The following is a 144,179-nucleotide window of genomic DNA, read 5'->3' as shown; positions in this document are numbered from 1 at the left end:
GGGCTTTTCTGGATACAGAAAATGTTCGACTGCTACCCTGGCCAGCACATTCTTCAGATCTCTCACCAATTGAAAACGTCTGGTCCATGGTGGCCGAGCAACTGGCTCGTCACAATACGCCAGTCACTACTCTTGATGAACTGGGGTATCGTGTTGAAGCTGCATGGGCAGCTGTACATGTACACGCCATCCAAGCTCTGTTTGACTCTATGCCCAGGCATATCAAGGCCGTTATTACGGCCAGAGGTAGTTGTTCTGGGTGCTGATTTCTGAGGATCTACGCACCCAAATTGCTTGAAAATGTAATCACATTTCGGTTCTAGTGTAATATATTTATCCAATGAATACTCGTTTATCATCTGCATTTCTTCTTGGTATAGCAATTTTAATGGCCAGTAGTGTACAAACTGTAATAGCATACAGGCAAAATTTTTGCAGACATCATTGCGGAAGAGTATCATATGGAGCTACCGACGGAAGGAATTCTAGTATCAAAAATATTCACAATTCTTAAAGGTGATAATGTGACGCCATTGTCGGTCGTGAAAGGCAGCAGTGGGGAAGAGAGGACGTACCATTGTTCAGGAGAACTCGGCTGGACCCTGAAGTGGACGGGTGTGGAGCTAGAGGCAGCCAGACAGTTACGGCAAAATACTGTTTTTCCTTGTCCACATCAAGTAAAAAATGTATTCGCTAGTTAAGTCGCATAGAAATTAAATTTGTTTGAGGCTTGTAAGCATATTTCCATTGACAAATTCTCAGACTGAGATGATGTCCCACAATGTGCAAAGCTTATAGCAGCTGCGAAGCTGTACGTAAAGTGGGTGCTTTTACTATTTCAATATTTACTGCCTCAGTGTAGTGACTTTATCGTCACTGATGACAATATGGTAGCGACAGGGAGAGAATTCGTTATTTTGGGTTCGTTGAGAAAGTGGAACGTTTTCCAAACTATTCTGGCGGTATGTTAGCAAGACCCGCATGGCAGGTACAGATTTCAAAGCGTTGTGGAACAGTGGCAGATTAGTACTGCACGTTCTGATTGGTAGTATCGGGGCGAGAGTAAGAAGCTACATTTTCGAGAGCACTGTGAATTCTGATCGGAGCATTTGTAACTTTATGCAACTACTGTAACGAATGTACACCTATGAAATTGGAGGGCACTTGGCTTTGACAATATATTAGTCTTTTACCAGCTATTGTCGGCATTAGTAACTTTACAGAGAAGAACGGCCGATTCTGATAGACAACCAATAGAGTCTACTTGAAAGGCGAAATTGAATGTAGGATTCACATTGTTTGGATTGAGAGAGGACTACGTAGCAGAGAAGTGACTAGTATTACTGATACGTGCTCGACAAGAATTTTGGTTGAACAGGAAATGAATTTAGAATCTCCTTGTATTGTAGCGTTAGCGTGCTCCAAGAGGGAATGGTAGGACTGGGTCGACCTGTGAATAGTCTGTTACATTTAAAACTTTTATTCTCAAAATTAATTTTACAGAAGATATTTAGCTAATTAATGTAGCGCAGTTTAAATATGTGTTTCACAATGTAATGTCTTTAACAGCTCCACGGCGAGGAAAGCCACAAGCAAATTTCACAATTAAAAAACGAAAGACAAAAATTCGCAATTAAAGAAACAATTAATACACTCCTAGTACCCGAAACAATCTTAAAACACAAAAGCAACAAATTATTTGAATAATTATACACGTTCCTGAATTCCGAAAATTGCTTAACGACAGTCAGCAAAAATGTACTTAGTAAAACCATTTGAAATGGAACAAAGGCCCAGTTATTGAAGGACTGTGGAGCTGCACACAACAATATTTGACTATAACATTACTTATTCTTACATAACGGGCCAGATACCAGTACACCTCAAGCCACCACAACTGGCCACTCCCTACAAAACTGAAAATTTATTTTTTGGTCATCAATCTTCTGACTAATTTGATGCGGCCCGCCATTAATTCCTCTCCTGTGCCAACTTCTTCGTCTGGGAGTAGCACTTGCAACCTACGTCCTCAGTTATTTGCTGGATGTATTTCAATCTCTGTCTTCCTCTACAGTTTTCGCCCGCTACAGCCTCCTCTAGTATCATGGAAGTTATTCACTAATGTCTTAACAAATGTTCTACCATCCTGTCTCTTCTTCGTCCCAGTATTTTCCGTATATTCCTCTCTTCATTCCTTACCTTATCAGTCAACCTAGTTTTCAACATTCTTCTGTAGCACCACATCTCAAATGCTTCAATTCTATTCTTTGCCGGTTTTCCCACAGTCCAAGTTTCACTTCCATATAATGCTGTGCTCCAAACGTAAGTCATCAGAAATTTCTTCCTCAAATTAAGGCCTATGTTTGACACTAGCAGACTTCTTTTGGCCAGAATGGTCCTTTTTGCGAGTGCTAATCCGCTTTTTATGTCCTTCTTACTCTGTCCGTCATTGTTTATTTTGCTGCCTAGGTAGCATAAATCCTTAACTTCATATGTTTCGTGATCATCAATCCTGATATTAAGTTTATTGCTGTTCCGGTTTCTGTTCGTCTCATTACTTCCGTCTTTCTTCGATTTACACGCAATCCATATATTGTAGTCATTAGACTCTTCATTCCTCTTAGCGGATCCTGTAATTCTTCTTCATTTTCACCGAGGCTAGCAATGTCATCAGCGAATCGTATCATTGATATCCTTTCACCTTTGATTTTAATTCCTGTCTTGAACCTTTGTTTTACTTCCGTCATTGCTCCTTCGATGTACGGACTGAACGGTAGGGGCTAAAGACTACATTCCTGTCTTAGACTCTTTTTAATCCGAGCATTCGTTCTTGATCTTCCACTTTTACTGTTCCCTCTTCGTTCTTGTACATATTGTATGTTACCCGTCTGTCTCTATACCTTACCTCTATTTTTTCCAGAATTTCGAATAACTTGCACCATTTGACATTGTCGAACGCTCTTTACAGGTAAACAAATCTTATGAATATGACTTGAGTTTCCTGGTGTCTTACTTTCATTATGAACCCCAGTGACAGAATAACCTTTCCTAAAGCCAAACTGATCGTCATCTAACATACCCTCAATTTTCTTTCCCACTCTTCTGTGTATTATTCTTGTGAGCAACTTGAATGCATGAGCTCAATATTACTAGGGCAGTTTAAATAGCTAAAACTAGACTGCTGGCCATTACAATAGCAACAAAATGAAGGTGCCACACAAAAAACGTTGAGCCAGAATGGAATGCACTGCTTACGAAGATGGTTAGCGTATCGGCGGAACCTCACCAATTAGGTGGAAGGGGTTCCATGTTCTTCATATGCGTACGAAAAGATTACGTAGGGTGTTTCTCACTCAGAAATGGCTCTTGAATGTTATTTGTGAGAAGATCATTTATGTCTCACGTGAGAAGCATAAGCGTCTGTCGATACTGTTCACCGTCCCATGATATTCCTGCTCGCTACGGCCGTGATCGCACCACTGATAAGAAAATGTCGAACTGACGGGTTAAGGAGTTACTAAATACAGTTTTCCGAAATTATTTCACTAAAGCAGATAAATTAAATATTTCAGAATTCCAAGCAGATGCAGCAGCTGCCAATATGAGCAACTAAGAAAAAGATATCCTTGGTGTAGCATCTATCAAACAAACTGAAACCATTTAATAAAAATAAATCTTAGGTCCAGACTGTGTACCAAATATATTCCTTTCAGGGTATGCTGATATAATACATCAATTCTCAGCAATTATATACACTTTCTCGCTCGATGAAAGACCCATAACTAAGGACCCATAACTAAGGACGTTACACAGGCCGCACCAGCACTCAAGAAAGGAAACAGAAGTAATCCGCTGAATTACAGACCCTTATCACTGACGTGGGTTCCAGTGCTGTTTTAGAACATATATAACGTATTCGAACATTATGAATTACCTCGAAGAAAACGGTCTTTTGACACGTCGTTCTTGCGCTACACAATTCCTCATGAGGATGAACTTAAGAGTTAGTGTACTCATACTGAGTATGAAGGGGCGATCTGAATTTACTTTTATAGGAGAAGACAAACTTCTTAGCCAAGATCGAATTAAACACTGTATTGTTGATGATCGGTTCGGTAAACAATGTTGGCATCATCAGATTTTCGCGCAGGTTATTATAAACATCTTGTGCTAGATGCACACAAAATCTTTCCATTAAATCTCCAGATGCACAACATGTGACATGAATGATGTGTTGGCACGTCAAAAGTAAAAGTTAAAATTACTATGTACCCAAATGCCCACAACATTGCATCCATACGATCACACGTCATGACAGTCAGTCTAGTGGCACCCTAGTAGGCATGTCGTGTGATCATATGATTACAATGTTGTGGCCATTTGGGTACTACATAATAATTTTAACTTTTATTTTTGACGTGCCAACGCATCATTCGTGTCATATGTTGTGCATCTGGAGGTTTAATGGAAAGATTTTGTATGCATCTGGCACAAGATGTTTATACTCTGAAGAACCAAAGAAACCGGTACACTTGTCTAATATCGTGTAGGGCCTCAGCGAGCACGCAGAAGTGCCGCAACACGACGTGGCATGGACTCGGATAATGTTTGAAGTAATACTGGAGGGAACTGACACCATGAATCCTGCAGGGCTGTCCATGAATCCATAAAAATACGAGGGGGTGGAGATCTCTTCAGACTTGCACGTTGCAAGGCATCTCAGTTATGCTGAATAATGTTATACACTGGGGAGTTTGGTGGCCAGCTGAAGTGTTTAAATTCAGAAAAGTATTTCTGGAGCGACTCTGTAGCAATTGTGGACGTGTGGGGTGTCGCATTGTCCTACTGGAATTGCCAAAGTCCGTCAAAATGCATATTGGACATCAGTGGATGCAGTTGATCAGGCAGGATGCTTACGTATTTGTCACTGTCACAGTCGTATCTAGACGTATCAAAGGTTTCATATCACTCCAACTGCACACGCCCCACACCATTATAGAGCCTTCACCAGTTTGAACAGTCTCCTGCTGACATGCGGGGTCCAGGGATTCATTAGGTTGTCTCCATACCCGTACACGTCCATCCACTCGATAAAATTTGAGACGGGACTCATCCGAGCAGGCGACATGTTTCCAGTCATCAACAGTCCAATGTCGGTGTTGACGGACCCAGGGTGAAAGGTGGCTACACTGAGCCACAGCGCCAGAGATCGCTAGAGAGCATTGTTCCGCCGCCTCCACAGGCAGTCATTATTGAGATGTGCTAGAGGTCAGTGCTTGGGGAGAGCTCGTAGTAGTCAGTTCGTGTTGAGATGTGCTTGCTGAGATGTGATACTGAAAAATTCTTGTTGAGATGTTGTAATAGCGAATCGGTGTGGAGATATATTGTAATTATGAGAGTGATTTTGGTCAGTATATGAAGGTAACGAAACTTGATTTATTTTTCATTATTTCCATGTTTTAAATAATGTGTCATAACACGTTCAGTCAACAAAGCATCTGGCTTGTGTTCTTGGATTAGAGTGTAATTGTGGTTCTCTTGAGTAATTATGGTATTCGTATTTTCTTTAATTAATTCAGTATAAATGGTATTTGAAATTCTTGTCTTTTGAAGAAGAACCGTGCCAGATGTGTACGTTGAGTCATACTTCCACACACAGAACAGTTATACTTGTGCTTTGGTTTCGTAGGTTTTATAGTTGCTGGGGACTTAATTAATTAATTGTGTTAATGAAAATTTCCATTTCATTCTTTGTTGTTGTTCTAAGCAGTCAGATAGCGTAATAATACTAGTCAGGGCCAACCGTTACGAGACTTCGTAACCGAACAGACAGCTAATAAATCAAAAAATTAAAATTATTTTCATTTCATTTAATTAAGCCCCCATGCACGTGGCGACCACTGCTTCGGATCGTCCCTTGGAATCTTCTGATTGTAAAAATAGTAGACAGTAGCATTGTTGTAGCAATTTGTAGTTTAGTAATTATAGTCTGTTTGGCATGTGTAGATTTGGTAATTGTCATTCTTATAATGGTATTTTTTTCAGAATTTAATTTTGTTGTCTTGTATACGCGTTTGACAATTTAGTGCAATTATTTCAATTGTTCGATTAATCGTGTTTGAGGGAAACATTTCGTGTGAATGGTATTGTTGGAGATAAAGTGTCATTGTGTGTAATTTTCATATAGTGACGGGTTTTGTATGTTTTGTAAATGATTACGCGATCGATGAAAAAGGCAAAAATGATGGATAGTGAGAATGACGAAATTGTTAACATGGCGAACTCGCCAACAGAGGAAAACAGTATCATGAGTAATGAAGTGGAAAACAATTTAATAAGTCGGGAAAATTGTTCGGAACCATTTCAAAATTTTTCTCAATCAGAAAATTCACAGAATACGAGATTAACGATAGAAGATTCTGAAATAGTATCGAACACAGATAGCTTTACAGCCATGACGAAAGAAGTTGGTTTTGCGGGAAATTTTAGGGGCGAAAAGAATTTCGAACCGGCTATTATGGAGCAGTTGTTGGGTGCAATATTAAATTTGGGATCACAGTTACGATCTGAATTAAAAACAGATAGGGTAACAATGAAAACACGGTTAGACTCACTGGGATCACAGTTACGATCTGAATTGAAAACAGATAGGGAAACAATGGGATCACAGTTACGATCTGAATTGAAAACAGATAGGGAAACAATGGGATCACAGTTACGATCTGAATTAAAAACAGATAGGGAAACAATGGAAACACGGTTAGACTCACTGGGATCACAGTTGGGATCACAAATAGGAACAATTAAAGCAGAGATGGAAACAATGGAAACACGGTTAGACTCACGAATAGGGACATGTTTCAAAAACATGAAGGATGAATTAAAGAAAGAGATTAGAGAGGAAGTACAACCGATTTTGAATGCTCACAATAATAGATTAATTGTAGTAGAGATTAGACAAAGGGAACAGGATAGAGAACAGGAAGAAAGAGATCGCGTGATAGTACAAAAATTTTCAGAGTTAAATTTACAACGTGCACACGATAGGGAAGAAATATTTGAGAGAATCGAGGAATCCGTTCCAAATGACAGAATAAATAACTTAACGCAACAGTGTGAACAGTTAACTACTAAATGTGACAATACTGAAACACGAGTCGCGACACTTACGGAAGACGTAAATAAACAGAAAGAACAAATAGGTGATTTATCGGAAAGAGTTGAGGAGATTTCAGATAAATTGACAAGTCTTAGTTTAAATGGGGATAGAGATTCAGATGATACAGCTCCATTACCATTTGCAGAAACCGAAGAGTACCAGGACATAAATAAGCATGTTGAAAATCAGGCAAAATTTAATGAACGCGTTAAAAAGGAATTTGAGGCATTACGAATGCAAGTCAAACAAATCGAAGGCGAAATCGTAGGAAAAGACAGCAGGAGAAAATTAGAATCACAGATAGCAGAGGGCTTTGAAGAAAGTAATTTGTTTCATTTACGGGATGCAACAAGAGAGCGCCAGGCGCGCGAACTTGACAATAATCGACATTCGAACTGGGACAGACGCGGTAAGTCTTTGTCGCCACGAGGCGGAAGCTTTGACTGTAAACACTTCTTGACTGTTCCGAAATTTAAGATCTTTTACAATTCTAGGAATGACATACGTCCATGTTCATGGTTGGATCGATTTACGTGCGCACTTCCGCCAGATTTGCCACTGAGTCACAAAATGAAATTTATGCGCAGCTATTAAAGTCCTCAGGGGATTCACTACACTAAGTGAATATGTGCCGTAGCGATCACAGGGCCCCGAGCTGTAGTGGTGTTATTTCCCTTTTAGTTTTCTGCACCGCTGCCTACTCTTTCACTATTCTTTGCATCTATAAAAACAACTCTTCTACTATCCATCTATCTAGACAGTAGGTAACGAATAACCAGATTTGACTGTTTTACCCAAAAGTGACTTTGGAAATTACCGTTTGGATTTACTATATTTTCTGCAGCATTCATTCGTAGCTTAAATGAAATTTTACCTGTTTATCTTCGTGACAATATTACTTCATATGTTGACGATATTCTTATTGCTAAACGTTCTTGGAGTGAGCACAACAAAATTTTGGATTCATTATTACGTATTTTTGCAAGAGTTGGCATCACAGAGAACTTGGAAAAATCTGAATTTGGTGGTCGTTCTCAGGTGAAATTTCTCGGTCACATTATTTCTACAGAAGGTATTCTTCCTGATTCAGAAAAACTAGATGCTATTCGTAATTATGCTGTTCCTACCACAAAACGTGATGTTCGTAGTTTCCTTGGTGTCTGTAATTTTCTTAGACGCTTTGTTAGATTGGATGATTTGGCCACACCTCGTTTACACATTTCAGTTATGCACACTTTGGTCCCAGAAAATGCTTTCATAAATTACGAGAAAATTGCTACTTCAGTAATATGGAAAAACGTATTCGATCTGTTCTTGCCAAATGCAAATTATGTCAAAAGGCTAAGCCGCCAACAGTTTCTCACAGAGCACCGTTGTTTCCTATCATTCCAGCGAAATTAAAGGAGATGGCTGCAGTCGATTTGTTCGGTCCAGTGGTTCGTTCTACTAATGGTTTTGCGTACATTTTCGTAGCAGTGGAATTGACATCAAAATATGTGTGTTTTACACCGTTACGCAAAGCAACAGCTCGTTCAGTATCTAACGCTTTCATCAAACATTTTCTTAAAGAAGTGGGTCATGTTGATAAGGTTATATCAGATAATGGATCACAGTTTCGCTCTAAAATTTGGCTTAGTACTCTACGGCGTCGTAAAATTAAACCAATTTTCATTTCACTTTTTCACCCTCAATCTAATGCTTCAGAGAGATGGATGAAGGAAATCAATAAATTGGGCCGTCTTTATTGTCATCAGAATCACAGAACTTGGGATCAGTATCTTCATATTTTTCAAAACATTCTGAATGAACTTCCTAATGACTCAACTTCTTTACCGCCTCTATTGATATTAAAAAATAAAGTACCAACAAATCGCATTTCTGAAATCGTTCCTTTTCCGCCTTCACGGAAACTGCGGCATTCTGAAGTTGTCAACCTGGCTCTACGAAATATTGCGTCTGCGGCTGCAAGAAGAGAGAAATCAGCTAAACGTCCTGGTCGTTTAAAAATCTTGTCAGTTGGTCAAAAGGTGTTAATTAAGTCTCATCGTTTGTCTCATAAAGGAAAAGGCTTGTGTCGCAAATTTTTTCTGCTTTATAACGGTCCATTTAACACTGTTGAAGTAGAAACTCTTAAATCACGACGCTCTAAAGGAATACATCATATATCAAACGTTAAAATTTTTGTGGAATGACATACTTTTGAGAAACTAACAGTTGTATGTAAACACACAGAGAGTACAAGGATACCGCGCTGTGTTTTGGCGGCGGCACATACTCAAAGCAACAGTCAGTCTGCGCGCCGCACAAGGCAGTCGTTGACCGCAAACAATCACTTCCTACGTCACGCGCCTACAGCTGATCGAGCGCTCAGTGCGAATGCACTGACAGACGTAAATAAATATACAGTTTAATTTCTCCGAATAAATTCTGTATAAAGCTATAAGGACTTCATAAATTATGTTATTAACGTTCAGTATTTTTCAGGATACGGTTGTGTAAAGTATTTAAGACCTTCAGGTAAATTCTGTGCGTGTCCGACGTTAAGACGACTTGCTTTGGAGAAAATTTTCAGGAAGAAGGTCATTTCGAAGAAGAAAGTAATAAACAAAAAAAGGTAACGGTTAATTGAGTTTATTTTTCAGGTAACATAATTCCACTTAGGTACGTACTTTAAACGTAATTTGCTGCTTGCGATTACGTGATTCATACTTTGTGCTAATTTCATGTTCTATGAATTTACTAGTGAAGCGACGTGCTTATGCATATTAACTGATTTTGACAATGATTAATTAATGAACAGGGTTGTTATTTGTATATATTATGCATCGCTTGGCTGCTATGCTTTTTCACTGATGTCATATTTTTCTATTATGTGCCTGCTGTGCTTATTTATTTAAATTATAATTGTCACCTGATTAATTGTGCTGATGTGGTTAGATATGTAAGTTATACTTTGTGATTTATCTGCTTGCGCCTTCATGTTTACTTATTAAGATTACATATGAACATTTATTTGCTTATGTCGATGTGATTCTAATGACCTGTTTATTGTGTAAGGCATGTTTGCTGCTGTGCGTATGGATTGCATATTTACACATTTCTGTTTTGTTGTCATAACTACTCTTCAATCTAGTATATAGAAATGCTGATATACTGTGTACAAATATAGAGTTTAGGTTACACTGTGGTATTAATTATAGATTGTTCGCTTGGCAGAGCCTCGTTGTAAGAATTGTGCTGCATCCACTTGTTGACATTCTGTTCTCTACTGGTATATTTACTCGCTATTGCTTGTTTTGCTTACGCTCAGTGCCTTATATTTTTAAGATAGGAAAAAGAACTGCTATAATCCAACGAACGACATTAGTACAAGAAACTTCATAGAAGTCACATGAGCTGGAGGTTTTATGGAAGCTGTATAAATTTATGCTAATAGGAAGGAAGCTAACGACATGACACACCAACATTAGGTTTAGACCATTGACAGTTATTACACTGCATCCTTCGTGAGCAATTGAAATAGGAAGTGACACTTGACACAAAAAATACTCCACATGTTTGCTTCTGCTATGATTCTTGAAGTGGTGTACACACTGTGAAATATTATGATCATTCACACTCCGTAATCGTACTTAATCACTGAGAGTTATTCGAACTAAGTCTGTTAGAGGTCATGTATGCATTTCTTTTATTTAATGATGGATAAGGAACTAAAATGTATCTTATAATTTATAATGAGTAGAAAATTTGGGTTAGATGGATTACATAGAGGTTGTGTGTGGACACTGTGTCTTCGGATTACATGGGATGCTGAATTGAAGTTGCACTAGGATTTTGTCTGTACTTGTTCGAGGAGACTGACTAGAGGAAAGAGTTGTTATGGAAGGTAAATGATATTGGTGCTGAGGTTTATATGTATCGACGTATTATTGAAGTATTAAGATTAAGTGATGATTATTGGAGTTTGGTGGATAAGAGGTGAAGTAATTGAGGAGCATATTTTTTTTGTTGGTCTATATGGAACAAGGAGGATGAAGGTGGCAGACTAGAACACTCAAGTACAAAGAAGATTGTCTACACACACACTTTGTTAAATCAATAAGCAGTATATACTTTTTTTTTGGAGAGAGGAAGCATTTGCATATCTTGGCTCACTGATAGTTGTTCAGCAACTGTACATTTTGATCTGGCTTGGCAAACATTGGTCTTGACATGATGACTATGACGTTGACTAACTATTATTGACTGTTATACATTGCTGCCACTACTACTTGATACACATGATGAACATAAAATTTTGACAGAATTGCATTTACACAGTTAACACTATTCAATTACACAGTAGCACTAATGTGGATGAAAGATGAGTGAGTGTGTTTTGTGTGTTTTCCTTTTATAATCCCAGAGAAGTGATCCCAACCTATCTCCTAAATATTAGTTCACTTGTTTGTTGTGGCTTGCACTGACACCCATAAATGTTATAGGTTTACTGGATTTGTGTATTGTAATAGTTAATAGGACAATTATCTGATATCATTTGTGTGTTTATTATGATTTGTATGTTTAGTGTAAGAGCATTGATTATATTTTGTTAAAGAAATTGTATGTGCATTCAAACTATTGTTCATGACTGAACTGTCTCAGTAGTTATGGTGAATAGTATGGACTGTTACTTGCACCTTTTCTACATGATTGGTGCTACAAGGATATGTTTAATTTCTGCTGATGAACTGTGTGATCAGTGATTGTAAAAAAAAATATGGACTGTTACTTGTACCTTCTCTACATGATTGGTGCCACTAGGACATGTTTAATTTCTGCTTATAAACTCTGATGAACAGTGTGATCAGTGATACTAGATTTTATGGAACTGCTTCTGCTGAGAAATGTGACTTGTTGCTGTGTGTACCTACTCAACATTGCTGGGTGCCACTGATGGATTGCTTCTACTGAAATGGAGTCACCTGTTGCTGTGTGCACCTGATCAACATAGCTGGTGCCACTAATGGACTGCTTCTACTGAAATGGTGTTACTTGTTGGTGTCTGTACCTACTCAACATTTCTGGGTGCCACTGATGGACTGCTTCTACTGAAATGAAGTCACCTGTTGCTGTGTGCACCTGATCAACATAGCTGGTGCCACTAATGGACTGCTTCTACTGAAATGGTGTTACTTGTTGGTGTCTGTACCTACTCAACATTTCTGGGTGCCACTGATGGACTGTTTCTACTGAAAAAATGTCACTTGTTGGTATTTGCACCTGTTGACCATTGCTGGGTGCTACTGCTGGAACTGTGAACTACTTGTTTCTTGGGCTATGGAAAGCGATTATGTGAATATTTGTATAAACTGATTTTTTGTGTATTACTGTTGGTGAAAAGTTATGAGACTCTTACCTGCACATATTCGTCATTGCTGACGCTATTAATTGAACTGTTTAACCACATAATACTTGTGTAAACTGTTATGTAAAGTCACATGTATGAAAGAATTTGTATTGCTTACTGTATTCTATATAATAGGTTATTGAAAGGTCAGTGCAAAGCCAAAATTTTATCTAGTATGTGATATTTACGTATTAATATTATTTTTTATTTTTGTCTGTATTTTTTTGACGAATTTGGTGGTATTTTCACCACCAATGCTGGCAAAAATACCATCAAATTCTAGCCGTGGAGGAAGGGCATATGAAAGGTGGCTACACTGAGCCACAGCGCCAGAGATCGCTAGAGAGCATTGTTCCGCCGCCTCCACGGGCAGTCATTATTGAGATGTGCTAGAGGTCAGTGCTTGGGGAGAGCTCGTAGTAGTCAGTTCGTGTTGAGATGTGCTTGCTGAGATGTGATACTGAAAAATTCTTGTTGAGATGTTGTAATAGCGAATCGGTGTGGAGATATATTGTAATTATGAGAGTGATTTTGGTCAATATATGAAGGTAACGAAACTTGATTTATTTTTCATTATTTCCATGTTTTAAATAATGTGTCATAACACGTTCAGTCAACAAAGCATCTGGCTTGTGTTATTGGATTAGAGTGTAATTGTGGTTCTCTTGAGTAATTATGGTATTCGTATTTTCTTTAATTCAGTATAAATGGTATTTGAAATTCTTGTCTTTTGAAGAAGAACCGTGCCAGATGTGTACGTTGAGTCATACTTCCACACACAGAACAGTTATACTTGTGCTTTGGTTTCGTAGGTTTTATAGTTGCTGGGGACTTAATTAATTAATTAATTGTGTTAATGAAAATTTCCATTTCATTCTTTGTTGTTGTTCTAAGCAGTCAGATAGCGTAATAATACTAGTCAGGGCCAACCGTTACGAGACTTCGTAACCGAACAGACAGCTAATAAATCAAAAAATTAAAATTATTTTCATTTCATTTAATTAAGCCCCCATGCAAGCTGAAGTGTTTAAATTCAGAAAAGTATTTCTGGAGCGACTCTGTAGCAATTGTGGACGTGTGGGGTGTCGCATTGTCCTACTGGAATTGCCAAAGTCCGTCAAAATGCATATTGGACATCAGTGGATGCAGTTGATCAGGCAGGATGCTTACGTATTTGTCACTGTCACAGTCGTATCTAGACGTATCAAAGGTTTCATATCACTTCAACTGCACACGCCCCACACCATTATAGAGCCTTCACCAGTTTGAACAGTCTCCTGCTGACATGCGGGGTCCAGGGATTCATTAGGTTGTCTCCATACCCGTACACGTCCATCCACTCGATAAAATTTGAGACGGGACTCATCCGAGCAGGCGACATGTTTCCAGTCATCAACAGTCCAATGTCGGTGTTGACGGACCCAGGCGAGACGTAAAGCTCTGTGTTGTGTAGTCATCAAGGGTACACGAGTGGGCCTTCGGCTCCAAAAGCCCATATCGAAGATGTTTCGTTGAATGGTTCGCACGCTAACACTTGTTGGTGGCCCAGCATTGAAATCTGCAGCAATTTGAGGAAGGGTTGCACTTCTGTCACGTTGAACGATTCTCTTCAGTCGTCGTTGGTCTCGTTCTTGCAGCATCATTTTACCGCCGCAGCCATATCGGAGAGTTGATGTTTTACCGTATTCCTGATATTCACGGTACACACGTGAAATGGTAGTACGGGAAAATCCCCACTTCACCGCAACCTCGGAGATGCTGTGTTCCATCGCTCGTGCGCCGACTGTAATACCACGTTGCAAGGGGGTTTAATTAAGAAGGAAAAGACTAATATTAATGAATAAATGCAATAATTTTACTAGCTGTGTGACCGGTTACGAAGTCTCGTAACCGGTTGGCCCTGACTATTATTAGCACGCAATCTGACTGCATAAATTAAAAATAAAGAATGACAAGGAATTTCCATTAAAACAATTGATTAATTAAGTCCCCTGCAACGATAAAAGCTACTAAGCAACAAAGAAAAAGTGTAACTGTTCTGTGTGTGGTAGTGTGACTCAACGTACATGTATCTGGCTCAGTTCTTTCTCAATACGACAAAATATTTTAAACACCATTTACAGTGAACTAATTGAAAAACCAGAAATACTATAATTGCACATATAAACCAGAATTACAAGTCTAATAAGTGAACACGAGCCAGATACTTTGTTGACTGTACCTGTGAGCAAGAGGGATTGTTATTAAAGAAAACTGTAATACCTTTTTATGTCATTATATATTGACGAAAATATTCCATTACATCAGCATCATAAATCAAAAGCCCATCTCCTTTCTCAAATATATTCAGACAATTGCATCTTCTTCCATCTATACATTACACCAACCGAACAGTACAACATTTCAGTCAACACTCAGATCGTCTACTCTCTCGCCCAACAGAACAACGACTGTCCTCGACATCCTCTGAACTACTACTGCCAGTGGAGGCGGCGGAATAATAATCTTTGGCGCAATCTCTGGCGCTTTGACTCAGTGCAGCCACCTTTCAACGTCCAAACTCACTTAAATCTTGATAACCTGCGATTGTAGCAGCAGCAACCGATCTAACTACTGCGCCAGACACTTTTTGTCTTGTATATCGGCGTTGCCGACCGCAGCGCTGTATTCTGCCTATTTACATATGTCTGTATTTGAATACGCTTGCCTATACCAATATCTTTGGCTTTTCAGTGTAATAACGTGTACGAAGGTTTGATGGTGGTAACATAGTTTTACCGAAACCGGTCATCCACAATACAGTATTTTATTTTGATCTTGGCTAAGAAGTTTGTCTTGTGCTAAGAAAAAAAAAAAAAAGAACTTAATAGTGTTATCGACAGGGATCCATATTTCTGGATTTCCAGAAGGGTTTCTATACCGTTTCTCACAAGTGGCGTCTAATTAAACTACGTGCATATACAGTGCCATCTCAGTTGTCTTAAAGTAATAATTAATGGAAAGACATCGATTAAAACAACAGATGTATTTGGCGTTCCCCAAGAAAATGTTTAGGCCCTCTACTGCTACTAATCTATGTAAATGATTTAGGAGACAATCGGAGCAGCTGTTAGCAAACGGTGCTGTCTCGTAAAGATATGAGATGAACAAGGCAAAATAATTTAGACAAGACTTGGGGAGAAATGTGGTATTTGGCCCTAAATAATGAAGTGTGAGGTCTTCCAAGAGTACGAAAGGAAATCCGTTAAACTTTGGTTACATGACAAATAACACAAATCTAAATGCTGTCAATTCAACTAAATACCTAGGTATCACAACTGCGAACAGCTTGAATTTGAAGGATTGACGAAGGAAATCGAAAAAATTCAAAGAAGGGCAGCTCGTTACGTATTATCGAGAAATTCTTCTATCACATCAGACAATTATTCCTCCTAGTAGAGGCCTTCAAAATAGACTTTCCACTGTCCTCTCTCTTATATGCATTCAGCATTGGAACTCCTATTGCACTCTTAATGCTACCGTCCTTACTTCTACACTCATGTTCAGAGAAAACAGAATACCTTGAACAACTAGAGAAAGGACCTTCATGTTCGTAGGACATGTACTTAGTATGTTCTGCAGAAAGGATTAGCAGTTCAGTGACTTCGGTTCAGCACGTGTCCTGTTGCCTAGCAGGCACTGAGTTCGCCACTGGCCCTGATAAATTGTTCCATGTGTGCTGGCATCGACGCGTATAAAGCGCGAATGGCGTCCTGTGGTATTGCGATCCATGCTACTTTCACCTGGTTCCAAAGTTCATTTGTGTTGTTCGGCATTGGGTCACAGTGCTGCACCCGTCGTTTCACCATATCCCACACATTTTCGATTGGTCTGGTGATCTGGCGAGCCAGCGCAAAAGGCCGACATCCTGTGATACCGAGAAGGTACTTGTGGTCGTGCATTGGCTTGCCGAAAAATAGCGTCGGGATGTAGTGCAGAAAGGGTCGCAGGATGTCATACACGTAGGTCACACTAGCCACAGTGCCCTGGACACACACCAACAGTGATTTGTGGTTGTAACCAACAGCACCCCACACCACAAGGCCTCGAGTTAGCGCTGTATGGCTTGGAAGAATGCAGTCACTATGATGCCGCTCCTTTGTCGGTGGCGAACCAAAATTCGCGCACCATTTTCTAACCAAAATTCGCACACCATTTTCAAACCAACAGTACCTGGATTCGTCAGCAAACACCATCTGATGACATTCCTGTCCACAGTGAGGTCGTTCCATTCGCCATTGCCGCATAGCATGTTTCTGCACATTCGTCAAAGGTAGGCGTAGAAGTGGACGCAAGTAACCCGTGCCATAATACATCTACATCTACATCTACATTTAAACTCCGCAAGCCACCCAACGGTGTGTGGCGGAGGGCACTTTACGTGCCACTGTCATTACCTCCCTTTCCTGTTCCACTCGCGTGTGGTTCGCGGGAAGAACGACTGTCTGAAAGCCTCCGTGCGCGCTCTAATCTCTCTAATTTTACATTCGTGATCTCCTCGGGAGGTATAAGTAGGGGGAAGCAATATATTCGATACCTCATCCAGAAACGCACCCTCTCCAAACCTGGCGAGCAAGCTACACCGCGATGCAGAGCGCCTCTCTTGCAGAGTCTGCCACTTGAGTTTATTAAACATCTCCGTAACGCTATCACGGTTACCAAATACCCCTGTGACGAAACGTGCCGCTCTTCTTTGGATCTTCGCTCCCTCCTCCGTCAACCCGATCTGATACGGATCCCACACTGATGAGCAATACTCAAGTATAGGTCGAACGAGTGTTTTGTAAGCCACCTCCTTTGTTGATGGACTACATTTTCTAAGCACTCTCCCAATGAATCTCAACCTGGTACCCACCTTACCAACAATTAATTTTATATGATCATTCCACTTCAAATCGTTCCGCACGCATACTCCCAGATATTTTACAGAAGTAACTGCTACCAGTGTTTGTTCCGCTATCATATAATCATACAATAAAGGATCCTTCTTTCTATGTATTCGCAATACATTACATTTGTCTATGTTAAGGGACAGTTGCCACTCCCTGGACCAAGTGCCTATCCGCTGCAGATCTTCCTGCATTTCGCTACAATTTTCTAATGCTGCAACTTCTCTGTATACTACAGCATCATCCGCGAAAAGCCGCATGGAACTTCCGACACTATCTACTAGGTCATTTATATATATTGTGAAAAGCAATGGTCCCATAACACTCCCCTGTGGCACGCCAGAGGTTACTTTAACGTCTGTAGACGTCTCTCCATTGATAACAACATGCTGTGTTCTGTTTGCTAAAAACTCTTCAATCCAGCCACACAGCTGGTCTGATATTCCGTAGGCTCTTACTTTGTTTATCAGGCGACAGTGCGGAACTGTATCGAACGCCTTCCGGAAGTCAAGAAAAATAGCATCTACCTGGGAGCCTGTATCTAATATTTTCTGGGTCTCATGAACAAATAAAGCGAGTTGGGTCTCACACGATCGCTGTTTCCGGAATCCATGTTGATTCCTACATAGTAAACTCTGGGTTTCCAAAAACGACATGATACTCGAGTAAAAAACATGTTCTAAAATTCTACAACAGATCGACGTCAGAGATATAGGTCTATAGTTTTGCGCATCTACTCGACGACCCTTCTTGAAGACTGGGACTACCTGTGCTCTTTTCCAATCATTTGGAACCCTCCGTTCCTCTAGAGACTTGCGGTACACGGCTGTTAGAAGGGGGGCAAGTTCTTTCGTGTACTCTGTGTAGAATCGAATTGGTATCCAGTCAGGTCCAGTGGACTTTCCTCTGTTGAGTGTTTCCAGTTGCTTTTCTATTCCTTGGACACTTATTTCGATGTCAGCCATTTTTTTCGTTTGTGCGAGGATTTAGAGAAGGAATTGCAGTGCGGTCTTCCTCTGTGAAACAGCTTTGGAAAAAGGTGTTTAGTATTTCAGCTTTACGCGTGTCATCCTCTGTTTCAATGCCATCATCATTCCAGAGTGTCTGGATATGCTGTTTCGAGCCACTTACTGATTTAACGTAAGACCAGAACTTCCTAGGATTTTCTGTCAAGTCGGTACATAGAATTTTACTTTCGAATTCACTGAACGCTTCACGCATAACCCTCCTTACGGTAACTTTGACATCGTTTAGCTTCTGTTTGTCTGAGAGGTTTTGGCTGCGCTTAAACTTGGAGTGAAGCTCTCTTTGCTTTCGCAGTAGTTTCCTAACTTTGTTGTTGTACCACGGTGGGTTTTTCCCGTCCCTCACAGTTTTACTCGGCACGTACCTGTCTAAAACGCATTTTACGATTGCCTTGAACTTTATCCATAAACACTCAACATTGTCAGTGTCGGAACAGAAATTTTCGTTTTGATCTATCAATATCCAATAAAACAATACCAATCGCCGTTATTTAGGTTTATTTCTAGGTTACCAGTTTCGAGGATACACTACGTCATCTTCAGGCCTGCTTCAATCGAGTAACCTTCGTGTTACAAAATACCGGCGACGGACTGTCACCCCTGATAATTTAAGATGTAGTACACTGTTGCAATGTTGCGCCAGAGTCAAGGCGGACGCAGATCTGTCCTGCAATGCCATTCGGATGAGGAGTCGATCCTCTCCGTGGGTGGTCTGGGTGGTGCGACCTGACCCATTTCGTCGTGTTCTATGGTCTTACCGCGAAGCATTCCACACACACCCGTAGCACTGCCGAAACACTTGGTCCTACAAGAGCAACAATTTCCCCGATGCATGCATCACATTCTCTTATGCCAATAACGCGTCCTGTTTGAAACTCACCGATCTGAGTGTATTCTTCGCTTATACGCCTGCGAGGCACCCTTCACGTTTGATCCGTTACCTTCGGTTTACAGCGACAACCACAAGCACGGGCAGATTTTACCGGTGGGTGGTACTGAGCCGCGAGATTGATGCTCATCTTGGACCCGTGGGCCAACATCGTTCAAATGCTACTCGTTTCTGCAGAACATACTAATGTACATGTGCTGTGAATATGAATGTCCTATCTCTAGTCGTTCAAGCTGTTCCGTTTCTTCTGAACATGAGTGTAGTTTCTGCTGAGTCAGTCCTTCTGACCAGAATTCCTGTTTCGATTTATTCACCCTTTCATGCAGCCATTCCGCCTTAGCTTTCCTGCACGTTCCATTTATTTAATTCCTAAGTTACTTTCTTTCGTGTGTTTCTGAATTTCCCTGAAGATATTTGTACTTCCTTCTTTCATCGACCAACTGAGGTACAGGGTTATTACAAATGATTGAAACGATTTCACAGCTCTACAATAACTTTATTATTTGAGATATTTTCACAATGCTTTGCACACACATCCAAAAACTCAAAAAGTTTTTTTAGGCATTCACAAATGTTCGATATGTGCCCCTTTAGTGATTCGGCAGACATCAAGCCGATAATCAAGTTCCTCTCACACTCGGCGCAGCATGTCCCCATCAATGAGTTCGAAAGCATCGTTGATGCGAGCTCGCAGTTCTGGCACGTTTCTTGGTAGAAGAGGCTTAAACACAATCTTTCACATAACCCCACAGAAAGAAATTGCATGGGGTTAAGTCGGGAGAGCGTGGAGGCCATGACATGAATTGCTGATCATGATCTCCACCACGACCGATCCATCGTTTTTCCAATCTCCTGTTTAAGAAATGCCGAACATCATGATGGAAGTGCGGTGGAGCACCATCCTGTGGTACGTTTAGCTCCCTGCTTGCTTTATTCGTCGACTTCTGCGGGCTACGCGTGAAACTTGCCCGCATGCGTTCAACCGTTTCTTCGCTCACTGCAGGCTGACCCGTTGATTTCCCCTTACAGAGGCATCCAGAAGCTTTAAAACTGCGCATACCATCGCCGAATGGAGTTAGCAGCTGGTGGATCTTTGTTGAACTTCGTCCTGAAGTGTCGTTGCACTGTTATGACTGACTGATGTGAGTGCGTTTCAAGCACGACATACGCTTTCTCGGCTCCTGTCGCCATTTTGTCTCACTGCGCTCTCGAGCGCTCTGGCGGCAGAAACCTGAAGTGCGGCTTCAGCCGAACAAAACTTTATGAGTTTTTCTACGTATCTGTAGTGTGTCGTTACCATATGTCAATGAATGGAGCTACAGTGAATTTATGAAATCGCTTCAATCATTTGTAATAGCCCTGTATTTCTTCTTTTACTCATAGTTTCTTCGCAGCTATCTTCTATGTACCTATGGTTTTCCTTTCAGCATCTTTGGCTGTCCTTTTTAGAGATGTCCATTCCTTTTCAACTGATTTGTCTACTGATCTATTCCTTATCTCAGTATCTATAGCCTTAGAGAACTTCAAGCGTACCTCTTCATTCCCTAGTACTTCCGTATCCCACTTCATTAGCGAATGCAACTCCATCTCCTGGCTGGAGTATGGGACTAAGTCTGGTCAATATCCAATAAAACAATACCAATCGCCGTTATTTAGGTTTATTTCTAGGTTACCAGTTTCGAGGATACACTGCGTCATCTTCAGGCCTGCTTCAATCGAGTAACCTTTGTGTTACAAAATACAGCAGCACTTTTAACTGGTCTCGTAACGATTATTCGGGCGTGCGTGCTCGTTGGACAACGAAGGGTAGTTCAAATATGCGTATAGTCCGCAATTCCAATCCGGAATGAGCAACCTCGACTTTACCGACATTTCCATCTGCGTGGCAGAAGCCTAGTCTTTGTTTCATGTCTCGAAGAATCCTGTCGCACCTTGCATCGTTAGTTTTACACAGACCATGTTACTTACGATCAAAAAGTAGATGCCGATGATGTCCGTTAGACAGCGTTCGAAAACTAGTGCTTTTGGTATAGCAAAGTCGCTTTCAAAAAGCGAATCTCAGTGTTGATCTCCGGCTTTCATTCGCCATGATCTTGTTACGCTACGGCGTAACGTTAGTGTCGGGCGAAAAAAGTAAACAAGACGAGTGGGCCAGCACTGCAGGCGGAAACACAGAACATGACCGCGCTTTCGGCCGTTAAAGCCGTAATGCCGTAGACCTCTGGTGAAGTTCTACCAGCCTAGTACTGGTAAGATATGTTGCGCCTATAAATCGCACCTCTCTTTCGAATCGAACACACTGATTGGATCAAGAAGAGAGCTAACCACCACTTGTCAAACGAAGTAAGAATAGCCTTTTCTGATCACACATTCACAGAAGTTAAGTTGCTGTGTGCAATGTTGCCTTGCGGGAATAGGCCGCACAGACAGGCGTAAAGCACACAATTATGCGGCCAGCCCACTCTTTTCTGACCAGTTTGCCGGTGGCGTCCCTGGCACTCCACTGCTATCTCTGCACAATCGGCCCCCAAGAAGTGGCTGAGCTATAGCTCTGTATAAAGGAAAGTATGGCCATCCTTTTCCCCTGCGTTTCAGGATTGGCTGAAACCGCGTCATGTGACATTAGCAGGCATTGTTGGCCGAAGCGTTATGCGTGAAGCGTAAAAAGTGTTGTGTATTTTCGAAGTTTTAAGTAGAACAATGCCTCAATGCTGTGCTTTTGGCTGTTGAGAAAAACTGGAGAAGAAAACTGAACAGAATTCCTTTTGAAGGGAGAGATACAACAAGAGGGAGAATATGGCAGAAAGGTTGCAGGAACTCGATTTAACCACTCGGATAAGTTTATTCATTACTGTCCTGTTGTCTTTGTCTCATTTTTACATTTCTGTTACTTAGTTTCCGATCCATTCGAACAGCAAAAAGAAAAGTCAGAAGAGCTATTACGCCGGTTTAATGGTAATTTAATTACAAAATAGAAATCTTAGAATAAAACTGCCACTGTTAGCACATAAAACGAAAAATAGTGAATGGTACCGTACAAAGTTATCATGACTGGTTCAAAAATTGACCTGATTGACTGTACAGTATGGTTTAGGATGCTCACTATGGTAAACTGTACTTCGTTCCACACAATATAATGTTGTTGTTGTTGTGGTCTTCAGTCCTGAGACTGGTTTGATCCAGCTCTCCATGCTACTCTATTCTGTGCAAGCTTCTTCATCTCCCAGTAACTACTGCATCCTACATCCTTCTGAATATGCTTAGTGTATTCATCTCTTGGTCTCCCTCTACGATTTTTACCCTCCACGCTGCCCTCCAATACCAATTTGGTGATCCCTTGATGCCTCAGAACACGTCCTACCAACCGATCCCTTCTTCTAGTCAAGTTGTGCCACAAACTCCTCTTCTCTCCAATTCTATTCAATACCTCCTCATTAGTTATGTGATCTACCATCTAATCTTCAGCATTCTTCTGTAGCACCACATTTCGAAAGCTTCTATTCTCTTCTTGTCCAAACTATTTATCGTCCACGTTTCACTTCCATACATGGCTACACTCCATACAAATACTTTCAGAAACGACTTCCTGACATTTAAATCTCTACTCGATGTTAACAAATTTCTCTTCTTCAGAAACACTTTCCTTTCCATTGCCAATCTACATTTTATATCCTGTCTAGTGCGACCATCATCAGTTATTTTACTCCACAAATAGCAAAATTCAGCTACTACTTTAGGTATCTCATTTCCTAATCTAATTCCCTCAGCATCACCTGATTTAATTTGGCTAAATTTCACTATCCTCGTTTGGCTTTTATTGATGTGTATCTTACATCCTCAAGAAACTGTCCATTCCGTTCAAATGCTCTTCCAGGTCCTTTGCTGCCTCTGACAGAATTACTATGTTGTCGGGAAACCACAAAGTTTTTATTTCTTCTCCATCGATTTTAATTTCTACTCCAAATTTTTCTTTAGTTTCCTTTACTGCTTGCTCAGTATACAGATTGAATAACATCAAGGATAAGCTACAACCCAGTCTCACTCCCTTTTCAACCACTGCTTTTCTTTCATCCCCATAGACTCATTCAACTGCCATCTGATTTTTGTACAAATTGTAAATAGCCTCTAGCTCTCTGTATTTTACCCCTGCCACATTCGGATTTTGAATGGGAGTATTCCAACCACCATTGTCAAAAGCTTTCTCTAACTTTATAAATGCTAGAAGCATAGATTTGCCTTTCCTTAACCTATCTTTTAAGCTAAGTCGTAGGGTCAGTATTGCCCCATATGTTCCAACGTTCCTTCTGAATCCAAACTGATATTCCCCAAGTTTGGCTTCTACCAATTTTTCCATTCGTCTGTAAGGAATTCGTGTTAGTATTTTCCAATTGTGAGTTACTAAACTGATAGGTCTGTAATTTTCACATCTGTCAACACCTGCTTTCTTTGGGATTGGAATTATTATATTCTTCTTGAAGTCTGAGGGTATTTCGTCTGTTTCATAGATCTTGCTCTCCAGATGGTAGAGTTTGGTCAGGACTGGCTCTCCCAAGGCTGTCAGTAGTTCTAATGGAATGTTGTCTACTCTCGGGGCCCTGTTTCGACTCAGGTCTTTCAGTGCTCTGTCAAACTCTTCACGCAGTATCATATCTCCCATTTCATCTTCATCTACATTCTCTTACATTTCCATAATATTGTCCTCAAGTACATCGCCCTTGTATAGACCCTCTATATACTCCTTCCACCTTTCTGCTTTTCCTTCTTTGCTTAGAACTGGGTTTCCATCTGAGCTCTTGATATTCATACAAGTGGTTCTCTTTTATCCAAAGGTCTCTCGAATTTTCCTGTAGGCAGTTACCCCAAGTGAGATAAGCCTCTACATCCTTACATTTGTCCTATAGCCATCCCCGCTTAGCCATTTTGCACTTCCTGTCGATCTCATTTTTGAGACAGTTGTATTCCTTTTGGCCTGCTTCATTTACTGCATTTTTATATTTTTTCCTTTCATCAATTAAATTCAATATTTCTTCTGTTACCCAAGGATTTCTACTAGCCCTCCTCTTTTTACCTACTTGATCCTCTGCTGCCTTCACTACTTCATCCCTCAAAGCTACCCATTCATCTTTTACTGTATTTTTTCCCCCATTCCTGTCAATTGTTCCCTTATGCTCTCCCTGAAACTCTGCACAATATAATGTACAAGAAGAAAAAAAAGTGCGCTATGCAAGTGCCGTACCTAACAGTAACTGTTAACGATACCAGGAGAGTATTAGAACTGTTGCAACCTGGCTGCTAATCTACATTGTATTAATATGAATACGGTTGTTACTGTTTCTTACAGCCTACTTTTGGTCGTAGGCCTAGTTTTATTCGAACACATTTTAAAAATATTGTTTTATCTTGCACTTTGGTAATCATTCTCCTAATGTCATAGAACAATTTGCAGGCAAAATTTTATGTGATAGATCTGACAAAAATATAAAGCACGCGCACTCATACATGCACGTTTATCAATTTCATTTACCAAGGTACCGCGCGTATATAATTCAATGCAATGCTTTATTTGGTATAACAAAAGAGACATTGGGCGAATGTTCATAGTACCGCGTAGCAGGAACAAAAAGTAAGTCAATATAGAGCTTTAAATTAGCGATGGATTTTTCCTTGCACTTGCGAACTCATATTGGTTCCCTTTTGTCCTGCTGACTATTGGATAGGACCATTTTAAGGCTAATTACGAAAACAGGTGTTCAAACTCGATACCGCAACAGAAACTGCGAAATCTGCTTTCACCATTAATAACGGCTAACAGGGAAAAAACTGTGTTTCATGCACGCCACAACAAATACTTTACGACTCATTTACCTTAATTTGTTGAGATTTTTTGTCGCTAAGTATCCGACATGTTCCGTTTGCAACCACTGATCAGTTTTAGCAGTGCATTAGACGCTTGAGTGCACTTATTTAATATACACGGCTAAATATGCTGCGGAAGTCAATGTATCACCAGCGGCGCAGTGGGCCGAAAATGGAGGTTACTGGCAAGTTGACCATACTTTTCCTATAGGGAGGTTTAAGCTGAGCGGTGCCGCGGCGCCGCTGCCGCTGTTTTTGAATAGATGCAGCTCAGTGACGTCGTACGAGGGTGAAGCTGGAACCGCTGGAAATTAATTTGCGCAGTTCGCTGCTTGCAGGCAGTGATGAAACTCAAGTAATGACAAGTAATGACAGATAGAGCGGAGAAGCAGCTGGCTCCGGAGACAAAGCCAGAAGGGCAAAATGTTTTCCTGTGATCACAGATTGAAACGTCAGTTAATCCCAAGATTGAAATTGAAACCCAAATAACTAAGTACCTACTATGAAGCCGTTATGTAGGGTTTGTCTTTGTCTAGTAAGCAAAGTGTCCTGGGTCCCAGGTTCGAACACAGTCACTGTTCAAATTTTGAACAAAAAGCATCAGCAATGGCGGCTGAAGACTTCCGGCACAAGAAGTCACCGTCGTTCTGCCAACGGCCTCGTCAAAGAGGGCGGAGGTATCGGACAGAGGTTCAGGGCACTCTCTTGCCCTTGGGATGGAAACTGTCCCTAAAAGACGGAACAATCGTCAATGATCAATAGCATGAGGAAGCAGAAGGCAATGGAAACAAATGAATTAAAGACATTATTTCTATCCACAGGACATGTGGCCTACATTGGAAAAAGTCTCATGATCGTCTTCCCATTGGCAATAGATTTCGGGGTTGTCCCCCGATTCGAATTTCCAGGAGAGGGAGGTGACCGTGAGAAAAAGGTGAAATAAACAATGATGGGATAACATTCTAGAAGTCGGAGCTTGAAACATAATAGGAAAGCTAGAAAATTTGAAAAGGGGAGTGCGAAGGCTCAGTCTAGATATAGAACACTCAGTCCAGTGAAATGGAAAGAACATAAGGATTTCTGTTCAGGGCTGCACAGAGTAATATCAACAGCAGCTGAAAATGGGAGTAGGATTCGTTATGAATAGGAAGGTAGAGCAGAGAGTGAGTTACTGTGAACAGTTCAGTGATATGGTTGTTCTTGTCAGATTTGGCAGTAAACCGAGGCCGACAACGATACTGTTTAGGTATACATGCCGATGTTGCAAGAGAAGCTGGAGAGATAGAGAAGGTATATGAACACACTGAACGGGTAATTCAGTATGTAAAGAGAGATAAACGTCTAGTAATCATGGGGGGATTCGAACGCGGTTGTAGGGGAAAGAAGAGCAGAAAGGATTACGGGAGAATATGGGCTTGCCAGTAGGAATGACAGAAGAGGAAGGCTAACTGAGTTCTGCACTAAATTTCAGACTGTAATAGCGAATGCTCTATTCAACAATCACAGTAACACGAGGTATACTTGGAAGAGATCTGGAGGCACTGGAAAATTCTAGCTGGTTTACATCATGGTCAGACAGAGATTCCGAAATCAGATATTGGATTGCACGGCGTACGCAGGAGCAGATGTATGTACCCAGATAACAAATTAGTTATGATGAACCGCAGACTGCTATTTCTTATCGCTATATCCACATCCTTAGCCAACTTGAAACGGGTCTCGTCATTCCTCAGTATTTCAGTATCCCGCACCATTCAACACTGGCGCTTCCGGACGATTCTCTTGAACTTCAGAGTACGCAGTTCGGCTGAACAGCATTGGACATCTCTTAAAAGGGCAATCATAGATGTTGCACAGTCAAATATAAGTACAAGGAAAGGTAAGAGTATAGAAACCTTGGGTTACGGAAGAAATATCTCAATTGGTCGTCGAAAGAAGAAGGTACAAAAACGTGCTGGGAAAGACAGGAATACAGCAACATAAATCCCTTAAGAATGAAATAAATAGGAAGTGCAAGGCAACGAAGGAGAAAGGGCTGTAGGAAAGATGTGAAGAATTTTAACAGAAATAATGGTCGGAATGACTGATTTAGCAAATAGAAAAGTCAAAAAAGCCTTCGGTGACATTTAAAAGCAGGGGAAGTAACATTAAGAGCGCAATGAGAACTCCACTGTTGAATGCAGAGGAGAGAGCGTTAGGTGGAAAGAGTACACTGAAGGCCTCAGTGAGGGGAAGGATTTGTCCGATGACGTGATAGAAGGAGAAGCTGGAGAGAATATTGAAGACATATGGTATTCAGTACTGGAATAAATATTTAAAAGAGCTCAGGAAGATTTGATTTTCAGGAGGGATAGTAATTTTCGATCCGAATATCTAAAATCATTGGACGTAGTGGCAACCAAATGACTATTCCATTTGGTATGTAAAATCCATGATACCATCGAACCTTCAGAAAAATATCATCGACGCGATCCCGAAGATAGCAAGGGCCGATAACTGCGGGAACTGTCGGACAGTTAGATTAACATCTTCCAAGCTGCTGACAGGGATAATATACAGAATAATGGGAAAGTAAATTGAGGACTGTTGAGGACAATAAGTTTGCCTGTAGGAAAGATAAAGGCACCAGAGGCATTTCTGACGTTGCGCTTCTTAATGAAAGACGAGACCGAAGAAAACTCAAGTCAACTTCACAGGATTTATCGATCCAGAAAAGCGTTCGACTGTATAAAATGGTGAATGTTCCACATTCTCAGACAAATAGGTGTAAGACATAGGAAAAGAGAGATAATACACAACACATACCAAAACGAAGAGGGAACAGTACAGATGGAATACATAGAACTAAGTTCTCGTATAAAAACTATGTAAGACAGGGATGTACTCTTTCTCTGCTACTGTCCAATCATCGAAGAAGCAACGACGGAAATAAGAGAAATGTCCAGCAGTCGGATTGAAATTCAGGATGACAGGATAATAGATAACTTTATTCTCCTAAGTAAAAGTGAAGAAGAATTACAGGACCTGTTGAATAAATGATCTGTCTACTGAGTACAGAATATGGACTGAAGATAAACCGGCGAAAGATAGTAACGAGGAGTAGAAGAAATGAGGTTAGCTTTAAAATGAACACAAAAATTGGTAACCAAGTAGTAGATGAATTAAAGGAATTCTTCCACTTTCGAAGCAAAATAACCCATTACGGACAACCAAGGAGGACATGAAAAGCAGGCTAGCTAAAGCAAAGAGGGCATTCCTGGTCAAGAGAAGTTTACTGATGTCAAACATAGGCTGTAATTTGAGGAAGAAATTTCTGAGAATTTGCGTTTGTAGCACAGCATTTCATGGCAATAAATCGTGGGCAGTGAGAAAACTGGAACAGAGGAGAATCGAATTGTTTGAGACGCTGTGCTACAAAAGAATATTGACAATTAGGCGGATTGATAAGATAAGAAATGAGGGTACTAGAGCTACTCTGAGACAAAGGCGTTAGCTAAGCAGAGGAGTCCATGGCGGGCCGCAGCAAACCAATCAGAAAACTGGTGACCCAAAACAGAAAAAAAAGTAGTAGATCCTCATGTGTATGAACAAATGACGAAGTTCAAGTCGGACGTCAGGCGTGACATTAGAAAACAGTTTGCCCAATACCGAGTAAGGCTAGAGCAGAAGGCTGATGAAAAGTTGAAAAAACTGGTTGCGAAAGTAAATTCCAGTCTTAGCGAAGTGCGCAAAATTTGTGATGCTTGACCTAAGGAAGATGAAACAAAGGTAGAAACAAGGTTGGAAGAATGTGAGACTGTGTATCGCACTTTCACTGAGCAAACGAAACTAAAGTACTTAGCTTAATTTTATCAATTTCTGTCAGCGTTTCTGCAGTCACTATATTACTTTCGTGAAAGAAATAACAACCGCCTTCAGTCAGAGTCGTGATTTTATTTGAGTGTACTATGCATTTCGAGCCCTGGGGGCTCATCTTCAGGTGCTTCGACAGATTGCCAGGACCAGAGTCAACCGAAATCTGAAAAAAAAAAAAACCGTTGTAGACTGCCAAAGCACCTGAAGATGATCCCCTAGCGCTCGAAATGCTTCGTACATTGAAATAAAATCACAATTGTGACTGTAGGCTGTTGATCTTTATTTTAGAATAGTACTTAGAACTAAAGCAGGCAACAGGCCAAGCATTAAACGATATTAGCGAAGGTAATGCTTGAACAAAGTACTAGGTGTGATGAACATGTAAATGAGAATGGCTGCTTGATAGCCTGGGTGCTCAACCAACAGCACGTGCATCATTTCAAGCAGTGAAGATGGCACATAATAATTGCATAGATGGTAAATTGGTTAAAACTGATAAGGAACTTTCGAAGTTGCTACAGACTGTGTTGCAACATTCTCCTGTTACTTCAGCAGAAGCTGCCTTTATTCTCTGTCGTAAATTTAGTTATTTCAGTCCCCACGGAAAAGTGCTCCAGAAACTGTTCACACAAGAATTTATGGACATGCTACCAGTATCATGGTGTGCTCAGGAACAAATTTCTTTTTATAGCAAGACACAACAGGGCAGACGCCGTTAGATGTGCGAATGATGTGCCTAGTGACTGTAAAAATTTACAAGAAGTTTTTAAAGTGTGTTGGTTGACAGAAATGCAAAGAGAATTGCTGGTAAGTTTCTGGAATGTAACAAGTATCAGACGGAACACTGTGCGACGAAAGGATTCTGCACGTGCTTGTGAAAGTGTATTAAGTATCTCGCATGTATGGCGATCGAACTTCGGCGTAAGTAAAAATACCGCATAGTTTGCACTTTGCCGGCCGTGGTGGCCAAGCGGTTAAAGGCGCTACAGTCTGGAACCGCGCGACCGCTACGGTCGCAGGTTCGAATCCTGCCTCGGGCATGGATGTGTGTGATGACCTTAGGTTAGTTAGGTTTAAGTAGTTCTAAGTTCTAGGGGACTGATGACCTTAGCAGTTAAGTCCCATAGTGCTCAGAGCCATTTGAACCACTTTTTTGCACTTTCTTTCCGACCGAGTGGAAGAGCCCGAAGTGTATCACATGGAGAGCTATCAATTGAAGCTATTCTAGTAACAAAAACGCGCATATTCTTAAAGGTGATGGTGTGATGTAATTGTCGCCCATGACAGGCACCAGTGGGGAGAAAGCACTATTGTTCAGGAAACGCGGCACGAGCCTGAAATGGACGGAGGGACGGACGTAATGCGAGAGTCAGCTCCAGATACGCGGCAAAATACGTTTTGTCTTTGTGCATCTTACGTAAATTATGTATTTGCAAATCAAGTCGCATAGGAAGTAAATTTATTTGGGTATTGTAGGGGAAGATAATGGTTTTCGTGTCGAGTCCTTCTGGACCGTGGTGTAGTCTCTGGTATTCCAGTACCAGAAAAACGTTGTTCACTGGGATACATGATGCCTACCTCTTCCTTCGGTACGCCAACCCCCTTCCATGCATCAGCAGAGACTGATCGCTCTGAGCTGCAACGCACTATTTGTAGGCACAAGGTATTGCTATTATAGCGCTATCTGTTGGCAGCTGGCCGGCCTGTGTGGCCGAGCGGTTCTAGGCACTACAGTTTGGAACCGCTCGACCGCTACGGTCGCAGGTTTGGATCCTGCCTCGGGCATGGATGTGTGTGCTGTCCTTAGGTTCGTTAGGTTTAAGTAGTTCTAAGTTCTAGGGGACTGATGACCTCAGATGTTAAGTCCCATAGTGCTCTTAGCCATTTGAACCATATGTTGGCAGCTTTTCGAACTATTTCGAAACGTCTGAACAACTACTATATAAAATTCTTACAGCTTTCATAATAAACATACCGTTTGTTGCACTCGTCTATCGAACTTACTTTTCCAGGTATCTAATTTCGAAATCAGTGACTCCTTCGCTGGAAACCCTCGATTAAGATTTCGTCCTATTCTGTTAACCAATTTATCGCGGGAAAAATGATTTCTTAAACGCCTCTGTGCAAGCTGTAATTAATTGAATCTCGTCTTTGCAATCACTATATGACCGATATGCAGCAGGCTGTAGTATATTCCTAGATACCTCACTTGATACTGATATTTGAAGTCTTGTAAGTAGCCTTACGAGAAATAGTTTAAATGCGGAATATTAGTGGAATTTAGCGACGTCTTGTGTGTGTTTTTTAACATACAAACAAGACTATAGCAACATTCCTACATGGAACTGTTTAATTTTCCCGCCATTATTTACACGTCTAGTATAATCTTATGGTGTCAGACTCCTCTAAGGCAGCCTGATAGTGAGATCATGGTGTGTTGACCATTGTAACATAGTAATAATGCATCGGCAAGTTCCTTACAGTGGAAAGTAGACCAGATACATAGCAAGAGTGTATTTATTTAAATAATGCGCTGTGCTAATTGTTAAATATTATACTCTTTGTGTGGCTTTTAGTGACGATCTTGAAAAGTTGTTGAAAGTGGAATATTGAGAGAATATTGGGAAGTTTTCTGCAAAAATTGTCCAAAAATTGTAGGATATTTTTCCAAAACTGGAAATAGCTATAGGAGGTTGTTATGTGCTGAAGTACCAATGTCAAAGTGTCTGGGCAGGCATGACGTCATTAGATTGTAATAATTCACCCAGTAGCGTAATGACCCATCACACAATTGGTGTAGAGGAGGTAGCAGGTATTTCTTTGAATTTATCATGTAGACTGTCTTGTCAAAGCGTCTGATATAATTGTTTTGGATCATAAATTATAGTAATTAAGATAAGGCTAAATACACAGGGTGTTACAAAGGTGGGTTAGAGCATAAGAGAGAGGTTTAGTTATGGAAGGGTCATGAAATAGATTCTTAAAATACATGAGAAATCTGGCAACCATGCAGACTGCACTCAAATCCCCAACAATTAGGAGAATACCCCTTTGAATTTTCTATCAACCAATTTGCCTAGAGATGTGGGGAAAGAGGGGGTGGTACAAGGGGAATGGGGGAGGGGTGTTTCTTTACATACGGAGATCTGGCAGCAGTGTGGTCTCTGCTGAAAACAGCTCTATTCCACTACTACTAGATTGTGAAAACGTTTGGTCAAATGGGGATTTTCCTAGCTCTTTCTGTCGGTTGTCAAACTTCATGTCCATGTATATCAACATACATACTCAACAAGCCACTATACAGCTCGTAGTACGTTACCTTGAAACACAGACATTCCCTTCCCTGTTATATTATGAAATGGAGCGAGGCAAAAGTGCCTATAGGCCTCCATAAGATCCCTAATTTATCTTGTCGCCACTGTACTTACGCGATATGTACGTTGGTGCCAGCAGAATCGTTCTGCAATCTGTCGCAAACACCTATTTTCTAAACTTTGTCAATAGCATTCCGTGCAAAGAATTCCGTGCAAAGAACGTATTCGTTCACTCACGATTCCCATTCTCTTGTTGATCGAATCTATCGGTAACAAAACTAGCAGCACACCTCTGCATTGATCTGATGGTGTCCTCTCCTCCGATCTGGCGGGGATCCCAAACACTGGAGCAGGACTCAACGTTTAGGTTGCCTTCATCTGGATGGACACTATCCCACCTACCTCCCAGCATTACACCTACTGCGTCCTCTTCATACAAATGAATCTTCTAATATCACCACCAACTTCGTGCAATTAATAATTGTAAATGGAGATGATTTGCATTAAAATTGGCTTTACCTAGAAATTTTTCTGTCCCTCTCATTTTCTGTCTGTCTCTGTCTCTCATCTTGGGAACAAATGGGAAATCGTTATGCACCCTTTGGACCATATTAATAACTTAACTGCTCATCATAAATTATGTTTCACTTGTTGAGTTAATAATAGTCCTTGAATTTAAGAAAGATAATTATACATTCGGGTCTCAGACTTCAAACGGGTTACATACTCATAATACACTCCTGGAAATGGAAAAAAGAACACATTGACACCGGTGTGTCAGACCCACCATACTTGCTCCGGACACTGCGAGAGGGCTGTACAAGCAATGATCACACGCACGGCACAGCGGACACACCCGGAACCGCGGTGTTGGCCGTCGAATGGCGCTAGCTGCGCAGCATTTGTGCACCGCCGCCGTCAGTGTCAGCCAGTTTGCCGTGGCATACGGAGCTCCATCGCAGTCTTTAACACTGGTAGCATGCCGCGACAGCGTGGACGTGAACCGTATGTGCAGTTGACGGACTTTGAGCGAGGGCGTATAGTGGGCATGCGGGAGGCCGGGTGGACGTACCGCCGAATTGCTCAACACGTGGGGCGTGAGGTCTCCACAGTACATCGATGTTGTCGCCAGTGGTCGGCGGAAGGTGCACGTGCCCGTCGACCTGGGACCGGACCGCAGCGACGCACGGATGCACGCCAAGACCGTAGGATCCTACACAGTGCCGTAGGGGACCGCACCGCCACTTCCCAGCAAATTAGGGACACTGTTGCTCCTGGGGTATCGGCGAGGACCATTCGCAACCGTCTCCATGAAGCTGGGCTACGGTCCCGCACACCGTTAGGCCGTCTTCCGCTCACGCCCCAACATCGTGCAGCCCGCCTCCAGTGGTGTCGCGACAGGCGTGAATGGAGGGAGGAATGGAGACGTGTCGTCTTCAGCGATGAGAGTCGCTTCTGCCTTGGTGCCAATGATGGTCGTATGCGTGTTTGGCGCCGTGCAGGTGAGCGCCACAATCAGGACTGCATACGACCGAGGCACACAGGGCCAACACCCGGCATCATGGTGTGGGGAGCGATCTCCTACACTGGCCGTACACCACTGGTGATCGTCGAGGGGACACTGAATAGTGCACGGTACATCCAAACCGTCATCGAACCCATCGTTCTACCATTCCTAGACCGGCATGGGAACTTGCTGTTCCAACAGGAAAATGCACGTCCGCATGTATCCCGTGCCACCCAACGTGCTCTAGAAGGTGTACGTCAACTACCCTGGCCAGCAAGATCTCCGGATCTGTCCCCCATTGAGCATGTTTGGGACTGGATGAAGCGTCGTCTCACGCGGTCTGCACGTCCAGCACGAACGCTGGTCCAACTGAGGCGCCAGGTGGAAATGGCATGGCAAGCCGTTCCACAGGACTACATCCAGCATCTCTACGATCGTCTCCATGGGAGAATAGCAGCCTGCATTGCTGCGAAAGGTGGATATACACTGTACTAGTGCCGACATTGTGCATGCTCTGTTGCCTGTGTCTATGTGCCTGTGGTTCTGTCAGTGTGATCATGTGATGTATCTGACCCCAGGAATGTGTCAATAAAGTTTCCCCTTCCTGGGACAATGAATTCACGGTGTTCTTATTTCAATTTCCTGGAGTGTATGTACATATCGGAAACCTGATTGGACGATCGTTGTCACGTTCGTTGGCTTTAGACCAAGTCTCAGGAAGGTCATTTCAGAAGCGTGTGGAAGGATTTCCGGCCTCTCAGTGAGACCACGGATGAAATGTATAACTAGCCTCAGTCGTCTGAGACAGAACTATGATCAGAACAGTGGGTCGACAATGTGTAACGAAATATTCAAAACAGTTTTGCCGAACGGGAGGGCGAGGGGTGGAGGAGGAAGAGGCATGACTGGGACATTTTTTCGAGTCTCACAGGATATCATGAAGGATTGTTGACAAAAAGTACCTAAAACGGGAGCGGCTCTTACTATGAAACTGCATCGTGAGTTGAAGCAGAAACAACAAAGACTAGTGCGCAATCAAAAACTGCTCACGCGGTAGAACAAGTGCAAGATGTGGGATTCTAAACGGAACCTCATCCACTCTACTATCACTATCTGGTAATAGGTGACTCTTTTGCGTTTTGTAACGTCAAATTACAGCACAACGGAAAGAATGAATTAATCTGCATGGTAAAGCAGTTGCATGTTATGGAATATATGTTATCGAATATAGCGTGCAAGATACCTCGTGTGGGAGGGAGAAAGAGGTGTGAATTTTATTTAGACTCTATAAATGAAATGCAAGGAGTGCTGTTCAACATATAAGTGGTTTATTTAGTGGAACTGCATTAAACTGCATGTACAATAATTATTGAAATTTTATCAAATTCATTAAACAGTCACTCACAAATTATTTAAATAATGATAAACAAAAATAAAAAAAATTGTGTCGTCAGATACTGTAGAAAGTACATAAAAAAACAACAAATATAATTGAATTGACTCCAAGAGCTCACAACAAGTGAATTATATAAGGTGCCTGCCCTGGTATTTGCCGTTTAACATGAGCATTATATGACTTCACTCTAGTTTAACATATAAATAAATTACACGAGACGGGTTGACCTGGTGCAATAAACGAGGAAGGAATTAAAAAAAAAAACAGCTGAACATATGACTCTCTTAATGGGCAAACGGTGAGTACTGTGCCTTGCGTCTTTATGATCATCTAACACATTGCAAAGAATTGAAGAAAGCGAAAGAAGAATGCGCAGCTAGGAAAGCAGGCGTTTTCTGTATTACCATGTTCATAGCGTGGACGGCGTGGCGGTGGAGTCGGCTGATTGCGTGCGGCTGTATCAAGACTCTGCTGGCGACGTAGCTGATAGCGTCTAACATGCCCTACACTGAAAATACTGACCGAAAGCTGCTACTAGAAGTTATCATTACTGGACGACGGTATGCATCAATCTGCAAGTGCAAACCTACGTGAAACTGCATTAAACAAAGCTCAAAACTGTTCTAACAGTACTACCGTCATCGGACATGTAGTAAATAAAAATGTGATCCTGAGTTAAGCTCTTGATAACGCGCACAATGAGTGAATCTCGCCTATTTGGATCTAAAAAACTTTGCTCTCTACGCTGTTTGCGACGAATGCAAAGTGCATAGTCTCATGACAAGCGATTAGAGAATCCTTGCGACTTATCGGAAGCAGTCAGGAGTGAACTCCTGTCTCCTCAGAAGCAATATTCGAAAAAGCCCCGTACTAGTGCGCTCCTTGCACCTGGAGAGAGAGAGAGCCACTCCCCTCCAGCATCTTGTCTCCGCCCTTCCGCAAATTACGTAGCTTGTACTATTTTTCAAAGCGAACATTAGATTCTTTCCAGTGAAGAAGTTCCTTTCAAAATTTCCTCCCTCCTTGCCGTCGCATTCCGCGAGGAAAAGAGAGCGATACCCTGTGTGAGACAGAGTATACAAATAAACAAATAAACCAAGACTTCTCCGTTTGAGTATTGCCGTTACGTTCCCAGGTGTTCTGATCGCGGGAAACGGCCAAAATTCCCCGCGCCACTTGCGATTCTTGGACACCCAAATCGTGCTGTTGCTATTCAACTCGCCGCTCTGTCCGCGTTACCTAGAATCGTGACAAAACTGTTCTTCGATGGAAGTTTGTAGTTTCCGCTGCCTCGGGCACACGTGCAAATGTCCACGGCTTCCCTTGGCAGCGTGTTGATGTACGCAGCGTCTTCGCCTGTCGCTAATCCTCTGGGGGCCTGCCCTGTGTGAAGCGTGCCGACATGGGCGCGCGACCGCCGCTCGCCCGTGGTCGCACTACCTGTGTCCACCTGGTCTCCGGGCTTCCCAGCTAGGAACGTATCAGAAGAATTCCTTTCATGCACAAAGTGTACCAAGTTTTCAAACAGAAGAATCATAGCCATTTACCGACGCTTAATGACACAATAATTCACCTCCATCACACTTCATATATTGCAATAAACTAATGACTGATTTTAAAAGCAATTATCTCCTTTAATTATAAACATGAACAGCTTTGACGCTTTTCAAGCGGACAAATTTTTGTTCTAAGGGACGGAAAGACTGATATTGATTTACATGTGTATAAAGATGAGAAGTAAGGCCAGTTCCTAAATTTCTTACTAAACTTACCACTACACGGAACTCCCGTGTGGTACAGTGTCGGATTCACGAGAAGCAAGAAATTGTTCAAAAGAAGACCAGTTGACGATACCGGCATGTTTTATTTTAGAGGATGAAACCCGTTCAATAATGCTTCAGTCAATCGTTTCGCTGCGCTAACGAAATGCTGTAATGGTACGAAGGTTTCTCTGACAAAGATGTTACGCCTCTTTATGCATCAATTTATACTCTGTATTCGATTGACACTGTTTCGCCGGTCGGAGTGGCGGTGTGGTTCTAGGCGCTTCAGTCTGGAACCGCGCAGATGCTACGGTCGCAGGTTCGAATCCTGCCTCGGGCATGGATGTGTGTGATGTCCTTAGGTTAGTTAGGTTTAAGTAGTTCTAAGTTCTAGGGGACTGATGACCTCAGAAGTTAAGTCCCATAGTGCTCAGTGCCATTTGAACCATTTTTTTGACGCTGTTTCCAATCTGAGAGCATTATTGGCGTCGATTTCGTGCACCGTTTCCACAAGCTGCTGTTCATGCTCATGTTGGATATTTTATTAATTCTATAATTCTGGTGTGTTCTGACACTGAACTGTTACTGGTTGCTGCACATCCACTGCCATCTTGATTAATAATATAGGGACGAACACGAGGTTGCTGTCTGAAAAAAAAAAGTTTCTTATTACGTTCACCATTTGTTTCTCTAGCGTACCATAACAACCACAATAATATTGAAGACGTAGACAGGGAATGTCCTTGAGGTAGGATACTTTCGGCCTCAAATGTCCGTCCAGAAAACTTGCACACAGCAGTAGGAAAAAGGTATACATTATTGTTCATCATTTACACCGTATAAGACACGAGAATTTGCGTCCTGACGAGAGTACTAGCTTTTCTTTTAGCTAATAAGCAAGTTAACTTTCATGTGTACGGCTACTTCATTTTATATTCTCGCTCTTCTTTTAATTAATATTGTTTTACTTTACTTCCTTCCATAACGGTTGGCACGCTTAGTAATTCATCATGCTATTTTCCTTCGTAACAGATGTTTGTGGGTTCCCACTTAATTTTATGAGTAAAACTTGAAAAGGGAAAAGTAGAAAACACAAAACAATTGGAGAAAGAAAAATAACAGCGAAAAAGTTGAATATTAATGAAACTACAAAATTTTATCTCGCATACTACTTACAAGACTATACATACAGTTAACAAAACGAGTAGGAGAATGACAAAGATCTTTCTTGGAAACTAAGATGATTTGTAGAACAATTAAAGCAGCATTAGAAATGTCATAATGCGAATAAAATATTCAACAGCTGTGTCATTAAGTTTATGAAGTCCTAAGAATTCTTATACCGAGCGACTTTGCTCTGTATCATGAAAGAACTGGATCTCGACAGCCAAATGCTAAATATCGTTATGTTCACCGTGACGAACACCTGCCAGTAAGATACATTTTAACACCGATGCAGTATTTACGACGAAGAACACGTCAACAGAGAACTGCTACCTAATAGCAAAAATATTGCAGAACCAATTTCTTACTGAAATAGCTTTCTGAAGATGTAAGTCATTATAGACCATTAGAGAAATACCAAGCAACAAGGACTAATATAATATCATACGCAAGAAAGTTTATAGAAATAACACCCATCAATAGATACCGAAATGTGCGACACAATAATCGGATCATAAATTCTTCACACATTAGGAGCCCTCATTGTTAAAGGAACTGCACTGCTATAAAAGCTAGAGATTAAATAAAGAGACATCTTAAAAATTATGTTCATACGAGAAAACGTAAACAGAAACTTGATCTTACACGAGAATTTTTTTCTGAACACAAGGAAGCAGTTAAATGTCTTTGAAGAATACACAAGCAGCTCGAAAAATCTTGAACTGAAAGCCAAACATTTATCATCGTCGTCCAATGACGGTAAAACAAACACTGTGAGTATGCACTCACACACACACACACACACACACACACACACACACACACACACACACACACACACAGAGAGAGAGAGAGAGAGAGAGAGAGAGAGAGAGAGAGAGAGAGAGAGAGAGATACGCAGTCATTGTGCAGTGAACCAATAGACACTCGGCAGCCGACAATTCTACAGAAACTTATCTGTGCGCATGCCAGTAACCACCTGTGTGGTGATACCATCACTTCCAGTAGCGTAACGTAGCGTACTGTAAGTCAAAAACTGGGACCAGACAACAGCTGCCTACTTGAGAAATTACCACAATCGTGAGTTAAGGCACAATTTAAATCAATAATTTACCCAATTATTTATATCCTAAGAATACATTTTGTTTCAGCTGGAAGTAAACTGTTCTCAGTTAACTGTAATTAAAGTCATCATCGAAATTATAATTTTTAGTTAATTGTATGTGTGCTTTTTTGTGACTGACGATAGTATATTGCACGAGTGCGAAATTGCCTGAGACTACCTGCTGGAAAATACAACGTAATTATTTTTTAAAAAAAGTCACAATTCCTGTTATAGTGTTTGCCTGTTAGACTGATGATCTACTTGTGTCATATGCAGAAAAGACAAGTTCACGGCACGTGTACAGTGGAGCATTATTTTGGGAGTTTTAATAATATTGCTGTTAATTCTAGACACTTTTTCGTGCCAGTTGATCTTATGGCTCTTAATGCTCTTCATAGTTGCAGTGCGTAAGTAAGATCATAGCGAAACCTGTAATATTTCACAGTTTTAATCAGCCCCGAGAAATTAGCCCAATATTTCTTCGTATTTTGAATACATTTGGAAAATATTCTCTGTAGGTCTTAGTTAGGTATTTGCTATTCATGCGCTTCTTGCCATTATATCCGTGTCTGGTATAAAGAATCATTGTAATCGATCACAGTTCCGACACCTCTTTGCAAATAACTTTTTATGTAACTGCCTATTTATCGAGTAGTCGCTTTTGTCACACCGTCTTTAGATGTCAGAGCAGAAAACGAAGACACTGTGCAGATTCCATTGCCTGTTTAAATCCTGGCTTATGTTCGACGTGAATTTTGTTTTTGACATTGTATTCTGTACGCCATGAATGCATATTTAATATCTGCGTGGTATCCTTCAGACATGGTATGAACGCTGGCTAAAGAAGGTAAGATGGAGTCCGATACATGAAAACCGTGTGTAGTGAACATGTGTAATACTAAAATTTGTTACTTTTGCGTCTTAGCTTCAGTTAGAATTAGCAGGTCACAAGTCTCATCTTTCCTCATAGAATTTGAGACTCTTGTGTTAATGCAACAGGGCATCGGATGTGGCCTCACGAAAAAGTGAGCAGTTCCTTTACAAAACCTGTTATGTAAATACTCGTAGAACCTCATTATGGCCGTCAGTCTAGTCTGTCAGAAAGAGTAAGAGATGAATGTATGCCCATATACATTAACACACAGTGCATTAGCGACTTCTAAAATCTTAGGTGTCGGAATGCACCTCTTCAATCAATAACCCCCCCCCCCCCTGCCATAAAAATCATGTTTCGATTTTTGAAACCCTGCGATAAAACTTACTATGAGAAATCATAGTGTTACAAAATACTGATACGAAATTCAGGTTTTTAAAACTTTTTTTTAATAATCACAACAATAATACCATAAGATTTAATGCAGACAACAGTTGCTACGTCTGTCACCGTAGCAGTGTTACATCGCTCCCCTGTTCTTTCACAGGTGTGGCACGAAACAAGCATTACAGTTTTTGTCTACTACGATATAGCATGGGGTGATAGAGTCGTGTTACCGTGTTTATGCTCTAGCAGAGAATCTGAAATTTAATAAAGAAGGTTTTCAAAGTTCTTTCCTTCTGAAGAAAGGAGTGTCTAGAGAGCCTAGAACAGAATTCCATGTTGATTTTCGGTAGATCATCATTTCAACTACTGAGAACATAATTTCAACTGCTGCGGGTCGGGATTCAGTTCCCGGCCGGGTTGGAGATTTCCTCCGCTCGTGAACTGGGTGTTGTGTTGTCCTCAATTTCATCCTTATCACCGGCGTGCAAGTCGCCCAAGTCCTCCGCTCGTGGACTGGGTGTTGTGTTGTCCTCAATTTCATCTTTATCACCGGAGCGCAAGTCGCTCAATGTGGCGTCGACTGAAGTAAGACTTGCACTCGGCGGGCGAACTTTTTTGTTTGTTTGTTTGTTTATTTGGCCTTTGAGTGTGTACTCAATTTAGCCATCGGCAACACATAGTGACAATGTACACATAATTGAATAAACAAATACAGAAATGCATATTTACAAGAATAAAAAGCTTAACTGTTACAGTTTTGTACATAATGTTTTAAAAATTGAATTGAATTGAATTGGAAAATAATTAGAAGTGTCTTGGCTTACAAGTCACACCAATTCTGAAATATCTCATCAGCAAGACATATTTATAATTTACGTACACCATTAAAACCTACAGATTGTAACCAGTACTCTCGATGAAGTTAACTATCACTTTATATAGACGAACGTCTTTAGTACACAAAAGAGAAGAAGCTGATTGAGGAAGATGGTAGCCCATACTCAGCAATGTCTTCAGAAAGACCAACCGTTCACGGTCAAATTTGGGGCACATAAATAAGATGTGGTTGACATCAGCTTCCGACTCAGGATCACACTCACATGCTGGTGAACTGTAATTGAAGCGGAGTCTTATGATGGTAGAAATCGTGGATCGGTCCAGATGTGTCCTCATGAACCATGGCTGTCAAGGAATCCGAGGTTGTAGCACTGCGTAATAACCGCCTTTTGTCTGTTGAGAAACGTTCCACATTTCCTGCCATTGTCGTCTTGCGTGATCCTTGACTTCACGTAAGTAGTCTGTATAAGGAAGGTCTTCCCCGGATGGGGCCTCCTGACCAACAATGCCATACGCTCATTTCATTTCATTTCTCTCTCTCTCTCTCTCTCTCCCTCTGTCTCTCTCTCTCTCTCCCATACCCACTCTCTCTGGAAATAGCACTACGAAGATCCAAGAGTGTCGAAGGAGTACCTTTGAAGACTTAGTCGTACAGGTAACACCATAACAAAATAGTCACAAGGGTTGAGATCAGGATAATAATAGGGCCGTTCCACACTGTGTCCAGTGAATGCTATGTTGTCCAGGGCAACGATACAATCTCTCAACGTCGCCCGCAGGAAATTGTGCTGGTTCGTGCAGAGTGAAGCACATCCACACCGTACTGCGAACGTCTTCAGACACTTCCTAAAACCTATTTTGCGCAGCCCTGTAAAAGTTACGTTGTGATTTAATCCACATTTACTGTTTTAAATCTGCGATGCCGACTTGTACCTGGGAGGTGTCGAAACGCCGTTACGGCTCGTTCCGGCCGAAATTAAGCCCTGCGCTAGTCTGTAGGGCTGAACACGTGCCAGATCCAGATCGAACTGACGACTATTGGTATGGTAGACTGGAGAACCTTGTAAGTAGGCTGTTTAGGTTTTTTTATTGGTAACGCCACCTCTGTATGAAAATCACTGGCTGTGCTGGGTGCAGTCTGTGGCTGCTTTTCATTGTTGTAATACTCGCCATTGTAGTGTTAGGCAGCTGGCTGTGAACAGCGCGTAGCGTTGCGCAGTTGGAGGTGAGCCGCCAGCAGGAAGTTTAGCTTTTGACCAACATTGTATCAATAAGTGTGTGCAATTGATATCTTTGTTATTGTAATTATAAAAAAAATTTATCAAATCATTATTGGCCACTGTCCAAAACAATTTGTAAAATTTTTTGTGGGGAGCATGGGGGCTACGTAAGTAGGCTGTTTAGGTTTTTTTATTGGTAACGCCACCTCTGTATGAAAATCACTGGCTGTGCTGTGTGCAGTCTGTGGCTGCTTTGCATTGTTGTAATACTCGCCATTGTAGTGTTACGCAGCTGGCTGTGAACAGCGCGTAGCGTTGCGCAGTTGGAGGTGAGCCGCCAGCAGTGGCAACGCTACGCGCTGTTCACAGCCAGCTGCCTAACACTACAATGGCGAGTATTACAACAATGCAAAGCAGCCACAGACTGCACACAGCACAGCCAGTGATTTTCATACAGAGGTGGCGTTACAATAAAAAAACCTAAACAGCCTACTTACAACCTGAGTAATGGCTTTTATGAGGTTTTACACGATAGTTTAGGCATATTACGGGGCATAATAAAGTACAACATACACACACATGCACACCTAACCCCCCCCTCCCCCCACAACGCACAAACACACACGAACGCACAGTTAGAATAGGATAAAATACAGTAAAAAACCAGTTAACGGCCCACCGCCTGATTCTTTAAAGAATCGAACGTTCATGTATAAAACACTTGTTTCACGCATCTGAATGTTTATGACGACATATCTTCTGAACTATTTGCCTTAAAATGACGTAGTTGTGGATGTACGTCAGTACTATATCCAGATACTGTCTGAAAAATGTATTGCAAAAAAAGATAATGGTAAAGAAGTAACAAATTACAACGTAAGGGTCGATGCTACAAGTCTTAACCGAAGACATGGCTTTAATGCTTGACTTACTGAGTTAATCATTTAATATAAGTGAGTAGCTTATGATAGCGTTTTCAATTTTTAAATTTGGTCGATAGTTATATGAAACAGTGAAAATCAAAATTTTATTGCCTCTGGAAGCCGTAGATACGCAACCTACAGCTGGGTATTCGCCCTGGATTATGTTTCGAGTGATATAAATTTACACGATTTAGACAGGGCCACACAGCTAAAAAGGTAAAATAAAATAAATTTTCCGAATCATAAAAAAGCAGAGTCTGTTCGACGAGATGGACACAAGATGAGACCGAGAGACACGTCTTCGGTTTATGCATAACATGTCATATCCATGCAAGCACAGTTGCAAGAAGGTCTCTGCCTGTATTTAATGGTAACACTTGTCTTCATGCCAGAGAACAATGGATGAGGTCTCACAAAGCTATTCCATCGTAACGAAGTGACTAGATATACGACAAGAACTCTGTGGTAATCAGAATCTCACCGTGGGCGCCGGTCTGTTTTGTCAGACAGATCGAGAGATCACTATCAACGGGAAAGGCAAACAAAACTGAGTTGATATACAGCGTGCTCAGAAACAGTCTGAAAAACTTGTAATGATGTTGCAAGGTACGTTGTACTGAGAAATAATTGTAAGAAAAAAATTTCTGTAGTTGCGCAGTTTCCGAGTTAATTAGCATTGAAGTTAGCTAATAAGGACATTGCAGTGTAAATTCAAAAGGTCGACTAGATACCAATAATACCCGTTGTTCTCACAGCGTAGATGATAGCGCATGAGACCGCCCAGTCTTTGGCTTGGGCTCGATCCTTTCTACTCTCCCGTGTCCACTTTTCGTATCGCTCTCTTGTCCGGTTTTAAGAAACCAAACGAAGAACACGTTTGGTGATACCGTGTCTGAAAGGCATCCGGAGTTTGTACGTTCAACGACCTGATTAGATAACTTCAATGATAATTAAATCGCAACTGGAACAACGTACCGAAATTTTTTCTTAGCAGTTATTTCTCGGCACAAACTAATCTGCAACACTCTTACAACCTTTTCAGACTCTTCTTGACCAACTTGTGTTTGTAGGGTGCTTCAGAAGTCTACATCTACATCTACATCTACATCTACATCTACATCTACATCTACATGGTTACTCTGTAATTCACACTTAAGTGCCTGGCAGAGGGTTCATCGAACCATTTTCATATTACTTCTCTACCATTCCACTCTCGAATGGCGCGTGGGAAAAAGGAACACCTAAATCTTTCCGTTCGACCTCTGCTTTCTCTTATTTTATTATGATGATCATTTCTCCCTACATAGGTGGGTGTCAACAAAATATTTTCGCATTCGGAAGAGAAAGTTGGTGATTGAAATTTCTTAAATAGCTCTAGCCGCAAAGAAAACAGCCTTTGTTTCAGTGACTGCCATCCCAACTCGCGTATCATATCAGTGACAGTCTCACCCATAATGCGCGATAACACGAAACGAGCTGCCCTTCTTTGCACTTTATCGATGTCCTCCGTCAATCCTACCTGGTGAGGATCCCACACGGCGCAGCAATATTCCAGCAGAGGACGGACAAATGTAATGTAGGCTGTCTCTTTAGTGGGTTCGCCGCATCTTCTAAGTATTTTGCCAACAAAGCACAGTCTTTTTGTTTCGCCTTTTCCACAATATTATCTATGTGGGCTTTCCAATTTAAGTTGCTTGTAATTGTAATTCCTAGGTATTTAGTCGAACTGACAGCCCTTAGATTTGTGCGATTTATCGTATATCCGAAATTTATCGGATCTCTTTTAGTACCCGTGTAGATGACCTCGCATTTTTCTTTCTTTAGTGCCAATTGCCACTTTTCGCACCATACAGAAATTCTCTGTAGATCATTTTGTAATTGGAATTGATCGTCTGATGATTTTACTAGACGGTAAATTACAGCGTCATCTGCAAACAATCTAAGGGGGCTGCTCAGATGATCACCTAGATCCTCTTTGTAAATCAGGAACAACAGAGGGCCTATCACACTACCTTGTGGAACGCCAGATATCACTTCTGATCTTCTCGATGATTTGCCGTCTATCACTACGAACTGTGACCTTTCTGAGAGGAAATCACGAATCCAGTCACACAACTGAGACGATACTCCATATCCACGCAATTAGATTAATAGTCGCTTGTGAGGAACGGTGTCGAAAGCCTTCTGGAAATCTAGGAATATGGAATCGATCTGAGATCCCTTGTCGACAGCACTCAATGGGAATAAAGAGCTAGATGTGTTGCACAAGAACGATATTTTCTGAATCCGTGTTGGTTATGTATCAATAAGTCATTTTCTTCAATGTGATTCATAATGTTCGAGTACAGTATATGCTCCAAAATCCTACTGCAAATTGAGGTCACTGATATGGGTCTGTAATTCAGTGGGTCACTCCTATTTCCTTTCTTGAATATTGGTGTGACCTGTGCTACTTTCGTCTTTAGGGACAGACGTTTCGTCAAGAGAGCAGTTATGTATGATTGCTAAGAAAGGTGCTATTGTGTCTACATTCTCTGAAAGGAGCCTGACTGGTATACCATCTGGACCGGAAGACTTGCCTTTTTTAAGTGATTTAAGTTATTTCGCAACACCTAAGATATGTACTTTTATCTCACTCAAGCTAACAGCTGTTCTGGTTTCGAATTCTGGAATATTTACTTCGTCTTCTTTCGTGAAGGAATTACGGAAAACTGTATTTAGTAACTCCGCTTTAGTGGCACCATCGTCGGTAACATTTCCATCTTATCGCGCAGTGACGGTATTCACTGTTTTTTGCCGGTGGTGTATTTCACATGCGACCATAATCTCTTTGGGTTTTCTACAATATTTTGAGACAATGTTTCATTGTGGAAACTATTAAAAGCATCTCGCATTGATGTCCGCACTAAATTTCGAGCTTCCGTGAAATTTAGCCAGTCTTGGGGATTTTGCGTTCTTCTGAATTTGGCATGCTTTTTTCGTTGCTTCTGAAACAGTGTTCTGACGTGTTTTGTGTATCATGGTGTTTCAGTCCCGTCTCTTCTTAACTTATGCGGTATGAAAGTATCTATTGCTGTCGATACAGTATCTTTGAATTCGAGCCATATCTGGCCTACATTTAAATAATTAGCTTGGAAGGAATGGAGACTCTCTCTTAGGAAGTGGTGGTCAATAATTCACTCACGGAAAGTACAGATGAAAAGTAGCTAAAAAGCTCTAATGAACGTGGGTCCGCGAATCAACAGTTGCCGAGGTATCGCACTAATTCGAATTGGGAACCAACTGTAAGTGCCCCTGGATACTGTGTTATTTACATTGGTATCTCAAGGTTTTGGATCGACTTTCTGCTTGTTTACGCATGCGCTACTAACTACCGTCCCCCCTCCGTGCACTGTGCCGTATAGGCCTCACAATCAAACGTGAAGGCACCCTGGACAGAGGTTACACCAATGAATAGTACGATGACACGCATTTCAAGTATGGTAAAGCGAACGGCAGTACCCTTGAGACTTCACAATTGTATGAAGAAGCTTTTACTCTCCTGAGACATGCCGAAAGGCGTACAGTCAGCCGGTTACGTCAGCGCCTTAGAGAAACCAGGAGTTTAGCACACTATATACGAGAACGTCGACCCAGATCCGTAGCACCCGATGTTGAGGAAAGGGTGTTACGCATTGGACACGAACGTCCGAGTACTTCAACAAGGAGAATTGCTACCCAAGAGCGTGTCCTGAGTCACAGCAGTGTGTGGCGGATTTTATATCGGCAAGTACTCTATCCATATCACCTCCAGCCATTGCAAGCCCTCAACAATGCAGACTTCCCTCCTACAGAGAACTGCCAATGGGTGCAACAACAGTGTATCCTGAATTTCCTGTTTGTAAGCAGCATTAACGGATGAGGCTGGATTTACCTGTGATGCTATTTTTAAGTACCACAACTGTCATATTTGGGCTGATGTCAATCGTAGTGCAGCCCACTTATCACGACATCAGCAAGGTTATTCGTTGGATGTCTGAACAGGACTGCTCGGAGACCTCACAACTGGACCACACTTCCTAACACATGGACTAACCGGACAGCAGTACGTGAGGTTTCTGCTTCCAAATGTAAATGATGATGTTCCACTGAACCAACGTCTGAACGTGTGGTTCATGATTGACGGTGCTCCAGCATTTTTTCATTTACTAGTGCGCCAGCTTCTAACTTGGATGTATGATCAACATTGCGTAGGTAGAGGAGGCCCTATGCCGTAGCCTCCAAGGTCTCTGGATTCCCCAGGACTGCCTGAGAGGATTATCAACTAATTTCAAAGACGGGTTCAATGTTACTTGCAGACGCATAGACAATATTTCGAACACCTACTTTCAAGTTTGGAGATGCCATGTGTTCCTAGACACTGATGAACCGCAACAGAAAACGTGTTTTATCCCGACAGCGGTTGATTTGTGGACCCATGTTTATTGAAGCTCTTTAGCTGCTTCTGGCCTGTGATTTTCACATATGAATTATTGATCATCATTTCTGAAACATCCTGTATTTGTCAGTCGAAGTAGCGCGCTTAGATTTTTAGACTGGATTGTCTGTGCCCCTTTATATTTTCATCACGCCAAACGAAGTGACGTAGCTCTCAAGCAACTCGACCCGCATTCTAGATGAGCCACTTTGTTGTCCCGATTTTCGTTTTTGACCTGTCAGAGACTGAGTCCAGCCCGTACCGACCGTGCGAGCACCAAGACATCGAAACCTCACTTGCCCTTCCTTGCTTTTTTATTGTCCGCCTGGCATGTATATGCTCATCAGCTCATAACGACAGAAACAATAATGAGAATGACGTTACAGGCAAATGAACGACGCAGAACTGTACGCCAAATCGAGCAGCCTCCAGCAGCAATTCGTGAACAAGGTGCTGGAGGAGCTGTGGCCGGCCCTGGAGTGGCGGTGCGAGCAAGGCACTGTGCTGGACGTTGGCTGCGGCGCTGGTGACGTCACGACACACGAGCTACTGCCGCGACTGCCGCCAGGAGTCAGCGTCCTCGCTGTTGACATCAGCCCCGCCATGGTAGCCAAGGCTGCAGACAGGTTCTCCGGACCACGTCTGCGCTTCCGTCAGCTGGACATTGGCACCCCGCGTATTGAAGAAACCGACGTCTGGAGGCTGGGACCGTTCCCAAAGGTGTTCTCCTTCTTCTGTCTGCACTGGGTCCAGGATCAGAGGTAAGTAGGTTCTTAACACATTGCACTAAAGTAAAGATTGGTCACAATACATGCGTCAAGTATGTCCCATCTGAAATGGCTAAATATGTCCGGTAATTGTACACTCTTCTTTGAACGTTCTCTCTCTCTCTATCTCTCTCTCTCTTTCTCTGCACCATCAGTCCTACCTGGTACGTCCTGCAATAACGACAAATACTCAGGGATCAGTCAAAAGAGAGTTTTTTTTGAGCTATTCATTTTGTTTTTCCTTAGAGTTCTTCCTGTGAATGTCAGTCAGGCTGTAAGACGTTGTGGTCTCCTGGCCTTCATTGCTTACATATTCTGCCCTCAAAATCATATTCCGCACATCAAGACGCTTCATTCGAACCCAAACTCGATAAGATAAAGTCAGTGTTGTATGAATTAATGTAAGCGATATGCAATTAACAAGTAAGCGCACCGTGGTTGAAATACTCAAGGCTGGTGTACACACATACATTCCAGACACGACGGTCCCAGAAGCTTTTAGTTTGGGAGAGAAACCGCACAACGGGACGCCAGTCCCTTCAGAGGACGACCCAGCCTATGTCGGCCAGTGACTGCCCGTGTAGCGGACAGCGTGGGCCCGAGTGAAAGGGGGGAACAACCCTGTGTTTGGCTTAAAAGCAAATTCCGCTACATTGTGTGGGAGTGGCCAGCCTATGCATTTTTTACACATAGCATGCAGTTTCAGAGATTTTCACATGGAGACAGCAAACGCCAAACGCCAATGCTGTAGGTTTCCAGATTGGTCACCTTAAACGAAATGTCATTCTCCCATTTTAGAAGAGCAATGCTGATTGGCAGACGATATTTCTGACGCCTTGAGCTGAAGGAATAATGGAAGAGACCGAAAGATATCCCCCTTCACGTCTGGCGTGGAGAGGCGCCGTTCCGTTGTCGCTCTTGGAGAGAGGAACAAGTCTCTCTCCTCAGTACTTCACTGGGAGAACACCTCTGTTGGGAGCGAATCGAAGTGCTTGGGATTAAGTGTTGTTCACTGTATTGGCCGACACACTTATTGTACGGTGTGAACGGACAAAGCTATAGTTAAACGCCTGTGAGCGAATTTTGAGTGGCATCGTAGTGGACTGGTTATCTGACCGGTGTACCACGCCAATAGTTAGACTAGGGGCGAATAGGAATCCTTGACTTCATCAAGGCATAGGGAGAGTTTTATTGGCGAAGGTCAATCCAGACAGAACGAGACTTATCTTATTTGTCAGCAGCGAGCGGCGCAGACAGCAGTCATCGCAGCTTATGGTATTGTGCGCTACAGCTATTGCGAGCCCCATATTTCCTCCACAACAGTACCAACAGTACACTTCACTGCATTTCACGCGCGACAGCCTCGACCGTTCCTAGCAACATTCTAAAGGATAATTATTCAAGTTGAGTATGCATGCCTCTCAGCCATTCTGCCAAGTCAACAACCATCTTAAGCTTTGTATAGAAATTTCATTAGCGAATCCTATCCTTGAGAGGTAACTTCACATCCCGAAAAGAACCAGGATATAACTTGTTCAATGCATAACTAAAAGTGCCATTGTTATTTCTCAGAGCCGGCCGGTGTGGCCGAGCGGTTCTAGGCGCTACAGTCTGGAACCGCGCGACCGCTACGGTCGCAGGTTCGAATCCTGCCTCGGGCATGGATGTGTGTAATGTCCTTAGTTTAGTTAGGTTTAAATAGTTCTAAGTTCTAGGGGACTGATGACCAAAGAAGTTATGTCTCATAGTGCTCAGAACCATTTTTTTGATTTCTCAGAATTATTGCAAAATAAATAATAACTTTCGTTAGTTTCATGTTTTTCTTACACTAACTAGCACTACTCCAGTACTCAGGTATCCCACTAGTTACGTAAGATATTTTGTGAATTTTTGTGTCATTTCCTTACAGCGGACGACTTCAGAAGATATTTATTGCGGAAAGTTTTTCAGGCATTTCTCTTTAGAACGTTAGGAGTGTCTGTCTGACTTCTGTAGTAGTGTGGGGGTGGAAATTGCATCTTGCAGGAGCCACAGGGTAAAGGGCACATCTCAGATTAATCCGTTGCGCAGAATAACAGAATAACAGATCAACCCCACACCTCAGAAGGCGTTTGCTTTTCATGCACTTACGAGGAGGCCGCCCAGCAATCGCACTTTGGTAACTTTCTATATTTCTAGTGCTTGAAGCTTGGAACTCAAAGAATCTCTCCCATCACCCTTTAGGCGCAACTCTCATAAATTCTCGCGGAAATTAACTTTGAAGTTTTTCGACCATCCTTACCGGGCCAAAACAAGGACATTTTCCGACAAGCAGCGTGGCTCTAAGTGCCCGCATCCCACCTGGCGGGCCTGGGTTTGGCTCCCACTGAAATCAAATTTTTAAATAAAGGTGCATGTTCTGCGAGCATTTATGTGAAGTGTAGAATATATACACACACCAAAAGCGTTCTGCATTACCTCGGTTCCGAGAGTTCCGGAACCTGTACAGAAAAATGGAATAGAAATCAACATAAACATCATTTCCGCCATTTTTATTGCTCATGAAAACCGCACACTGCATGTTGTATCACCATACAGCGAGACCTTAAGAGGTGGTATTCCAGATTACTATACACACTGGTACATCTAATACCCAGTAGCACGCCCTCTTGCATCGGTGCATGCCTGTATCGCCGTGGCATACTATTCACATGTTCATCAAGGCGCTGTTGGTCCAGATTGTCCCCCTCCTCAACGGCGATTCGGCTTAGATCCCTCACACTAGCTGGTGGGTCACGTCATCCATAAACATCCCTCTTCAATCTGTTCAACTGTTCAACTGTGTGTGAAATCTTATCGGACTTAACTGCTAAGGTCATCAGTCCCTAAGCTAACACACTACTTAACCTAAATTATCCTAAAGACAAACACACATACCCATGCCCGAGGGAGGACTCGAACCTCCACCGGGACCAGCCGCACAGTCCATGACTGCAGCGCCCTAGACCGCTCGGCTAATCTCGCACGGCCCTCTTCAATCTATACCAGTCATGTTCGATTGGGGTTTGTGTCTGGAGAAGACGCTAGTAGAGCGATGTCGTTATCCTGAAGGAAGTCATTCACAAGATGTGCACGATGGGAGCGCGACTTTTTATCCACGAAGACGAATGCCTCGCCAATATGCTGCCGATATGGTTGCACTACCGGTCGTAGGATGTCGTTCACGTATCTTACAGCCGCTACGGCGCCTTCTATGACCACCAGCGGCGTATGTCGGTCCCACATAATGCCACTCCAAAACAGCAGGGAACCTCCACAAATTGGTTCAAATGGTTCAGAGCACTATGGGACTCAACTGCTGTGGTCATCAGTCCCCTAGAACTTAGAACTACTTAAACCTAACTAACCTAAGGACATCACACACACCCATGCCCGAGGCAGGATTCGAACCTGCGACCGTAGCAGCAGCGCGGCTCCGGACTGGAGCGCCTAGAACCGCACGACCACCGCGGCCGGCGGAACCTCCACCTTGCTGCACTCGCTGGACAGCGTGTGTAAAGCGTTCAGCCTGACCGGGTTGCCTCCAAACACGTCTCCGACGATTGTCTGGTTGAAGGCCTATGAGACACTCATCGGTGAAGTGAACGTGATGCCAATCCTGAGCGGTCCAATCGGCCTGTTGTTGGTTCCATCTATACCGCGCTGCATGGTGTCGTGGTTGCAAAGATGGACCTCACCATGGACGTCGGGAGTGAAGTTGCGCATCATGCAGCCTATTGCGCACAGTTTGAGTCGTAACACGACGTCCTGTGGCTGCACGGAAAGGGTTATTCAACATGGTGGTGTTGCTGTCAGGGTTCCTCCGAGCCATAATCCGTAGGTCATCCAGTGCAGTAGTTGTTCTTGGGCGGCCTGAGCGGGTCATGTCATCGACAGTTCCTGTATCTTTGTATCTCATCCATGTCTGAAGAACATCGCTTTGGTTCACTCCCAGATGCCTGGACACTTCCCTTGTTGAGAGCCCTTCCTGGCACAGAGTAACAATGCGGACGCGATCGAACCGTGGTATTGACCGTCTAGGCATGGTTGAACTACAGATGACACGAGTCGTGTACCTCCTTCCTTGTGGAATGACTCGAACTGTCGGCCCCCCTCCGTCTAATAGGCGCTGCTCATGCATGGTTGTTTATATCTGAGGGTGGTTTTAGTGACATCTTTGAACAGTCTAAGGGACTGTGTCTGTGATACAATATCCGCCGTCAACGTCTATCTTCAGGGGTGATGCAAAACTGTTTTTGATACGTGTAAAAGAAACAAAAAATCGATAGCGCTTGAGACTAGTAATTGCTGGATAGTCTCATTTTGGTTATTACTGTTTTCGTTTCCTTCCATTTAGTACGTATATTTACGTCATTTAATTATAAAATTCGTGAAATATACGCTAACACATCTAATTGTAATCTGTATGAAAAACGCTCGTGTTGTTATTTCTAATTACATAAGTAAAATAAAGCAATTATCAGTCTGAAGATTGTTTTGAACACAGTGCTTTACACTGATGAGTCAAAACATTATGACCACCTTTTTAATAGTGCGTTGTTTCATTTTTCAAACACAGGACATCCGAGATTCTGTTTGGTAGGGACTCTACAAGTCCTTGCCAGGATTCCAGAAACATGTGGCACCAGATGCCTAGACACAAGCAATTCCCGCAAATCACGAGATGGTGGTTTACAGGCATGCAGCTGGCGCCTGATGTGTTTTCCAGTGGGTACAAATCAGGCACATTTTCTGTCCAAGACATCAATATGAGGTCACTATAATGCTCCCTTAACCACTGGAGCATGATACTCACCTTGCAACACGGACAGTTATCCTGCTGGAAGATGTCATGGGGGGGGGGGGGGGGAGGGGAGACTTCAAGCATGAAGTCAAGCAGGTGGTTTGCAATAATGCTTACGTAGGGCACTGCTGTCACGACGCCTTCGATTACCTCCACAATTACCATGGAAGCCCAACTCATAATTCTGCCCTCACTGGCCTGCATCTGTGGCGTGGTGCGTGTTTCGTGCAGCCATTCACCCGGATGACGGCGTCCAAGGACCTAACCATCGAACTGGTGTAACAAGACAGGCGGCACGTTCCTACCGATCCACAGTAAAAATTCAGCAATGCTGTGCCCACTACAATCATAACTAACGATGTCGTTGAGTCAACAAAGGAACATGTAAGGGTCGTGTGATGTATAGGTCCATGTTCAACCATGGCCTCTGAACGGTGTGCTCTGAAACACTTGTGTCTGCACCAGCGTTGTCCTATGTCGTCAGATATGCCACAAATCGCTGCCTAAGCCGAATTATACGAGGTTTGTCCGGAAAATACGTATAAATGTTGAAAATGTCTTTATGTTACAAGTTGCAGTCACCGCCAGGTGGGACTACTGCTGTAATCAATCCCATCAACGCTCAGTTAGAGCACTCTGCGTGAAGGTGGGAGTGTGCGGCAGCTTGTTGATAGTTACCCTTTTTCACCTGCCGTCGGCATGGAGCTCTCTCTGATTGAGGAACAGCGCGTCAACGTCAAGTTTCTAGCAAAGCTAGGCAAGAATGGCCGTGAGATTTTTGAGTGTTTGAAACAGGCTTACGGAGGCAATTCTCTGAAGGAACCAACCGTGAACAAGTGGTTAAAAAGGTTCCGGGATGGCCGAGAAGAAGTGAACGATGACCCTCGCCCAGGACGCCCGTCGACATCAAGTTCCGATTCAAATGTTGAACAAATTCGGGCTTGCGTTCTTAAAGAGCGTAGACTGACAGTCAGAATGATTGCTGACGAGCTGTGAATTCCCAAAACAATCGTTCACGAAATCCTGACACAAAAACTTGAAATGAAGAAACTGTGTGCGAAAATCGTACCGAAGCTCTTGACGCCAGAACAGAAAGCAAAGAGGGTTGAGTGCTGTGAGGATTGGTTGGAAGCAGAGGAACGAGAGGACTTTCTCAATCGAGTCACCACTGGAGACGAGTCCTGATTTTAAGAATTCGATGTGGAGCTCAAATCTCAAAGCAAGGAATGGAAACTAGCAGGAGAACCGAGAACAAAAAAGTCGCGAAAATCAAGGTCGAATGTGAAGACAATGTTGATTGTTTTCTTTGATTCTAGGGGCATTGTTCGTAAGGAATTTGTCCCTCCCGGCCAGAGAGTGAACAGAAATTTTTACGCTGATGTTCTGACACGTCTCAGAGCTCGTGTGGTCCGAGTTCGACCGGAGTTGGCAAAAGTGGGCAGGTGGATCCTTCATCACGACAATGCGCCCGCTCACACGTCGCACGTTGTGCGCGAGTTTTTGGCCCGAAGCTCAATCACCGTTACAGACCACCCGCCTTATTCACCCGATTTAGCCCCGTGTGACTTCTTCATGTTCCCGAAATGCAAAATGGTGCTTCGGGGGCGGCACTTGGGAACTTGGGAGATGTGGAAGCCATCAAGGCGGAAACGACACGGCAACTGAACAACATCACAACTGAAGACTTTCAGCAATGTCATCAACAGTGGAAACGGCGTTGGCAGAAGTGTATCGCGTCTCAGGGCGAGTACTTTGAAGGAGACCATATTGTGATACTTGAATAATTGTAAAATAAAGTTATTATTCAACTTTTATACGTATTTTCCGGACAAACCTCGCACAGTGGGGGATCTTCCGACCTCTACGTTTTGTGATGAGACTGGTCGTCCAGTGCCATACAACCTACTCGTTATTTCACCATCCTTCAATGACTTTCCAGAGGTGCTCACGACAGTAGTACGCCTATAGGCGACCAGCTTCACCGTTTCTAAGATTCTCGTTTGCAGCTGCAGCGCCACAACAATGTGCCCTTTGTCAGAACTGCTTATATGAGTGGATTTCCACATTTGCTCCCGTATCTTCCCTATAATGACTACCCATTCGTCTCTCTTCCGCTTACTTTCATGCTTACTGCGTCACATGCCCGGAACACCACTGGAAGGCATCCAAGCTCGTGGTGGGCAGTTATCATAATGTTGTGGCTCATCAGTGTAGTAAGCATGGTCCTGTTGGAGGTGGTACGCCGTTGCCTTCCTCTGACCTTTGTACTGAATTATCCAGCCAGTTATTTGGGGATCTGAAGTTTAATGTGGATTCCAAATTTTCCAGAGATGAAAGAAGTGACAAGTGACAGATAAAAATTCTAGGATTCTATCACAGACAAAAATCGTCTTCATTGAAAAAAAAACTCCTTTATCATCGATCTTTTATAAAAGTTTGTTAATGAACATTGTTTAAATAAAAAAATACAAATTTATCTATTTCTTTGCTGTTGAGTTCTGCAGCTGTGGATTATATTATTTTAATCAATAGAGCAACCTACCACTCACTTTGCTATTTGTTTTTGCCTAAGGTAATATGCGGTTGGGACATCCACCCATCATCAGTTAGCGTACTGCATGTTTGAGTCTTTAGACCGTACATAGTTACAACATCGACAGCAAACTGGATGCTGCAGCTGCTCTGTCAAAATATCAATTTCGTTTAGCTACTGCACTTCACGAGTTGTATATTTGCGATATGTCGTTTTTTAGGTGTACTTTCCTTATACTCATCTTCTTGTTCTCGCAATTTGCGCATTTATGGATGTGTCGTAAACACTTATATTTTGCACAAAAACAGTACAGTATCCGCCACGTTGGCAACTGACATCTTTGCTTATGTCCTAAAAAAAGTCTGCCGTCAACGATTATACAGGGTAAGTCAAAATCGAGTTACAAATTTAAGTGACATAAAATTTTATTGACGTTACTTACAAAATCGGTGGATGTGTCATTCTGTAGTGAACAACCTCAAGTTTCACATAACAGTGTTAAGTGTCAAAAAATGGTTCAAATGGCTCTGACAAGGGAACCTCCCCATCGCACCCCCCTCAGATTTAGTTATAAGTTGGCACAGTGGATAGGCCTTGAAAAACTGAACACAGATCAATCGAGAAAACAGGAAGAAGTTGAGTGGAACTATGAAAAAATAAGCAAAATATACAAACTGTGTAGCCCATGCGAAGATATGCAACATCAAGGAGCTTCTGAGCTCAGGAGCGTCGTGGTCCCGTGGTTAGCGTGAACAGCTGCAGAGCGAGAGGTACTTGGTTCGAGTCCTCCTTCATGTGAAAATTTTAATTTCTTTATTTTCGCAAAGTTATGATCTGTCCATTCGTTCATTGACGTCTCTGTTCACTGTAATAAGTTTAGTGTCTGCGTTTTGCGACCGCACCGCAAAACCGTGCGATTAGTAAAATGGTTCAAATGGCTCTGAGCACTATGGGACTCAACTGCTGTGGTCATAAGTCCCCTAGAACTTAGAACTACTTAAACCTAACTAACCTAAGGACATCACACACATCCATGCCCGAGGCAGGAGTCGAATCTGCGACCGTAGCAGTCGCACGGTTCCTGACTGCGCGCCTAGAACCGCGAGACCACCGCGGCCGGCGTGCGATTAGTAGACGAAAGGACGTGCCTCTCCAATGGGAACCGAAAACATTTGATTGCAAGGTCATAGGTCAACCGATTCCTAAACAGGAAAACACGTCTGATATATTCTATACGACACTGGTGACGGCATGTGCGTCACATGACAGGAATATGTTGTCGACCCACCTAACTTGTGCACTTGGCGAATGGGTAAAAAGATTCTTCTACGTTGCCCAATTTAGGTTTTATTGTGGATGTGATAATAACTCCCAAAGAAGAGATGAAAACATAAGCGTTTGTCACATAAACTGCAACAAATGAATCCAACATTTCCACAGTCGCACACTTTTCCCTGTGCTCTGTCAAAACATATGTTTCTAACGTTTTCAAATTTTTCCATGTGTAGACCGTCAAATCCTGCATATGTCCGAGCAAATCTGAACATGTCCTGGAATTTTGGAGAGCGATCATGTGTGAGTGCCTTAACTTTGATAATTGACTGAAAATAAAAATTAAACTTTTCGCTCGAAGAAAGACTTGAACCAAGGACCTCTCATTCCGCAGCTGCTCACGGTAACCACGGGACCACGGCGCTCCTGAGTTCAGTCTGCCCTTGATGTTGCCTATCTTGCGCATGGACTACTCAGTTTGCATATTTTGCTTATTTTTTTCATAGTTCCACACAACTTCTTCCTGTTTTCGCGATTGATCTGTGTTCAGTTTTTCAAGGCCTATCCACTGTGCAACTTGTAACTAAATCTGAGGGGGGTGCGATGGGGAGGTTCCCTTGTGAGCACTATGGGACTTAACATCTGTGGTCATCAGTCCCCTAGAACTTAGAACTACTTAAACCTAACTAACCTAAGGACATCACACACATCCATACCCGAGGCAGGATTCGAACCTGCGACCGTAGCGGTCACGCGGTTCCAGACTGAAGCGCCAGAACCGCACGGCCACACCGGCCGGCTGTTAAGTGTCATTTTGGTTCGATGTGACTACAATTTGTGATATGGCAAACTTCACACCGGTACCTAATCAATTTCCTACCACACTCGTTGCAGCAAATCGCACGTAGCTTATGCAACGGCAGTGTAGATTCGTTTTTTCAGGTCGGATAAATTGTTTGATAGCGGAGGAACATACACACAGTCTTTAATGAAACGCCAGAGAAAGAAATCCAGTTGTGTCAAGTCTGGGGAGCGAGGTGACCATGCGATTGTCCCTTTACGGTCAATCCACCGACTTGGAAAGCGATTATCGAGGAAACATCGAACTTCCGTGATGAAATGAGGTAGTGTACCGTCGTCCTGATAGTAAACCGTCCCATTTCACTCATCTTCATGGATTTCATGAAACCAAAACACATGGCGAACACACTCTGCACCACTGAAAGTAGCCATTTTAAGTGTGCACTACACTGGCGCTCCTGGTGGCGGAATGAGGTATTTATGCACCATATAAACCAAAACTGACATTGTCTGCTACAAAATGACTGCTATACCTATTCTATAAGTTATCGCAATAAATTTCTATTTTATTCCAAATTTGTAAAGTCCTTTTTGACTCACCCTGTATTTTGCTTACAGGTCAAAATTATATTTTGCTTACAGGTTCTGTATAAAATTAGATTGTATGGGATATTATAAAAATATCTTGGGGAATTACATTAATCTTATATAGATAAGCACCATCTGTGAACAACCTCTATCAGGTTGATTAAAATTCTTCTGAGTGTTGTACTGCTTTGTTGTATAAAATACTTTAAAATCTAAGCTAATTAAACCTCTTGCAGACTGCGACCTTGCCCTTTCTTTTTTATTTTTCCTCACAAGGCGATAATGTCTGCTGTATCTATCAGGCTAATGGGAGAAATTTTTATCAAAGTTATAGACGTATTTTTTGACAGAATCATCAGATGTCCAGGTCAACTTTTGCAGTGGTCCATGTTACACCATAGGTGCAGACAAAAGAAACCTAAAGGGCTTAGTTATAGAGAAGGCTATTTACTAATGCATCGAGAATGTACTTAATTCATTAGACAGTAAATTACAATATAGTTTTACATTTTGTGACCTGTCATAGGTATTTCACTGTGTAAACCACAATATCCTTTTAATAAAATTACGATATAATGCTGTAACAAAAATTGCTGCAAAATGGGTTAAATTGTATCTGTCTAATAGGAAACAAAAGTTTCAATAGGAAAAAGACCTGTATTAAGCAGTAAGGCATCATCTAACTGGGAAATAATTGCATGCAGCGTCCTGCAATGTTTCATCATAGGCCAAATGCTTTATGTTTGTGAATGAACTTTCATTAGTAACATTACCAAATAGCAAGTTTGTTTGTTTTTATATGATACCAAAATTGCAATAAATCGCAAAGCAAGATTAATATTAAAAATATCAGTTAACAAAATTTAGGATTTCCTCAACATGCATTTTGCAACAAAATAATCTAAGGTAATCCAAAAATCCAACGATAGGCGACAGGAATTCATTTTTGTGGCAGATGTCCAGAAATCACTAACTGCAGGTGAATATGCTCTAAATGGTGTAGAGTGTCACAGAAAACACCATCCTTGATCTGAGGATCAGTGGAAAAACATTTAATTGATAGAAGAGTGATAGGGTATGATGTAAACTGAGGTGAGAAAAGTAATGGGATACCACCTAATCTGATGTCGGACACCTTTAACGCCAGATTTCGCCGCACTGTTCCAATACGCTGGTCGTACGTCCCGCATTAATTTCTGCTGTTATTTCATGCAGTGTTGCTTATCTGTTAGCAATTATAGCTCTCTGCAAACACCGCTGCTCTCAGTCGTTAAGTGAAGGCCTGTCTGTCACTGCGTTGTCCGTAGTGAGAGGTAATGCCTCATATTTGGTATCCTAGGAAAATTCTTGAAATAGTGCATCTCGGAATATTGCATTCCCCAACGATTTCCGAAATGGGATGTACCATGCGTCTAGCTCCAAGTCCGGTAATTTGCATCGTGCGAATATAATCACGTCGGAAACATTTGCACATGGATCACCTGACTACAAATGACAGCTCCGCTAATGTATTGCCCTTTTATACCGTGTGTCTGCGATACTATCGCCATCTGTATATGTGAATATCGCTGTCCCTGTCACCTCACAGTATCTCTCACATGGGTTGTGTACGTGGCAAATAGCTGGGGAAGGGTATATAAGAGTATGTGAGTGTGCTGCAGCGATAGTGAAAATTGACGGCTATTAATTGTTGTGCAGTTTGGGTTAGGAGCACTACATTTGGTCGATAGAAGACATATCTCTAAGAACGTATATTAGGCTACAGCACGCATTCCAGACTGTGACAGCAGTTTGAAATTGAGTCTTTTATTCATCATCATCATGATGCTGCTGTTCACAGTGCAAGGGACACCACTTTGCATTTCAAATGAACACATGCTTCTGAGAGTTCGTGCCCAAAAGCCACTGATACCAGCACTTTTCGGTGTCGGCATTCCAAGGATTGTTCTAATGTCAGCACATTTTTCTGCCACTCAGACAACACTACTTGTTATATTTAAGGGCGCTGGCCTGCTTTTCCGTCCCCGGTTCACCGACATTGTGATGCTCTCAGTCAACCGATGAGGGGCGGGGGTGGTTGAGGGGGGCAGGTGTACTGCTTTGAGCAATGTCATCACAATCTCAGCCAACTGCTGGGAAGGGAGGCACTGCTTTCGAGCTCTGTCCTAGCTCTGTCGTGAAAGGACCACAATTAATTTTGATAAATTGTTTGTAAAATGCAGGTGTATCTGCCCAATGTGTAAATGCGCCCATTCTAGCAGAAAAAGACATGTGCATCTTCACACTGTAATTAGATGACTGATGTTACGGTTTTAAAAGCTTGCCGTTTGTTATATAACAATTCTTTCTTTTTAAGAAATTGTATGAATCTAATCTATTTCATTGATCAGCTTCTTTTGAAAATAATAACAATGATATAACACAACAACAATTCTTTCTTAACAATAAAAAATCTTATGACCAATAATATTCATCAGTCTTTTGTTTCTACTTTAAAAGATGCCTTATATACGAATACTAGTGAAACCTGGCAGACATTGCCCTGTCTGTGTATATTTATTTGGAATCTATAATTCGTTGCCCAGTTCGCCATGAGGAAAACATGGATTTTGTAAATGTAATCTGCCATCACGCAGTCACTGCGCTTGAATTTTGTTGATTGTCATCGTGAAAGTGAGACCCACAACAAAACTGTAGTCAAATGGCGTTTGAATGTGAAGGTCAAATCAAAGGGAATCACTAGAATGTGCGGATTCAGCGCATCTTCTCCCTTACATCTGCCGTTAATCATTGTCGTACCGAGAGTCTGGTCCCATTCCACAACTGTGGCTTGTTGAGGTTCCAAAGAATCAGTGTTGCTGAGACAACTTTCCACATCAATGTGTGTGCTGGCATTTCAGAAGGCTCCAATGAATTAAGAAATTCTACTGGGTAGTTAACAGCTTGATACTCTTATGTAACAGTGTTGATGGATTCGTGTTTCGTAACCATACCAGGAATTTTCAACTGGATATTATTTTTGATTCGCTTGCGTTATCATTCTTTGGACTTCAAATAGCAGGCTCACATCGCCAATTGTGATTCCTGAAGTTTTTGGCGATGTTTCGAAAAACTTTCTTTTAAAGATCTTCAGTTGATGACTGTAAACAGAAGAATGAAACGTCATAGTTATTCATGTCAGGGTGCAGGAAACAAAATGAAAATGGCATTCCATTTCAAACTCAATCATCAGTTACTAACCATAGCCACAATCACCATGTGTTATTACAGAGGACTGAGGTGTCGTTCTGATTCTTCTGGTCAGTTGAACAGTACGGAAGTCGATATGCTCCAGCGCCATCAACCAGCTAGTTACAGTAAAATAGATACAATTAAAACCATTAAAAATACATGTATGTACCAACCTTCATGTTGATTGGCCAGATGGTGTCTAAGTTCGTTAATTTCAAACAGATATACCAACATCCATTTTTATGTGTAAGATATACAGAGCAATAATTTTCAGCAATTTCTTTTCTCTATACTTATAATTTTTCTTTACTTATACTCTTATATTCTACTTTTTATACTTATACTCTTACACTTGTACTCTTACACTAGTTATATTTTCTATACTAATACTCTTATACTACTTACATTTTCTATACTTATACTCTTTTCTCTATACCTTATATAGAGAGATACAACACTGAAATAGCACCTCTTTTGTTACAATAATTTTTTATACTTCATCGATAGCTACGTTCATATTTGTAAAAATAGTACTATCAGGTATGGAGATACACTATATTTATGCTAAAACTAATAAAGAATCTACATATACTACATTTTCCATTGTATTATTAGAGCACAGAACTTTCTTCTCTGTATACAGTTACATTCTGTATATAATATTTACAATGCATGGGTAACTGGTGAACTAGCAGCTGCAAATAAAGAAAAGCCACATACGCATGCATGTATACATGCACACATAGTATGTGTAGTACACACTATATTTAAAATTTATGAGTACATGCACACATAATGTAAAATCAATCACGCATACACACTGACTCACACACACACACACACACATATATATATCACTATGTACAAAGGAATGCACAACTATACACTCAGTCTGCACAGATGAATCGTTTGTTATCATGGGGTGACAGTATGACTTTCAGCTGCAGTGCCACACGACGTCGCAATTTAAAGACTACTTTGTGAATCATATGCAGAACACCACCAACACTGCAAGCAGACATTTCTTATAATCCTTGATCATGAGAGCCTTTGAGGTCACATGATGCACATCCTTAGTATGCCTTAGGGTGAGACCTGCACTTGTATAGTATGTGTACATTTTAGGTCCGAGTCTCGCGAACTCTGGAGTGTGCATTCCATTTCCGACGTCTTTCATTAGGTTGGTAATCTTCTTGTTCTGAGGTTTTGTACCATAAGGAATATCAGCCGCAGGTGCAGCTGTGATAAATGTGTGGGGGTTGTACCTAATTACTTTATATGGATCGCAGCCTTGCACCAATTAGATGAAACTATCTATATTCATATAAAGGAACTTGGGATCACTGATGTTTGGTTTCAAAAACTGATAGTGGAATAGATAATGTGGAGCTTGGAGGGGTCCAAATACACATTCTGATATAGACACGTTTCATCACTGAAACCTTATCCATCTTCACACTGAATGTCCTTCATTGAAGATTATGGCTTGGTGATGTAATCTCTTGCATCATAGCGCCCCTCCCTATGGCAAACTAAATGAATTTTGTGGTGGTTTACAACATTTTCCATGGTTTTGCCGAAATCAGAATTATTCATTAATTTATAAAGACCATTTCCAAAATCACGTCGACAGAGCCCTCTTTTCACTATTTGCTTCAACACATTCCTTCAGACAGGGAAGCTTGAAGTAGATACTGATGATGATTCTAACAGAGTCATTACTAGAGATTTCTGTAGTGCAGAATGTATCTGTGCTTATTCCCTAGCATTGTGCAATGTGCAGATGGTTAAAATATGCCAAAGCCTCAGCCACACGTTGGATCTTCTTCCCCATTCTGACGACTTCCTTGTTGGGCAGCTGTTGGTAGCTTCCATATGGCAGAGACTGCAGCATAGCGTGCCTTTTGAGTTTGCTTACAGCGAAGTAAAGAATGTAACTCATATTTTTAGATAGCCTGTACTTCTCCTTGCTCATATGCAGGTTATTTGCCCAGGCATACCAGTGTACACACTGCTGTGTTTGGAAAGAAAGCAGCTTGTATATGTCGATTAAAAGTCTGATGCCAACAGTGTCTTTTTTACCATTGCACGCCACGAAAGTCCTTGCACAGTGTAATAGAGGGCAGGATCCAGAGTGTATGTGTCCATGCACACATTCTGAAATTTCTGAAAAATGTTTGCAAGTAGGCGTATGTCAGTGTCCACTTATAATTTAGCATATTCTCCTAAATCAGGAATGTTGAACTCCAGCCCAGGTGGTCATACTCAGCATCCGTTAAGGTAATGCTTGTGAATTTCCTGGTGAACGTAGTTATGTGAGGTAACGTTGTTTCGTTGAGTCTCTTCTTCAAATCCAATTATTTGTAGGGATAGATCCGTTCTTAGTCACAAGACGAAACTTTGCATCTTCTGGATGTGTAGCTCTGGTGATATGCTTGTCCTCCTGATGCATTGTATTAAAAGTTTTGAAGAAGCAGCTGCATGAAGTGTGATGAATCCGAGTAGTGTTGCTCTGTTCTCGGCTTGATTTACTTGATAAATGAAATTAGGAGGGCGTGCTGGACAGAATGTTTCATTCTCTTTTCAATTTCGGTTGTTACATTTCATGCATGTTACTCAGTCGACTTTCACGCTTCGCTGGCGCAAGTTTTATAACTCTGAATTATAGCATGTAACATGGTGGCATCTAACCTAGCTATGTTGGTGCGTAAGAAACAGTATACTGTGTGCACGGTGGGTGCATCGAATGCTCATTTCTGACATGAAACAGGGGAGACTGGACATTTGTCAACAGTTTCTTTTGCGTTTTGAGTGTGAGAGTAATGGGTTCTCTAACAACATTGTGACAAGTGAAGAAAGCTGAATACAACAAGTTGAACACCAAAACAAGAGAACATCAATGGAGTTCCTCCACAGAGGATCACTAACACCAAGAAACTTCAAGACCATGCCATCATAAGGCCAAGTCATACTCACAATGTTCTGGGATGTTCACAATATGGTACATTTGAAACTCATGGTTAAAGGCATTACCATAAGCTCTTCAAGGGACTTCGAGACCCTCAAAAAACTTAAAGCATGAACTCAAAGAACTCATCCAGACATGGAGGACCCTTTCCTTCAGCGTGACTATGCTGTGGCATCTGCAACTATCTGACGCCTTGAGTTCATTGTCATCGATCATCCTCCATAAAGTCCTGAATTGACTCAGCCAATTGTCATCTATTTCCAGAACTTAAAGAGCATCTTCTAAGATTTCATTTGATAGTGATAAAGTGGTGCAAGTAGAGGTGAGGTTGTGGATCTATCAACAAAGTCAAACATTCTTTAGAGACAGAATCAACAAATTAATATCTCATTAAGAGGAATATTAATTGCCAGGTTGCCTACATTGAGAAATAAATGTGTAGGCATGAGAAATAAAGTTCTAGAATGTTAATTAAGTTCTTTTTAAGTAAAAAGCTTTAAGAATTTCTATAAAAACATACAGAAGCATTACTTTTCAGCACAACCTCATAGTTTTCTACGTTGTTGGGTATGACACTGACCTTATCAATCTTCATGCAAAAATTACCCAACTGCTCAATAAGAAACTGAGCATCATACTCACTCAAATTGTGTGTCATGGTAGTTGGTATTTCAAGTCACATGTGTTGTGAGCTACATCAAGGAACCTACCCATTTGATGACAGTGGTCTCTACATGGAGTTTCTCCTTTTCAATCCAACGACAGTTCACCAATACAACAGTCAATTACTTGCCCATATAAGACATAATTCTCCCCTGATGTTTGGTCATGGGAATGTTATTGCAATAAATCCCCACAACACTGAGTGAAATTTTTTTGAGCTCAGAAGCAACCATCTCTCTGTATTATCCATGATGTATAATTCAAATTGATTGATAGTAGAGTTATACAAGCAAATAACTTGATAAACTGCTGCATACAATATGTGCTGCCCTGTCAAGATAGTATGTGTGTAAATGGGATCATTTTCAGGACACGTCAGAGGAGCTATACTAAGGATTCAAATTCAGCATATGCGATGAAGGGACAGCTCTTCTTGTTGTGCTCATTCTTAAACTTTAGAACTTTGTATCCTCGGTAGGCATTTCCACGCATACCAATTCTTGGCTCGTGCAATCAATTAGATGCCTTCCTAGATACTTGGTCTTACTAAACGAGCTGAGGCATCTGTGACCAAATTGGCATTTACGCTTATGTTTAGACAGCTGGGCATAAAGTATACAGGACATGTTATTGATCGAGACATACTGATGCTTCTCGGCTTTGGATAATAGTTAGAAGTCTACATGTTTGGGAAGCTGATGTGCTCGTTTAGAAAAGTATAGGGCTTCAACTACTTTATGCTATAGTTCTTTCTGCCCAGTGTTCTCTTCATCATCAACTTGTTTGCTTTTGTCTATGTCCAAGTGGTAAATGTGAATTGAATAATTAGAAACCTGCCTCTCGAACTTTGGTATGGCCCTGAGTTTTACAGGGAATGACATGCCGTAGATACTATAATGCCACAGACATTACATATTTTGTATATGTCTGTACATTACGCATGTTTTGGATAATTTCTATCGCAACCAAGAAGCAATCATGTGTAGCAATATTCATCACCCTCATATGGATTCTGGAGACTGATACATTTCTCTATAGCGGCAATATCTTCTGGAAGAAGAATGAAACTGGATCCCCTATATACTGGGTCCTGAACAAGTGAGTGTGTATCGCATGTACTGACAGTAACCAGAATGAGGCAAAACAACTAAGACAAAAGGAAGGTTGATATTACATTGCCTCACTTGATCATGTGATAATCTAACAATGTAATAAGTACAATAATCCTTCACACCATTATGTTTCATGTATTAAAATCCTGTTCATGGGCTAATCAAAATAACTACTGCTCAGTTAATTAAGTGCAGTTCTAATCTGAATAACTTACTGCAGTGACTGAAACCGTACACTCATAACGAAACTTAATACTTGAGTGCCAAATTAATTTGTAATGATGGGTTGCAAAAACAGTTTACACTGTATTTGAGTCTTTTAGTTTTAGAATGTGAACGCAAACAGTTAGTGAGAAGCTGTATGTTAGAAATAAATATATCACTTATATAGCCATGTTATAAATATTCCTCCATACGTATTTCATCAAACATCACAGAATGCTCTCATTAGCACACAGAATGCCATTGCCACAACGATCCAACTGCTACAAATTTCCACTCTCTAAGTTTGCTATTGTTAAAGAAAGACTATGCATAACTAATGCAACACTTGTACAAGCACAGTAAATGTTTTAAATATTTTATTTCTTGTTAATACATAATCTACTTCTTAGTATAATTCAACTTTTGAAATAACTGATTGCGCAGATAATATTATCTACAGATATCAAAGTATTTACGCAAACCTTTTCTTATGCCACTAACAGATGGCATTACTGGTGACAGTATCAGAACATTGGTGCATACTATGAAATATCCGAGATCGGATTAATAAACTCACAAATAAAAACTACACTGTGCCTCTATGTTTCGCATTTGAGTGATTTTAAATGTGTGTTACTCTCTTGACATTAACTGTATTGTTACTCGTGCCCCATCAGGTCAGAGTGGATTTTCAAGAGAAAATATTGGCTGATCTGCCTCAGGTAAAGAGCTATAAAGAGGTTACAGATGCATCTAGAAACCTCTAGCTGTCTGTGTTGCCTTCAACAAATAATTTATAGAATTTACATATTTCTGTTTAAAAATAGATACTACATATAGTTGATAAATTTTATTTTGTTTAAAATTTTTACAATAATGTGTTATTGAAATGCTGAATTCATTGTGAAAAAAAGAGTAGATACTAGCTCAACTGAATGAGCACTGATCTTTCTGTATTTACAGCTGCTCTTAGAAAAGTGTATCTACAAAATCGTCCAGGCTTTCGTGGCCACTTGTTGACAAACTTCCTGTTGGCTTCTGTCTCAGGTTCTTCGGCCGACGTTCGTCTGATAATGTTTATGACGTTTCACCGCCACGAGTGGCTGGCATTGTCAGAGTTTCACCCCACCAGCATTTGAGAAATCTCTCACGCAGGAGGATCGTACAAACATACCCCCGTTTGAGTCTCGTGCAGATTCCCGTATGGAGGACGTAGTGAGAGACATCCCTGGGGTTGTGAAGCAGCTGAATGGGTTGAAAATAAATAAATCGCCAGGTCCTGATGGGATTCCAATTCGGTTTTACAAGGAGTACTCTACCGCATTGGCTCCTTACTTAGCTTGCATTTATCGCGAATCTCTTGCCCAACGTAAAGTCCCGAGCGACTGGAAAAAAGCGCAGGTGACGCCCTTATACAAGAAGGGTAGAAGGACGGATCCTCAAAATTACAGACCAATATCCTTAACATCGGTTTGTTGCAGGATTCTCGAACGTATTCTCAGTTCGAATATAATGAATTTCCTTGAGACAGAGAAGTTGCTGTCCATGCATCAGCGCGGCTTTAGAAAGCATCGCTCCTGCGAAACGCAACTCGCCCTTTTTTCACATAATATCTTGCGAACCATGGATGAAGGGTATCAGACGGATGCCATATTCCTTGACTTCCGGAAATCGTTTGACTCGGTGCCCCACTGCAGACTCCTAACTAAGGTACGAGCATATGGGATTGGTTCCCAAATATGTGAGTGGCTCGAAGACTTCTTAAGTAATAGAACTCAGTACATTGTCCTCGATGGTGAGTGTTCATTGGAGGTGAGGGCATCATCTGGAGCGCCCCAGGGAAGTGTGGTAGGTCCGCTGTTGTTTTCTATCTACATAAATGATCTTTTGGATAGAATGGATAGCAATGTGCGGCTGTTTGCTGATGAAGCTGTGGGGTACGGAAAGGTGTCGTCGTTGAGTGACTGTAGGAGGATACAAGATGTCTTGGACAGGATTTGTGATTGGTTTAAAGAATGGCAGCTAAATATAAATATAGATAAATGTAAATTAATGCAGATGAATTGGAAAAAGAATCCCGTAATGTTTGAATACTCCATTACCAGTGTAGCGCTTGACACAGTCACGTCGATTAAATATTTGGGTGTAACATTGTAGAGCGATATGAAGTGGGACAAGCATGTAATGGCAGTTGTGGGAAAGGCGGATAGTCGTCTTCGGTTCATTGGTAGAATTTTGGGAAGATGTGGTTCATCTGTAAAGGAGACCGCTTATAAAACACTAATACGACCTACTCTTGAGTACTGCTCGAGCGTTTGGGATCCCTATCAGGTCGGATTGAGGGATGACATAGAAGCAATTCAGAGGCGGGCTGCTAGATTTGTTACTGGTAGGTTTGATCATCACGCGAGTGTTACGGAAATGCTTCAGGAACTTTGGTGGGAGTCTCTAGAGGAAAGGAGGCGTTCTTTTCGTGAATCGCTACTGAGGAAATTTAGAGAACCAGCATCTGAGGCTGAGTGCAGTACAATTTTACAGCCGCCAACTTACATTTCGCGGAAAGACCATAAAGATAAGATAAGAGAGATTAGGGCTCGTACAGAGGCATATAGGCAGTCATTTTTCCCTCGTTCTGTTCGGGAGTGGACAGGGAGAGAAGATGCTAGTTGTGGTACGAGGTACCCTCCGCCACGCACCGTATGGTGGATTGCGGAGTATGTATGTAGATGTAGATGTAGACGAATGTCGGCCGAAGAACCCGAGACAGAAGCCAACAGGCAATTTGTCAAACGTGTATCTGTTTGTGTTGTAAGGCAAATTTTAGTCTAGTAAATACAGAGTGAAATAATTACAGAAAATATTAGATGTATGACACATTTCTACTTGTTTTGTAAATAAAACCGCCTTTTCTTGCTGCAACATACTTTATTTTTCCCAGACACGTTTCGCCCTTTTTGTTGCTCTAAGGCATCTTCAGTGGGATAGTTTGCTGTGACCTGCGCTTCCTCTCCTCTGGTCTGGAGGTCGCACTACCACTTTATTTCCGAAACATAAGCACAGTTTTCTATTCCGAACTTTTCCACACTGTTCAGCATGTTTTTCCTTCTTTTTTGTGGTGTACTATTATCCTTTTGCCACTAGATATAGCTTTTTGTTCGAACATTGTGCTTTTACCAACGTAAATATTGAGTTATAATATTTACATCACAGTCTGACTCCCCGTGTAGATGTTGGCCAGATCAACTCTAAACTGCGCCACATACGTGAATTTTATATTGTAATAAGTCTTCTGGGAGCCTACATTTTATCGGTTACACAGCATAGTACCAGATCTTTGTCTGCCATTGGGGAGTACAATCATCCCTCTCCCCTACTGAAATGGCCACACCATTGAGAAACTTGAAATTAGTATTGTTTGATGTTAGTCTTCTTGACAACGATCCCTGCCCCGTGTTTTTCGCCAGCACATAGTAAACTCGCATTGGAAATGGGTTTCCACGTTAGCGTGCTTTATTCTTATATTTTTAGCACCTAACTATCGTCGTCAAGGTATTGGATAAGTTTGGTTCAAATGGCTCTGAGCACTATGCGACTTAACTTCTGAGGTCATCAGTCGCCTAGAACTTAGAGCTAATTAAACCTAACTAACATAAGGACAGCACACACATCCATGCCCGAGGCAGGATTCGAACCTGCGACCGTAGCGGTCGCTCGGTTCCAGACTGTAGCGCCTAGAACCGCACGGCGACTCCGGCCGGCATTGGATAAGTTTGGATAGGTCTTTCTTTTTCCTTGTTCTGGGACGTTCTCTCAGTGCGACCTTTCTAGAGAAAGAAATTGTTTTCTTTTGAGTACCGGAATTGTGGAATTATGTCTATCAAGTTTTATTCGAAAAAATAAATAAAGAGGCCAGTACCATATGAGGGACCAGCACAGTGACAGGGAGGGGGGAGGTGGAGGGGGGGGGGGCGGGGACCAAGGGGAGGCATCATGACCAGGCCCCGGGAATCGACCCCAGCCTACCTTGTCTCCATCGAGCCTGAAGCTGACTGTATCCGTTCTTTCCTTTAATAAGAAATTAAAATGAAGTGACATGGCGGCTAGCGTTGTGGCCTGTCAGTTTTGCGACCCGTGTTCGGAACCCAGCTATTGTTTATATTTATTTTTTATTTTGTTCTTTTCTCGTTTATCAATAGATAAATTCGATAAAACGCTCACCCGCGAAAGGCAAATGTTAAGAATTCGAGTCTCGTTGCGGAACACAGTTTTAATCTGCGAGGCAGTTTCATATCAGCGCACACTCAGCTGCAAGGCAAATATTTCATTCTGGAATCTCCTCCAGGCTGTGGCTAAGCTATGTCTCCGCAATATCCTTTTCCCAGGAGAGCTAGTCCAGCAGGAGAGCATCTGTGAAGTAAAGCTGTGAGAGGCATCGTGAGTCATGCTTGGGTAACTCAGTCAGTAGTGCACTTGCACACAAAAGGCAAAGATTCTGACTTCCAGTCTAGTTCCGGCACTTAGTCTTAATCTGTGAGGAAATTTTAATGTCACTGTATATGAAAAGAATTTGTATACGGTTTTGCCCGTTCGAGCTGGGTACGTCCCTTATTAGTGGCACCAAAGAATTATTTGAACAGCCTCTTCAATGAACTGTGAGGTCATCTGCTTGGAAGCACATCACATTACTAATTATGTCTAGGCAGATCATTGGTAAAGATAGCTCGTTATCGTAATTTACATAATTTGGTTCTTATTATCTTAGGAGATACTGTTTTCGACGACTATGGGCTAAATATTGTATTTGTGATTTGTGTATTGTGTATTATGCATTGAACTGGGGTCCTACAAATGACAGAGAGGCTTCGTCCTGCCGTAGCCCGCAGTGGTCCATTAACCCCACAACAGGCCACAGCAGTCCACCCACCCCACCGCCGCCCCACACCGAACCCAGGGTTATTGTGTGGTTCGGCCCCCTGTAAACCCCCAATCCTCCCCACAGGAACCTGTCATACCAGAAGAGTGTAACACCAATGTTTGGGTTTGCATGGTAGAGTAATTATGGTGTATGCATACGTGGAAAAAAATGGTTCAAATGGCTCTGAGCACTATGGGACTTAACATCTGTGGTCATCAGTCCCCTAGAACTTAGAACTACTTAAACCTAACTAACATAAGGACATCACACACATCCATGCCCGAGGCAGGATTCGAACCTGCGACCGTAGCAGTCGCGCGGTTCCAGACTGAGCGCCTAGAACCGCGAGACCACTGCGGCCGGCATGCATACGTGGAGACAGTGTTTGCGCAACAGTCGCCGACATAGTGTAACTGAGGCGGAATAAGGGGAACCAGCCTGCATCCACCGAGGCAGATGGAAAACCGCCTAAAAACCAGCCACAAGCTGGCCGGCAGACCGGACCTCGGCACAAATCTGCTGGACGGATTCGTGCTGGGGACCGGCATGCCTTCCATCTCGGGAAGCAGCACATTAGACCGTGTGGCTGCCCAGGCGGGCTGTAGCTGTGGTTTACTGGATTTTGCATTGCCTGGAAATGTCTTTCTTGCTTAAGAACACACATAAGGTTTTTCAGCTATAGTTCAATTCTTTTATCTTGGCGGTTCGCGCACGCCCGCCCAGACGCGAGAGATTGCTGTGTTGCCAGTTGTACGCGCCAAGAGAAGCAGCGCCATAGTGTAGTTCGTAAACTTACGTTTATGGGGGAGCGCGCAGTTTATGAAGTAAAGCCACCACGGCAGCATTAACCCTTTCGCTGCGCGATGTGCGCAATTTTGTCATGATTGCGCTGCTCGCCTGTGCAGACACATGGTGTTCCGACTGCTTTGACACACTTTATCATTCGATTTCACAAAAACTATTTGGCCCAAAAATTTGATTTTTACACATCTTCTTGACTGATACCTTCCCCCCATAAATGACTTAATTTTGTTTCGTTGTTCAACACAGTTATTGTGCAGCAGTAGATGTAGTAAACCATTGCACGAAATTTTGAAGAGTTTGCAGAGGTAAAAGTCCTTGCGTATACTTTCCGTATGGTCGATTTTAGTTGCCACCAGAAATTTCCAAAAATTACATTCAAAGGAATAAAATTCATGAAGTAAGATACTTTGATATTGTTTTTAAAATAAAGAAAATATTAAGCACCGATCAAGTATTGAACTCAGAACCTTTTATTCAGCAGGCAGGCACTTTAACCGTTACACTAACACAGCTCGTCGTTCAAGTTTCGTCCCAGAGGACTTTAATATATCACGCAAAATACCGACAAACACTGTTGGTATGATTATGAATTACTCACGTTTCGTCGAAGTACAATAGGAAATAAACAATTACCGCCCTTCTTTATTGCGAAAAAGCGGTTAGTGAGAATGATACAAACACCTTTCCTTGCTATCGTCTGAATTAGGAGACTTATTGCTTGTTTGGTTTAATTAATTAATAGAATATGAAGCAATTGGTATAAAGAATGCTTTTTCCAAACTATCTATAAAAGAAAGTCTGCTAGCAAGACATTGCTTTTGTTTAATTACTTTATTTATGACTGAACGTTTCTAAAACTGAAGACACTCGTCCGTGCTCTGCACTGCGGTCGAGCTCTGGCAACGTCGTTCTCTGTTCATTGGCTGACTGTGTTTTGTGACGTCAGATGCGCAGAACGAACCTAAACTCGGCCGCCGTCATAAATGAAACGCACTTTAGTACCGAAATACAATTAACATTGTACTTACTGAGGGGAAGAAACAATTATCTTTTATTTTAATGTCAGGGAGACGATGTAAGTAAGAACAGTTAATAACTATTTTTAAAAGTTAGTAAAGAGTTATGTCACACAATTTTTTCAATTGTTAGTCAGATCACTAAATGTATCTTGGGTAGAGCTTTGAGGAACTTAGTTACGTATTTCTCCTAGTGTAGAAAAGTCTCCCACATCTACAAATACTGAATTATGTAACCTAAACGGTTATGGATTGATTCAATTAAGCATTGGTTGCTCCATTTATTAACCATTCTGTTAAATATATTCATCTTCAGTTTGTTATTAAAAAATAGGGTCATTCTGATGTGAAGCACTTCATTCCAGAATCGCTCTTCAGAACGTCAGCAAACTTCTATCTCCTGGAGGTGAAGCACTTGTGATCATTGTGATCGGCAGTCCGTTATATAAGATGTTTGAAAACCTGGCCACGTGCTCTCGTTGGAGTGCCTATATGACGGTAAGCCGTAATTTATTTACCTCTTAGTGGAGAAGTCGTGGTGATTTTTAATACTTATGTTTAATGAAATGTCGAGCCATGGAACTCCATCAAACTTTAATTGGTTTCAAACGAAATCGCCCACAGCTAACAATGTGTCTGACAATCCCAACTTGAAATAAAGCGTAACTCCGTGTGTCAGTTCAGCTATAAGAAGGGTACGTCTGGTCTGTTGTAGGATTATCGTCAGTTCGAGCCCCCCTACATACGTGCAAAAGATCCAGTGGGTGAGCTGACGAAGTACCTGCATGAAGCTGGTTTCTGTGTAAAAACGTGCCGCAGTGGGGGCAACAGCTACAGTTCTATGGATGAACAAGATCTTATAAGTAAGTCCATTACAGTTCACGGAAGACTTGGGAGAATCAGATTATGAGAAGAGTATAGTTGAGGAGTTCCTTAAACGTTCACATGATTGTGGTTTCTAAATTAAATTTCTTTGAAGTAGTAAATGGAGTACAAAGTACTACCAACAATTAATTTAAAAAATAAATAATCATTGAACGTATACTGGAATACATCAATTAACGACATGCGTGATGGAAATGTGGATAGGTCTGTGAATGTACTAGATTAAATTACAAATAATTCACCAGTGTTATTTTATTATGTTGGCTATGTGAAAGTGAGCTCGTGGGATACATGAAAACTGATATCCATCTGCGTATAAATAAAATACGGGAATAATTGCAGAATATTTTGTTTGTTGGAGATCTGTAGATTGAGTTAATATCGCTGACAGCGCTATGCGCCCCCGGCAAGAGATTCTGTGGCTGGATGGACTAGCAGGTGGCGAGTGAATAGGGAAGTGTATGGGCATGATATTGTTAGTGGAGACTCTGTGTTGGTGGGACATGCATTGTAAAGTGAGATGAAATGATTTGTTTATAATGAAATACTCAAGGAAATATATGATGATGGATGTTTGTTTGATAATGTTTGTGCCATGGAATTATTGACAACTATATAATTTTTGAAACGAATAGGGTAAAATTTTCTAAAGACATTCTTTGCTCTTCAACAAAATTTTTCTTTCGTTAGCTATGTGCCTCCTAGTAATTAGAGTCTATAATATTTAGAATCTTTTTATTTAACTGGCTGTAGTTGCTACTTTCTGTAATTGCTGTAGTTCGTGTTATTAAGATTTTCTGTGAGGTAAGTGGCTTATGAAGAGAAATGTGGTTTGCACTGTTGGGATTCGTGATTAAAATGAATTTAGGCAATTAACAGAGTTGGAGGTAGTTTCATATTTCTTTAATTTCATATGTTTAGGATCTGTATTATTGTTAGGGTTTTTGCAATTCAGGGCCATTCTTTTGTGTTAATTATTGGAAATCATGTTGTCAATGTATAGCATTGAGATTGCGTTGGACTTGTATATAATAGGGGTAATAAAGGAATAGATCAAGTCTGAGTTGTCTTTGTCAGGGAAAATTCTGTAGGCCAGTGTTTAGTAAAAAAAATTAAAGAGGTAGTTTCAATTTGCATAAAAACTCCTAACTTTACGCCTTTGTATTATGTTTATGTACCTCTCCATCCAGACTAAAGTTGCTGTTGCATCACTTAACTCCTTGACAAATACCCTCTATATAAGAATACACTATCTGATCAAAAGTATCCGTCCAGCTATTAGTATACATTAATAAGGGATGTGTGCACCCTTCACCTTTATAGCAGCTTGAACTCTGGTAGATGACTTTTTCAAGGAGGTTTTTGAATGTACTTGGAGGAATGACAATCCATTCTTCCTCAAGATCCGCAACCAGAGAAGGTAGTGATGTCTGACACTGAGATCTGGAGCGAATTCGACATTTTAATTCATCCTAAAGATATTTCGTTGGATTCAATTCGAATCTGGGCAGGCCAGTCCATTTCAGGATTTTTATTGTCCACAAACAATTGCCTCACGGGTACTGCTTTATGAGAGAGGGGATTGTCATACTGATACAGTCATCATCTCCAAACATGTCGCCTACTGTACGCAGTACACAATGCAGCAAAATGTGTTTATATCCTTCTGTATTGAGGGTTTTCGTGAATGCAATAAGGGGACCACGCCATGACCACGAAGAAAACCCCAAAACGGAACTCCACATCCTCCATTCTTTACTGTTACCTCTATACATGATGACAGGTAATGTTATCCAGGCAATCGACAAACCCAAATCGTTCTATCGGATTGCCACAGGATGGGGCGTGATTCATCATCCAAGGTCACTGGTTTCCAGTCGTCAGTTGTCCAGTGGCGGCACGCTGTAAACCACCTCAAGTCGTTTGGCACTTACTACATATACGTCTGCCGTGTGAGGAGCTGCTCGATCACTTTAGACCTCTATTTCAATTCCTCGCACACAGTCGTCATGCTTGCTGGACTGCTGGTAGCACTATGCAACTCGTGATGATGATGTTTGGTTTGTGGGGCCTCAACTGTGCAGTCATCAGTGCCTGTACGAAGTTCCAATTTTTACACAGTCCAATCTAGCCATTGTCACGAATGATGATGGTGATGTTGATGATGAAATGATCAGGACTACACAATCACCCAGTCCCCAGGTGGAGAAAACCCCTAACCCAGTCGGGAATAGAATGGTTCAAATGGCTCTGAGCACTATGGGACTCAACATCTTAGGTCATAAGTCCCCTAGAACTTAGAACTACTGAAACCTAACTAACCTAAGGACATCACACACACCCATGCCCGAGGCAGGATTCGAACCTGCGACCGTAGCAGTCCCGCGGTTCCGGACTGCAGCGCCAGAACCGCTAGACCACCGCGGCCGGCTCGGGAATAGAAACTGGGACCCCGTGATCCAGATGCCTCTGGATCACGGGGTCCCAGGTTCTATTCCCGACTGAGTTAGTCCACGAGCTGCGGACTATGCTACAGGTGATCCTTTTCACTGATTACAACCATCCCCCAGCAATGCTCGACGATACACGATGTTTGCCCGGTCCTGTTTTAGTTATGTTTGTTCCTTCGTGTTTCCATTTCACAGTCGCATCACCAACAGTCAACTTTAGGCAGCTTTAGAACAGCTGAAATTTCCGTGATCGATTTGTTCACCTTAGGAATCACTGAGCTTTCCTGACCAACCCGTGCTGCTGTTGCGGTTTTATACTGACATCGCAGTAGTCTTCGCCTCCTTCTACTGGCGGGTCCGTCTCTCCTCACGTCTTGTGATAAGTTCCACATTACGTGGGTGTTTATGGATATTTTTTAACTCATAGCCAGCCCACGATGCCAAGCGATCGTTTTCTTGTCTATGAAGAACATGTTTACTTGGAGCCAATACAGCCTGCAAGACGGGTGTTTAAAAAGTCCTCTTTGAACTGCGGTGACATTGTGTATTTTCCAGGTGCAGAAGCACAGCACTGAAACTGCGCAGACCACAACACTTCCTGTGGATGTCACATCACACTTCTCTTAATGGTTCCGAATTGGCTGTCTACACACTTTACGTAAAATTTACAACAAAAACTCCCTTAGCTTAGCGAAAGCTAAGTGGAAGTATGCTGGAAGTGTATCGACAGCTGTCAGTCGGCATCGCCGTATCGCATCTCATCGCAAAAAAAAAAAAAAAAGAAACCCCCCCCAAGCATTTTGATTCTCAGAAAGGACTCTTGGATCCTCAGCGGTTAGACAATATATGTTGTTTGGCAACGATCTGCTGCAGAACGCTGTTTGAAAGCTGTGGAAACTCTTGTCAGCAGAAATATGGTGTAACAACAGTTGTCACTAATTTATTCATTAATTATTTGTAGCAGCTCGTGTACCGCCAGACGACCATGCTTGTCATCACGATGAGTGTTTCAATTTCCACTCTTGAACAAACTATACTATTGGTGCTCAAGACCGTCAATCGTTACGTCCGATCCATATAGGATGCACTGCTCATTCTGAACAACGCCTACATTATCCGTATCTATATAACAAAATCCTAAGGTACCCTAAGGGTACGTTTATGCTGCCACATCTCTGGTCACCGGTATGCTATCGGCAGGGTATCTCAAACTGATACCATATTTCTGCATTTCCAGAAGGCTTTTGGCACCGTTCCTCACAAGAGTCTTCTAATAAAATTGCGTGCCTATGGAATGTCGCTTCAGTTGTGCGACTGGCTTCGTTATTTTAGATCAGGCAGATTACAGTACATAGTAATCGACAAAAAATTATCGAGGAAAACAGATGTGATATCCATTCTTTCCCAAGGAAGTATTGTAGGCCCACTACTGTTGGTAATCTATGTAAAGTATTTAGGAGATAATCTGAGCAAACCTCTTAGATTGTTTGTAAATAATGCTCTCATTTATCGCCTAGTAAAGTCATCAGAACATCAAAACCAATTACAAAACAACTTAGACACGCTTTCTCTATTGTTCTAAAAGTAGCAGTTGTCTCTGAATACGGAAACGTGTGAGGTCATCTACATGCGTAGGAAAAGATATCTGTTAAATTTCGGTTACACGATAAATCACTCAAATTTACAGGCTATAAGTTGAGCTACATACCTAGGAATTACGATTAAGACGTCTTAAGTTTGGACGATCTAAAAGATAATATTGTGGGGAAGGCAAACCAAAGACTGTTTTATTGGCTGAACACTTAGAAGATGCAAGAGGTTTACTGAAAAGACTGCCTTTACTACCCTTGGTCGTCCTCTGCTAGAGTACTGGCGTGCAGTGTGCCATCCTTGCCAAGACAGGATTGACAGACGATATCGAAAAAGGCAGCTATTGTTGTACCATCGCAAAATAGTAGTTAGTGTCACGGACATGATAAGTGAGTTAGGCGGCAATCGTTAAGACGAAGGCGTTTTTCGTTTCGGCGAGATCTTTTCACGAAATATCAATCACTAACTTTCTCCTCTGAATGTGAAAATATTTTAGTGTCGCCAACCTTCAAAGGGAGAAATGGTCGTAACAAAAAAGAGAAATCAGAGCTCGCACAGAAATATTTAAGTATTCATTCTTCCCGCACGATGTTAGGGTGTGGAACGGTAGAGAAACAGTCATATGGTTGTTCGAAGAACGCTGTGACAGGCACTTAACTGTGAAGCGCACAATAGTGATTTGCAGACGATGGTGTAGTAGATGGAGAAACAAGTGCGCTGAGTCTTACTGGCCCATATAACCTGCACCATCGCTGCTCGCCCAGTAATCAAGATGCTTAATGCTTCGCGTCCCGACACTCGCCTAACGTCCTGAAACTTGAGCTGTGACTGGCTGCATCAGGCTCACTCTAGCACGCCGTGTTTGACTGCTTCTCGTTGTGCGGTTTCTCGTGCAGCATACATTTACTTTCACATCTGTATCTGCAGCCATACTCGGCAACATGCTATGAAGTGCTTAGCAGAGGGTACTTCCGTTTGTATCATATATTAACATACTGAGTGTGTGAAAAATTGCTTCTTAAATACCACTTTCAAGCTGCAAGGAAATTAATCTTATATTTGCAGTCACTGCGAGATTGATACCTTGGGAGCCATAGCATATTCCTACGTTCCTCAATACTGGTTCCTGAAACTTTGTGAATAACCTTTTGTGAGATAGTTTTCATCCAACTGCCACCATCTTCCATCTCAGTTTCTTCTGCATTTTCATGGTGTTTTCTCATAATCAAATATGTGGCCATTAGTGATACCCTATTTTGTATACTTTTAATGTCTGCTAACAGTCTTATTCGGTACGGTTCCCACATACTCCAGCTATATTCTAGGATGGAAATAGTAGCACAAAGCTGGTATCAGTGCATTTTTTAGTGTGGTTTGCATAATCAACTTTGGAGTCTACACAGTTTTTCGTATGAAGCTTATTTTTCGAGTTATTCTGGTTTGTCAGCTTAAAATTTACACCCTGTATATCTACCTTTATAACTTAACGTTCGAGAGATTGAAATTTTCCATCTGTGTACAAATGCATTCTGTCTAAGCACACCTATCCTCTCTGCTGAGTGCCTGGCATATGTACAATTTTGTCCATGGTATGATCTACACTAACATACTCGTGCTTTCCTTTATAGCTATTTATATACTGGCATTCAGTTTTCTTGAACCATCAGTAACAATAAATCCATACTGTGTGTGATTCTAGCAATCTGCAAACATCTTTACAAAATCATTGAATGATATGTTGGTTCCTACTTGCGCCTGGTAAATGTGTATTCAGTTCAAACTGTCTTGTCTGAGAGCTATAATGAGATTTGCATTATCCCTCACCAACTGTTTTTGTATTCTGGTACATGTGTGACTCAAATAAAATGTGTCAATACTCATATGATGACCAAAACAGAAATATTGTAGAATTTGATCTTAGTTTTCCACAGAAATATCGTAAAATACGAACATTGTGTTTGGCTTTATTTTTTCTGGTGGGGGAATTTGACTGCTTTGTCTGAATTTCATGTATGTTGCACCGTGCAGTAGCTGGTACTTGAGATGAAACAGCATTTTTGAAAATATACATACATGCTCAAAGCAGACTCCATTCAGATGTGTTTGTAGTGATATGAGATCACTTATCTTGCCACAGTTAGATGGACCTATAACTATCGCTCTTAGGTTATTGGGTAGGAATACTCGATTCTTCTTCTTCTTCAGGTCTTCTTCTGCAGCATCACAGGACCAGTCACAATAAAGTCCTGATTTGCATCCACGTGGCCATGGTACCAGCTACATCCGGTCTTGGTGTGCAATGGGCTTTTATAGAAAAAGAAACACTTGTACTAATAATATATGTAGCCACTACAGCACAATCATGTTACTGACTGAGCTACAATGGCTACAGGCTACACCTTACATTATATAATGGTGAGGTAGGTAAATAAGAAAAACAATATATATATATATATATATATATATATATATATATATATATATGTTGTTTCTTGTATGCACATAATTCCACATGCATTTCTCTCACACTGCTGAGTATTACTTTAGCTTCCTCTTTTCACACCATATTGATACACTGTTCTAAATCGTCAGCATGTACACTATATGTGCAGTGATAGTTCATGATGCTTTTATACAGTGTCTGAACATACGGCAAATGGTTCAAATGGCTCTGAGCACTATGGGACTCAACTGCTGAGGTCATTAGTCCCCTAGAACTTAGAACTAGTTAAACCTAAGGACATCACAAACATCCATGCCCAAGGCAGGATTCGAACCTGCGACCGAAGCGGTCTTGCGGTTCCAGACTACAGCGCCTTTAACCGCACGGCCACTTCGGCCGGCAACATACGGCAACCCATGGTTCAATCTTTCCAGTACGAGGGATAGTACCATACGCATGCCGAACAAGTTCATAATGGTGGCATGTTGCAGATAAATGGATTTCTCTCCAAATCTTATCATGAGTGTCATGCTGTAGTACGATCACGTTATAGGTAGCGTCAGTGATCACAATAAATGTCAGAAGAGGGAAAGTACTTCAAGGTCATCTGCTGGTTGATGTAGTGTTCTGCACAACAGAGTTCATATTTTGCTCTGGCTCCTTGGCATCTGCCTCTGGTCATCCAGAACCTTTTCACACTGATGAAGGTCTTCCTCTATCTCCTCCACCAACTATAGGATTTCGTCCTCATCTGAATTGGGGAAGAGCCATTTGTCCATCTCACTGTATAACCTAAAACCACATATTCATTTTCTAGTAATGAAAACATATACAAGGAGTACAAGAAAAAATCCCTTTTTTTTAGAATATACGTACACTTACAGGAGATCTGTGATGGCTCTTGCTTATCCCCAACACATACCCCTCGCTATAATCTTTTTCTACAAGGAAATTCGTCCATAACAACAACAAAGAATATGCACCATATTACATATAGGATGCAAATTTTGTCAGACAGCAGCTTATCACGTGTACATGATGCTACAAAGAAGAAAAATATTTATACTACTTACAGTGATGCTGCTGCTGCTGTTACTGGCTTTCATCAACTAGCTCATCAAATATATGTTGGCTATATACTGAAAAAATAAGATGACATTTATTCAATATTACAAAATTATTAAGGAAATTGTTACAGTTATTGACCTTGATTTTCGAAATCGTGTACAACAGCAAAGGTTCTCTGACTGGCCAATAAATAACACTAGAATATCATGTGAAATATGAAAAATGTATATACTACTTACAATGCTGCTACTGCTGCTGCTACCACTGATGCATTTCAGCATTTATTTCATCCACAATTTGGTGGATCTATGCTGAAACAGAAACATGAAAATTATTTTATACTACAAAATCCATAGTGGAGGAAAAAGTTACAGTTCCCAACTTTAATGTTAACTTACCAAGTGATTCTCATTGTCTGCGATAGCTGCTTTTGCTTCATGCCAATGATCACTTTGTTTTTCCTAATAAAAACTGGTAGAATGCACATGAGCAAGAAGACGACCTGAGGCACTGGTGAACGATAGCGGAATGAGGCCTGGGGTGTAAGGGTGGGGTTTATATAGACTCAAGCTCTGGCTACTAATTTGGTGGGAACCAATTGGGTTGCAGTATTCAGGGGATACCTTTGTCGTCAGGTTTAGCAGGTTGGTTCATGCACACACAAACAGGATGTAACGACTTGAGAGAGACCAGAGGTGGTTTCTAGGTATCAGATATCAAAAGGATGCTGACTTCTGCTTTGAGGTCGTTGGACTAACCAGATGACAATGCTCGAGGCGCTCCCTGGGAGGATAGATAGTGGACTGCTTCTTAGCACACATTTTGCTGCCTTCATGACCTCACAGGTTAGGGCAGTGCATAGAGAGTGTTTGTGTCCTCCAACATCTCTACATACAAAACCCCTGATATATAACAACTGTTTTTGAAATTGGATGGCTTGATTTGTTTTCATCTGTCTATACACTTTGGTCTGGACCTCACCACTCTTTGTGATATGATCACCAGTCAGTAGTGCCCACAAATGTCGGTTGGTGGTCTGGGATCACTTGTTAGTCGTCCATGGGCCTGGGCACAAGGTGTACAGACACCATGGGAAGGAGATTTGTTGTGGTGACCGTCCCAGTGAAGCATGGTAAGGGAGTTTATTACTTTCTAGCACTGTGCATTTACTTGTAGCTGTTAGCAGGTGCATATTTTACGAGTTGCGGCATACATGTTAGGCTGGGGTTTGTTCATAATGTGTTATTTCCAACACCTATCTGTACCAATGTAATGAGAGGAGGACATCACACCTGATGTCGTGGCAGCAGAAACCTAATGCTTCCTAGCACATCTTACAAGTCAGCACAGCCACTCAAAGGCTTGCCTTCACCTGGCACTTTGTTTGGGGATTAGTGCAACTTCTGCTCTGTGCACTGTATGAGCTGGTGCTATGTGTGTGGTAATACATGAGGCACCTGGTGGTGTGGTAGCCAACAGCAGTCATGGGCCGAAGTGGGCAAAGTGCAGCCTCTCTCCCAACCTGTGGCTGCAGGAATACAGGAAACTACCAGCACCTCTGCCCTGTGATTGGTGCAAAAACAGGAGTGAGAGATTTTTAATGATGTAATAATGTGCAATGAGTTATGTTGACTTCGATTGCCTGACATTATTCCTTGCATGATTCGAAAAAAAGTGATCTGTTTAATTACTTGTTTTTGATGTTCTTTAAAAGACCTGCATCTTCAAAAACAGTGAAGTATGACGAGCTTTTCTCACCAAATAAAAGAGAGATCCAACCCCATCATATTGGATTTTATAAGCAAACAGTATATTCTTTGCTATGTAATTGAATTTACTGTAGTGTGATCCTTTCTCTCCAGCAAAGATTGAGTCCTCTGCCTGGCAATTTCCAGACAGGAGTGAGGAGGGGGAGGGCTGAGGATTTCCTAGAAGGGAACAGGTATTTAATTTTTCGATTGAACTAATTAGTCAATTAATATGATGACAAAAGTGTGCTTGTATTGAAGAGAGGGTTTCCAAGAGGGGTGAGGGAGAAGGAGTTGAGGGGGATGGGTGGAGGGGTTTCTCAGAAGCTCAGATTATACCTGTGCAGTCATAAGTCAACTAACATAACAATAGGTCAAGGGGAAAGGAAGGGGTCGTAAATGAATGTATGCAACCCCCACAAACAAATGCCCCAAACTGGCTTTGCCCTACTACTGATGGATCATGTGAGTGTTTTGTAAGCGATCTCCTTTGTAATCTGACTGCCCAATACCAAACAAGGAAACCAGACAGCTGCTGCTGTAAGAAACACAATCGATGATTTTAAACAGGCACTTATTTCAGGAGTTTTTGGTTGCAAAGCTATCTGGGACCAGAGGCATGAAGATCATCATAACCATTTCATGGTTGTGTGTAATAATTGTTTGAAATTAGTTAATGTGTTTCCCCCTTTTTTGTCATTAGAATATCAGCACATAGCTGTATGATGTGGTGTGGATAGTAACTGATGAAACATTGCCTCAGGCTGAGAAAGTCTACCAATTTCTCTTCAGCAAAAATTTTGTTAATAATTCCAGGTCAAGTCTGCCTATGCTAAAACAGTCTCCTGCAATACCGTTTAAAAGAAAGTGGAAAAAAAATTTATGACATTTACAACTGTCTGAAAAAGTGCTCTAGATAATTTTTGAGCTGTTGCTAGAAATGGTGAGAGTATCTGCATTGTGGACAGTCTATGTTCAAAAGGTATATGAATACCTCTTTTTGTTTCTCGTTGCCAATAACCATATTTTTGTCATGAACAAACCACCATTTCTGTTACCAGCCGATGCATAAAACACAGTTTTGCACCCACATTTCAAGCAATCAACTCACTAGCGATGTTAGTGAAGTATAGGTGCCTGGTGAGAACCTAGATGCTTGCGTTACCAGTGGCGTGCCAGCAGTGAGGCTGGAGCGTAAATGTAACTTGGTTGGTGGTGAGTAGCGAGATGCGGTGTTCCAGTAGTGTGCAGTGAGGTGCCAGCAGTGAGGCTTACTTTAAGAGTAAGGTACGTTTATGCTTCATACCCACTGCTGCCATCTCACTGCTCACTACTGGCCCACTGCACCTTGCCACTCGCGAGGTGCAGCATCACTGATCGCTGGTCGCTGGGAGCAATTACCCTGCAGCTGTTCAGATAGCTATCTGTGTGCTGACAGAGTCAAACGCAGCACTGCTGGAGTGACCTTGAAACAGTCAATCACGGCTCCAGTTTCTGGACATGCAGCGGTGGTTGCAGCACGAAACCTGAACCAGCTTGATATTATCGTCTGTTGTGGATAATAGTGAGCAACAGGGCGAGCTGTGATGGTTCAGTTTAAATACACTGGTAAGACCCAGTGGGCTCGTTACAGCATCGACATGCCATGCCAGCAAGAGTAGTTTCTGTAGCTCCATCTAACCAGCGTCTAGACAAAATATGGCGACACAAACGACTTTTCTCTGTTATTACTGTTTGCTTGACCAATTAATTTTTCACAATTTTTTTCTTTAGGTACTGTACCATGTTTTTGTGTTTGTATATCACACCTGCGATTTGACCGAAGTATTATTTACTTTGGTGCACAGTGGTGTACCTTGGAACTCTTTTTCAGACTTTTGCCCTCTGCTAGCCCTGCCATAGAAGTTTAAAATATTTTCTTACTTTGTTTCGAAATGACAGCTTTCACTTTATGTTTGCTGCAGCATTTTTCTGAAATTTCAAAAATTATTCCAGAAATGTAAGGTTTTCCCAAATGTGGAAAACTGTCCCAAGGTACAACATGATCATGTACCAATGGAGAAATATTCTATTCAAATTTAAGAATGTTTCAGTCGAGAAAATATTGTCAACAGTGTATAGAAGAATGTATGTGTTACATTATAAATTTACAGCACACTAGTAATCACGATGAGAAATCAAAATAAGAAGAAGTACTATCAAAGACCAGTTAAAAGTTAAAAACGTTTTGAAACAGAAGCTGTTGCTGACTAACACAACTTCCATTTTCAATAAAGGGAGAGTTGTAGAAGGCATTAAAGAAACTCGATTTATTTGCAAATGTCATGCGTTTCTTGGTAGAAGCCCTTTTCTTACGAGGTAAGAGATGATGCATGATTGAAAAACTATGGCTTAACTGTCCACGTGTTATGTAACTAGTTTTAAAAATTTACACAATTTTACTCACCTTAATGCTTCGTAAGAGGACTATCTGGGCCAGGCATCATGCTCCCGTCAGCTGATGACTCACGTGACCATCCTCCCATACTCCCACTGGTCGAGGGCTTCTGGTGAACGTTTGCTAGTCATCTGTTCGTCAGCAGTCCCCAATCGTGGGGAAATCTGCCCGGCCAGCAGCCGAGGAACAAGCCATGAGAATGGTCTCGCAACTCTTGACCAGGGATCTTCCCATACTTTGCTTAACAAATCTGGATCAATGGAAGCAACAGCCCCTCCCATTCTGTGTCTCAACTCTGACAAATCATTAAGTAGAGGCAGGACGCATACACGCTCTTTCGTAAAAACCCCAAAGGAAGAAACAGCTCCGCGTGAAGATAGATGAACGCGAAGGGCAGCGGAAAAGAGCTCCATCATATTGACCATTGCGGCCAACCCAACATCCAGGGACTTCGACGTTGAAACACTCTCGTGCAGAGAAATGCCAAAGGATAATGGCCCCCTTTTGTTGCGAAATAAATTTTTCAGGTTCACCTTCAAACTGGGGTAAGAAACATTCTTGCAACATATCCATGTAAGCCACCACTGTTACGCCAGCTCCAGTAGAACAAAAAATCGTCAGTGCTCTTAACATAAGGATACACCAGAGAAAGCGTTTAATTTTGGCGAACCTTCTTGGTATTCATGAGGATGTTCTAACCCCCCTCCCCCCCCAGGTATCAAAATTATGGGTATTTACTTTTCCACTTAGATGAGAAGTTGCCTCACCATTAAACACCATAAGACAGAGAAATAATCTTCCCGCTGCCACAATTCATTTGCAAAGCTATAACGTATACCTTTGCCATCTGGCTTTAAGGCCTGTAACAGCTGTCACCGACATGGAAGCATGTGTAAACCTTTTTGCCGGCCACGGTGGCCATGCGGTTCTAGGCGCTTCAGTCCGGAACCGCGCGACTGCTACGGTCGCAGGTTCGAATCCTGCCTTGGGCATGTATGTGTGTAATGTCCTTAGGTTAGTTAGGTTTAAGTAGTTCTAAGTTCTAGGGGAGTAATGAGCTGAGATGTTAAGTCCCATAGTGCTCAGAGCCATTTGTACCATTTTTTTTTTGTAAACCTTTTGTTAAAGGTTTCCACACTGTCGTCTTTGGCAACCGAAGTTCTAGATCTTCTTTCTGAACAGATTTCTTAGGTCTACGAAAGTAAGATGCTCTGGCAAGGTCAACATCCCTTAAAAGCTCTTTAGGTCATCCGGTGCTTTTCCCTTTACACATATATCCGGTCATTTCGAATTGACCATGATATTGGCGGATGCTTTTGCTAGACAGAGGGTGACAATTAAACTTTAAACAAAACGCACGTTGAAGTGAAACTGCAGATTCACTCTTAGCAAACTGTAGAATACAAAACGCGTCTCGCTCTAGCATCGCCATTTTGGGAATGTGGCGTACATGGCTCTGATAGTGGGAAAACAACAAGGCAGTACTCGTGCATGCACTCATATAAAACAGATTTACGTTACATTTTAATTGTGACCTTGAACGAACAGTCTACAAGGCTTATGGTTAGTACTAACAAAATTTACTACTGGGTCCTTCTTTCGTGGACACCCGTACTATATTTAAGGTCAACAGTTGCATTGGGTTGGTGTGTAAGTTCTAGCTTTTTTCTGTTAGTTTAATAAACACAACAGATAGCTGTAATGGCGACTTTAACCTTAAGTAATACACAAATAAAAAAAAGTTTGTATCATCTCGGTCCCAAGAGTTCCGGAACCTGTACAGAAAATTGGAATAGAGATCAACATAAACATCATTTCCGCCATTTTTATTGCTCATGAAAACCACACACTGCATGTTGTATCACCATACAGGGAGACCTTCAGAGGTGGTGGTCCAGATTGCTGTACACACCGGTACCTCTAATACCCAGTAGCATGTCCTCTTGCACTGATGTATGCCTGTATTCGTCGTGGCGTACTATCCACAAGTTCATCAAGGCACTGTTGGTCCAAATTGTCCCACTCCTCAATGGCGATTCGGCATGGATCCCTCAGAGTAGTTTATGGATTACGTCGTCCATAAACAGCCGTTTTCAACCTATCCCAGGCATGTTCGATAGGGTTCATGTCTGGAGAACATGCTGGCCACTCTAGTCGAGCGATGTCGTTATCCTGAAGGAAGTCATTCACAAGATGTGCACGATGAGACCGTTAATTGTCGTTCATGAAGACGAATGCCTCGACAATATGCTGCCGGTATGGTTGCACTATCGTATCGTACAGCCGTTATGGCGTCTTCCATGACCACCAGTAGCGTACGTCGGTCCCACATAATGCAACCTCAAAACATCAGGGAACCTCCGCCTTGCTGCATTCGCTGGACAGTGTGTCTAAGACGTTCAGCCTGACCGGGTTGCCACCATACAGGTCTTCGACAATTGTCTAGTTGAGGGCATATGCGACTCTCACCGGTGAAGAGAACGTGATGCCAATCCTGAGTGGTCCATGCGGCATGTTGTTGGACCCATCTGTACAGAGTTGCATGGCGTCGTGGTTGATGTGTTGGCAGAAGAGCCAACACCGTGTTGCTAGAGGAGGCCGAAATGCACGCGTTTAAGCTCACGCAGACTGGCATGAGGTCTGGAACAGTTAAAGTAGTTGAGTCTAATAAATAAAGTACGAAGCTCTTGGAATACTTAACTTTAATCCACAATTGCAGAACATCGCTCTTGTTGATACATGAATTATAATCTCAATATAAACTGGTAATGGCGCCTTGCTAGGTCGTAGCAAATGACGTAGCTGAAGGCTGTGCTAACTATCGTCTCGGCAAATGAGAGCGTACTTGTCATTGATCCATCTGTGGCAAAGTCTGCTGTACAACTGGGACGAGTGCTAGGACGTCTCTCTAGACCTGCCGTGTGGCGGCGTTCGGTCTGCAATCACTGACAGTGGCGACACGCGGGTCCGACGTATACTAACGGACCGCGGCCGATTTAAAGGCTACCACCTAGCAAGTGTGGTGTCTGGCGGTGACACCACAGTGGTTGCAAAGATGGACCTCGAGATGGACGTCGGGTGCGAAATCATGCAGACTACTGCGTGCAGTTTGAGTCGTAACACGACGTCCTGTGGCGTTCTTGTCAGGGTTCCTCCGAGCCATAATCCGTAGGTAGCGATCATCCACTGCACCCTTGGGCGGCCTGAGCGAGGCATGTCATCGACAGTTCCTGTCTCTTTGTATCTCTCTGTATCTCCCCCATGTCCGAACAACATCACTTTGGTTCACTCCGAGACGCCTGGACAGTTCCCTTGTTGAGAACCCTTCCTGGCACAAAGTAACAATGCGGACGCGTTCGAACCATGGTATTGACCGTCTAGGCATAGTTGAACTACAGACAACACGAGCCGTGTATCTCCTTCCTGGTGGAATGACTGGAACTGTTTGGCTGTGGGACACCCTCCGTCTAATAGGAGCTGCTCATGCATGGTTGTTTACGTCTTGGGGTGGGTCTAGTGACATCTCTGAACAGTCAAAGGGATTGTGTCTGTGATACAATATCCACAGTCAGCGTCTATCTTCAGGGAACCGGGGTGATGCAAAACTTTTTTTGATGTATGTATATCCTCCTTCACTGTTTACAACAGTCCGCTAGCACTGAGATAACTCTTCGATCCAGCAACTGTGGAACCGACGTGGTTTTGAGGCGGAGATCTCGTCGAGCCATGTTCGTAATGCGTTTCCATCCAGAAAGGAAGTTGTTTGAAGTTTGATCGATGTAGTTCGTAAAAGGTGAAAATCTTAGGGCGCAAGATCAGCTGGATAAAGTGGGTGCGCAATGACTTCCCAACACAACTTCTGCATATTGCTTTTTTGTCAATCTAACAGAATGCATCCATGTGTTGCCGTGGAGTAGAATCAATTCACGCAGTCTTTCTGGACGTTGTTCTTGGATTACGTGTGCAAGACGTATCAGTTGTTGATAATAGATGGTTTCAAAATGGTTCAAATGGCTTTGAGCACTATGGGACTTAACTTCTGAGGTCATCAGTCCCTGAGAACTTAGAACTACTTCAACCTTTCTAACCTAAGGACATCACACACTTCCATGCCAGAGACATTATTCGAACCTGCGACCGTAGCGGTCGCGCGGTTCCAGACTGTAGCTCCTAGAACCGCTCGGCTACCCCGGCCGGCCTGATAATAGATGTCAGCAGTGATGGTTACACCTCGGGGAAGCAATTCGTGGTACACCACACCGTCACTGTTGCACCAGATAAATAACATTATCTTTTGCAGGTGCGCACAGTTACTTCCAGTTACTTCTATATGGAATTGGAGCTTGGTTTGGGCTCAACCATTCCTTTCTTTTCGTTACGATAGCATAAAGACATCATTTCTCGTCACCAGTAACGATACACGATAGGACTGGTCAGTGTTGTTCATGAGCCACTTACTGACGAGCAAGCAGAGACGCACGTATGGCCCCCCACTGATTTTTTTGATTTTGATTTACTGGATGCAGTACCCGTACACCCGATTTTTGAAGCTTCCTCATCGCGTAGTGGTGGAATAATCACTTTTCATCACATATGACAGTGACGTGAATAATTGTGGATTAATGCGTTTAACCCATCTTCATCAAACTCTAAAGGTCTCCCTGAAGGTAGAGGGTCACTAATGTCAAAACGACCCTTCTTAAACCGAGAAAACCATTTTCTTGCTGTGCTCTGTCCAGTGGCATTATCCCCATACACGACGGAAATGTTTTTGGCTGCCTCCGCTGCTGTCACGCCTCTATTGAACTCAAACAGATGTATATGTCGGAAATGTTCCGATTTCTCCCTTTGGCACTTCATTTTCTAGCGCCCACAGCTCCACTCACTACTCAAAACGACAAAATGACAGTATGTAAACTTGAATAGTAACAGTAAATAAGAACGTTGTGACTAGGGCCACCTGTCGGGCAGACCGTTCGCCTGGTGCAAGTCTTTCGATTTAACGTCACTTCGGCGGCTTGCGCGTCGATGGGGATGAAATGATGATGGTTAGGACAACACAACACCCAGTCCCTAAGCGGAGAATATCTACGGCCCACCCGGGAATCGAACCCGGATCCTTAGGATTGACATTCTGTCGCGCTGACCACTTTTTTTTCCCTCCTGCTTACATGGCAGACGCTCTATCCATCTTTCTTTTTTTTTAGCATATTCTGTCTTCTTCCCTTTTTTATTTTTAGTAACATTTATTGAACAAACTATATATATATATATATATATATATATATATATATATATATATATATATAAGGCGGTTAGTAGACCCGCAACCGAGCACCTCCCCAGGCGGCGGATAGGGGAATGCCTCCTAGATAAAGGTGGTACCGAGGAAATGAAATACTCGGGACGGACCAAAACTACTAGTAGCGTCTGTTCCCACAGTGGGCGGCTACAAAAGGCGTCTGCTCCACATGTCAGTGGCGGCCTCAACCAACCTCCTGATCTGGAAAGTCAGGTTGTAGTCGGCAGCATGCCATACATCCAACTACTAAACGTCATGATGGTACAACGAGAAAAATCTCATTACCCCGGGCCCCAGTCAATAGACTGGGATCGTCGTGAGCATCGGATTCCGGGGGCTCAAGGACATCATGAGAAGAATCGGAGCTTCTCAAACTCCCTCAAGACCAAACGCAAACACTACATCGGCACACTCAACGTGAACACACTGATGAAGACAGGAAAGATGAAACAACTGACAGACACTCTCGAAAAATTTCAAATCAAAATATGTGCACTGCAAGAAACACGATTCACAGACGAAGACCATTTCAACACGGAGAATTTCAGAATATACAAAGGAAAACCATCGAGACAACTGAAAAACCTAAGGCTTTTTGGCACAGGATTTGCAGTACACAGGTCCATCACGGACAGCATAATCGACTTTTCGTCACCAAACGAAAGAATCAGCACCATCACAGTGAAATCAGCCAATAAATCCTACACAATAATTAACGAACATGCACCGACCAATGACTACAACAGGAAAAACCCGGACGAAGTTGATGACTTCTGGACGACAATGGAAGAAACTATCAGAAAAATTCCTGCACATGGAGTCAAAATAATACTGGGAGACTTCAACGCTAAACTCGGAAAAGAAAAGATATACAGACATATCACAGGAAAACATACTCCACACAAGGACACCAACAAAAGCGGAAAACATGTGATAGACTTTTGCAAAAGCCACGACCTCGCCATTATGTGAACAAAATTCAAGAAACCAACACGAAAACTTGCCACGTGGAAATTACCCATCGGAAAGCAAGAACTACAAATCGACCACGTAATAGTCCAGAAAGCCTCACAAAAAGAAATTTTGAACATAGACACCCGTAAAGGCTACTTCGACTCAGACCACCACCTACTACAGATCAGGAATCGTCTTTTGCCCAAGAAAAAGCTCCATAAGAACAAAATTGTTAGACCAGATCCAGAATACGTTACTTTAAACCAGACACAAATATTACACAAAATTAAAATGGAGAAAACGACAGACTGGACACAACTTTCGCGAAGAATCCGAGAGGCCATGAAACTAGTACAAGCAACACGCACACGCAAACACCGTTGGTGGAACCACACATGTGGCCAAGCTATTGACCAACGAATCAGTGCATGGAAAAAATTTAGTAGCCATAAATCCCAAGAGAATTGGAGGAACTTCTTGAAAACACAGAAGCAATCAAGCAAAATCATTCGCAGTGAAAAACGACAGTATGACAAACGGCGACTGACAGAGATTGAATCGGAGTTCATGAAGAACAATACAAGAAACTTCTACAGAACGTTCAGAGAAAATATGACTGGATATCAACCACCCAACTTGTGCTAAAGAAGACCGGATGGAACCCTAGAAACCAATACCAAAAACAATTGTGACATTCTGGCAAAGTACTTTGAAAAACTGCTCAACACGGACCCCCCTATGGAAGAAATGATGACAGAAACGAGCACATACAATCCAGATAGTGAACTTCCAAACTCTAGAAGAAGTTAAAGAAATAATGAAGTCACTCAAGAATCGTAGAGCACCAGGAGAAGATGGCATCATCGCGGAAATCTGGAAGTTACAAGATCCAGAACTCACCAAAGACATCCACAGGATCTTGGAAGACATCTGGAAGACCATGAAAATTCCTGACAACTGGAAAACTGCCCTGATACACCCACTACGCAAAAAAGGTGACAAGACTGACCCGAACAACTACAGAGGAATATCCCTACTACCGGTCACATACAAGATCCTCTCTAAAGCTTTACTGAACAGACTAGAATGCCAGACCGACCACTTGATTGGGGAATACCAAGCAGGCTTCCGTAAAGGGCGGTCTTGTGCGGAACAAATTTGGAACCTGAAAATCATTTTACAACACAAACAGAACCTGATCATTACCTTCGTTGACTTCAAAAAGGCGTACGACTCTATCGACCGGAAAACTCTCTTCAAAATTCCAGCAGAATACAAAGTAGAGAACAGAACACGGGCTATCATAGAGCAAATTTTAACCAACACAACCTCCAAAGTAAAGTTCTTTGGTGAACTATCAGAGCCCTTTGAAATTCGCACAGGTGTCCGACAAGGCGATGGCCTCTCACCTCTCCTTTTCAATCTGGTGTTAGATAAGGTCATAAAAGAATGGGAAACATCACAACGGGGGATAACCTTAGGAAACCTACAGATTAAATGTCTGGCTTTTGCAGACGATTTGGCGATTGTCACGAAATGTATAAAGGAAACAAAAGCCGCTATTGAAAAACTGCACGAAATTGCTTCCAAAACTGGACTACAGATCTCTTACGAAAAGACACAGTTTATGAGCACAAAGAAACTCTCATCTCTGAACACAAAGTATGGCACGATTTACAAAACGGCAAACTTCAAATACCTCGGTGAAACACTACAAATGAGTGGACATAACAGAGACTCAAACGAAGAAAGACTAAACTGGACAAGGCATACAAAGTAGTGTGGAATCATTACAACAAGAAGTCTATCTCACAAAAAGCCAAATTGCGCCATTACGACACGGTGGTGCTCCCCGAGGCACTATATGCAGCAGAGACCACACTAATCCTAGGGCATACACGTATCAGACAATTAGAAAAAGTAGAACGGAAAATACTTAGGAAAATATTTGGCGCAACTAACAACAATGGAATATGGATCAAGAAACCTACAGAGGAACTGTACAAACATACGGAGACAATCACAGAAAAGATTAGAAAACGCAGACTACAATCCTATGGACACCTATACAGAATGCCATCACACAGGCTGACCAAACAGATCTTTGACTGGGTAACCACTAGAAACAACAAATGGGTGGCAGAGGTAGAAAACGACCTGAACCAACTCAACATAACAGCAGACACAATAAACGACAGAATAAAATTCAGAAACATCATTAAGAAAAGTAAACTACATGAGATACAATGTGACAAACGAACAGGCATAAAATGGACCGAAGAACGCAAGCAAGATCACGGCCAGAAGATGAAAGAAATATGGGCAACCGAAAAGGCAATCAAGATGAAGCCGAAGACACAAAGCCGACAAAAAGCATGGACAGAGGACCGGAAAAAGAAACACAGCGAGCGAGTGAGGGAAGTTTGGGCAGCAAGGAAGGCAGCAAAAGGAACTGGCCATGTAGTTTAGTCCAAATGCGCTCTTTAAGGGCAAAACACCAAATATATATGCAAGAGTTCTTCGAGGTACCATTTAAACATATACAAATGACTGTTAGTTAAACAAAAAATATTAGAAAAACATAAAATACAACAAATTATAACATATTCTGTCTTCCTTTTTTTTTATTTGTGTTTTGGTCGATGTATGAGAACGTGGATAAGGGTGTTGCATCATATGACAGATAGACATGGCACACCCCAACTTTGAGGGAGGTCAAGGAAGACGCTGCGGAGATAACCGGCAAAAGTTTGTCGGTAAGATGGTTTTCGGGTGAGGGTGCTATGTGCGGTCACAACTTTGTACCAGAAGTCAAGGACTGTATGCGGGCCACTCTGAAAAAGGTATACTAAAGCCTGTCCTCGAAACCAGATTAGGGTATGGTGCTTAGCAAGAGGGTAGTGAAATGTCTGGGGCAACAACAGGAAATCCGGTGTTACAGTTGTTGGAGGGGCACGGAGGTAAAAGCCCACGATTCGTTGGATGAGGAGCCATATGTTTCGTTTCAGGGGGCACGTAAGACGGTGCTCGTCGGTGTCTTGGAGATGACAGTCAGGGCAGAGTGGGGAGGTGGCCAGTCCTATGCGATAAAGTTGACTATTAGTCGGGACTTTGCCGTAGACTAAAACATACCAGAGTTCAGACACAGACGACGGTAAAAAGGGTGCATGCACACACCCCCAAACCCTGAGTACAAGCTCTCTACGTGTTATACATGCAGAAAATTGTGGCCACAATTTTCTCATGTAGAAAAGTCATTAACAACATATTGGAAATGTAGTACTGGAGAACACCGAGATTCTGGTACCGCGTGCCGCGGCATTTGAATCCGCGCCAGACGTCATGGACGTCGAAGACCCCTAGAGGTCTCTGCACGTTCGCGCCGTAAGCTGTGGCGGCGCGCGCCTCCTGGCCCGCTTTTAGTGTGAGGGCGCCACAGTGGAACTCCTGGTTCCAGCGGCCAATAGCGGCGCCCCCGATAGAATACTTAACCACTTGCCTCGCTATCTCCCCCCCCCCCCCCCCCCCCGAGTCCTTTTGTATTCCCCTCCTCTGCCTTCCCCACTCCCTGTCGCGTCTGCTCAGCACCTCCCACCCCTCTTATGGGTTCTCATCCTCCATTGGCTCCTTTCCCCCCTCCCCCTTCGCTTTTCCTCTCCTTCCCCCCTTTTTTATTTTCCCATCATCTGTCCAGTTTCCCCACACCTGCTCTCGGCTGTGGTATGTCATATTTGTGCCAACTTTTTAGTGCAGTGTTCAAGTGAATGTTCACTGTTGTTCGTCTTTCCACAGTGTTGCGAACAGAAATCATGCTGTCGCTGGGTGTGAATTTTATACCTCTTGCGAACAGAAACCAGACTGTCGCCATGTATTTAACTGTCGGTCTATTATTTTTCTGCTTCCTGTGTGTTTTATTAGCATCATCATCCCTTTGTTCTATGTTTTAAGTCCCACGATTTTCCGTCATGTTACCATTTAAGTCTCCGATTTTATCGCCTGTTTTTATTATTTATTATCTTCATATTTTTAAAACAAATTCTGTAGGCTGAAGAGCGGCATACTAAGCTGTTGCCAGCCCGCCCCCTTCGGGGGGAATCGAAACTCAATAAAGGAAAGAAAATAAAATTAAAAAAAGCTCCGCCAGCAGTCTAACATCGCATGCGTCTCAGGACATATCGCCTCAGACAGTGTATTGACTTCCGTGTTTCTATTCCAGTGGACGTGGTTGCCTTGTTTCTTTTTTTTTTTTGTTTAAAATAATTCTTTATTTCAACATCTATAATATTTATACAAAAGGAACCCACCACCTTAATGATTAGTGGGTCATAACAATACTACAATGTTATATATTCAGCAGCTATTTTCATTATTATTACAATGGTACTATGTTTATTATTGTGAGCTACAAACAGGATACAATACAGGGTAATAGGCAGACTACAGCTATTAATCTATACTACTTGCTAATTGTTAGTTTTCTTACCTACTTGTTAATTCCTAACTGCCTGCAGCGTTACAGGAGTGTCAGCGTAGATATAAACCTACTACTTTAGGCCCTGCTCATCGAGCTAATCCCGATGAGCATGCCCCTGACACTGGGCAGGCCAATATTGTTTGTCGCTGCAGGTTCCTAACTTAATATCTATATCTAAAGCTACAACTACTGTACTAACCTACGTCAATTCCGGTGCTTTTGGTCTAGATTAGTGTACCCCGGTCCCCCTAGTCCTGCACGTGGCGGATTGCAACTGAAAAGTCGACCTGTCCACGCACAGGCGGTATAGGATCAGGGTAATTGGACACGTTCGGTATTTGTCGTTAGTCGTGAAAGTCCCTCAAGTATGCTGTCAGTACTTTCCGTGATACCTCGTTTGCCAGTCTATTTAAAGTTTCAAAAGTTTCTTCATGTCTCAATAGGTCATATGTATTGTTATGTGGAAGCTGTTGTCTTAGTGTCACTGCTACATCATCGAAAAGGGGGCACTCGTAAACCACATGGTCGGGAGTGCCCTCCGAAACGCCACAGTCACACTCGGGTGTAGCCTTTTCCCCGAACCGACACAAGTATGTCGGGTAGGGCTCATGACCAGTGAGAAAGTGTATTAGACACCGCGTTGGCTCGAAGTACTTCATCCCTAACCTTTCTTTAACATTTGGCAGGAACCCAAAGGTTCTTCTGCCAGTTTCTTCCGTTTCTCAGGACTGCTGCCATAAGTCCTCACCCCTTCTGCGTATTTCTCCCTTGTCCCTCACCAGTGCTCCCAGGATATTCTCTATTTTCGTGTTGTTCCCCTTCTTAACCCAATACCATGCTGCTCGCTCCCGTATTTTTATATCTAAAGGACAGAGCCCCATTATTATTAATAGTGCACTTCCTGGGGATGTTCTGTACGCCCCTATAGATCTTAATAGCATGTTTCTTTGGACTCTTCTCACTGCCATGGCAGGCACCACCCTCGTGAGCCTATGTGCCCAGACTCCCAATCCGTAATCCACTATTGATGTTAATATACTATTATGATACAGCTGGATTAGGTGTGGTGGAAGGTGAAATCGTTTGTGGCCTATGGAAGTGAGGTTGTTTAGTACTTGTAGTGCTTTTTGGGTTACAGGCTCAATGTGCCTTCCAAAGTTCCACCTTTCATCGATGTTGACGCCCAAGTAGCGAGTCTCTTGTCGTCTTATAACTGGTGAGCCTCCGATTCTGACTGTAGCGTTCCTTACCAGCTGTCCCTTCAGTAATAAGTACGTCGATTTTGTTGGTGAGATCGTCATCTTAGTATTTGTACACCACAGTTGTAATTTGGTCATTGCTCTGTCTATTTTTGGCTCAATGTCCTCACGGCTCCGGCCGTCGACCAGCAGGAGGTCATCTGCGTAGGCTATCACCTCTAGCACTTCTTCACTCTGCTGCAGACTATCTAAAAGCGGTTCCATATGGATGTCCCAGAACAGGGGACCTAAGACGGAACTCTGGGGACATCCCTTAGTTATAGTTTTTCCTACTCTACCGCTAGGGGATGATAGCCAGACCTCCCGCCCTTCACAATAGCTCCTCAGACAACCATATAGCAACCCTGGACACTCCTTCTCTCGCAAGCAGGAGAAGAGCGAAGGCCACCACAGGTTGTCAAAGGCGCCACTGATGTCAACCATGATGCCAACAACGTACTTGTATGGGGTAGAGCCGCAGACCTCAGCCGCCAGAGCGATCGCATCAGTTGCCGATCGCCCCGGCCTGAAGCCAAACTGCCCGCCACTCATCCCGCACAGCACTCGGTGTGCAGTGTCTGTCAGCTAGCAATTTCTCAAGTAATTTCCCAAAGATGTCCAGTAGGCAGATCGGTCTATAGGACTTGACATCCGCTGGGTCCTTGTCGGGTCCCTTTTTGATGATCACAACGTTTGCCTCTTCCCAGATTTTCGGGAATTTTCCCTGTCTTAGGCACTCATTGTATAACTGGGTTAGTGGCGCCACCAGTTGGGGTGCCAGGAACTGTACCACCTCCGCCACAATGCCGTCTGGGCCGGGGGCTTTCCCTGTTTTTAGTGCTTTGATGTGGCCAGCCACCTCCTCTTCAGAGAAGGGGTAGATTGCCCTGTTGTTAGCTATTCTGTCCAGATCTTGATTTCGTAGCTGGGACTGGCCTTCCGTATCGCTGGCCTCATCGTCATCAGGCAGCAGGGATCGGAGAAGGACCTCAGCAGTCTCCTGCCAGGACTCCGTCATCCCATCCCCGTGCCTGACCGTTGATAGCATCATTGGGGAACGGATCTTTTCCCTTACTAATTTGTAGGGTACTCCTCAAGGATCCAAGACCAACTGGTCCAGCACAAATCTTTCCCAACTGTGTATTCTGACCTCTTTCAGTTCTTTTTGAAATTTCTCTTTTGCCTCCCGGTATTGCAGTAACCATCGTTGCTTTTCCCACCAGACGACACTACGCTGGTAGTGCCTCCTCAGCCTTCTGACAGACTGACGCATTTCCTCAAGTTCAGCTGACCATGGTGACGGGGAGGCCGCCATGGCCCTCCTCCTGGTTGGAACAGCAGCCTTTACCGCTCTAGTAACTGCACCCACCAGTTCTTCGGCCCGCTTGTCTATGTCCAGGTCCTGTTGTGCGTCACCTTCTGGCAATGGAGGAACGTCGCACTCTCTCGCTAGTCTCTCCCAGTCAGCTCTCTTGAAGTTCAAATGCAACTCCCACCCCGTGGCCCAGAGACACCCTCTATTCCCTAGGCTGAACATAATAAGATTATGGTCACTTGTTGTAGCGTTCTCTTTAACTTCCCAGTTCTGGATGAAGTTGGCAGTATTTGGTGTAACTAGCGTTACATCTATATTGGTGCCGAGGCCTCCTCCCGCCGCATAGGTGGGAGGGTTGCCAGGTCTATTTGCAACCACAAGTTGTAAAGCCATAATCATATCCTCCACTTTTTCGCCATTTTCATCTCTTGTGCCACTGTACCATAGGGGGGATTCTGCATTTATGTCGGCTGTTATAACCAGTTTGCGTACCCGCAACGCCATGGCTACTCTTGTTAGGTGATCCAGATGTTGTTCAATATTGTCTCCATATTGAAAATACGAGTACATCCGCCGTTGGATAAGCAGCTGCAGCAGCAAGTCGTATACTCCTAGCTCACTCATCTGTTACATAGTTTAATTCTTAATTTCTTTGCGTGTTTTTGGTACTTGCATTGTTTAATTCATAAATTTCGGGCGTATTATACACTCCTGGAAATGGAAAAAAGAACACATTGACACCGGTGTGTCAGACCCACCATACTTGCTCCGGACACTGCGAGAGGGCTGTACAAGCAATGATCACACGCACGGCACAGCGGACACACCAGGAACCGCGGTGTTGGCCGTCGAATGGCGCTAGCTGCGCAGCATTTGTGCACCGCCGCCGTCAGTGTCAGCCAGTTTGCCGTGGCATACGGAGCTCCATCGCAGTCTTTAACACTGGTAGCATGCCGCGACAGCGTGGACGTGAACCGTATGTGCAGTTGACGGACTTTGAGCGAGGGCGTATAGTGGGCATGCGGGAGGCCGGGTGGACGTACCGCCGAATTGCTCAACACGTGGGGCGTGAGGTCTCCACAGTACATCGATGTTGTCGCCAGTGGTCGGCGGAAGGTGCACGTGCCCGTCGACCTGGGACCGGACCGCAGCGACGCACGGATGCACGCCAAGACCGTAGGATCCTACGCAGTGCCGTAGGGGACCGCACCGCCACTTCCCAGCAAATTAGGGACACTGTTGCTCCTGGGGTATCGGCGAGGACCATTCGCAACCGTCTCCATGAAGCTGGGCTACGGTCCCGCACACCGTTAGGCCGTCTTCCGCTCACGCCCCAACATCGTGCAGCCCGCCTCCAGTGGTGTCGCGACAGGCGTGAATGGAGGGAGGAATGGAGACGTGTCGTCTTCAGCGATGAGAGTCGCTTCTGCCTTGGTGCCAATGATGGTCGTATGCGTGTTTGGCGCCGTGCAGGTGAGCGCCACAATCAGGACTGCATACGACCGAGGCACACAGGGCCAATACCGGGCATCATGGTGTGGGGGGCGATCTCCTACACTGGCCGTACACCACTGGTGATCGTCGAGGGGACACTGAATAGTGCACGGTACATCCAAACCGTCATCGAACCCATCGTTCTACCATTCCTAGACCGGCAAGGGAACTTGCTGTTCCAACAGGAAAATGCACGTCCGCATGTATCCCGTGCCACCCAACGTGCTCTAGAAGGTGTACGTCAACTACCCTGGCCAGCAAGATCTCCGGATCTGTCCCCCATTGAGCATGTTTGGGACTGGATGAAGCGTCGTCTCACGCGGTCTGCACGTCCAGCACGAACGCTGGTCCAACTGAGGCGCCAGGTGGAAATGGCATGGCAAGCCGTTCCACAGGACTACATCCAGCATCTCTACGATCGTCTCCATGGGAGAATAGCAGCCTGCATTGCTGCGAAAGGTGGATATACACTGTACTAGTGCCGACATTGTGCATGCTCTGTTGCCTGTGTCTATGTGCCTGTGGTCCTGTCAGTGTGATCATGTGATGTATCTGACCCCAGGAATGTGTCAATAAAGTTTCCCCTTCCTGGGACAATGAATTCACGGTGTTCTTATTTCAATTTCCAGGAGTGTAGTATTTGAGAGTTGTAGCATCGCGGTTTAGTACCTGAATAGTGTAAAATCGCGTAGTCTCCTTCCGCCACCGAGCAGTGTGTCAGCAGTGCGCAAGTAGCAGCATTACTGCATTTACTAGGCAATCTTGTATTTTAATAACCGTTTAAATTTTGTGTCGATTTGTTTGCGCTCTCTGTTGATTAGTTCAGACGTTCTTTGCACAACAGATTTTAGCATGGATAGGGACTGCAACTGCTGTGTCCGGATGCAGGCTGAGTTGGCATCCCTTCGCTCCCAGCTTCAGGCAGTGTTGGCTTCGGTCACACAGCTTGAGGCTGTTGCCAATGGGCATCACTGTGGGGGTCCGTATGGGGGTTTGTCGGGGACGGCCAGCTCGTCCCACGCATCCCCCGATCGGACTACGACTGTGGTTGCCCGGGATACTGCCCGCATTGAGGCTGATCCCTCACCTGTGGTAGAGTGGGAGGTCGTCTCAAGGTGTGGCAGGGGGAGAAAGACATTCCGGAGGGCTGAACGGAAGGCCTCTCCAGTTTGTCTGACGAACCGGTTTCAGGCTCTGTCTCAGGCTGATACTGACCTTCGGCCTGACATGGCTGCTTGTCCTGTTCCAGAGGTTGCCCCTCAGTCTGCAAGATCCGGGCGGTCGTAGAGGGTGGGCTTACTGGTAGTTGGGAGCTCAAACGTCAGGCGCGTAATGGGGCCCCTTAGGGAAATGGCAGCAAGAGAGGGGAAGAAAACCAATGTGCACTCCGTGTGCATACCGGGGGGAGTTATTCCAGATGTGGAAAGGGTCCTTCCGGATGCCATGAAGGGTACAGGGTGCACCCATCTGCAGGTGGTCGCTCATGTCGGCACCAATGATGTGTGTCGCTATGGATCGGAGGAAATCCTCTCTGGCTTCCGGCGGCTATCCAATTTGGTGAAGACTGCCAGTCTCGCTAGCGGGATGAAAGCAGAGCTCACCATCTGTAGCATCGTCGACAGGACTGACTGCGGACCTTTGGTACAGAGCCGAGTGGAGGGTCTGAATCAGAGGCTGAGACGGTTCTGCGACCGTGGGGGCTGCAGATTCCTCGACTTGCGCCATAGGGTGGTGGGGTTTCGGGTTCTGCTGGATAGGTCAGGAGTCCACTACACGCAACAAGCGGCTACACGGGTAGCAGGGGTTGTGTGGCGTGGGCAGGGCGGTTTTTTAGGTTAGATGGCCTTGGGCAAGTACAGATAGGGCAACAGCCTCAACGGGTGCGGGGCAAAGTCAGGACATGAGGGGACCAAGCAGCAATCGGTATTGTAATTGTAAACTGTCGAAGCTGCGTTGGTAAAGTACCGGAACTTCAAGCGCTGATAGAAAGCACCGAAGCTGAAATCGTTATAGGTACAGAAAGCTGGCTGAAGCCAGAGATAAATTCTGCCGAAATTTTTACAAAGGTACAGACGGTGTTTAGAAAGGATAGATTGCATGCAACCGGTGGTGGAGTGTTCGTCGCTGTTAGTAGTAGTTTATCCTGTAGTGAAGTAGAAGTGTATAGTTCCTGTGAATTATTATGGGTGGAGGTTACACTCAACAACCGAGCTAGGTTAATAATTGGCTCCTTTTACCGACCTCCCGACTCAGCAGCGTTAGTGGCAGAACAACTGAGAGAAAATTTGGAATACATTTCACATAAATTTCCTCAGCATGTTATAGTCTTAGGTGGAGATTTCAATTTACCAGATATAGACTGGGACACTCAGATGTTTAGGACGGGTGGTAGGGACAGAGCATCGAGTGACATTATACTGAGTGCACTATCCGAAAATTACCTCGATAGGTAAACAGAGAACCGACTCGTGGAGATAACATCTTGGACCTACTGATAACAAACAGACCCGAACTTTTCGACTCTGTATGTGCAGAACAGGGAATCAGTGATCATAAGGCCGTTGCAGCATCCCTGAATATGGAAGTTAATAGGAATATAAAAAAAGGAAGGAAGGTTTATCTGTTTAGCAAGAGTAACAGAAGGCAGATTTCAGACTACCTAACAGATCAAAACGAAAATTTCTGTTCCGACACTGACAATGTTGAGTGTTTATGGAAAAAGTTCAAGGCAATCGTAAAATGCGTTTTAGACAGGTACGTGCCGAGTAAAACTGTGAGGGACGGGAAAAACCCACCGTGGTACAACAACAAAGTTAGGAAACTACTGCGAAAGCAAAGAGAGCTTCACTCCAAGTTTAAACGCAGCCAAAACCTCTCAGACAAACAGAAGCTAAACGATGTCAAAGTTAGCGTAAGGAGGGCTATGCGTGAAGCGTTCAGTGAATTCGAAAGTAAAATTCTGTGTACCGACTTGACAGAAAATCCTAGGAAGTTCCGGTCTTACGTTAAATCAGTAAGTGGCTCGAAACCGCATATCCAGACACTCCAGGATGATGATGGCATTGAAACAGAGGATGACACGCGTAAAGCTGAAATACTAAACAACTTTTTCCAAAGCTGTTTCACAGAGGAACACTGCACTGCAGTTCCTTCTCTAAATCCTCGCACAAACGAAAAAATGGCTGACATCGAAATAAGTGTCCAAGGAATAGAAAAGCAACTGGAATCACTCAACAGAGGAAAGTCCACTGGACCTGACGGGATACCAATTCGATTCTACACAGAGTACGCGAAAGAACTTGCCCCCCTTCTAACAGCCGTGTACCGCAAGTCTCTAGAGGAACGGAGGGTTCAAAATGATTGGAAAAGAGCACAGGTAGTCCCAGTCTTCAAGAAGGGTCGTCGAGCAGATGCGCAAAACTATAGACATATATCTCTGACGTCGATGTGTTGTAGAATTTTAGAACATGTTTTTTGCTCGAGTATCATGTTGTTTTTGGAAACATAGAATCTACTATGTAGGAATCAACATGGATTCCGGAAACAGCGATCGTGTGAGACCCAACTCGCTTTATTTGTTCATGAGACCCAGAAAATATTAGATACAGGCTCCCAGTAGATGCTATTTTTCTTGACTTCCGGAAGGCGTTCGATACAGTTCCGCACTGTCGCCTGATAAACAAAGTAAGAGCCTACGGAATATCAGACCAGCTGTGTGGCTGGATTGAAGAGTTTTTAGCAAACAGAACACAGCATGTTGTTATCAATGGAGAGACGTCTACAGACGTTAAAGTAACCTCTGGCGTGCCACAGGGGAGTGTTATGGGACCATTGCTTTTCACAATATACATAAATAACCTAGTAGATAGCGTCGGAAGTTCCATGCGGCTTTTCGCGGATGATGCTGTAGTATACAGAGAAGTTGCAGCATTAGAAAATTGTAGCGAAATGCAGGAAGATCTGCAGCGTGTAGGCACTTGCTGCAGGGAGTGGCAACTGTCCCTTAACATAGACAAATGTAATGTATTGCGAATACATAGAAAGAAGGATCCTTTATTGTTTGATTATATGATAGCGGAACAAACACTGGTAGCAGTAACTTCTGTAAAATATCTGGGAGTATGCGTGTGGAACGATTTGAAGTGGAATGATCATATAAAATTAATTGTTGGTAAGGCGGGTACCAGGTTGAGATTCATTGGGAGAGTGCTTAGAAAATGTAGTCCATCAAGAAAGGAGGTGGCTTACAAAACACTCGTTCGACCTATACCTGAGTATTGCTCATCAGTGTTGGATCCATACCAGATCGGGTTGACGGAGGAGGCAGAGAAGGTACAAAGAAGAGCGGCGCGTTTCGCCACAGGGTTATTTGGTAACCGTGATAGCGTTACGGAGATGTTTAATAAACTCAAGTGGCAGACTCTGCAAGAGAGGCGCTCTGCATCGCGGTGTAGCTTGCTCGCCAGGTTTCGAGAGGGTGCGTTTCTGGATGAGGTATCGAATATATTGCTTCCCCCTACATATACCTCCCGAGGAGATCACGAATGTAAAATTAGAGAGATTAGAGCGCACACGGAGGCTTTCAGACAGTCGTTCTTCCCGCGAACCATACACGACTGGAACAGGAAAGGGAGGTAATGACAGTGGCACGTAAAGTGCCCTCCGCCACACACCGTTGGGTGGCTTGCGGAGTATAAATGTAGATGTAGATGTAGATTTATAGAGGTTATAATTCCCATGGGAGCCTGTACCTCCACGACGTTGCAGTGGCTGGTGGAAAATTGTGCGAGTGTTGTTACACGTAGAGACTGGTTTGTAATGATAATTACCGCTTTGGGGGCGTCCCCACTACTAGCTATTTGCCATGTAGCGGCTGCAAATGAAAGTTTCCCAGCTTGAGAGTACGGCTCCTGTAAGCAGAGTTCGTCAAGCCTCTTCTCCTCCACCTCCCTTCGGAGCTCCTGCATCACAAGTCTGCTGTTATGCGTGTTTAGTTGTCCAACAGTTAGTTTAGTCATTATGGAAGTAAGTATGCATTCTGTCGTCAGGCCAAGTCTTGCTCCAATCAAAGGCGATTCGACCGTGAGCTAGGACTGATTAAATGTAGATGTCGTCTAGGTCAAATTTCTCCCCACGTCTCTCAAACACTTTCTTGAGTAAGTCTCGCAGGGCTCCGAAGTCGGTAGGAAGGTTCACTGACTTCAAGTGTATTCTATCTACAGCCTCCATTACCGAGAAGGTGACCTTTCTTCCATTCTCATGTCCTACCCGGACCACATGTCGTAAGGCAGTGGTCAGGATAGCTGGCTGCTCCAATCTTGCCAGTTGCATTGTAAATTCAATGTTGGGATACACCCTAACCGGGTCTACAGGCGGTAGCCTGATTACTGGGGTATCTGCCACGGTTGGGTTTGCACTGGTGCTTGTAACTGTACTTTCTTGGAGTGGTTGTCGTTTGGTATGTTTAGGTTCGTGAGTAGGGGCCAGGGAGGCCGCCACCACCACAGGATGCTTCTGCCGTTGTAGATCTTTATTCGGCCATTCTCCCCGGTTTGGGGAAGGGGGAGCTGTGTTCTTTTCCGGGAAATCAGTTTGCATACATTTGTCCACCATAAAGGGATCTGTTTGAATTTCATTCTCTACTGTCGTAATTTTTACGGTGCCCGAAAGCGACCTTAAAAATTCCCTAAATCTGTTAGCCCTCACAGCATCCCTCCTTCTTTTACTCGGGGACTTGTGTTTAAGCATCCTGTTAACTGAGCCCTGCTCAGCCATAGTCAATTCTAGAAATGAGGCGTTGTTCTAGCATCCGGCTAGTGGGGCAATTCCGTCCCGTGGCACCACAGGATTTCTTCCCACGATTTTTACACGGGATGCAGACCCCTGTTGCTTTACATTCCTTGCGGTTGTGTCCACTCTCGCCACACCTGGAGCAGGCCGACCACCTGGTGCAGTGCCTTAGAATGTGGTCCAGGTCGCCACAATTGTGGCAGCGAGGTACCACGATATAGTCTCTGGTGTTAATGGCGTGAAAGCCTACATATAGTCTGCCCATTGATCTTATTCTTTTCCACAATTGCGCAGAGACCTCGGCCACGTGATGCACCACATCACGATCTCGAGGCCCTGTTTTGAATTTCAACTTGAAAGAGTTTTTAAATTCCTGTTCGTCCACGTCATGGAAATTTTGTGTTCTAATTGTGTCATGTAGCTCCTCATTCGTCATCACTGTAGGTGCATCATATAGTATTATTAGTGGGTTTATCTTTCTGGGTGGTTCACATCTCACAACTGAATTTAGTTTTTGATTATTTAATAGTTTTTCTTTGTCCTCCTCACTAGCAACTTCCACAGTTACAGAGTTTCTGCTGGGCTTAACTTTCTTAATCTTAATTTATCCTTGACTGTATTCTTTTAACACTAGTATCTTGGCCAGGCAGGGTCCTCAAGAAGACTGCCGTATCTGACCGTTTTACAACTCTTTCAATGGTGTCTTTGGTTGAGATTTGTTTAGTTGGCGCCTGTGCAGCCACAGCCGCCCAAGTCTTAGTGGGTTGCTTCCTTAGCCTTTCATTTTCTTTTTCTAACTCCAAAACGCGGCCTTCAAGTCTTGCATAAGCTATGGCCCAGGCCGATAGCTCATTCTTGATTGTATTAAGAGCCGCTTGACTAATTTTCCCGTTTTTCACATTTTGCTCTAAGAGCATGGTAATCCTTGCATGCCTCTGCGCGACACTCTCATCCTCTGCCTGTCCCATCCCGTCCTGTGGAGAGGGAGCAGACATCGTAGATGCCCGTAAAGGCGCACTCGAATCACTCGCTTCGTTTTCAGCCATCATAGGTAACGAGTGATAAAAAGATGTGGGAGCCCGTCTCTTGCCCCGGACCGGCTCCTCTGGCATGGAGGGGGGAGGGGGGGGGGGACTGCTGCAGCTCGCCCACCGACGTCGCCCCTAGGTCAAGGGCACTTCCGAGCTGCTGGGTTCAACGCGCCGTTGCCAGCGCACTGGTCCCCCTCGGTGGCCCCGTCATCGACGATTTCACGCGACGCTCCTCGGCAAGTGCACCCCGCATTCCGGAGAGGCGGATGCACCTCTCGTCCTTCGCCGCCTACTTGCCCGAGTTTCCACCTCTCGGCCAAGGACCCGCTCCTCCTCAGGTGGCGGGTCGGTCCCCCAGTCGTTCGGCGGTCTGGACCCATCTAACCTGGCCCAGGCGATGTCACCACCTCCTGGATTTGGCAGAAGACGCCCCGGTTACCCAGGGGCGCGGCGAAGCACCCTTGCCGACTCGCGCCGCGATCCCACGCCGACAAACGAAGTCGCCGGCATGCAGAGCACCTGTTGGTCTGTGCCCTGCGAACAGAAGGGACAGATGTTCGGCCCCTCGACACAGCTCCCCCTGTGCCACGCACCCTTCGCTTTCGCATCGGGTTGGGTCGCAGCTCTCCCTGTTGTCGCAAGGCAGAATGCCGAGCTTAACATCTGGCACCACGGGAAGGCGGAAAGAGCCACTTGGGAAGGAGAGGCTATGAGAGACGCGTCACTTCCCCGAGTGAGGACTGCCGCGGCACGCTCGACTGGAAGCGATACGCCCCAGTGCGAGCTTCCGTGCCTTACGGCGCGCCGGCAACGGGCGGGCCCGCGCCGAAACGCGCCGTCAAGCGGCTGACCTCTTGTTTGGTTCGTTACTCTGTTGTCTGTTCTTGTTGTGTCGTAACGTCCTCTGTTGGTCGTGTCTTTCCTCTCCCATTGTGTTGTTGTTCGCGGGCCGCTCCGCGGGTCCCGCCGCGTTTCCGTCACTATTACCTCGCGACCGTTCCGGTCGCCGTTACATCAAAATTGGACTGACAACGTTATTAAATTGAGAGAGTGGCGTGACATCTCTCAAAAACATTATGAACTTATGCATTAACCTAATATGTGACTCATGCTACACGTGCTGCTACTTGTAGACGGCATTGCTTTGTGTGTTGCAGATACAGTGAATGCAATAAACCCTTTCGTCGGCAGGATTCCCCAGCAGCTGCAGGAGGCCTTCATGCGGGACTGTGTTACAGAGGCTTACAGGACCGGCACGATACGTGCTCACAGCGTGCCTAATGGTACGGTCTATTCCCACTCATACAGTACAATGGTCGCCCACGCAATCAAGAGCTGAGCCTGCTGGCCTTTGAAGTCGTGGTGTCCAGTGGTTCGCAAGGCTTATATTTTGCTCTGATTTCCTCGTACTTTGAAACACAGCTGGTCTTTCTGTGCTGTTAGAAATCCAAGCATATTTAATATTTATTATTATTATTACTATTATCTGTGGGAACAAGAATTGAGCTGTTGTTATGAAGAGCAGAATTATCAATTATAACCCAAATAATGTACACTAAACACGGTAGGTAGGAATAATGGTTGGCAGGAGGTGAATGCATGGTCTACATTAGATATTACTAGAGAGGGAGCACAAACTTGGGCTGCAAACTGTCTGTGACACTGTGTAAAGAATCATCCTGATAGTATCTTAAAGTAGTTCAGGAAGCGACTCACCACACTATGCTACTATAGCGTTAGTTTGTCAACTTGACAACTGATAAAAGTAGCGTCTTCACTGCAATTCAGGATTAATGCCCACTTGTCTCCTAAACTGCACGTTTACCAATTGTGTTCCAGAGAGCACGACAACACTGCTGATGTGACTGAATCTGCATGGTGTTCCATATACAGTGTAACTGTGCAGTTCCAGGAACGCTAACATGGCAATAGAGCAGGGGTGGCCAAGATTTCGAAATTTCAACTCGCGAGCCACGCCAAGGCCCGAGTGCCAAAGGGCTCAGATTCACTTCTCATTTCTCCCACGGCCACGCGCCGCGCTGTCTCAGCGAGAGTGGGGGAAGGGGGGGGGGACGGGAGAAGAGAAAACAGTGAATGCGCCGCATTTAAATGGCAGTGCAGTCATACTGCATCTGACTTAATTTTATATTTCACATTCTTCAAAAACATAGTTTACAAACAAAACAAGTTTTCAGTATTAATTGAAGGCATAAGACAATTTTTATCTGGTGCGAACTGTCGGCATACAAACAGACACAGACAATTTCCTAGAGTTCGCAATAGAGTTGCCACGTAATCTTGACTTACTGAGTTTCATAATCGAAAAACCGTCTTTCACTCTAACATGTCGATCGAAATACTGTACCACTTTTGCAACCTCATTATAGAGACTTGGAAAAATGTACCCGAGAAAAGCAATGGAGACGTCCTGGACAGCTTTATCGTAAAATGATTTGCAATCAGAACTGGAGATACCTAGCAGGTCTGTCAGTTACATCTGAACAAGGGCGCTTTAATCTGAAACGGCAAGCGGAAAACAGCTCGAAAATAGATATAGATTTGACAGTGTCCTCAAAATCTTTATAAAACTATCGTTGTAATTCTTGCAGTGCCACAATGAATTCTTCAAACCTCGCGCTTTCTTTAACGCCAGTGATCTTCGGGAACACGATTTTCCTTTTAAGTGAATCTCATCAAATCATAAAGAAGTTACATCGCAGTGTCTTATTATGTGTAGTGTGCAGTCAGGTCATCTTAAAATGCGACGTCTGCAATCCATTCCTCATGTTCCAATTTTCGTTCCTGCACTCCTTTTCCCTACATAAATTCAACAACAGAGAAATTTAAATTGAGAAATCTTTGCAGGTGTCCCCCTTGACTTAACCAATTCACTTTGAAGTAATACATGAAGTCTCTATACTCTTCGTTCATTTCCACTGAAAACTGTTGCAATTGAAAATGGAATGATGGTTGCGACCTCAGAAATTTTACTATTCGACCAACCAATTTCTTCAAGTGCTCCATGCCTGCACATTTAACACTAAGTGCTTCCTGAGATACAGAACAACGAATCCTATCTGTCGATTGTTGTAATTTTTAGCTCTTTCATTGTTACCTAAAAGTTTGCATGGTACTGTAATTTTGGCAGTAAGAGGCAGTCAAATGGAAACGAGACACATGGGAAAAAATTTATAAACTGATTATTGTTTCAAAAATAATCGGAATAACTATTAATACATTTATTCCAGTATGAGACAAGTCATTCAGCGTCGACACGGAAAAATGTTTGCTGTTGCTTACGGTACCACGATTATACACAGGCGTGCACCTCTGCATCCGCAGCAAATCGACGGCCGCGAATGTTATCATGTGCCGAGAGTTCGGCGGACACATTGCTAATTTCGACAGCTGCCGGATAAAAGCTAAAAGCGGCGCAGAGTATGGATGTCGGTGAGGATAATTAAGAAAGGAGGCAAGAAATTCTAAGCTTCATCTTTCTTAAATGACATGGAAGACACCTTTGGCACTATCGCGCGACGTAATTTCCCATCTGTAGCCCATCTGCTACTCCACGTCTATCTCCTTAGCAATGGTGGGTGCCGAGGCTAGTCTTCTTCTTCTTGGTTGGCTCTACAGTCCTTGAAGAACCTTGGCCTCCTATATCACCTGCCTCCATGCTTCTCTGTCCAACGCCTTCCTTCTCCAGTTTCTTATTCCCATCGCCTTTGGGTCTTATTCCATATACCGAGCGAGGTGGCACAGTGGTTAGCACACTGGACTCGCGTTCGGGAGGACGACCGTTCAATCCCGTCTCCGGCCATCCTGATTTAGGTTTTCAGTGATTTCCCTAAATCGCTACAGGCAAATACCGGGATGGTTCCTTTAAAAGGGCACGGCCGATTTCCTTTCCCATCCTTTCCTCACCCGAGCTTGCGCTCCGTCTCTAATGACCTCGTTGTCGACGGGACGTTAAACACTAATCTCCTCCTCTTATATCGTCCAGCCACCTTTTCCTGGCTCTTCCTCTTCTCCTTCTACCGTCAGGTTTTCCCATGAAAACTTTCTTGACACTCCGAGTTTCTGGCATTCTCTGTACATGTCCTGCCCATCTTATTATTCTCTGCTTAATTTTAACAACAATATCCATCTGTCCAAAATGTGTTTGTAGTTCTTCATTTGGCCTTCCCCTCTCACTGCTCCAAAAATCCTTTTCAGTATCTTTCTTTCCCATATCAATAACCAGTTCTCCTCCTTTAATGTCAATACCCAGCCTTCTGATCCATATATTACAATAGGTCTTAATATGGTCGTGTGCATTTAGAGTTTTGTATTCCTACAAACATTCCAGGAATTAAATACACTCTGCAAGGCAAAATAGCAACGATTTCCTCTCGCTATCCTTTCTTGAATTTCTACTGCTACTCAATTGTCCTCCGTTATTACAGATCCTAAATATTTAAATGTATTCTCTCTTTCATATTATTCCCTATTCATTACTACTGAATTCTTTTGTCCGTTTATATTGGGCTCCCCCATCACCATATACTTTGTTTTGTTTACGTTTACTTCTAAACCTACTTTGTCCTTTAGTGCCCTTTCATTCCTTGCCATTAATGGTACATCATTCGCATATGCTACCACTTGAACTTGTCGATTAAGTAGTCGTAGCCCCCTCTGTACTTGGAATTCACCAAACAGTTCTTGCTCTGTTCTTACTTTACACACTGTTGCTTTCATTGTCATTTCCGTTTAAATTGACCTGTTTTAGTGGGATTCTAAATTCTTTCGTGATCTGTATAATTTTCTTCCTGTGTAGGCTGTCGTACGCTTGCTTAACATCAATGTACAACTGATGTAGTTGCTTGTCATACTCACAAAACTTCTCTAGCACTTGTGTTAGTAAAAATATCTGATCCATCGTGGATCTGTTCCTCCTAAATCCAGCCTGATAGTCCCCCAATCCCTTCAAGTCTGGAGGCTAAAATTTTACTAAATATCTTATATGTTACATCCAAGAGAGTGATTCCAAGATAATTACTACTTTCTGACTTGTCGCCTTTTTTATGTAACAAACAGATAATTCCCATGTTCCAATCCTTAGGCAGTACCTCCTTTATCCATATTGCCTTTATCAATTCATGGACTGCCTCCTCCATTTTCATTCCCCCATATTTTAATAATTCGGCCTCTATGCTGTCTTCTCCTGCTGCTTTATTAGTTTTAGACTCTTGATAGCATTCTTCACTTCCTCTAGCTCTGGTACTACTTCCTCTTTCCGATCCTCTACATCTAACTCTGATTCCAATTCTGAATCCTGTTCCCTTTCATTCTCAATCACGGTTCCTTCTTCTTTATCCCCTTCTTTCCCGTCAAGCAGTTCGGTAAAATACTTTTGCCACCTTTCTAGGACTTTGCTTTTATCTCCAATTATATTTCCGTCCTTATCCTTATAAAAAACTGCTCGAGCTTGGAAACCTTTCTTCAAATCTCTTGTTCTTTTATAGAACCTTCTCTTTATTGTCTCCCATTTGTCCAGCTGCTCTATCCTTCTCCTTTAATGCTCCCTTTTCTTGACCCTACAAAGCTTATCCGCTCTTTTCCTCTTTTCTCTGTATTCTTCCGCCCCTAACCTCGTGTTCCTTTCCAATATTCTCCGTCTCGCTTCATTTCTCTCGTGTATTGCCGTTAAGCATTCCTCGTCGGACCACTTAACCACCCTTTTGCGTTGTTCTCTCCCTAGTATCTCTTCTGCAGCTACGCTAATGGCAGTTTTCAACGACTCCCATTTAGTTCCCGCATTATCTTCATTCCGTGTGTTTCTACCTGGTTCCAACATCTCTTTTAGTTTCTTCCTATATTCTTTCTGTGTTTCCTTCGTTTGGAGTCTTTGTGTATTGTGCTTCATTCTTATCTTATTCCTTTGGTTTCTTACCAAATCTATCTTGTGCCTATATCGAATTCGTACTAAGTAGTGGTCTGTGTCTCACTCTGCCCCTCAGCAGCTGCTAACTTCCATAATATCTGATGCATGCCTTTTGTCTATGAGTACGTGATCTATTTGGTTTATTGTGTTTCCATCTGGTGATACCCATGTACAGTTGTGGACAAAACGAGTGAGACCCCTCGGCTTTTCGTTATGCTGATCCGCACAGCTTTAAAGTCTGCTACACAGCATAACAGGCAAGGCGACGAAGTGCTACCAACATATTATGCACAGGCGTGACGTTGAAAAACTGTCCGAAATTTGTCAGACTGTTTCCAATCATGTGTAAGACTATATTAATGCTGATTAATGTGTTAACCACAACACCTAAATATAAGGTATAAATGAAAGACGAAACGCTAATTAGTACGTACTGTACTAATAAAAATGAATTTCAGCTTATCGAGATAACATAACGGTTTTAGTAAGACAAAGTACTCCAGATCGTTACGAATTAGGAAAATATTATGCACATTCGGCCGCAAAACGGTCTGTGTCAACGTTCAGACCAGTCATATTGGATTACCGTTGCTGACTTACCATGAAAGTTTGCAAATTTAGCAATGCGTGAAGATTCATAACGAAATTCAGTTAAAATTCATTCAGTGCTATTCAATTATTGACAGAAGCGGAAAAAGTAGGCAGTAACAAGTATGAAATTCTATAGGAGTTTCATATCGACATCCACATGGCGCCGATACAGAATAAAGGCAGCAATAAAACGTATTGGGGGCGCGAGAATTTCTTAAAATTCCTTTACTGATAGTCTATCTGCCTCCATCGAGATTAGAACCGAAAGCAAACCAGACTTCCCTTGCAGTAGCAAACACCTTTCACTAAGCTAGCACACAACTCAGGCAAACAGCCCTCTATTATTAGCCCAGACATGAATAAGCCGGCAATTTCGCAATGAAAATGGCAAAATGATCTGCAGTTTCTGTTGCATACAGCTTTCTGGACTCAAAAAAATTAATTGTCTACCTTTATGTCACCGCTTATGTGTCAATCATTCGGGATGTTTATCGAAATAACAAAAAACTGTTATTAGCGAGAAAATTTAGTAGGATAATTCTGCACCACCCCAGGAAATAAACGGTGACGTAGCTGCCAAACGTATTCTACAAGGTTTCGAATTCTCCATTAGACCTGCCACAGCCAGAAAACGTTCATTAGCCGAAGTGTTCCTGAAGGTAGCTAGCAATGGGAATGCTCGCACATCTGAAACGCGGTGGCATTAATAGTGGGACCTGAATTATCGCGTGTATAGGCAAATGGATTTTATTTTCATTTCTGTAAACGTGATTTGGATCGAAAGCGTAGCTACGATTAATATGCTGATGTATCGACTGCAACTGAAACATTTCGAATAAAAAGTAGGGGAAATTATTATGCGGCCCTCATCTTCATAACTGTGGTAGATATTTTCGTTGTTAGGATTTCGTCACATAAATAGGTAAAAATGGAACCCTACTAGTCTCACTTTCTTGACCGTCTATCTGTCTACCCAACCCTTAAATCCCGTTTATCTCGAGTACGGGTGGACATAATAAGCGGAAATGTATCGCACTTCTTATGGTATACGGTCCCTTGGTGGCGTAAAAAAGTGAGCTATGTCAACGCAATCTAAAGATATGGCCGTTTATGCAAAGAAACTTACGCGAAAGGTCAAAAAATGGCTCTAAGAACTATGCAACCAAACTGCTTAGGTCACCAGTCCCCTAGATTTAGAAGTACTTCAGCCTACCTAGCCGAACACACATCCATGCCCGGGAAAGGATTCGAACTGACGGAGCAAGGAACCGCGCGGTCCGCGATATGACGCCGTTGAGCGCACGGCTAACCCGCGCCGGCAAGCTGTTAATATCACCTAGTGTTGCTAAAAAGTTATTCATTTCTGGTGAATGATTTTCTGCGCAGTTCGTTTAAGAAAGAATAACTAAAATATATTTGATGTTACGGAAGAGGAAGGACGCCTGATTCATTTCCCCTTGTCTTCATTCATGATGTTAGATTCGCAATCTGAGCATACGTACTATCCATAACCACACTTTAGATCCAAGTCATAGTCACAGATATGCGAATACAACATAATGGCTTATACTTGAGGTATTTCGTTTCCCACGAAGTGGTGGCAGACGATGCTGTGGCGTCTTCGAAGTGCGACTTTCGCCAGTCCTTGTAGCAGACTTTAAAGCTGTGCGGATCATCATAACGAAAAGGCGAGGGGTATCGCTCGTTTTGTCCACGACTGTACATTTCTTAATATCTTTCCTTGGGTGATAGGTGCTTTTTATCATCATGTTCTTCCTACTGGCGAAATCTATCAGTCTGGGCCCATTATCATTACTGCCATTGTGTAGACTTTCCTTTCCTATTATACTTCTATATACCTCTTCTTTCCCTATTTTGCATTTAGGTCTCCAAGTATTATTTTGACATCATGCCTTTGAATTTTACCAATTTCTTCTTCCAATTTGGCATAAAATGTATCCTTTGCATCTTCATCTGTCTCCTCCGTAGGAGCGTAGACATTCACTATTGTAACGTTAAAAAATTTTGCCCTTATCCTTAGAGAACACATTCTGTCACTTATTGCCGAGGCTAGTATACCAACTTACGTCTGAGGTCGGGCGACACGTGACACTGAGACCTAGTCGACTGGAGGCTACTGTTACATGCTGATGTACTCCTATTTATTTGCCATATAGGCTCGCTGTCACAAGGACGTTTCCAAAACACTCTGTGGCGCACTAGGCACCGCTGGAATTTTGATTGCCATATTAGGCCGCGTCTGGAAACTTCCTCTTGCCTGAGTCTTGGCATGCTGAGCGCCACGTAACCCTGTGGGCAGCTCTGTTTGTCACACGGCGTCGTGACGTCGTCCTCGCTATTATCTTGTTCAAACGCTGGGGCAACACTTCTTTCCTCCTCTGCAGCTGGTTTCTGTGCTGTCTCACAGCTTGGTAAATTTATCAACAGTTATGACGATTACGTTTGAAGTAATAAACAGTTCAAAAAATGTTCAAATGTATGTGAAATCTTATGGGACTTAACTGCTAAGGTTATCAGTCCCTAAGCTTACACACTACTTAACCAAAATTATCCTAAGGACAAACACACACAACCATGCCCGAGGGAGGACTCGAACCTCCGCCGTGAACAGCCGCACAGTCCCTGACTGCAGCGCCCTAGCCCGCTCGGCTAATCCCGCGCGGCATTAAACAGTTCACTTAATTTTTTTTCTCCATCCGTCTCGTTTTCATTTAACTTCCCCTTTTAGAAGTCATCCTGTGTGTAGAAAATAAACTAGTCACAGACGGTCTTGAGTTAACGATAACTTCTCCGCTTTTATAATTTAATTTTTGTAAATGGTGAATAGAGAAAACTATACAAGTAGGACTCCGTGCAACCGACAAGAAATTAGTTTTAGAATAATACGAATTACTAACATAAGTATACGTCGTATGAAAGGAACTGAACTAAACTGCCTGTCAGGATTTTTTAAGTCAGAACAATTGGCAACTACATTCAGCTTTAGGTTGTGTTTAAAAAATATTTTCTTATAGCTATAAATACTACAGAATGATGTAAGATAATTATCCATTGTTTGGCGTGTATTATTTATAAGCACTTTTGATTTACGGCCACTGAAAATGTACCAAAAATATTGACATTTCCAACTGTTTTATCCTAATGTTTTAACATTTTGTCGATAAGTACATGTATCTGTTGTATGCATTAATTGCACACTTAATACAATAAATTTCTCTTTAGATGAATTTCAAATTTATATATATAATTTTCTAATGCTACCCACTTCCCGCATTAAGTAAGCGAAAGAGGAGCTTCGAATTTGAGTAGAAATGAGTCATGACGTTTTCCAAGGGACTTCTGTTAGAATCCCACATTTAAAATTCAAATAAAAATAAGTCCCACCAGCTACGTAAAACTTAACATCGATCACTTCCGTTTTTAATTTGTTACTTTGTATATGAATCGAAATAAGGAAGAGAATAACAGCTGTTTGTTCACCAACCAATCACAAAATGAGCCGATGGACCCCCATTGTGTTCTGTTCACCTCTGCCACATCGCATTGATTCCTGAGCTTGTGGTTAGCGAAGCTGCTGTCAAATGCAGCGGGTAGCGTTAATTCATTTTGGTTTTGTAACGTGCTTTGTTTCTCTGTACGATGTCTTTATTATAATTTTTATGAACAACTGCTGCCTCATAAAGTGGTATGTATGATGTTTATATCGGGTATGAAGCAGAACTTTCCATTCTGCATTTTAAATATTGGAGAAACTCAGGTAAATTTGTCGAGCAGATTTAGCTGGTGTAGTAAGGCAGCTCGACGTAACATGGACTCCACAAGTCGTTGGAAGTCCCCTGCAGGAATACACCAGAGGACGCAGTGCATTCCATGTAAACACATTCACACCATTACGGAGCCATCACCAGCTTGCACAGCGCCTTGTTGACAACTTGGGTCCATGGCTTCGTAGGGCCTGCAGCACACCCGAACGCTACCACCAGCTCTTACCAGCTGAAATCGGGACTCATGGCTGTGCGCGTGTGTTGTCCTTAGCGTAAGGGACCGATGACCTCAGCATTTGGTCCCTTAGGAATTCACACACATTTGAACATTGTTTTGAATACTCCACCGATAAGAAGGCTTCGTTAAACATTGAACAAAGAGATATTTTCTTAAAACAGCTATCCAGTTTTCCACCTAGCAAATGTTCTATAAAATATCCAGTGGGCTGCCCTCCAGCATATACATTTTTGACAAAGCCAAGCTCCAAACTTACCTTTCTAAGAAATGTTTTCGTCGCCCAATGTGCTGTATTCCCACACAAAGTTTATAGAAAACGGCATCCTGAACTGCCACTTACGAGATTTTTTTTTTAGAACTTTCAAATGGCTCTGAGCACTATGGGACTCAACTGCTGTGGTTATCAGTCCCCTAGAACTTAGAACTACTTAAACCTAACTAACCTAAGGACATCACACACATCCATGCCCGAGGCAGGATTCGAACCTGCGATCGTAGCAGTCGCACGGTTCCGGACTGCGCGCCTAGAACCGCGAGACCACCGCGGCCGGCGAACTTTCAATGGGCTTCCTCCCATAATGTGTGTGAGAGAGAGATTTGTATGGGAAGTGACATCATGCCATCACATTCCCCTTCTACATGAGGGTTGAAGAAAAAAAATATTAATAACAAACAGCTTTTTTTAAAGAAACATCACTAGAGAAAATAAGCATTCCATTCAGATATTCTCTGAGTTGAGTACCTGACTTAAAAAACTAATTACTTCTGCACTGGCCAGAGACGTAACGCTGTTGAGTATGCAAGCAGTTTCTACACAGACCCCAGGACACCACAGTGCATGGCTCGATCCAGAGCAACCTTCGCCACTTGCCCCATACTGACGCCAGTCCAGAAAATTCGTAGTCCCGAAACCACCTACCCGACGTGCAACACCTGGGTCACTGTCCATGCTCCTAGCTTTCTGGTTCCAGGAAGCTGCCTAATTTCCTTATGGACCCCTGGGACCTAGGTGGCTGTGGTTTCTGCCCCCTTCTTCCGTGAGGACCAACCTTAGACTTTGTCAAACACAAACAGCACAAACACGGGGCATGCAATTAACTACAGAGGCAGAGGAAAATTAAGATGTATTAGTAACAATCACTGACATTACCTACATTATCAGCATCCGATATCAGATACATATTTTGATAAAGTTAATCAAAAGCAATGATAAATGAGACGCGCCAGTCCACCAGTTGACCGACGTACTTCATCCCATCTGCCACCGGGGAAAAATTGTACAGAGGGTGTTGCACTTAGTAATATCATAGTGTGACAACACCATGCAAATTTATTTAAAGTATATCGTTACCACGACTGAGCAGGAAAGTTAGGAAGTAGGTAAATTGGCCTTTGATAAGGCAACTTTCGTTTATTTACTATTAAAAACAGTCTTGATCACGATTTATTTATTAAGGTGACCGGTTTCGACCACTACTGTGGTCATCTTCAGACCATTGAGTAGGAACCTCTTTCTGCTAGAGAATCACTACTACTTGAGTAGTGATTCTCCAGCAGAAAGAGGTTCCTACTCAATGGTCTGAAGATGACCACAGTAGTGGTCGAAACCGGTCACCCTAAGTGATTCTCCAGCAGAAAGAGGTTCCTACTACTTGAGTAGTGATTCTCCAGCAGAAAGAGGTTCCTACTCAACGGTCTGAAGATGACCACAGTAGTGGTCGAAACCGGTCACCTTAATAAATAAATCGTGATCAAGACTGTTTTTAGCAGTAAATATTTGCAACACATTGATCACTGTCACTCCCATAATGTATTCAAAAGTAACTTACGTTTAGCTTAATTTCCATTCATTCAACTCTGGAGCCATCAGTACTCACTCACATGCAAGACTGGTATCTGTGCTCGATGATTCATTTCAGTTTATACAAAATTAGAGCAAAATAAAAGAAAAAAACAGCTTGCATATCTCATTCATTCATTTAAAGAAGAAACTTTAAATAGTTGACAGTTTAACCCTCATCAATTTGATCCTTCTCATCGAACAATCACACTTAGAGCCAATCATTCCACTTTAGCATGAAAGTAATCGTTGGTCTTAAGCCACACACAGGTATTCAAATTTCCAGGAATGGGAAAAATATTTCACGTATACAACTAAATGTAAATAATCACCCGATTTTAAAAATAAGGAAAATTCGGAATATTTAAACAATCACAAAACACATTTTCATGGTTGTATCGAAAATCTAAATACCTGTTGTTATCGCTAAACACTATACTGAGCATTTTACTAAATTGCACCATCTAGGTGAAAACTTGTGCTGAGAGCACAGTGTTACCATCACTCTTAACAGTAACTGTAAAGCAATATTGCACTTTAGTAAGGAAAAGAATAAAAATAGTGTCACAGTTTAAGTCTATGATGACCGGTCACTAAAACTGACAACGACCGGGTGAACGGTGTGCCAACCACATGCCCCTCCAGATCCGCATCCGGTGACGCCTAAGGACTGAGAATGAAACGGCGGCCGGTCGGTACCGTTGAGCCTTCATGGTCTGTTCGAACGGTGCCTTTTACTTTTTTAAGGGCCAGTAACATGTACATGTTACAATGACAGCTCTTTACAATTATTTTAGTTATAGTTCTGCTGAAAAGAAAACAGTACAGACATTTAATTTTACTTCGATCTATCTGTCGTCAAACGTTCTCAGTTTCGGCAGATTGTGTATTTCACTAACAGGTACACACAAATACGTGAGGCTGACATGGTTCAGTTCAGCAGGGCTGACTCACGTTAGTGTCTTCTGGCATGTACTTCCACATTGTCACGGATTGGAAATACCAAGTCTATTTCTCTAAGCAAGGCTAGCAAAGCGTCTCGTAGCTGCATTTGCACGATTAAACGCTGTAGTTGGCACTGTGACTGAAACAAAGGGGCTTAGAGAGACATTTTCCTTGTTAGTGATCGGGAACACATAACAAAAAGAAAAGTGAACGTACGGGTACAGCTCTACTAAGGGTCGTTGATCAAACCAAAAGGCGTCATCAGATGAGGAAATGTTCCTGCAACCATTTAAGGATCGGTGAGAGGCACTGGTTCTGATAAAGATACAGAAAAAAGAACGTTGCTTATGGTGCAGCGTTACTGAACTGTTCTGACCTGTTGACCAGCGGTGACGTTCAGATGATTCTCATGAAGCTCATCGCTACTGAGTATGGTAGACTGTTCAAACATGTGGGTAAATGGCGACAGGCTTGTGCGAGCATTTGATCATCATGGAGAGGACGTGGCACAAAGCTACTGAGAATGGTAGGTTGTCCAATGTGTCCCTCACGGAAAAGAGAGGCGCTAGAGTGACTCCTGAGACAACAATTGTCCATCTCGCATACCCTGCCGGTGATAGGCTAGCACGTCTGCCTTCTTTGATCGCAGGAAGTTAGGACAAGCGACCGTGAACTGGTCTGACAGATGCCACAGCGTGTCACGAAAGACAATACCAGAGCGTGGCTTTCCATAATCTGCATGCCATTCCATTTGTAACGTTAAGCGTATGTAGACGAGCTAATCAGGTTCACAAACATGTGCGGCCCCAATGCCGAGAGCACTTCGCGGCCGCTCCAGGCGAGGAAGGCGCAAAGGGGGCCAGCAAAAGACCGGATGTGAGGAAAATCCCGGTATGGGGAATTTGGATAATGATCCCACAATGGCGGGCTTTGAGACCAACTGTAAAACTTCTTCTTACAGTTCTCTAAGAGTCTATAATAATTTACGATCAGATATTAATGCAAATGTGAATACATAGGCGATCCCTGAAAAATGAGACGCATCCACACACAACAATAATCTCAGTACCTTTAGAAATACAGACATTGATATTCCACAGCGAACAAACATTTTAGCACTGAACCTTAGAACTAACGACTTTTAAACACTGTTTGTGGTTTCAACAAACGTTATCTCAGATGACAGCATTGCAGTATAGCTACCATCTCTGAAAGCTATGTATCTGCATCCATTTTATATACTGACTTATGACGTCTTCTATAACTTTCTTGTTACGCAAATATTTGTCAGAACATCGTATTCTTTACATTTACACAGAAAATGGACACAGCATCAGTATCTCAAATTTTGTCATACTTGTGTATTTATTTAATGAACAGTTTAGTATTTTCAAAGTAGCTTTATTCAAATGTAGACTGCAAGTGCTATTGAAAAACTGTGCTAATTTAAAAATGGTTAATCACGTGTGTTAGCAGACACCGTAGTTGGAAAGACCACCACAAGATGCTTCTGTTAAGAAGGTATAAGTAATTATTTAAATAATATTTAGCAACACCCTCCATGAACCATGGACCTTGCCGTTGGTGGGGAGGCTTGCGTGCCTCAGCGATACAGATGGCCGTACCGTAGGTGCAACCACAACGGAGGGGCATCTGTTGAGAGGCCAGACAAACATGTGGTTCCTGAAGAGGGGCAGCAGCCTTTTCAGTAGTTGTAGGGGCAACAGTCTGGATGATTGACTGATCTGGCCCTGTAACATTAACCAAAACGGCCTTGCTGTGCTGGTACTGCGAACGGCTGAAAGCAAGGGGAAACTACAGCCGTAATTTTTCCCGAGGACATGCAGCTTTACTGTATGATCAAATGATGATGGCGTCCTCTAGGGTAAAATATTCTGGAGGTAAAATAGTCCCCAATTCGGATCTCCGGGCGGGTACTACTCAAGAGGACGTCGTTATCAGGAGAAAGATAACTGGCATTCTACGGATCGGAGCGTGGAATGTCAGATCCCTTAATCGGGCAGGTAGATTAGAAAATTTAAAAAGGGAAATGGATAGGTTAAAGTTAGATATAGTGGGAATTAGTGAAGTTCGGTGGCAGGAGGAACAAGACTTTTGGTCAGGTGAATACAGAGTTATAAATACAAAATCAAATAGGGGTAATGCAGGAGTAGGTTTAATAATGAATAAACAAATAGGAGTGCTACTACAAACAGCATAGTGAACGCATTATTGTGGCCAAGATAGATGGTTCAAATGGCTCTGAGCACTATGGGACTCAACTGCTGAGGTCATTAGTCCCCTAGAACTTAGAACTAGTTAAACCTAACTAACCTAAGGACATCACAAACATCCATGCCCGTGGCAGGATTCGAACCTGCGACCGTAGCGGTCTTGCGGTTCCAGACTGCAGCGCCTTGAACCGCACGGCCACTTCGGCCGGCTGCCAAGATAGACACAAAGCCCATGCCTACTACAGTAGTACAAGTTTATATGCCAAATAGCTCTGCAGATGATGAAGAAATTGATGAAATGTATGACGAGATAAAAGAAATTATTCAGGTAGTGAAGGGAGACGAAAATTTAATAGTCATGGGTGACTGGAATTCGTCAGTAGGAAAAGGGAGAGAAGGGAACATAGTAGGTGAATATGGATTGGGGGGAAGAAATGAAAGAGGAAGCCGCCTTGTAGAATTTTGCACAGAGCATAACTTAATCATAGCTAACACTTGGTTCAAGAATCATAAAAGAAGGTTGTATTCCTGGAAGAATCCTGGAGATACTAAAAGGTATCAGATAGATTATATAATGGTAAGACAGAGATTTAGGAACCAGGTTTTAAATTGTAAGACATTTCCAGGTGCAGATGTGGATTCTGACCACAATCTATTGGTTATGAAATGCAGATTGAAACTGAAGAAACTGCAAAAAGGTGGGAATTTAAGGAGATGGGACCTGGATAAACTGAAAGAACCAGAGGTTGTAGAGAGTTTCAGGGAGAGCATAAGGGAACAATTGACAGGAATGGGGGGAAAGAAATACAGTAGAAGAAGAATGGGTAGCTCTGAGGGATGAAGTAGTGAAGGCAGCAGAGGATCAAGTAGGTAAAAAGACGAGGGCTAATAGAAATCCTTGGGTAACAGAAGAAATATTGGATTTAATTGATGAAAGGAGAAAATATAAAAATGCAGTAAATGAAGCAGGCAAAAAGGAATACAAACGTCTCAAAAATGAGATCGACAGGAAGTGCAAAATGGCTAAGCAGGCATGGCTAGAGGACAAATGTAAGGATGTAGAGGCTTGTCTCACTAGGGGTAAGATAGATACTGCCTACAGGAAAATTAAAGAGACCTTTGGAGAGAAGAGAACCACTTGTATGAATATCAAGAGCTCAGATGGCAAACAAGTTCTAAGCAAAGAAGGGAAGGCAGAAAGGTGACCGAGCGAGGTGGCGCAGTGGTAAGACACTGGACTCGCATTCGGGAGGACGACGGTTCAATCCCGCGTCCGGCCATCCTGATTTAGGTTTTCCGTGATTTCCCTAAATCACTCCAGGCAAATGCCGGGATGGTTCCTCTGAAAGGGCACGGCCGACTTCCTTCCCCATCCTTCCCTAATCCGATGAGACCGATGACCACGGTGTCTGGTCTCCTTCCCCAAAACCAACCAACCAACCAGCAGAAAGGTGGAAGGAGTATATAGAGGGTTTATACAAGGGCGATGTACTTGAGGACAATATTATGGAAATGGAATAGGATGTAAATGAAGATGAAATGGGAGATAAGGTACTGCGTGAAGAGTTTGACAGGGCACTGAAAGACCTGAGTCGAAACAAGGCCCCGGAAGTATACAACATTCCATTAGAACTACTGATGGCCTTGGGAGAGCCAGTCATGACAAAACTCTACCATCTGGTGAGCAAGATGTATGAGACAGGTGAAATACCCACAGACTTTAAGAAGAATATAATAATTCCAATCCCAAAGTAAGCAGGTGTTGACAGATGTGAAAATTACCGAACTATCAGTTTAATAAGTCACAGCTGCAAAATACTAACGCGAATTCTTTACAGACGAATGGAAAAACTGGTAGAAGCGGACCTCGGGGAAGATCAGTTTGGATTCCGTAGAAATGTTGGAACACGTGAGGCAATACTAACCTTACGACTTATCTTAGAAGAAAGATTAAGAAAAGGCAAACCTACGTTTCTAGCATTTGTAGACTTAGAGAAAGCTTTTGACAACGTTAACTGGAATACTCTCTTTCAAATTCTGAAGGTGGCAGAGGTAAAATACAGGGAGCGAAAGGCTATTTACAATTTGTACAGAAACCAGATGGCAGTTATAAGAGTCGAGGGGCATGAAAGGGAAGCAGTTGTTGGGAAAGGAGTGAGACAGGGTTTTAGCCTCTCCCCGATGTTATTCAATCTGTATATTGAGCAAGCAGTAAAGGAAACAAAAGAAAAATTCGGAGTAGGTATTAAAATTCATGGAGAAGAAGTAAAAACTTTGAGGTTCGCCGATGACATTGTAATTCTGTCAGAGACAGCAAAAGACTTGGAAGAGCAGTTGAACGGAATGGACAGTGTCTTGAAAGGAGGATATAAGATGAAGTTCAACAAAAGCAAAACGAGGATAATGGAATGTAGTCAAATTAAATCGGGTGATGCTGAGGGAATTAGATTAGGAAATGAGACACTTAAAGTAGTAAAGGAGTTTTGCTATTTAGGGAGCAAAATAACTGATGATGGTCGAAGTAGAGAGGATATAAAATGTAGACTGGCAATGGCAAGGAAATCGTTTCTGAAGAAGAGAAATTTGTTAACATCGAGTATAGATTTAAGTGTCAGGAAGTCGTTTCTGAAAGTATTTGTATGGAGTGTAGCCATGTATGGATGTGAAACATGGACGATAACCAGTTTGGACAAGAAGAGAATAGAAGCTTTCGAAATGTGGTGCTACAGAAAAATGCTGAAGATAAGGTGGGTAGATCACGTAACTAATTAGGAGGTATTGAATAGGATTGGGGAGAAGAGAAGTTTGTGGCACAACTTGACTAGAAGAAGGGATCGGTTGGTAGGACATGTTTTGAGGCATCAAGGGATCACAAATTTAGCATTGGAGGGCAGCGTGCAGGTTAAAAATCGTAGAGGGAGACCAAGAGATCAATACACTAAGCAGATTCAGAAGGATGTAGGTAGCAGTAGGTACTGGGAGATGAAGAAGCTTGCACAGGATAGAGTAGCATGGAGAGCTGCATCAAACCAGTCTCAGGACTGAAGACCACAACAACAACAACAATTTAGCAACAGTCTGTGTCATTTCAAGTTAGTGCACTTGCCCACGAGTACAGGTTTATTTATTTATGAACCAACTGTTATTTACATTTATTGTAAATAATCTGCATCGGTTTCTTTTTTCATCAATATTCATTAACAGTGGGGCGTGAAGGCAGAAGTGTGCTGCTTAACCTTATGACCGGATCGAGCTATTATTTTTAAACAGAGCCATGCATTGCCCTAGTACCAAAGAATCGAGTAACCGGAGGTAAAGGGGCAACTGGTTTGTACGTATACAGGGTGGAGGAAAAATGTGTTACAAAATTTTAAACCGGGATAGCGGATGCCAGTAGAAAGCAAAATTACTAATGTTGTGTAGTTGGACAACACACCATTTAACCCCGACTGGCCGTGGGATTGTTCTGTTGCCGTCCGTCGGTTGACGGGCAGTGCTATGGTTGTCGGTTCACACATACGAACGTTCATCGCCCCGCCACTGCCCCAACGTGATACGCACACGTGTCAAATAGGTCTTGCTGTTTGTCTCCAACTCACGTCACAGGCCATTCACACGTAACCTTCGCTTCGGAGCACACACACGTCACCTGAGATTTAGTCATACAGTAAGCATGGCGGTACAGTATTCGTTTGAAGAACAACGAGATGTGGTTTTCGTGTATGGACTAGCCGACGGTAACGCGCATGAAGCTCGACGGTTGTATGAGGAACGGTACCCAGCAAGACGCCACCCACACCCGCAAACATATACAGCAATTCACTGACGACTTGGCGAAACAGGTTCGTTAGTGGGATATCATGGTGATGCTGGAAGACCTCGAACACGACGGGATGCCGCATTTGAAGAGACTGTTCTCGAGGCTTCGAGGAAGCACCTACGAGGAGTGCTCGAGCGGTTGGACACGACAGGGGGTCAGTCATCGGTTAGTCTGGGAGGTTTTGAGGGATGAGGGCCAGCATCCATTTAGTTTCCACCCTGTCCAAGATCTAAATCTTCTGACGGACTATAAACACGGGCTAAGGTTTTGCCGGTAGTTTCTACGACGTGTTGAAAGAGATCCCGACTTCCCCACCATTGTGTTGTTTACCGACGAGTGCACCTTCTATCGGGATGGCCTTTCCAACACTCGAAACGCTCATTACTGGGCAAAGGGAAATCCTAACGTCATGTACGTCCACGGACGCCAGGACCGATTTTCGTTCAATATTTGTGCAGGAATTGTGGGTGACCATCTGATTCTGGTCCGTGTACCTCCTCGGCTTACCGGGGCAAGTAACAGTCGTGCTGTGAGCGGATATTTAAATGAACTCTTCGGCGACCGGGTAACTGGCAGAGGTGCTCGTAGGACATGGCCCGCGCGATCACCAGATCTCACGCCACCGTACGTTTTCCTGTAGGTATTCTTCAAGGTTCTAGTTCATCCACCCGGACGCTAACCATCTAGAAACGAAGAGGAATTAATGGATCGCATTCAACATGCTGCCAATCACAACAGGGCAATGCCAGGAATCTTTGAAAGAGTTTGGCAAAACATCGTCCGTCGTTACCAAGCTTGTGTCGCGTCAGAGGGTCGCCAGTTCGAGCACCTGCTTTAAGAAATAAAAAAAAAACATCCTAGCTACAAAAAAAGGCCCTCTTCGTGGACAACGCAATTTTTAAAAGACTTTCTGTAAGCGAACTGATAGCTGTCGACGGGTTTGTTCCCGGTACGTCTTATCGCGAAACTACACTGTATGTGTCAGGACTCCGGCGGATTCGCCGCCAGGCCCCCATAGTAGAAGGCCGGTGCGCTACCACTGTGTCTTGCACACATCGCGATCTCCAGCAGGCAAAGCATTCGCGGTCATTGGTTGTCCAGAGCTTCCGGAAACAGGGCAATCCGGCGACCAATCGGAGCGCTTGGCGACAAGTTTCCGTACTTTAAAAATTGTGCGTTGTCGACCTACACGACACTAGCAATTTTGGTTCCTACTGGCATCAGCTATCCAGGGTTAAAATTTCGCGTCATTGTTTTTCTCCACCCTGTAGACTCAACAGTAACCGTTAGTATCGTCGTTACTGGGGGCTCGTCCGGGACATGAGTGTATTCGCTTTAGAATTATCTAATCACTTTAGAATTTTTTATAGCTACATTGAAATGTGTAAAATGCGTCATCATTTAAAGGGGGTGAAAAGTTTACCCTCATAACGTCTGTCTTCCACGTTGGTGTGTATTTTTAAAGCCTAATATTTTTACTTATATTTTATAAAAAAAAATGTTTTCTTGCTAGAGGTTCTAGCCCCGAATGACGCAGTATTCAGTGTTATAGGGGCGGCCTTTTTATCTGAAATTACAGTCCTGTGTTTTTAATGTTCTCGTTCTAGTGGTATATGATACGAAAAATCTGTATATGTACTGCATCTATGTGTTGTATTATACACCTTGTTTTCTCATTTCAAATTTACCGCCTTCGTTTATATTTTATTTCGTCAAAATTTTAGGATAAGTTATTGCACATGTGTTGCCTCTAGTAATTCCATCTTATCAATGTTTTATGTGCATTACAGTTATAAAGTTTTAGTGGGTATGTATATCCAGATTACGATCTCTCATTCTTATCACTGCTGCGTCGCAGCGCCACCTATTGAGGTGATTCTGTATTACACTTCACTACTAGCACATGACGCTGTGGTGCATTATGCTTACTACCTGAGCCCCCATCTTACTCTGTTACTCGCTCCTGTGAAAGAGAACGCGTTATGCAGATCTTGGTGCCTCTCGCGTCCATCTAGAAAAGGTAATGAGTTTACTATTTTATATTTCTAGTTTTTACTGAGTTTAACGAAGGCAATGTTAGCCTGATATATTCGACGATGCTCTTTGGCTACACTGACTAAAGGATTCTTCTAAGAAATACCAAATTAAGGTATTTGCTCTTTCAATAGTTTATCTGTCACCGAGCGAGGTGGCGCAGTGGTTAGCACACTGGACTCGCATTCGGGAGGACGACGGTTCAATCCCGTCTCCGGCCATCCTGATTTAGGTTTTCCGTGATTTCCCTAAATCGTTTCAGGCAAATGCCGGGATGGTTCCTTTGAAAGGGCACGGCCGATTTCCTTCCCAATCCTTCCCTAACCCGAGCTTGCGCACCGTCCCTACTGACCACGTTGTCGACGGGACGTTAAACACTAACCACCAACCAACCAACAGTTTATCTGTTGATACATGCTTATAGGTTATTCAAGTCTGCACAACGCGATCGCGATTGTTAAATAGAAGTATTTGTTCTCTGTTTTGTATATAGATAACCTGAAGATGCCTAAATAAGGCGAAACGCGTCGTTGAAAAATAAAAAAACTAAATTTGCAACAAAGACTGTTTTTAACCAATACTGTTAAGCACTGGTTTGCTGTATGCCACATATGGATTGGAAGAATTTCTTTAAGTACTTGTGCTGAGGGTATTAAAATGAGTGAACCTGCAGCTTCCTTGTCAGTGATGGAGCTTGCAAGGATTAAGCAATCGCCCAGAATGTGCGGTTTAGATAATTCGAGGGGGCCATTTAGTCCAAAATCTGAACGTGGTAGTGTTGACAGAGACGATTTTAGTGGGGCAGGTAGTCCGAAATCAGAGAAGGGAGATGTAATTACAGATGATTCAATGGCATGGGTGAGGGATATTCTGACAAATTTTAACTCTAAAATTGGGGGAGTGGGTACAGAGACAGGGTCAATAAAAACAGACAAGTCCAGTAGAGAAAAGTGTAGCAAAAACAGTAAAATCTGAGGTGAAGAAAATTAAATGTTATATAGAAGGGATGATTAATACAAAATTAGAAGTTGTAAGGACAGACAAGGGCAAAATTTCTGAGGGGGTTGACCTGGTTATCGCAAGAGGCTATACATTAGAAAAAAAGATTTCGGGGAAAACTTGGAAAAGATATAGAATGAGCTGAGTGGCGATGTTAAGAGTTGTGTGCTGAGACAAAATGCATTTGTGGAAGTGACCAATAAATCTGCTAATATTTTGTCTGGAAGATTGTGAGAAAGAGGTACTTCAGGATAGAGAACATTTTCAATCTTTATTATTTAACGAAGCTGTGCAGCATGAACAGCATTTAATAAAGACGTGAAATTCTTTAGCAACAAATCAAGCTACTATTGTGATAAGTGCTCCATGGATTAATTCAGGAACGACAAAGTGTTTGGCAAATGATGGAATATATCATCCGACTGATTTTCTTGCTGCCTGTGCATTCACAAGGTGCAACTCTGCATTGTTGGCTCTTACAATGTTTATCTAGCCAGTGTGAGTGTCTTTTGAATCTCACTTTTTTCCGCCTTTTCGCCTGCTCACATTCGAGCCCTCTATCCTCTTTTACCAACGCCAACGCACTCTTTACAGTCAAAATTGTGACTACCGCTGGAACACCATCTTTTGTTTCGAGAGACCCACACTTTCTTTCTTCATCAACGTCGTTCATTTCACTTACAGGCTGTGCTTCTTTAATGTCACTCTTCTCTAAACACTGTGATCTCAAATGGTTTCAGTGTCTCCCCCTTTTTCTTCCATTTTTATGGTACACATTACAATTTCAGAACAACCTCAAATCTCATTGTCCATTCCTAGATTCTTCTGACATACCCCCAGCTCATCTATAGGATTAAATCACTCTTAAAACCCAACGTTTCAGCATCCTCGGAAGCATCAATTGTACAGTTCGCGTCCTCCGATTCAACGATATCAGTAGCTGCAACATTCTCACAATCAACCACATAATTGAAAACCTCGTCTCTCTTCAACTAGTCCTCACTTATTTCCGCCGAATCACTACAAATATTATCACAATTAACTCCCATGACATCTGCAGATGACTCTCAAGATACATTACTTAAAACGTCCATTAGATCCGTCAATGTATTATAGAAATCAGCGCCAATGACTCCGCCAAACTCCGTCGATACAGCATATTAATTGCCGAATGACAAAAGTGGCAAAAATTAAGTTAGTTAAAAGACATCTTGAGGGCAATGCACAATCATCGGCAAATGTAATGCGTGCTTCATTTACTACCTACGAAGTGTTTGAGTGTTGTGTCCTGAACAAATTATGGAGTGAAGCGTAAAGAAGGCGATTTCAGAACTGATTCCTAAACAGATCAAATTTCAAACGCGGATGTAGGTCGATGCGGGAGTTTTGCGTGCGTGGACTGGCTAAGTTGACGCTTGTAAATCGTCCGCTGGCAGTGTTAACAGAGCTCACGAGACGCTTACCGGAAGGATAAATTTTGTGCATTTAATACGTATGTAGTAAAGTATGGAAGCACAACTTAGTGCAAGGAGAGTGTCAATATTGGCCACAACAAACTTTGGTACGAGGAGGTCGGCAGACTGTAATTAGTCCCTTCATTTATGTATGAGAGACAAAGTCGTACTGTACGCGAGATTAGAAGGGAAATTTGAAAGGGTTATTTAAATGTGTTACTTGCTGTATTTTGAATGGGTTTCTCATGCACTAGATGTAATTTATTTGTAATTTTGTTCGCACAAAAATCTGGAGCGTGGAGGTCGTCGGACCTCAATAAAATTTTAATTGCTTGTGGGAGTAGAGCATGGGGCTGTGTGCAAAGTATAAGCTAAGTTTTCGGAGGTGTATTACATAGATTAATTATATTAATATATGTTATTTTCGAAGTGTTTTTAATAGATCTATATGAGTAACTGTTGGAGATAACTTCATCTAAAGTTCATGAGACTAATTTTTGCCCGCCGTTGTGGCCGAGCGGTTCTAGGCTCTACAGTCTGGAACCGCGCGACCGCTACGGTCGCAGGTTCGAATTCTGCCGCGGGCATGGATGTGTGTGATGTCCTTAGGTTGGTTAGGTTTAAGTAGTTCTAAGTTCTAGGGGACTGATGACCTCAGAAGTTATGTCCCATAGTGCTCAGAGCCATTTGATTTGAACTAATTCTGTAAATAAGAGCTTTATTAAACTAATAAGATATGAATTATGATCTAGCTATGTGCCAAGTTAAAATTGAAAGTTAAGGGACATATTTCTCCACAGGGCACTATTAGTTTTAAGGTTTCTAATTAGACGCTGCAAAATTGTAGAGAAATGATAAAATGTTAGTTGATTTTTGATGTCGAACAAATTTCATAGCACAAAAGATGTGTTTTTTTTTAGTGAGAACATGGATAGAGTGTTTGAAATGTCGAGCTGAATCATGTGATTTGTCTACACTATAAACCATTTTCTTTTGTGATTCTTGAGTTTCTCCCGGCGTATTTGATAATCAAAATATCCACGGGTGTACTGAAGGTCTACAGTGTCCAACGGGCACAATATTTCGGCGATCATACATGTCGCCATCATCAGGTGAACTGACGGACTGAGCTCCTGTGAACGTGCCGGCACGGAGATCCGTACGCTATGGCTGCTCAGAGGGAACTGGGTTCGGTCGCGGCGGCGGTCGATTTAAATACCCTCCTCCCGCGGTGCGCTCCCTCCGCTGTCCGCGCCCCGCGCCACGGTCGCGCGGTGGAATAGATTGCGACGGCACCTGAGATGACGTCGGAGTGATGGCTCAGTCCGCCGTGGTCGTCACAACTATACGTTTGCTCGATTTACTCTTGATTAACCCAATCGCTGGTTCCCAAGCCTTGCTAAGATTATAGCCACAGTCACGGTTTATAAGGTCGTCATTGGTGCGAATTTCGATGGTCTCTTTAACAACGCTGTCCCAGTATCTCGACGTCTGTACCAGAATCCTCGTGCGTTCATACTCTATAGCGTGATTTTCCGACAAACAATGTTCAGCGACCGCCGACTTCCTCGGATACATCAGTCGAGTGTGCCTCTGGTGTTCACGGCATCGATCCTCGACGGTACGCATCGTCTGAGCAATATACGACTTGCCACATTGACACGGAATCTGGTACACGCCGGCCATCCTCAAACCGAGGTCATCTTTGGCGCTCCCCACCAGTGCACGAGATTTATTCGGAGGACAAAACACAGTTTCGACCCGGTGTTTCTTCAAAATGCGAGCGATTTTCCCCGAGAGTGCGCCTGTATATGGAATAAACGCAGTGCCTATCTCCTCCCTCGTGATTTCATCCTACTCCACAGGTTGTGCTGTAGTGGTTGGGCGGAGAGCACGTTGAATCTGCCACTCTGAGTACCCATTTTTTCGAAATACAGTTCTTAGATGTTCCAATTCCTGGGGTAGACTCTCTGCGTCAGAGATAGTGCGCGCCCTATGTACTAGAGTTTTAAGTACCCCATTCCTCTGTGAAGGGTGGTGGCAGCTGTCTGCGTGCAAATACAGATCAGTGTGCGTTGTCTTCCGATACACCCCATGACCTAAGGTGCCGTCAGCCCTTGTCTTGACCAAGACGTCAAGGAAAGGTAATTTACCCTCCGTTTCAGTCTCCATAGTGAATTTGATGTTGGGGTGTATGGAGTTTAGATGTGTAAGGAAGTCACGGAGTTTATCCATACCATGTGGCCAGATGACGAACGTGTCGTCCACGTAACGGAAAAAGCAAGTAGGTTTCCATTCCGATGACGACAGGGCTTCCTCCTCGAAGTTCTCCATGTACAAATTCGCTACCACCGGTGAGAGTGGGCTACCCATGGCGACTCCCTCCGTTTGTTCGTAGTATTCTCCATTAAAAAGGAAATACGTGGAAGTCAAGACATGCCTAAAAAGTTCAGTGGTCTTCTCGTCAAACTTCTGACTAATCAATTCTAGTTACTCTCGCAGGGGTACCCTCGTAAACAAGGAAACGCCGTCAAAACTCACCATGATATCTGACTCATCCAAACTGAAGCTGTCAAGGCGTTTAACAAAATCCACGGAATTACGGATGTGACGAGGGCATTTACCCACATAAGGACTTAATATTCCCGTCAGGTATTTGGCCAACAAATATGTAGGTGCCCTGATGTTGCTGACAATTATGTTGCTGAACCTTCGGGAGTCCATACAGTCTAGGCGGTACCGGACCTTGGGATAACAATTTCTCAGCGTCACCCTCCGGTAAATCTGCGTCCTTGAGAAGCAACCTCGTCTTGTTCTCCACCTTCTTTGTAGAGTCAACGCTGATCTTCCGGTAGGAATCGTCATTTAGCAGGCTCTGCATCTTATTAGTGTAGTCCTTATGGGAGACAACAACTGTAGCATTGCCTTTGTGAACCGGTAAGACAACAATTTCAGAGCGCTCCCTCAGATCACGAATGGCCGCTCTCTCTTTACTGGTGATATTTGACTTCATCGGCTTGGATTTCGTCAACGCACGACAAGTTTCACGACGATTTCCTCAGCTGATTCAGGCGGAAGTCGAGCTGCAACCTGTTCAACAGCACTAACAATTTCTGCGACCGGAGTGAACTTGGGGGTGGGAGCGAAGTTAAGACCTTTCTGCAAAACTGAGACCGCATCATCGCTCAACACCATGCCACTCAGACTGGTGACAGTCTTGCACGGAACCTGCAGAGATGGTTTGTCAAGGAGACGTGAGAACTTAGCTGCTTGACGTCCCGTTGCCTTCTTATGGGCGGAATCAGCTGCAACCCAGGTGACACCATCAATCCAATCCCAGGAAAAAGAAGTGAAATTACTAGCCAGTTGCAAATGTAGTTTGAGTAATTCCTGTGAGATAAACTCAAGGCTCCGGCGGGTGAATTGCACTCTCTCACGTACCAATGCGAGGCTGGCTCGTTTCTTGGTTCTCTTAGCTGCTGCAGAATCGATGTGATGCATAACCTTAGCAAAATTTGGAACAGCATTCTCGGAACGACATCTCTTTAGAAAGGCAAGAGTACTTAGCAAACGACATCTGCGGTGGCGCAACTTTTCAAATTTCTTCATGCTGCGATACATCTCCTCCCCGTAAAGGTGTATGATGTGATTCTTGAGTTTCTCCCGGCGTATTTGATAAAATATCCACGGGTGTACTGCCGGTCTACAGTGTCCAACGGGCACAATATTTCGGCGATCATACATGTCGCCATCATCAGGTGAACTGACGGACTGAGCTCCTGTGAACGTGCCGGCACGGAGATCCGTTCCCCCTGAGCAGCCATAGCGTACGGATCTCCGTGCCGGCACGTTCACAGGAGCTCAGTCCGTCAGTTCACCTGATGATGGCGACATGTATGATCGCCGAAATATTGTGGCCGTTGGACACTGTAGACCGGCAGTACACCCGTGGATATTTTGATCATTTTCTTTTGCTTTCTATCCTGTTCGTGAATGTATCGACTCTACCGGGGACGGCGTTCAGTGCCTGATTTATGAGGATTCGGGAATTCTTACGATTATTTTGACCATACTACAGTAATATTTCGACAAATATCGTCCTTGGGCACTGACGGTGAGTGCGGATAGACGCCTGCCCCGGCGCAGTACTTGGCTAAGGGTGTCATGATTTACGGAAAAGATTGCTGGGCTGTGAACAATCTAAACTTCGATGCCAGAAAACCAATCGCGTGCTGTCTCTGTGAAAGCGAATTGCGACGATGTAGCGTTCAAAGCAAAACGTGCTATCAAATGAGCGTAAAAGCGCTAAAAACTTTCGAAAAGAAAGGGCTAACTAGACAGTTTATTCAAATTTAAGATGTTTAGTTTGACATTTAATTAACATGCCCAATTTTATAATTTGTGTTGGATTTAGAAAAATTAAGCTGATATCCGTTGTTCTGACATGCAAGTCGGGTATTCCACTTATTGTGCTTTGAATGTATTAATTATGTCAGGTATGTCAAATCTGCTGCGGCCTAACGTGTCAAATTAGCAAGCTACTGTCCCACACGGAGTGAAGATGTGTAACGTTACGCGTATGTGGATGAGCTACTCGGCTACCTAGGACTGGTATAAGGTGAGGTGAATTTGTTTGCGAAACAGTGCGACCGCAGAGCCGAGAGCACTTCGCGGGCAGGCGGGCTGTCGCGGCTCCTGGTAAGAAAGGTGCAAGAGCACCAGCAAAGGACTGGATGTGGGGAAAATCCCGGTATGGGGAATTTGGACAACGTGTCGATCGCCTAAGAGGGCTGGCTAAGCTGCCACAATGGTGGGCTTTGAGACAAACTGTAAGACAGCTTCTTACACCTCTCTGAGAGTCTGCAATTATTTACAATTAAATATTAATGCAGAGTCTGCTTGCTCATGGATGAGTTCTCGAATCTCCGATCAGTTATTAGAACATGGAACCTACTCAAGTTTAGAAGCATTAGCGCAATAAAAAGCCCCCTTCCCAGTTAGCCTACGCTGCGATATAATCTCACCATAGTTGATGAGATGGAGTGTTAAGTCTTGCATACGTCAGAGTCTCCTGCCAGCTACTAATCATCAGCTGCTGTGTGAGTGGCTCAGCCTCAGAAGCGCAAGTGTGATCTCCGTCGCTTCTCCGAAGTCAGAGGTTCGTGCGTCCGTTCCCGTGTCTTCATTCAGAGTATCCACTTTCACGTCCTCAACCACAGTCTCCAAAAAGCTCTTACCTTTCAGCTCTGCACGAAACTGCGCAAAAGAATACTCCACCAACCAGAAGGCTTCGTTAATCATTGGCCAATGAGATATTTTGTTAAGAAAGCGATCTAGCGCTCCACCTAGAAGATGTTTTATAAGTGATCCAATAACTGACTTCTGGCACATACAATGCTGAGAAAGCCTAGCTCCAAACTTCCACTTTTCAGACATCTTTTTGCGTCCCCTGCTGGGCTATTTTCCCATGTCAAAAATTCCTAGAAAACATCTTCCTAAACTACCACTTATACATATTCTGTAGAAGAGAAAATGTCCTTCCTTATTGCCTTGCAAGAGACAGAGGGAATTTTTTACTCTATGGAGAGTGGTATTAGTCCATTGCACTCCATCCATTGCAAGGGGAAAGAAAAAACGCTAACAATAAACAGCCATCCAGCTTCCCACGAGAAAGAAGGAATGACAATCTCAGCCTTGCACCCTTTGTTTTTCTAGCAAAAGCGTCACTGGCGGAAAATAACATCCCACCCAACTGTTCTTTGAGCAGAGAGATCAACTTGTAAAAATAATTTCTTCTGCACTGGGCACAAGCTCAGGAAGGTTCATTATACCAGCTGTTTTTAGGGACATTCCAGGATCCCACAATGTGTGGCTGTACCCACTGCTATCTTGACTGCTTACTCCATGGTTGGTTGGTTTGGAGTGAAGGGACTAAACTGCAACGTCATCAACCCCTTTATCCGCTAAGTGGCAAACCAGAGTGGTCGTCAAAGGAAGGAGGCGAAAGGCAAATCCTGGAAAGCCTAATTGTAACTGACACAGCAGAAACAGAGATAAAAGCCCAGAAAAAAGACAGCACAAGACAAATTTTTAGACAACATAGTTGTTTGGAGATAATCAGCGATTGGTTTACTTATAATCGATTATTCAAAATGACAATCGCATTATTTATTTAGCCGCCAACCGATTTCAACCTGCGATGGGGTCATCTTCAGGGCAAATGGCCCTGAAGATGACCCCATTGCAGGTTGAAACCGGTTGGCGGCTAAATAAATAATGCGATTGTGACTGTCATTTTGAATAATTGAGCACAAGACAAGACAAGGCGTTAAAACCAAGGAATGAAAAAGAATAAAGAAAATAAAAAGGTGAAAAGGGTACAGGCCAGGCTGGGCCACCTGGCAAGGGCTTCCAAGGGACCCATGGGGAGCAGGGAGGTGGAGCCAGAGAGGGGTGCCCCAACAATCCTCCAGCAGGTCAATAAGGCCAAAAAGCCCTACCTCAAGAAGATGAACAGAAACCACCTATGTGGGCAAAATGTAATACCAGGTGTCATGTGCTAGCACAAAAGGTAGCGTATCAGGAGGATTAAGATGCCGCCTCAAAGAAGACAAATTAGGGCAGTCTATGAGTAAGTAGGTCACTGTCAGCAGGGCTCTGCATCGGCAATGATGGGGATCCTCAGGTCTGAGAATGTGGCCACGGGTCAGCCAAGTGTGGCCAATATGGAGTCTACAGAGGACGCTGGATTACCTGCGACAAGCATGCAGTGGAGACTGCCATATGGTCATCGTCTCCTTAATTGTCCTCCGTTTGTTTGGAGAGATCAGGGCATACCAATCTGAGTCCCAGACTTGCTCCATGCCGTCACTGATCCAAAAAATACAGGGTCCCGCAACGACTTACCTGACATCCAATGTCTAGGTGTCTGCCTCCCCTCCCAGCATTCGTGTTCTAAGAAATTGACATAAAATTTTTCTGGGTATATTACCGCGTCATTTTGTATAAAACTACTGTTGGAGAAAACCAGCGTATCGGCCACGGTTGCAGCGGCCTTCTTCTGGAACCAGTATACCCAGAAGAAGGTCGCTGCAACCGTGGCCGAAAAGTTGGTTTTCTCCAGCAGTAGTTTTATACAATATGACGCGGTACCATACCCAGAACACTTTTATGTCGACTGACTCTGCCGCGGAAGCCTACGCAATTATTCTAAGGAGTTGTTATTCTCTTTAGGGACTTACTGGGGTTTGTTAGTAGTTGCCCCTGTCCCCCCTGCCCTCTCCTTCCGTGAGGAACCATCCAATACACTGTCAAATTCATACAGCACATCAAGTACATAGTATTCAATCAACTACAGGATAGATTAATTAAAAGTTGTGTCTGTAGCTCCGTCTTTGGAATCAATGATTTCATCCATATTATAAATGCCAGATATTCATCGACCAGTACAAACACAATAAGGATGTCGATAAAATTATTCAAAAGCAATGGTATATGGGGCATGTCAGTCAATCAGTTGACTGTCTGTCCAAGTGCACACATAGCACTGAACTGTAAACTAGAAAAACGAAAAATATTAGAGAGAAGCATTCCAAGAAATTTCCCGCCCAGTAAGAAACATATGATTCTGGAAGATAAAAACTACTAATGAAATATTATGAGTACGAGCTATGGCTACGAGTTCCTCTACCAGGCCGTGGAGACCCAAGCGATATCTACCAGTCACTGTGTGATTCTCTGCCTTGCGGCATGATGCCGATGTGATACAGAGGCGCATGAGGTCAGAACACTGGTCTCCCAGCCGGTTTGGGGACTTTAAAGTCCGTGGAGCCGCTAACATTCGGTGAAACTGCTCCTCAGTTTGCAATGATAAGGCTTGTCGCACCCTATAGCAGTCGTCCCACCAAGGAAAAGTCCTTGGCAGTACTGGGAATCAAAAAATGGTTCAAATGGCTCTAAGCACTTTGGGACTTAACACCTGAGGTCATCAGTCCCCTAGACTTAGAACTACTTAAACCTAACTAACCTAAGGACATCACACACATCCATGCCCAAGGCAGGATTCGAACCTGCGTACTGGGAATCAAACCCTGGTCCTAGGCATGGCGGTCATATACGCTGACCACTCAGCCGTGGAGGCAGACGAAATAATAATCAAAAAGCTTGGTTTTGGAAGAAAAAATATTTAGAAATATAAGAAAGAAGAAGCAAAAGAAAGAAATCGAAATGAAGTGTCATGATTAGGTTTGCTTTGTAGAAGTTGTAAGACTCCTAGGGTTTAGTAGTTCGCGGAAAGAGAAAAGAAATTTGCTTTAAAAATCAGATAAATCGGTTTTGGAGATAAAAACGACACATAAAGAATAAGTTGAATTGTGGAGGCACCGCGTGTAGGGGCATTTATTAACGATTGTAAGTATTTACGAATATACTATGGTCTTTAACGTGAAGGAGCGACAAAAAAAAGAATACTGGTGAAAATAGAAAAATGCACTGTTGAGTTAAAAGCCACAATTATAATTCATTCACTGATTGTATGGGACCGAATGATTAACTTTTCACTTTAATGGAAACCGAGCAGATAGAAAAATAAAGGTGTGTGTAAGAAAAATCATATAAAATGCTGCTTAAAGAAACAAATGCAAGAGACAATCGATAATTAAAGAGACAAATTGTTGTAGAAATGATGCAGTTTGTAGGAGTTACGTACTTTCATGACTTTCGGTTGGTGTCACTGAGATGAGCTTAGAGCAGTTAAGAGATAATAATTGTTTTGTTTATAACCTAAATATTGCATTTAAATATGAGTTGTGCGCTTGAAGTTTCCACATTACTTGAACAATGTTCAGTTTGCCTCACAAGGGCTGAGTACACCCCGCTTGCGAACAGCGCTCAGCGGACCGGATGGTCACCCAGGTTGGTGTTAGCTCTGCCCGGCAGCGCTTAACTTCGGTGATCTGATGGGGCACCGTTGTTACCACTTCAGCAAGGCCGTTGGCCAAAGACTTTCACTGTCTGATGAAAATTATCCGGACAGCCCAGTGTAATGCGGAATTGACAGCTAAATTGCTAAATTTCACGAGGGGCGGACTCGCCAGTATAAAAGGAAGCGGGGAGAATTGTATTGTCAGTAGAGAAGCAGCAGCAGCATCATAATGAGTCACTCAGGAGATCTCAGTGACTAAGTCATTGCATGCCACCTGAATAACAGATGCATCAGGGACATTTCAACCCTTCTAAGTCTGCCCAAGTTCACTGCTGATGGTTTGATTGTAAAGTCGAAATGCAAAGGAACAACTGCAGATAAACCCAGACCCGGCAGGCCTCATGCACTGACGGATAGGGACCGACGGGTATTGCTGAGGGTGGTGTAAAAAATCTCATGCACTCAGCGGAAGGAGTCCCTTCTAAGTTCCAAAGTGCTACCAACAGTCCAACTAGAACAATGACTGTGTTAAAATTATCCTCATGTAAATTCCAAGCGACGCAACAGGCGGTGTAAAGAGCGACGCCACAGACTGTGAATGACAGAAACGAGTGATTTGGCCCCATGAATCACTTTGTACCACGTGCCAATTCAGTGGAAGGGTTTGGGTTTGGCGAAGCCTGGGTGAACGTTACCTGCCAACAGTGCAGCGCAGAGGAGGTGGTTTTACGGTATGGGAGTGTTTTTCTTGGTTAGGGCGTAGTGCCCCTATTGCACTTAAGAAAACGTTAAATGTAGAAGAATAGGGACAAACTTTACTTCATTGTGTTTTGTGTACAGCAGAGGAACAGTTCGGAGGGTACGATTTTTTGCATCAGAATGAAAATGCGCCCTGTCATAAAGCTGACTCTATGAGCCAATGGTTTGTGGACAATACAGTCGCGCAATGGACTGGCCTGCCCAGAGTTCCGATCTGAACCCAGTGGAACATCTTTAGGATGAGTCAAAACATCGACTTCGGTCCAGGACGCAGTGTAAAACATCACATACCTTCTACGGTTTCTGCTCTTGAGGAAATACGGGAAGCCGTTACTCCACGGACGTGGAGACACCTCATTCAAAGTGACCCCAGCAGAATTCAAGCCGTTATAAAGGCGAATGGTGGTCACACCGCACATTAATGTCCAGTAATAAATATCCGGGTACTTTTATCAGCTAGTGCGGTTGTGACGATGCTCACTGTGCTAACCCAACCGTCCACACGCAGGGAAAGAAAGGACATGCAATTGTCTTCACGCCAATTTCTGCAGATTTTGTTATATTTTTGAGACCTGTTTTGCAGGCTGTTGTATTAAGGACATTTAATAATTAAAGATACGAACTAATGTGGAAATGAAATATGTATTTTTACGTAATAAGACTTTTACTATTTCTCAACATAATCCGCACCAATATTAATACGCCTGTTTCAAAGGTGATTAATCTTTTTTGTAGCCGACGCCAAGAAGTCTTTGTCTTGTTTGCCCCATTTTACCATACAAATTTTTTGACCTCCTCGTTGTTGATGAACTTTTTTTTTTTTTGGACTCTGGTTCCAAATAGTGAGCACAAGTTTCATCATATATTACAGTCTTGTTTAGAAAAGGGTCACCCTCCCTTGTATACCGTTCTCCAAAGTGTGTACACGTTTACAGTCTTGTTTCCTATGTTGTTGGATTAACTCTTTTGGATCCACCTTGCACCTGTTTTGCCTTACTTGAGCTTGTTACTGATGACGTTATGATCTGTGCAACACTTACACTTCCTGCAACTGTTTACACTACATGTTCAACTGTAACACGTCACCTTGACAAATAACGTCGTCTGTGAGGGTTTCAAGCGAATGAGTTGACACTTCAACTGGCCAGTCACTGAGGTTTGACCTTCTTTTGAACTGTTCTACCCACTTCTAAAAATTTCCATCGTTCACGGGTTTTTCACCATAATGTAAAATCCTTCACGAAAAAATTTTAGCCGTGTTTTCACCTTCAGAAAGCCTTGCCGCAGTGGTAACACCAATTACCTTCAGATCAGCGAAGTCAAGCGCTGTCGGGCAGGGCTAACACTTGGATGGGTAACTAACCGGTCTGCTGAGCGCTGTTGGCAAGCGGGGTGCACTCAGCCCTTGTGAGGCAAACTGAGGAGCTACTTGATTGAGAAGTAGCGGTTCCGGTCTCGTAAACTGACATACGGCCGGAAGAGCGGCGTGCTGACCACATGCCCATCCATATCCGCACCCAGTTACTCCTGTGGGCTGAGGATGACACGGAGGCCGGTAGGTACCGTTGGGTCTTCCAAGGCATGTTCGGACGGAGATTAGTTTAGTTTAGTGGAAGTCTTTAGAGATAGTCTGCTTTTTTTCGAGCTCCTAAGTAGTGTTAAACAGAAAACGAAAGAATTCTTGACAGTTGTCGAAGACTGAAAGCGAGCAGCGGAGTCGCGATGTCTAAGCCATTTCACGCGTACTCAGTGCCACAACAAGCTCGGCTCAAATGCTCATTCATCGACCAGGGTGTAGGCTTTGCATAAAAACAATCACAAACAATCTACATCTACATACCTTACTCCGCAAGCCACCTTATGGTGAGAGGCGGAGGGTACCCTCTATCACTACCAGTCATTTCCTTTCCGCCGGCCGCGGTGGTCTAGCGGTTCCAGGCGCTCAGTCCGGAGCCGCGTGACTGCTACGGTCGCAGGTTCGAATCCTGCCTCGGGCATGGATGTGTGTGATGTCCTTAGGTTAGTTAGGTTTAAGTAGTTCTAAGTTCTAGGGGACTGATGACCACAGATGTTAAGTCCCATAGTGCTCAGAGCCATTTGCACCATTTCCTTTCCCGTTCCACTCGCAAATAGAGCGTCAGGAAGACGAAGGTCTTTATGCCTCCGCACGGGCCCTAGTCTTTCTTTGCCTGTCTCCATGCTCCTTACGCCTGATGTACTGTTGGCGGCAGTGGAATAGTTCAACGTCGTCTTCCCTCCAGGATTTCCGAAGCGTCTCCGACCTGGTATGGATCCCAAATACTCGAGCAGTACTCAAGAATAGGTCACACTAACGTACTAGATGCGGCTTCCTTTACAGTTGAACCACACTTTCCTGAAATTCTCCCAACAAACAGAAGTCGACCATTCGCCTACCCTACTACACTCCTTAGATGCACATTCCATTTCATATCGCTCTGCAGCGTTGTGCACAGATATTTAATCGACGTTGTGTCAGGCAGCATACCACTAATGTAGTACTCGAACATCATGGGTTTGTTTCTCCTACTTATCTGCACTGACTTACATTTTTCTATATTTAGAATGAGCTGCCATTCATCACACAAACATAATTTTTTTCTAAATCCTCTTGTATCCTCCTACAGTCACTCATCGACGACGCCTTCCCATAC

At 43.0% G+C, this 144,179-nt stretch overlaps 1 protein-coding gene across 1 annotated transcript; it reads left to right on the top strand.

Moving 5' to 3' along the window:
• The first annotated feature begins 39,268 nt into the window (after positions 1-39,268).
• Positions 39,269-109,301, top strand: LOC126260443 (juvenile hormone acid O-methyltransferase-like). The gene is made up of 5 exons (XM_049957772.1): positions 39,269-39,325; positions 48,434-48,808; positions 74,109-74,241; positions 74,459-74,606; positions 109,120-109,301. Exons 2-5 carry the CDS (start codon positions 48,438-48,440, stop codon positions 109,299-109,301), a joined length of 834 nt encoding a protein of 277 aa, XP_049813729.1. The 5' UTR covers positions 39,269-39,325; positions 48,434-48,437.
• The last annotated feature ends 34,878 nt before the right edge of the window (positions 109,302-144,179 follow it).

The sequence above is a fragment of the Schistocerca nitens genome, chromosome 5, assembly GCF_023898315.1.
Source record: "Schistocerca nitens isolate TAMUIC-IGC-003100 chromosome 5, iqSchNite1.1, whole genome shotgun sequence".
NCBI lineage: Eukaryota > Metazoa > Arthropoda > Insecta > Orthoptera > Acrididae > Schistocerca > Schistocerca nitens.
Note: the sequence above shows the minus strand (reverse complement) of the source record. Positions and strands in the feature narration are given on the sequence as shown.

Excerpts from the sequence above, each read along its gene's own strand:
- LOC126260443 (XM_049957772.1), top strand. The coding sequence starts at position 48,438 with ATGAACGACGCAGAACTGTACGCCAAATCGAGCAGCCTCCAGCAGCAA. Across the intron at positions 74,242-74,458 it reads GTTGGAGTGCCTATATGACG|GATTATCGTCAGTTCGAGCC; the intron begins GTAAGCCGTAAT and ends GGTCTGTTGTAG. Across the intron at positions 74,607-109,119 it reads GGATGAACAAGATCTTATAA|ATACAGTGAATGCAATAAAC; the intron begins GTAAGTCCATTA and ends TGTGTGTTGCAG.